This window comes from Xenopus tropicalis, chromosome 7 (assembly GCF_000004195.4).
Source record: "Xenopus tropicalis strain Nigerian chromosome 7, UCB_Xtro_10.0, whole genome shotgun sequence".
Lineage (NCBI taxonomy): Eukaryota > Metazoa > Chordata > Amphibia > Anura > Pipidae > Xenopus > Xenopus tropicalis.
Window position 1 is genome coordinate 39537249 of NC_030683.2, and position 144179 is coordinate 39681427.

General features: G+C 39.0%; 3 protein-coding genes and 1 pseudogene across 6 annotated transcripts in view; 3 read left to right on the forward strand and 1 right to left on the reverse strand.

Annotated features, from left to right (window-relative positions):
- Positions 1-1576: 1576 nt before the first annotated feature.
- Positions 1577-29388, forward strand: anxa7 (annexin A7). 2 transcript variants are annotated; one of them, XM_012966339.3, is made up of 14 exons: positions 1577-1720; positions 14438-14486; positions 16144-16339; positions 16425-16736; positions 16974-17011; positions 18351-18398; positions 20527-20632; positions 20717-20811; positions 21533-21646; positions 24754-24924; positions 25119-25289; positions 26052-26127; positions 27182-27294; positions 28329-29388. In XM_012966339.3, exons 2-14 carry the CDS (start codon positions 14439-14441, stop codon positions 28449-28451), a joined length of 1611 nt encoding a protein of 536 aa, XP_012821793.2. In that variant the 5' UTR covers positions 1577-1720; position 14438; the 3' UTR covers positions 28452-29388.
- A 2967-nt stretch (positions 29389-32355) lies between these two features.
- ppp3cc (protein phosphatase 3, catalytic subunit, gamma isozyme) lies at positions 32356-70578 on the reverse strand. The gene is given in 12 exon segments (NM_001097302.1): positions 32356-41348; positions 44453-44537; positions 50460-50537; positions 51360-51485; positions 52384-52478; positions 52559-52636; positions 52721-52860; positions 53769-53914; positions 56527-56638; positions 58146-58270; positions 58925-59125; positions 70344-70578. Coding segments are annotated over 12 exon segments (1575 nt in total). The 5' UTR covers positions 70393-70578; the 3' UTR covers positions 32356-41008.
- Positions 70579-98942: 28364 nt separating this feature from the next.
- The window catches only part of pik3ap1 (phosphoinositide-3-kinase adaptor protein 1), a 50949-nt gene continuing 5712 nt past the window's right edge, over positions 98943-144179 (forward strand). For 2 of the 3 annotated variants that reach the window (XM_012966844.3, XM_012966845.3), the window contains exons 1-15: positions 98943-99254; positions 110414-110818; positions 120834-120911; positions 123079-123224; positions 124812-124956; positions 125862-126004; positions 127824-127956; positions 129782-129978; positions 130469-130649; positions 134206-134292; positions 135719-135892; positions 137047-137112; positions 140260-140465; positions 141410-141479; positions 143982-144134. In XM_012966844.3, the coding sequence (XP_012822298.1) occupies positions 99242-99254; positions 110414-110818; positions 120834-120911; positions 123079-123224; positions 124812-124956; positions 125862-126004; positions 127824-127956; positions 129782-129978; positions 130469-130649; positions 134206-134292; positions 135719-135892; positions 137047-137112; positions 140260-140465; positions 141410-141479; positions 143982-144134 (2197 nt within the window). In that variant the 5' untranslated portion in view covers positions 98943-99241. Of the gene's footprint in view, positions 99255-110413; positions 110819-119047; positions 119156-120833; positions 120912-123078; positions 123225-124811; positions 124957-125861; positions 126005-127823; positions 127957-129781; positions 129979-130468; positions 130650-134205; positions 134293-135718; positions 135893-137046; positions 137113-140259; positions 140466-141409; positions 141480-143981; positions 144135-144179 lie in introns of those variants that run through there. The other variant, XM_031905869.1, reaches the window with a different exon arrangement.
- Positions 104190-104347, forward strand: LOC116412585 (annotated as a pseudogene).

Genomic DNA, 144179 nt, shown 5'->3' on the forward strand with positions numbered 1-144179 from the left:
CGCTTTATAAATAAATGTTAATAATAATAATAATAATAAAAGTAGCTCTTTTGGGCAGGGCCCTCTTCACCCCTTGTATCGGTTATTGGTTGCTTTATATGTTACTCTGTATGTCCAATGTATGTAACCCACTTATTGTACAGCGCTGCGGAATATGTTGGCGCTTTATAAATAAATGTTAATGTAATGTAATGTAATAAAAGGTCCTGTGTGCTGCAAACTGGGCATGCTTTTGGTTTTCGCCATCATGGTACGCACAGTTTTTCATTATGCCCATCACGTGGCTTGCTTGGCTATACCTTACTATGGGGATATTGTTATAAAAATTAACAAGATTACCCCAGCTGTAGTAATACATAGCTCTATTAAAGGAAAAGTAACACTAAATTTTTTCAATTAAAATATCTATCCTACCCTGCTCCAATAATTGCCCTATCTTGCACACAATTTATTATTTTGAATGCTTTATTAGAAAATACCTGCTAAAACTTTGCTTCCAGTCACTTCAAATACGGCGATACTCCCTCTGCACAATCCACTATGCGACAATCCACATCTCCTCCTAGCCCGACTCCAAAACTGGAAGTCAATTGTTTGCTTGTACAGAATGAAGGCTATGAGGTTATGTGGATCGTCGCATAGTGGATTGTGCAGAGGGAGGATCGCCATATCGCCGTATTTGAAGTGACCGGAAGCAAAGTTTTAGCAGGTATTTTCTAATAAAGCATTCAAAATAATAAATGGTGTGCAAGATAGGGCAATTATTGGAGCAGGGTACAATAGATTTTTTACTTAAAAAAATTTAGTGTTACTTTCCCTTTAAGAAAGGCCCTCTTGTATTAGTTGTATTTTTGTATTCACCTCTATGTTCCTAGTGGTCCTATAATTGAAGAACAATCCCACATTGAGATTGGGAAGATGGGGGTGGGGGGTACCTGGGCGTTAATCGGTATGGCCCAATTTTGCCCTCATTGTATTATTTAAATAACGGGGACAACCATCTATTGTACAGCGCTGTGAAATATGTTGGTGCTTTATAAACATTGTTAGTAATGATAAGGAAGAGTCTACAAACATTATAGGGGGCAATAAGAACAGATGTCTCCTTCCAGTCCACACGCATCACATGACCTGGTGCCCAGGGAGGGGCAACAGAGCCTCCCAATTCATGCCACTGGCATGACCAGTAAAATATTCCGATGATAACATTTTGCTTATTTTTGGCTACCAGAGCCGTTGCAAACACTGCTGTTTGATTAGTTACCAAAATAGAAAAAGCATCTCCTGCGTTGCTTAGCAACCATGTTGCGAACCTGCTGTACAGAAGTATTAAGAACACTGTATTGTTCAATAGCGGACTCTGCAAATAATGATATTCTGTGTTTAGTACAGAGGACAATGCAAATGGGTCCAAAACGTATAACTCCTAAAAACGTCCTTAGAGCTTGCTCGCTGCAAGTTTTCGGTTCCTATTTGCGCTCACCACTTCCCATTTTCAGCACAGCCCCGCCCACCAGTAGCCCCGCCCACCAGCTAAAGTTGCCCTTCGCTTGGAAGTTACGCAGTACAAGGGCACGCCCACCTTTCTTCCGGGTGCTTTGGTGTCCCCGCCTTTCTCCTCCTGTCTTTCCTGAGGGAGATTTAATTTGCGAGCTCCATCTTGTCAGCGCCAGGTCTCGGAAGTCTCCTTCTCACAGAACTCCTGCAAGCATCTGACAAGGTGAGGGCTCTCACGGCGGGGCACGGCCAGGGTAGTGCAAATATGCGATTCTGCTGCAGTTGCTGAGCTGCAAACCTTAGTATCTAGGTGTCTGTGAGGATGCTGGGAGTAGTAGTTTATTGAGTTTCAGCAATTAGTAGCTTGCTATAGGCTGGGGTAGTCCGATAACATGGCAGCAATAGAAGCGGCATGAATATAAGGCTGAAAGGCTGGGATCTCTGTCAGTAGAAGGCAGGCTTTGCTGCTGGAATGTTGCTGGGCAGGCACCACAGCCATTAGCTACAACTGCAAGCCCGAGGCTAGTGCCTGTCATAAATGCTGGGGCTGGGTGTGTGCCCCACACGGATCCCAAACAGTTAATCCGGTGCAGCCACACCCAGGAGGCTGCCCCCCCCCCCCTTGTCCTCCCCCCCCCTTGTCCTCCCCCCCCCTTGTCCCCCACTGAACTCAATGCAACCAACCCCTCAATACACTCTCATGGGAGAGCTTTCCCGTGTATTACAGGGATTCACTGCCCCAATGAAAAATAAAACAATATAAAATTAAACCAACTTCCCAATATATTAATTTTATATATTTTAATATTTGTAAAATGTATAAATTATTTGTACATGCTACTAAAAGTTTGTTTTTCCCATTCTGTTCTCTAGTTCTGACTCTCAAAAGGTAGGCTCCTGCTACTTCATCTCATTAGTCAGAACCAGCAATGCAGATAATATAAACCGACACTGCTTTCAGTAGCATTGTTACCAGCTATTGTAAAATTATTGACCATTTTTAATAAATGGGTGTTGCATTTGAGCGTTTCTAGCCAACGTTCCCCATTAGTGGCAGCCATTTTCACTTAAAACTAATGACCGGGTTTGGGCGCTTCTCTGCCAGCTGAAAAGCGTAGGAGGAGGATATTCCCTGCATGCCAGGTGTTATTCATGGCCCACCTATATGGAAAACCTTTATTGTAGGTGAACCCTCACACTCAACCCAAGAAACCCTCCAAAGACAGCTAAGAGACCTTTTCCCCCTTTTCTTTCTGCTTATCAGCAGTATACTAATAAATAATAATTCCATGTTTCATAAACTAACAAATCAATAATACAATTCCAAGTCCTTATAAACCAATAATAAAGTTCATGTAGGAGGAGTCCAACATAAGGTTGACTGTAGCAGCCTTAATGGCAATATTAAATCAAAGTAGTTCCTAGCCATCTATCTCCTAACTTTCTTTATTATTGCATGATAAAACAACCTTTGATCTCTAAAGGGTTTATGACTGGTGGCTGCCCTTAAAATACCCTGTTGTTACCAAGAACATTTTTAATGGCAGGTGCTGGCCTAGCCAATACAACATTCTCATGTAAATAACATAGTTTTGCTTTGTGTTACATGCCCTTTGTGCTAATCTATACCAGATATTTGTTGGACCTCCCTACTCTGCATACATCCTAATTATGTCTTAGCGAATGCTGGGAATCGAATTACAGCAACTTCCGGGTAGTGTGTGTGTGGGGGGGTGAAATGGTGCAACGCCTCCTGCCCTGCCCCCCGTTGTTTACATTGCCAGTCAGTTCACCAGCGTGCATAGCCATTACTGTACAGAGCACTCCTGCGTGCCCTTGTCCAGTTTCTTTTTCGTGATGTATGCCAGGCACATTATCTGCCACGTGCTCCAGCAGTAGTGGGGTTTTCTGTTAGTGGTGTCTATTTTGGAGGGCTCAGTTTAAATACAACTTAAAGGGATAAATTACATATAAAAAGCATGGCTGGCTTACTGTAGGATTGAAAGCTGCTTGGGGTACTTGAGATAAGAAATTCTGTCCCCAGTCTGCCAAGTATATTTATAGACCCTTTGTGACCTATACAAATATGTACTTTACAGTATAAGGCTGATGCCAGACGTGGCGTTTTTACGCTGCATATTTTCTAATTCTCTCGGCGGCTGAAAAACGCACAATATCATCATCCATAGAAATAACTTAAACAGTCTCGATGGAAAACACACTATGCGTAAATACGCTAGAAAACGCGTTACCACGGACTTTTCATGCGTTTGCCGAAATACGCCATTATTTGAACAGCAACCTATTCCTATGTGTACACAAAGGCAGCTGCCAGACTTAGCGGAAATACGCAGCGTTTTTACTATTTCGCACTATTAGCACCATGGGAAATGGGATTTGCTACATCACCAGTACTAGGCTGAAAAACGCCATAGTCAGGGGCTTTGTGGGTTGTGCGGCGTTTTTAGGCGGAGAAAATACGCAGCGTAAAAACGCCATGTCTGGCATTAGCCTAAAGGTGGATATCCTTTTTATTGATGCCTTCATACCCCCAAATACAAACAAGATAAGTCTTATAGACATAGAAGAAGGCTTTTTTGTTTGTTTAATGGGGTGTGGGGATATTTGGCTAATATTTTCCTAGAATAGAATCTCTGCAACACAGCATATATGATAGGCTGTGATCAACTGGCTGCCAATCGAAAGTCTGGGGGCTATAATACACTAGTGTTACAAATGAGGGCACAACGTTCTATTTTTGTTTTGTGATATTGCCCTTGTACACTTTTTTTTAAGGGACCAGTTGCCTGACAGGTGTCAAGTGCTTGTCATGCAATTTCAATATACGTCTAAGGGGGGCTGTTTAGGACACTTTGACTGTCTTGTTTTTAAGCAGCTCAAAACCATGCTGCCAGACTGCCTAAATCAGGCCCTTGTGCCTTTGCTGCCTTTAAGTAAGCACTTACTTTCAGCTTGTCTAAATAAAGACAGCAAGGGAGGTTACTAGAGGTGACTGGGTTTCCCTACCTGTGCCCACTCATTCTTAATCAGGTCAAGACTGGGATTTAAAATAGGCCATAGGATTTCAAGTACACAAAGGACCAAACAGCCCCCCACAGGCCCAATAAATAGTGGGTGTCTGTGATATCTTTCAGTAGCCCTCTGGAATTTGCAAGACTCTACAGATTGCCAGTTCAGTCCTGTCTCAACCAAGGCCCAGGGTAGTCGGTGTCCACCCCCTCCCATGACACGAGAGATGATGGCTGAAGTGGAGGGAAGGGTGGTAGCTCTACCCCACCAATGATTAATTAAGAAGGTAGAAACCCAACTGTAGTGCACAGTGTGGGCTGATCCATGTGTTTCTATAGGTCAGCTGGACATACTGAATATACTGTGTGTGTGTGTGTGACATATAACTTTCTGTGTGTCGCTGCCATGGGAAATACAACTAAGGAACTAATAATTCAATACTATATTTTAATAAGATGCAGAGTTGGCATTAAGTAGGCAGCTGTAGTCACAAATGTTGTTTCAGTGGCCCCTGTGTTGGAGGGAATCACACCCACAAACAGCTTTTGTGTGCCCTGCAGAACAGGTTTACACAACAATGACATTGCAAAAGCCTTGACTGCTGTATTATTTAGCTGTAGATTCAGCTTTTTCACCTTCACAGAGAGACTACACTGGGTTACAAGTGAAAGCATTTTTTGCTAAGAAATAATGGCTATAAGAGCAGCTACACTTGAACCCATGCCCCGTGGCTAATGTCACACAACTCTGCTTGTGGAAAACCACATGATGATGCCCTGTGTGTGCAGTTGCTGACAGGAACTGTATCCACCTGTCACACCCATGGATTTTGGCCAGAGAACGCATATGGGACTTAAAAGTTTGCTCAAAATTTGCTGCATGCAGAGCTGTGATCTGACTCCTGTGTAGCAATAGGCTTGGGTGGGCTCCTTGTTGCTGCAGCACTATTAGTCTGTTTGAATGTGATCAAGCCTCTACAGAAATAGTCTGTTTTTGATAGGGGTAGAAGTACATCTGTTAGCGCCCATGCACCACAGCAATTACAGCACAGTTTATTTTGTGTGCACTTTTCATGTTTGTTTGGTGCTTGACTTTCTTTGCTCTCACACAGGAGAAAGGGGAAATTAATTTATGACCTTTAATACTCTTGTCCTGGAAGGCAGGAGTAAATTATATATCAAACAGTATTTCGGTATGCATTTTTTGAAACTTGTCAGCATTTCTTTAGAGCCCGCCCTTAGGATTTAGAAATGGGATTCTTGTTTTGCATCAGGAAGAAAGCTGCAATAGAGATAAGTATAATGATATGATTGCTGGCAGTAATGCTTTTGGTAATTAAAAGTCATGCTTTTATGTAAGATATCTGTAAATAGGGATCTGTAGGGTGGTTACTTATAACTGTTGCTGAAAATAATCTCTCAGAATCCTTGCTCTTAGGGCTCTGGCGCAAATCGCCCCGCCGCGTCTGCCATCCCGCCGGCGACTTACATGTTCACCGGTGGGATGGCAGGGGTAGGCAACTAGGGGAGATTAGTCGCCCGCGAACAGGGAGTTTTGCCGCGGGCGACTAATCTCCCTGTGTGCCAGAGCCCTTAAGCAAGCTAAGAGGTTTGAAAAGTTGATCACCATTATATGCCCAGATTTGACTAATCAGGTTTTACTTGCTGCCCAGCCCTCTGGACATGTACACCATGTTGGGGGCTGTGCTGAAGATGCTTCATGTTGGGGAGGACATAGAGTATCTGCAGATTAGGATGGGAAAAGGTGATACAACTGCTCACCTATTAAAAATGGTACATGATTTCAATTTGATTAAAGGAAAAGTAACACTAAAAATTTTTAACTAAAAAATCTATTCTACCCTCCCCCAATAATTGCCCTATCCTGAAAACCATTGTTATTTTGAATGCTTTAGTAGAAAATACCTGTAAAAAACTTGGCTTCTGGTCATTTGAACAAAAGCGATATGGCGATGCAGGGAAAGTTTCAGGGGAAGCGTCCACTATGCGGTGATCAATTGATCGAGCCTAGCCTTCCTTCTGTATAGGAAGGAGTCAGGCTAGGCTCGATCGATCAATCGATCGCCGCATAGTTGATGCTTCCCCTGAAACTTTCCCCGGCATCGCCGTATCGCCTTTGTTCAAATGACCGGAAGCCAAGTTTAACAGGTATTTTCTTCTAAAGCATTCAAAATAACAAATGGTTTTTCTTTTAAATGGTTTTTCCTTTAATGGGGAAGGATAACAACATATATAATAGGCCTGGTAATTTCATTGGGGGGGGGGCAGAAACCATACTACCCCTGGAACCTAGATACTGAATATCCCTCAGATGATTTGCATTGTAAACCTCTTTAGAGCACACATGCTACATTGTTTCTTTGTAAACTGATTGCATTCAGAAACATTATAAGAGTAGTCTCTTTTTCTGTTTCGTTTATTCCTGATGTGTGTAGTAGTGAAATGAGGGTTGACCCACAGGTTTATCCTTAGGTCAGGCAGGTTTGGGTTAAAATTTGTGCGACCATTGCAGGTTCAGGCTGGTGTGGGTCAGACTGGGGAAGTACACTCTTCCTCTGCTTCTGTTTTGGAACCTAAGGAGCACAGAAGTAGTATGTATAGAGCAGAAAGGCACACATACGGGTTGCCTGTGGGGCATACGGTAGCAACATTTTGCAGGTTAGGCTGAGGTTTTCCTGACCAGCACATCACTAGTGTGTATGTTTAATCCAGTCTTATCCTGCAGGTCAGTAATGGCACATGGGAATCTAAACTTCTCTGGGAATTTTGGTATTTTAGCTCTGACATGTGTAGACCTGCAGGGAATGTAGGAAACAACATTATACACATTACCGTTATGATGTGTGCTTGCTGTTGATGTTTGTCAGACAATGCATGGAGCAGAGCCCCAAAAATTAGATACTAATAATGTCCATCCCTCGGAATAGAAGCAGAGACCAGTCAGGCAAGTCCCTGTCTGTTGCCAGTGTATGAAAAAGGAATACACAAAATTATGTAGATCACAATGAGGAGCGCATCGCGGCCGAGGCCAAGACTAACCCCAAAAAGTTTTTTAAGTATATTAATAGTAAAAAGATGCAGGTTGAGGGTGTGGCCCCATTGAGTTATAGTAACAATATGGTTACAGCGGATACAGAAAAGGCAGATGTGCTTAACCAGTTCTTTTCTTCTGTGTATACAGTAGAGGAGCCAGAGGGCCAAGTCCCACCTAAGAGCTGCACTGTTGCCTCAGCTCCAAATACACAGTGGTTGGCACAGGATATGGTGCTTAAAGGGTTACACACGATAAATGTAAACAAGGCACCTGGGCCAGATGGAATACACCCTCGGATACTGAGAGAGCTAGGGGCAGAATTGCAGTGGCCCTTGTTTCTGATATTCTCAGACTCGCATTCATCAGGTATGGTACCTAGGGATTTGAAGAAGGCGAATGTAATTCCCATATTTAAAAAGGGAGTAAGATCTCAGCCTGGCAATTATAGGCCTGTAAGTTTGACATCCGTGGTGGTCAAGTTATTTGAAGGCTTGTTAAGGGATCACATACAAAATTATGTAGTGGAGAATGGCATTATGAGCAGTAATCAGCATGGCTTTATGAAGGACAGGTCATGTCAGACCAATTTAATTGCTTTTTATGATGAGGTACGTAAGAAGCTGGACAGTGGGGATGCAGTAGATATAATCTATTTGGATTTTGCCAAAGCGTTTGATACCGTTCCCCACAAACGACTGCTTTCTAAGCTAGGGTATATTGGTCTTAGTGAAGTCGTTTGCACATGGATAGAAAACTGGCTACAGGATCGGGTACAGAGGGTGGTTGTTAATGGCACATTCTCTACTTGGAATAAGGTTCTCATCGGGGTCCCTCAGGGTTCTGTACTGGGTCCACTTTTGTTTAATTTGTTCATAAATGACTTAGGGGAGGGTATTATGAGTAATGTCAGTTTGCAGATGACACAAAACTCTGCAGACCAGTCAATTCTATCCAGGATGTGACATCCCTGCAGCAGGATCTTGACCAACTGGCAATCTGGGCAGCTAAGATGGCAGATGAGATTTAATGTGGATAAATGTAAGGTCATGCACCTGGGATGTAAAAATATGCAAGCCCCATATACCCTTAATGGGACTGCACTAGGCAAATCCCTAATGGAGAAGGACCTTGGAGTCCTTGTAGATTATAAACTTGGCTGTAGCAAGCAATGCCAGGCAGCAGCTGCAAGGGCAAACAAGGTTTTGAGCTGCATTAAAAGGGGTATAGATTCACGGGAGGCCCCATCTAGAATATGCTGTTCAGTTTTGGTCTCCAGTGCTCAAACGGGACATTATTGAGTTAGAGAGGGTCCAGAGAAGGGCAACTAAGCTGGTAAAGGGTATGGAAAGTCTCGGTTATGAAGAAAGACTGGCCAAGTTGGGTCTGTTTACACTGGAGAAGAGGCGCGAAGAGGTGACATGATAACTATGTATAAATATATAAGGGGATCATATAATAACCTTTCTAATGCTTTATTTACCAGTAGGTCCTTCCAACGGACACGAGTGCACCCACTCCGTTTAGAAGAAGGGAGGTTCCATTTAAATATTCGGACAGGATTTTTTACAGTGAGAGCTGTGAGGTTGTGGAATTCCCTCCCCGAATCAGTCGTGCTGGCTGATACATTATATAACTTTAAGAAGGGGCTGGATGGATTCTTAGCAAGTGAGGGAATACAGGGTTATGGGAGATAGCTTTTAGTACTAGTTGATCCAGGGACTGGTCCGATTGCCATCTTGGAGTCAGGAAGGAATTTTTTCCCCTCTGCGGCAAATTAGAGAGGCTTCAGATGGGGTTTTTTGCCTTCCTCTGGATCAACTAGTAGTTAGGCAGGTTATATATAGGCATTATGGTTGAACTTGATGGACGTATGTCTTTTTTCAACCCAACTTACTATGTTACTATGTTACAAGCGCATCCGCAAGGTCCCCAAGGAAAGGCAACAATATGGCACACAGCACATACTAGAATAGTGACCCCCTTTCCTTGCTGTCATTTTTAAGGGGGAAAACAGTTTGTAAAAAGGCCCCTCCTGTCCTGTTAGACATAACTTATTTGCAGTCATGACAGTTGGGAAGGGGCCTTATTCAAAAGATAATTTTCGAGGAAAATTAACATATATTGGTCTCTAAAGTAGGTTATCCATTTGATCTTTTTTTTTTATTTCCATATCTTTGATTCACTTCCGGTAGCATGTGGAAATCACGTGCACCACACTGCACAGCTTAACCCCTCCCCCTCTCGCCCGCAGCTTTTCAATTTTTTTTTAAACAAGGAAAAACTATTACATTGGCACCTAAGGGCCCCAAAAGCTGTTGCCCTGGGCACAGGGGCCTAGGGGCCCTGCAGGCCAAGAATCCGCCCATTTGGCACTGCCCTTAGAAGTAAGTTTGTCACTGGCTTGACCATTAAAAATGATGATTGGTGCTGTTTTTACTGAAATAGATGGCAACGCTAGGTCAAAGATTATTCTTGCATAGTATATGCTTCTAAAATTCCTATACAAGTACATTGAGATCTGGGAAGTTCCTTTCTGCTTATCTGTGTCAAGCCCTTTTTTTTTCCACCCCTTGATAAATAAACCCCTAAGGGCACTACACATTACTTGTTTGCATTGGGGAAATCATACAGCAACCAGATCAGGTTCTGTCTGTCTTTGGCCGCCTGCTTCCCCCTGCTGATGTTGCAGTGCCTCAGGCTGTCTCTGCTATGGTGTGCCAGTTTGACTGCAGGTGTGTCTTCTCAACCAAGGGCAACGCAGTTACTCCAGGTACAGGCATAGGGAAAGCCACGCTCAGCCTGCATTTATCCGCAGGCCGAGAATCAGCCATGTGTGACATTAGCCTTATTGGTCAAAAATGGCACAATAGATTTACAAGAATTCAAATGATTGGTTTGACAAAATTTCTGTATTGAAGAGATCATTGGAAATATCTTATATTGATTAGCTGATCAAAGGTTAGATTAAGTAGCAATATGACTGCATTTTCTCTGCATGCTTGGTATAAACACAGTATGTTACCAAGAAAAGTCACTGAGGCAAAGCACAAACAAATTACAAGTGTAACAGTAGCTTAAACCCCTCTCCCAGTGCAATGATTCCAGCTGCCACAATGTAATATACTAATTATAGAACCTTGATGAATGATATTTCATGGTATTTGAGGATCAAATGGCAGTGGGAATAAGCCTGATACATTTAACTCTCTCATAGATATTTAAAGGACAACTCCAAAATAACATTTTGCATATAAAAAGTATATATATAATTCTAAGCAAATTTGCAAAATACATTCATTACAAGTTTTTCTTGGTTTTTAAATGTGTATGTTTTATTGCTATTAAAAGCAGTGTCTGCCTGTCCTTTCTATTTCCTGCCCTGGTGGCTCTGGCACTTGAAACAATGTAACACAAGGCAACAGACTGACAGACCTGACTGGCTGGAGGAGACTAACCTTTGCAACATTGTTTAAAAAGTAACAGCCAGGAGTTTAGCAAATGCTGCTTTCTATAGCAATTACATTTGCAAATAACTTTTAAAGCCCTACAAATTTATATTGGAAGGTTGCTTAGAATTATGTATTGTTTTATTAGCAAAATAATTTTTTTGGGTGGACATGTACTTTAACATTATAAACATAAAGGTACTGTGTCTCCGCCCTCTTACCCTAAAGCACTGTTTCTATCAGGTAATCTAATACCAGTGATCCCTTACAGTAAAATGGTTTTGTTTGGGAATGTGTTTTAGTTTAGTCGAAAGACGGTGATCCCTTAAAGGGACACACCCAGTGAACTTGCTTGTAGCCTGTACAGAAACAAAACATACAATTATATCCTGTGAAACAGACCCATGGAGAGAGCTGTTTCAGAGCACTATATGAAATCTGTACATTCAAATAGAAGTACTGTACTATAATAAAGTAAGAAACTAGGCAAACCACTTTCCAGCTGCCTGACACAAGTAGGTATCTGCATTTGATGTTGCCATACATTATAAATGAGTAAACAAAAAGAAAGAAGCAGTTTAACCCAATTAAGTACTTTCTTGGAAAGGTAGCCATACACATTATGATCCGCTTATGTACCTTGGAAAGGTAGCTTACACATTATGGTATAGGAGCCATCGGAGCAGGGAACGCATCAATGAGCCCATGTGGTCTCTGATCTGATGGTAAAATCAAACCTACCTGTTTGACACCTGGCCAATTTTTGGTCAGATATCGGTAACAGGCAGATAATCAATCAGCAGCTGAAATCAGCCTGTGTAGGGCCACCTTAAGAAGTCATTCATAGATAATGACTGGTTTTAATCATTTTAAGAAATAAATCTGTATCCTTTTAAGGTATTGAAGAGAAATTGGTAAGGAAATTTTCAGTAATGATGTTGCAGGTGCCCAGCCCTGTCATTAGAAGTGACATCTGAGAGTCAGCCCCAAACCAGGCACTCCAGAGCCATGCCTTTCAGTTCACTCCCACACCCTGAGCCTTCCTTCAAAGGTCATGGGGCCCCTGTTAAAGGGGACCTGTCTCCCACACATAAAAAGCTGTATAATAAAAGTCCTTTTCAAATTAAACATGAAATCCATATTCCTTTTTTTATTAATACACCCAAACCCATTAGAAAGTCATTTAAAAATGCAAGATGTCAATCATATATTGCCCGCCCCACCTATATGCCTTAGGCATACAGGCGGGGCAGACAATTACTCTTCATCTTCCATTCAGCACTCGCTTCTTACCATCTAATCGTGTAGCTAGTGCATGGGTGTGTGCATTAGGTTCCCCATTGTGGAATATATATAAGAGTTTGGGGTGATAAATAGCTTGCTTTAAAGGAATACTGTCATGGTAAAACTCATGGTAAAAAGAATTTGGAATTATTTCTTAGGGTGACAGGTCCCCTTTAATATCTGCAAAAGCCCTGTCCCTTTTGAAAAGCCCTTGACAGGACTCCCCTATGTCCTCCACACCTTACGCATTACAGGTAGGATTCAATTTTTGGTAGAACCCCAGCACTTAAAGCAGGATTTAGCAAATCGTTAGTGCACATAGGAACCAAATCCAAAATATTTTTTTTTTTTGAGATTATGCTAATTTATTTTTTTACTAAATTGTGGTGAGCACAATTAATTTTGCATGAAAACACATCATTTTGTGTGTTCTACAAAAGTGTGCCAGTGGTTTTCAAAAGTGCACACAAAATAATTTTTTTGCGCACAGAGCCAAGAAGAAATTGAAGGAACACTGACTAAAGGGAAATGCTATTATTATACTTTTTCATTATATTTACTCAGCAACATTATGGTGCTCATGTGAATACATGAAAATCTGCAGAAAATCATCATTGTGCAGATGTCTACTGTTGTAGTAAAGAAAATGTAATTGTTCTTTGTAGATGAGTTTATTTTCTTTTTAATTAAAGTTGGGAAGTTGTTTTATGTATTTTGAACAACTATATGGGACCAACCATATTTGTGTGTGGTGTGGCATGGAATGGTGGAGCAAGTGGACAGGTTATTAGAAAAGGCTGGAGAAATTAACAATAAAATATTTGCTTTCATTTTCTAACTTGTAGTAAGCTGTTTAAAGCTAATTACCAATTGGTGGCTTGTGGCAACCAGCCAGTGTTTCTGGTCGCTTACTTGTTACCCCTGCCTGGTGTTCCTCTTCTCCAAAAAATCCACCAGCCCAGGATACTGCTTGCCGAGTGCTGCACCACTGCTTTCTCTCCTTTCCCAAGGTATCCCCTTGGGCAGTTATGCAGGGTGCAAGAGCAGTGTTGAAGTGTTGCTTGGCTTAAATTCTGGACATGCACTCACCCAAACTGACAGAGGATGCCTGGAGGAGTAGAGTACTATTGTGGTGCAGCGCTCAGCCAACAGTACCCTAGGCTGGGGCATTTTTTTTGAAGAAAGGAGTGCCCGCGGAATCTCTGGGGATGCCTAACAAGGTAGCCTTGCCTTTCAATCATCAGAGCTTTCTCAGAACCAGTTTCCATGTTAGTGACTAGGCGTCTACCTGCTCTGCCCGCTTGCTGAACAAATAGCCTGGAGGTAATTGGATATGGACATAGAAAAGCAAGAGTTGTATCAGCCATTCAAGCATAGTGAAAACCTAGGACCAGGGTTTATTTTCTAAGTAGTCCAACTGGTAGCACCAGTTAGAATTCTACTGTGGTCACTGAACTAACATCAAGATCTGGCCTGTTGTGTAATAGTCATTTCTTTAGTTTGAACATTAGTCATCGGATCCATATCACACCTTCAGCATACATGTAGTAGTGAGGTGGCTGCCCCTGTGCGTAGCTCAAACTACTCACTACTGACTGACTTTTTTGGAACCTATGCTGTGCTGCTTAAAGAAATCTGTGCATTACCTTGCTTGTATATTTAGGGCAATGGCACATTTTTTCCTTACAACTTTTTTGCACCTCTCTAGTATACCTTTGCATAGCTAGGCATTGAAGTAACTGTGTGTAAAAGTCAGTGGAATTACATTATTGTGTGAAAAGGCCGAAAGAGGCAATTCTGTGCGATTTAATGATCTGCTGTGCAAATGTATTTTTGGGCATTTGGTCACTTGCATGGGAAGCAATTTCAGCATTACATTTCCAATAGGTGCAATAGGATAACAAAGAAAATTGTTTGTCCAAGCTTTCTCAAACCCATCCATGATTGGGGGTTATCAGTATCAGCCCTGTTATGTCAGGGAATTACTACCATTTAAGTGATTAAAAAATAGTATGAACGGCATTGTGGGTTGTTATTTATCTGTGCATATACAGACTTCCTGTGCGATAACAGTTATGTTAGTTTTGCATCTGATTATTTTTTTTTTTTTTATTTCCCCTTTTTAGAATGTCGTACCAATACCCTTCAGGCTTCCCAGGATATCCAGGCTATCCTGTAAGTATTTTATTGGCTTTTAATGGATGTGACCTGCTCTTTACAAAATATGAGTTATCCTTCAGATGTCATTTTAGAAAACCGTAGTTTTACTTGTGCATTACACTAACTCACTTGCTATTTTTTTTTTTTTTATTACTTGTCATTGCTTGACGACAGCTTGGAGACACACCCTAGCACTCCAAAAAATAAGGGGCTCGGTGCACAATGCTGGAGGGATCGGCACCCTCCAAAACAATTCAAAAATAGAAAGCTATAGCACTCCAAGCAGGGTGAACCCTTGCAAATTTTATTGCGGAGACACCTCTGTGCTCTGGTAGGTCCCTGGTAAGGCCTCACCTTGAGTATGCGGTGCAGTTTTGGGCTCCAGTCCTTAAAGGAAATGTAACACAACATTTTTACTTTCAAGATATCCATTCTATATACTTTAATTAACAAATATAGCATAGAAAAATTACAATAGTAGTAGTGGTTTTTTTAGTAAATGTATTTTTCCACAGATTTACTAAGCTCTGGCAGCAGATCTCTCCCAAGTCTCGCAGTCCATTTCTGTTTAGATCCCCCTCCTCCCCCTCCCTCTCTCCGTGCAGGCTCTGGCACCGCTCCTTCTTACAGACACACAGACACGCAGACCCAGCATAAGAGGAGAAAAGGTCTGTCTCTCATTCCTCTCCCTTTCCTCTTTGTGCCCCATCACTAGTAGCCCATCAATCACTTTTAAAACAACAGCGAAGAATGCAGTAAATTAACTTCCGGATTACACCGGAAGTCTACCCCATCGCTGTATCGCCTTTCCAAGCTTTGCCCAGTAAGCCACTGGTAATGGACTAAATAAACTTTATACCTTTTTATACTAATTCCCTTTTTGGCTGCTGATTTCTACAACTTAGCCTGCCTACTATATGTTTTGTTTTCTCTGGAAAAGAGGTGCTTGCGAGGGGACATGATTACTCTGTACAAGTACATTAGAGGGGATTATAGGCAGATGGGGGTGTTCTTTTTTCCCATAAAAACAATCAACGCACCAGAGGTCACCCCTTTAGATTAGAGGAACGGAGCTTCCATTTGAAGCAGCGTAGGGGGTTTTTCACATTGAGGGCAGTGAGGTTGGGGAATGCCCTTCCTAGAGATGTGGTAATGGCAGATTCTGTTAGGGCTCTGGCACACGGGGGAGATTAGTCGCCCGCGATTAACTCCCTGTTCGCGGGCGACTAATCTCCCCCGTGTGCCAGAGCCCTTAATGCCTTTAAGAGGGGCCTAGATGAGTTCTTGAACAATCAGAATATCCAAGGCTATTGTGATACTAATATCTACAGTTAGTATTAGTGGTTGTATATATAGTTTATGTATGTGAGTGTATAGATTGGTAAGTATAGGTTGTGTGTGCTGGGTTTATTTGGATGGGTTGAACTTGATGGACTCTGGTCTTTTTTCAATTCTATGTAACTATGTGCTATTGCTATATACTTATATTATATAAAAGCAAGTATCGCAATAGCGATTCCAAGCAGGGTGAACCCTTGCAAATTTTATTGCGGAGACAATTCCGTGCTATTGTTTTATATTTTTGACACATTTGATGGCCAGGAACCAGAGAGAATTGTTGGGCATTCAGTCAGCTAGGTATCCAAGTAACCCTCATTTTCTTGTTCTCTAGGGAGGCGACCCATCATATCCACCAGGAGCACAACAGGCTTTTCCTGGGGGACAGTTCCCCCCTGCTGCAGGAGGAGGTGCATATCCACCAGCTTCTGGTGGGGGTTTTCCGTCTGCGCCTGGCGGAGGCTACCCTCCGGCAGGGGGATACCCAGCTCCTGGTGGCTTTCCTGGAGGCATGCCATCTTACCCTGGAGGTAGATTTTTATATATAACTAAATGTAATTGTGGGCTATCTGTATACAACCATTTGCAACTTAATGTATTTTTGCTTTTGTTCAGGGCCAGGCTTTGGAGCGCCTGCTGGTGGGCCAGGTTATGGTGCCCCTCCAGGTGCACCTGGTTATGGAGCCCCCAGCGGAGTCCCTGGGTATGGTGGGCCTGGTTTTAATGCGCCAGCTGGTGGATATGGGGCTCCTAATGCAGGGGGTTTTGGGGCACCCCCAGCTGGTGGATATGGAGCTCCTGGAGGTGCACCAGGCTATGCTGGTTTTGCACAACCTTCATCTCAAAGCTATGGAGCAGGAATGCCAGGTCAAATGCCAGGTCAAATGCCAGGCCAAATGCCAGGTCAAATGCCAGGCCAAGCACCCGGTAAGTAAAATAAATGCTATGAAAGTATTCTACACACAGCAGGATTGTTTTAATTTTTAAAACATGTTTTGTGCTATTTTAGGTTACCAAGTATGTTTATTTCAGTTGGTACAATTATTGATTCATAGTTAATAATAAAACTGTAACAAATACAAACCTTTTATTTCTTGTTGGATGGTCAGTGACTTAAAAACTACTGACCATTTACATTGGCTTTCCTGACTTTTCTCTATACAGGTGGATATCCAAGTGGCCCAGCACCATCACAACCTGTGGTAAGAGCGTGCATTTTTTAGATTTTTTTCTTGTTGATGACAGTACTAGTACTAAACCAGAGCTTATCAGTAGAAAGTTCTGTTTTACAGAGGCTTGCAAATAAATTAGTGTTACGCTTGTAAACCTTTTTTTTCTCAGGTATTTTATTTTCAAAGCACTAAACTCTAAAGTGATTTTTTTATGTGATATGTATTTAATCTACATACTGAAAAAAATTGTAGAGATGCCTCTTTCAGCAGGTAAGTCTTTAAGGGCACCTGTGTGCCAGCCATGTACAATGTTCAAGAGTGATTTTGACACATATAGTCGAGATTTGCTCCTTGTTGTTAAGATTAATCGGGTGACAATTATAAACTTCAGTTATGAAACAGTGCCACAAATTCTCAATTGGAGTTCTGTTTTTGGGATAATTGAACTTCAAATTGAACGTTTATTAGTAAAGAGGTACTGTTACTGTATTTCATTGTAGTTAGCAACATCTTCTCTTTCTTGTGTTTTAACATGTCCAGTCCCTGATTTAAAAAAAAAAAAAAAAAAAAGGCAGTGCAGAAGAAACCATTACTCAAAGTACAATGAGAAAGAACAGCTAGTGTGAGTGTGACCCAACTAGTCAGTTGTAAGTTTAATTGTAAGTTTAAATACTTTGGAAACCAATATCACAGATGACATTTCAGAGCAGGAATTCTGAGTATTTACTATTTAGCAAAACTATAGAACCTACAAGGCAATGCATTAGTGCTTGCCCTGAGTCACAAACAGTGCCAAGGCTCCCTGGCATTGATAGCTGAGTGGGAGAATGTGTCTCAGAAGCAGATCTAGTTCTGGCTCCCAGTGTGTATATGCTCCTGGTCATCACAAAAGGCTAGGGTGCCTAAGCACTGGATTTGGCAAGGCAAGACATAACAGAAACTAACCAAGCTGCTCAGTGTGCTACGGCCTGGTACAGGGGAAAGGGCCAGCCCCTGGGGGAACTCTGCAGGGCTACCTGATCTGTTTGGGTAGGGGAGTTTTCTTGACATCTAAAACTTCGGACAACCAAATAGAACAACTATTTTTTTGATTAAAATTAATGCAAATGTTTTTAAAATTTGATTATGCAGTTTAGCATTCAGTCTGGTATTTGGCCAATCTTTTGTGGAAGAGTTAAAATTTGGCTGAAACCAAAAATTAAGTATTTGGTGCATCCATTAATCTGCCTATAAAAGCTTTCCCTTTGTAACTTTGTTTAATTTCTTGGCAAAAAAAACTGTTATTTCCTTTAAATTGAATCCAAGCCTCTTTTTTTTCTGCTATCAAAACATATCTGTTTAAATAGAAACTCATAGCACAATTTTCCAGTTTTCAGCTATCCCGTTTCAAGAGGAAATGTATAGCAGTACTCAGCATGTAAGACAAACTGTGTTTTATATGTTTTAGAAATGTCATGGTGTTGCACTGTTTCAACCAATTCTTCTAATCTCTCCCGGTTAGACATATCGTTTATGTAATGCATGAGCTTTTCAGGCTTAGGGTAATTGTTATTACCCAGAGTCTTGTGCGACTGTTGCACTAATGATTTGTTGCTCTAATGCCCAGAATCCCTATGATTAAGTTCAGGTTAGACTGCTGTTGTGAAAATGTATTCATTTTTAGATATAAAGCATCTCTAGTTGTTATACATAGTGGCAGTTCCCTACCAGATAGATAAATAGATGTCATCAATATTTTACTTGACAAAACTATGACAAAATGATGAGTAGACCTGCTGTTTGTGAGTCACATGACTCTGGAAATGCAGATACATGAAAAGTGGCAATTTTATCAATTTTTAACTCTTCCAGCGAAATAATTTCAGTGTTTCCTAGCTTTTTCTCTAGAAGTGTTTATTTTAACTCACAGAACTGACTTTTCATGCTGGTTTTTGTCTATTCATAATGCGTCTTTTCCTCACCATGTTCCCCACTGCACTTTAACGTCTTACTACTTGGTGTAAAAAGGCTGGTGGATCAAGGTGACTGCATGTGTGTGGTTTGTTTTATATTTGAAGACTAAATAGCACTAAGCATGTGTTCCACAAGCGATAATGTGTGTTATTAGGCCTGCATTTTGTGATACTTGAATGTCAATCCATTTTTGTTTTTGTGTTGTGCAATTGTTCACAAATTGTGGAGCTGCCCTCCTGGGTTTGCTCAGGGCATTAGATGGATGAATACTTATTTGATGACTTGGATACCCCAGAACTATTTGCAGGTTGACTATTCATATAGCTGTAACCTTTTTGTGGACTAATTGGAGTGAGGAGAAGAAATTATGAATCACATAGTGGTGATTCATCTTAACTTTGGTGTAATTTGGAGGTTGGGGGTATCCAACACACTAAGTATTGGTCTAACCTTGTTTATCTAAAATGTATGTTGCTCCAAGTGTCGGGTTGTTGGAATGTGATTTATTTCATGTAAAAGTATCATGCTGGAAATATTTGTTCTGTACTATTTATAAGTATAGAAATCTTTAAAATTCACCTTCAGTAAAAAGTGCTGAGATATGTATTGGTAGGGTACCTTTCTGTAAATTAAAACAATTTGATCACTGATGCAAATGTACAACCTGACCCATCAGGTCTGGGAGGAGGTGTTGGTAGTGAGGTGCCCACTTTTGGCCATATAGTGTATATAGAAGAATTAGAAGCATTCCAGTCATTTATAGAAAAAGACAAAATGAAAGGTCCATTCCAGTCCTTAAAGTGAAATTAGAAATAATAAATGAATAATAAAATGACTACCAAAAAGCAAAAAATAAATGTGATTATTCCTTAGGCACCCTGCTTGTTTATTTAGGGTGCATTCCTTTCCCAGGCTGCGTCACCAAAAGGTTCTGCAATAAATGTGTTAAAGGCATTTGCCAGTATATGGGGGTGTGCTTCTTCCCTGCCCCTGCATAAAGCTAAACACAATGGAGCTCATTTATCAACATTGGTTAAATTTGCCCATGGGCTGTAACCCATAACAACCAATCAGTGATTGGTGTTTTTTTGATTGCCATAAGTTTGCCTCGTGTTGATAAATGCCCCTAACTGTGCCTTACTTACCAGAGTTGGTTGCTCCTTCCATGAGGCACAAGCCCGCTGTATATGCTGATGAACAGTGCAGTGCCCAATAGCTGCATTATTTATATAGGGAAAAATTATATATTTAGTTGGCTGTCCTTACTCCTATGATCATATATCTGTATAAGTACTAGCATAGGAACCATGTCATGGGGAAGCATAGCATGGACTTCTGTCCTGGCATAACATTGGAACTTGGAGTGTGGTAAGTTTTTCTGTTTTGTGGTTTGAAACAGATGGACAAATTTGACAGTTTGAGCTGCTCAGCTAATGGGCATGTTTATTAATTGCAGTACATCAGGCTCAGAATAATGAAAACACTAGAGAGTTCCTTAGCGCGCTTACAAAAACATTGATGGGTCTGCATCTTGTCTTGTAATATATAATAGGAAAGCAACCCTACTTATGATTTTTTGGTCTGTTTTTCAGCCTTATGCAGCAGCAATGACAGCTACCCAGGGCACAATAAAAGCAGCACCTAACTTTGATGCCCTATCTGATGCTGAAAAGCTAAGAAAAGCAATGAAAGGATTTGGTATGAAAATAAGAATTTTTTTTTTTTTTAATGACACTTCACATTTATCCTTCAATCATTAATTCTAATCTTTTCTTTACGTAGGAACTGATGAGCAAGCCATCGTTGACGTTGTTGCTAACCGTTCCAATGACCAGAGACAAAAGATTAAGGCAGCATTTAAGACTGCTTATGGCAAAGTAAGGTTTCTTGTTATCTGAACTGAAACTGCAAATAGATTCTATAGCTTATAGCTGAACGGGTTGCAGTTTAAAAACCAAAAACAACCTGGTTAAATAGAATTGCAGCTTTTTAGTAAATCCAGTCCAGATTTGCCACTTGTGTTTTACTTGTGTACTCTTAGCCTTTGGTTAGTCATACCCTGATCTGTCTTTGAATAATCCTATTTTCATCAGCTGATAAGGTGAGGTGTTTGAGGAGCCTCATACAAATAATCATTCTTAAGTAATTAGAAAAGTAATAAATATACTTATTGGGCAATAAAAACAAATGTAACGTGTTTTGTGCCTAGTGGAGCCCTTTGGCATTCAGTCTATGAATGAGTGCCCCACTTGGTACGAAACACATTAGGCTTGTTTTTTCATGTCCTAATATATATTTTTTTTTTAACTTCTAATTACGTTTTGAATAATTATTTGTATGAGGCTTCTCAAACACAACTGAATGTATGAAACTATACCTATTAACTAGAGGTATGATTTTGGCCACACTACTACTGTAACTACTTTTTGTATAAAAATCTCTAGACTTATTCAATTTCTATTTCCTTGCTTGTCTCAGAAAAACAGAAAATCTCCATGTGGCACATAATCCTGATTTTTTCTAATGCTTGTGAAACCAAACAATTTCACATGACATAGTGTAGCTGTTCTCATTTCATTTGTATTTGATTTTTTCCAGGATTTAATAAAAGATCTGAAGTCGGAACTAAGTGGAAATGTGGAAGAACTCATCATTGCACTTTTCATGCCTGCCACATATTATGATGCCTGGAGTTTATATCATGCCATGAAGGTAACTGCTCATGTTTTTGTCTTGATATTACATGTAACTATTGTCTTAAAGCCCATGGCATATTGGATTCTGACAACAAAATAGCAGAAACCCATTGTCTAGAAAGCTCCGAATTGCGGGAAGTCTGTCTCCCATACTGTCCACATTAATCAAATAGTTAAAATTTTAAAACATTTTTTATTCTGTAATGATAAAACAGTATGTTGTACTTGATCCCAACTAAGAAGCAAAAAAAATGTTATTGAGCTTAATTAATGTTTAAATGATTTTTTTTTAGTAGCTTTAAGGTACAGAGATCCAAATTACAAAAAGACCCCTTAACCAGGTTATCCAGATCCCAAGCATTCTGGATAACCGGTTGCATACCTGTATATCTAAGGGCAGTAACTGTAATTCCACTGTAATCATTCTTTTATATGCATGAAAAATACAACTGGTTTGGAAAGCACTGTATCACATGAGTGTGGTTGTGGAAAAAAAATTAAAAAAAAATATGAAGAGTGTAATTGGAAATCAGTAACAATATTTTTCAGAAATAAGCATGTTTTTAGATTCAGAAGGGACCTTAACAGTATGATGACCCCCCCCCCCCAAAACAAAATTAAATATATTTTTGAACATTCGCATTGATAGTCAAAATGTTGTATATTTAACTATTAATTATTACAAACATTTTTTTTTTTGGGGGGTGGGGGGGCACAAATATATAACATCATACATATGAATAATGGAGATCTTCTAAACAGTTTGTAAGTAAGATGCATAAGATTGCAGTATTATGTGGCTTGGCTGACACTCAGCTTTGCAAACAGAACACACTGCCTGACTTTAGAGTTTGTGGTAAAACCCCATTAATAATAAGGTAAGCTGAGAAAACCATATATTTTTTTGGAAACAATGCTTTCTGAATAATTCCCAATGGGTAAATACATCTTTACACTTCAAAACTAGCTACCTGCAAAGACTTGCTAATTTTTAATAATACATAAGTTTCATGGCTGAACCACTGGTCAATGCTAAAAAAAACACACTGAGAAAATTTTGTGTGTCTCAAAACCCCAAACAGTAAAGGTGGCTATATGCGGTAAGATCTGCTCGTTTAAAGAGGTCGCCAATCTATCAGATCGTCTCCCGATATCCCCACCTACGGGTTGGCGATATCGGGCTAATTTGGCCCTCGGACCAAAAGATTAAATTAGAACAGCGGGTATAGGCACCATCGGTTTGGGGACCACATCAGCTTGTTGCGATCTGACGAAAAAATCTAACCTGCCTGATCGAGATCTGCCTGATTTCAGGCGGGCAGGCCCGTCGCTTGTGCCCATACACGGGCAGATAAGCTGCTGAATCAGTCTAGAGGACTGATATCTGCAGCTCAAATCTGCTTGTGTATGGCTAACCCACAGTAATGACTGCTTTAGCCACTTTAAATTAGGGATATATCGAATCCACTATTTTGAGATTTGGCCTTCATGAAAGATTCAGCCAAATACTGATCCAAATCTTAACTTGCATATTTAAATTAGGCCAAGGGCCAAGAGAACCGGCATAAAATGTTTAACTTCCGTGTTTGTGACAAAAAGTTACATGATTTTAAGGATTTGGATTTGGTTCGGCCAGAGGCATGGATTCAGCCAAATCTAAATCCTGCTGAAAAGGGCTGGATTCGGTGCATCCCTACTTTGAATGCAGCAGAGTATCCGCTTTCAAATATATTATATCCAAACACAAAAATATCTAATATATCTGGGTAGGGTCCTCTAGTGGCTAAAATAGGAACTGCAGACATTACAATATATTTCTCACTTTCTAGTTTTCTACGGTATAAAATCACACAAATCAATACAATGTGTATATTGTATTCAGACTGCTAGTAGTACTGGTACTAGTTACCTTGTGCAATAATAATAAGAAATAGTAGCTAACAATGCAGCACTTGCATCAATAAATTAAAAAGGTTATCAGACTGTGTTTTTTGTTAATTTGTTATTTAACATTATAAGTACATTTCTAATTGGACCAGTGTGGTTAGTGGAGTACCGCAGGGGTCAGTCCTTGGGCCTTTGCTTTTTAACTTGTTTATTAATGACCTGGAGGTGGGCATAGACAGTACTGTTTCTATTTTTGCTGATGACACAAAATTGTGCAAAACTATAAGTTCCATGCAGGATGCTGCCGCTTTGCAGAGCGATTTGACAAAATTGGAAAACTGGGCAGCAAACTGGAAAATGAGGTTCAATGTTGATAAGTGCAAAGTTATGCACTTTGGTAGAAATAATATAAACGCAAACTATCTACTGAATGGTAGTGTGTTGGGGGTATCCTTAATGGAGAAGGATCTAGGGGTTTTTGTTGATAACAAGTTGTCTAATTCCAGGCAGTGTCATTCTGTGGCTACTAAAGCAAATAAAGTGCTGTCTTGTATAAAAAAGGGCATTGACTCAAGGGATGAGAACATAATTTTGCCCCTTTATAGGTCCCTGGTAAGGCCTCACCTTGAGTATGCAGTGCAGTTTTGGGCTCCAGTCCTTAAGAAGGATATTAATGAGCTGGAGAGAGTGCAGAGACTGCAACTAAACTGGTAAAGGGGATGGAAGATTTAAGCTATGAGGTTAGACTGTCGAGGTTGGGGTTGTTTTCTCTGGAAAAGAGGCGCTTGCGAGGGGACATGATTACTCTGTACAAGTACATTAGAGGGGATTATAGGCAGATGGGGGATGTTCTTTTTTCCCATAAAAACAATCAGCGCACCAGAGGCCCCCCCTATAGATTAGAGGAACAGAGCTTCCATTTGAAGCAGCGTAGGTGGTTTTTCACGGTGAGGGCAGTGAGGTTGGGGAATGCCCTTCCTAGTGATGTGGTAATGGCAGACTCTGTTAATGCCTTTAAGAGGGGCCTGGATGAGTTCTTGATCAATCAGAATATCCAAGGCTATTGTGATACTAATATCTACAGTTAGTACTAGTGGTTGTATTTATAGTTTATGTATGTGAGTGTATAGATTGTTAGGTGTGCTGGGTTTACTTGGATGGGTTGAACTTGATGGACACTGGTCTTTTTTCAACCCTATGTAACTATGTAACTATTTAAATCACTTTTCCTTTTAGGGGGCAGGAACACAAGAGCGAGTACTCATTGAGATTCTCTGCACGAGGACAAACAGTGAAATCAAGAACATTGTTTCCTGTTACAAACATGAGTTTGGCAGAGACATCGAGAAGGACATTCGATCAGACACTTCAGGCCATTTCGAAAGACTGCTGATATCCATGTGCCAGGTCAGCCATTGGTTCTCTTCTGCCTTTGCAAGTTTTTCTTTGTAAAACAGAAAACCTTCCCAGATAACAAAGATATTCCGTAGGGATATTTTATAGACTATAGGCACACATTCAAGGTAGGAGAGACACTGTTAACTGAACTATGTGGTTTTGTGCTTTATTATTTTTCATTTGATTCTGTCTTCCATCCCTAGGGGAACCGTGATGAGAACCAAAATGTTAACCTGCAGCAGGCTGAGCAGGATGCCCAACGCCTTTACCAAGCAGGAGAAGGGAAGCTTGGCACAGATGAGTCCTCCTTCAATTTAGTGTTAGCAAGTCGAAGTTTCCCCCAGCTAAGAGCTGTGGCTGAAGCGTATGCTAGGGTAATAACCAGCTCCCTTTTTATAAGGATCACTTTGTCACAATTTCCTCTGTCTTTGCATTAGAGTCTTTACATTTTTGTTAAAGGGGTGGTTCACCTTTAAGTTAACTTTTAATATATTATAGTATTTCTTATTCCTAGCAACTTTGCAGTTGGTCATTTTTTAAAAATAGTTTGAGTTATTTGCCTTCATCTACTACATCTTTCCAGCTTTCAAATGGGTGTCACTGACCACGCCAGGCCCTCTCCTATTTATATTCCAGTCTCTCATTCAAACCACTGCCTGGTTGCTAAGATAAACAAGACCCAAGTAACCAGATAGCTGCTGAAATTCCAAACTGGAGAGCTGCCTGAACAAAAAGCGAAATAACTGGAAAGCAATAAAATGAATACCAATTGCATATTGTCTCAAAATATGGTTGTCTATATCATACTAAAAGTTACTTTAGAGGTGAATACAACCCCTTTGATTGGTGCACATTTCTTAAGGTCCTGTTGTTAATAACCTCCCCAAGAGTAGACAGGCTATTAGATGGCTACATTTCATTTTAGGAATGTGGTTGGCAGTTAAGTCACAGGGTAGTTCCACTGCCATTGATCCCTTTCACCTTTTTATTGGGAATAGGTTATTTTATTGAAGTAATTAAGACATCCTGATCCCTGGTATTTCCATTTAATTTTGGGTGTGTTTTGTGCATCGTATCTCTAGCAAGTGTTAATAACTATGTGTGCATATAACTAATACTGTACATTTGTTTTACAGATTTCTAAACGCGACTTGATTAGTGTCATTGGCAGAGAATTTTCTGGATATATAGAAGATGGCCTGAAAGCAGTTTGTAAGTAAATATAATTCTATACATGATATCTTCTGTACAATATGTTGAAGGGGCAATACAGATTTATACATAGGCCAACTGAGGGATTCCATTGCCAATTATGTTAATGCACAAATCCAATTTTATTAATTGTTAACCCATTTTCTCTCTATTGGAATAAGTAAAGTTTAGCCATACACTGGGAAATGTGCCCCTCATTTGGTGAGGCTGCCATTTTAGTAGATCCAATTTGGCCACCCATGGGTTGATTCAAATCAGGTTATTATTTGTCCTCTGTTATAACATCTGAATGATATGTAGAACCAAACAGACCCCCCAAGGACAGGACTTTTCGTCTAATGGAACTTTCTAGCCTTCCCAGTGATTTTTGGCTTTGAGTAGAAAACCAGTATCGGGCAGAGAGTTTTACTGAAAGAGTTTTTTTTTCTGTTGGTGGGACATATACAGTAGTTTGATTTATACAGCTTTTTCCCTCACCAGCTATTGCTCTGGAGAAACAAAGAGGCAGGATCTACTGAATGTGATATTTAATTTTACTGTTCTGCACAGCAAATCACAAAAACAAAGTATTAATATAAATTTAGTGTTAAATAGGCAGAATGAGCTTTATTTGGTAGTGTATTTAGTAAGACTAAGCAAGCGTTCTACACTTCCCTGCTAATTTGAACATATTTGTCTGTACAGCTTTGCCACAGGTGCAGAAATGTAATAATATGGGCAGCTTAAGTTCTCTTCTCTTAAGTGTGCATACTCTTATGGGTGTGTCGTTACAGTCTGTAAGTCTACTGAGAGTTAAAGCAGACCTTAAGGGGGACACACTGACATTTTTTACCTCTACAGTGCTTGGCCAGTAAGACAGCAGAAGTCAAAATCATCTGACCACTTGCAACTCTTGAATTTCAGTGAATGTTAGTTATAGTAAAACTATAAAATAAACCCTATTGCGTTCCTCTGTTTCTTCATTGTTAAGTCTTGGGTTGGTTCTGAGTAACGTCATATTCTGATGCCTGGGATCCATCTCCAGCATTACTAATGAATGTATTTCATTTTATAGTGCAGTGTGCTATCAACCGACCTGCTTTCTTTGCTGAAAGACTTTACCGCTCTATGAAGGGAGCCGGCACTGATGATTCCACTCTCATAAGGATTATTGTCACCAGAAGCGAGGTAATTGCTTTATTTTGATTGCTTTAATTGCTTTATTTTGATAAACGAACACCCACCCAGCTCTAAATCCTTTAAACTGAAACTTTTCCCATCCAGAGCTGTGTTCAGTTCACTGTGACTGGCTAATGAGTATTTACTGCCCACTTTTTTGGGTACCTCCTTGTTGAGATCCCCACAAAAAAAGTCTAGAGGGAGTAGACCCTGTGGTTGCAGGGGGGCCCAGTAAGTAAGCCATTTTAATGTATCTTGGTTGGATGTCAACTTACCAATGTTTTGGGCCCTAAATTCAATTTGCTTTGGGGCCCAATATAAAAAAAAATATAATAGTTATGTGGCTGATTGGATGTGTTCTAATCTTCTATCCCAGCACAGCAGGTGTTGGTGTCTCTACTCAGTGGGAGAATCCGAGTTGGTGTAACAATCAGGCCTGGACTGGGATTGAAAATAGGCCCTGGCATTTCAAATACACAGAGGCCCAAAGAGCCCCCCACCAGCCCAATAAATAGTGACTGTCTATGGCATCTTATTGCAGCCCCTCTGGTATGAGCCAGAATCCATAGATTGCCAGTCGGGGCCTGGTAACTCTCCATTCTGGTGGGGGCTTGTACCAGCCTTTCCAGCCTGAGGGGGGGATAAAAGAGGTTGTTTTCTGGAGGGACAGTGCACATTGGGGGGCTTTCAATTTACGCCACTGTGCCTTGCTAAATAGCACCACAAAGGATACAAGAGGATGGTAGAACTTTGTGCTTGTTTCTTGCTCCAGTGTTGGTTCAGGTGCAGTATAAATTAAAATGGCAGTAGTCCCAGTAATCTGTGTGTTTAACTAGTCCCAGGTACTGGGGCAAAACTGTAAATCTTACTTGTAGCCACCTTGGCCATTGACTGGAGGTGCCATGATAGGAACCGTGTGCATGCTTGTCTTAATTACACTCTATTGTTCTGAATATAATGATTAACTAGATTACAGATAAATATATAAATTAATGTTTTCAAATGGAGTTTGTTCCTAAATATGTTTTTTTTTTTTTTTTCAGATTGATCTTGTGCAGATCAAACAGGCTTATGTACAGATGCACCAGAAATCTCTGTCTGCGGCAATCTCTAGTGATACATCTGGGGACTACAGGCGCCTGCTGATAGCAATTGCTGGCCAGTAGGTTTTCCCTGCCAGTGAAATATATCCGAAGGATTATATGTCCATATATACATACATATATATAGATGCAAAGTATAAACTGCACTGTTACAGGAACTGATCATGAACGTGTTCATACCATCAATGTAAAGTTTGTCAGTTACAGATTTTGTTTATATTTTTTACACACATGCCTTATATATAAACTATATAGCTGGTTTTCCCACTTGAACCAAAAATATCACCATAATATACCCAGTGCCTTTGTTACATGACAAAAATCTAAATTGTATAAAAAAAAACAAAAAACTTAGGTCAGAAAGGAGTTTTCCCATCTTTGCGATACTCTCTACAATCCTTTTGTTCAGTACAGAAATAATTGCAAAAACGAAAAGTTCTGCGTGAAACAAATAATGCATCTTTAACTTGCTATTGTTTCTCAGCTGACTTCACGGGATCTGCTTTTAATCCTAAAGATCTTTCCCATCTGCTATTTTGTAGGCAAGCAATGTTGCTCTGCATAGAGAATAATGAGGCAATGTATGTGCACGTGACAAAGGGACCATCTTGCAGGGATAAGCAAATGATAACTATGGCAGCATGAATAAACGTGTAATGGATTTTTACACACCAGTGTTTTATGTCATTTTAGTTTTTGTTTAGGGTTTCTGTTATTTCCCATCTCACAGCTCCTAGCAGCTCTCTACACCCTACGATAGACAGTTGGATCAGGAAGGGAGAAAGAATGGCACAATAGTGATAGTTGGGGAGAGTTATATATTAACTGGGTTTTAGGAAGGGCACAAACGGAACAGTAAAGACTATAAGACAGTGTGGTGAAACTGACTGGAATGTGGTGGCACCTTACCAAGGTCAGGCAATATATGATTGACAGCTGGGACTTTTAAATGCTTATATAATGGGTATAGATGTGGTAATAAAAAAATGACTTTGAGTTACATGTTTCATTTGAAAAGGGTTTTTATTATACAGCTTTTTATGTCTGGGTGACAGGTCCACTTTAAGTCTTACTGACCAACATTTGATGCTTGTTTTTTACTTGGTGTTTGTGAGGCAAAGATCTGTCACACATAAACCAAAAGCTGACACTTTAGGGTCGGTATGTCGGACTCTGAGCAGGATTGTTCGGATGTTCTGTATTTATTTAAAATATGCAGTATGCACTTTTTATGTATCTGGATTAGCCAACTGGATGCCACTTTCGATAAATATGTCTTTAAAAACCCAACACAAGTGAAATGGGAAACGTGAAAAGCTATATTTCACTGTCTAGAAGTCCACAGTAAAGTTGTAGAGCAAGAGCAGATTCTCACACAAACACAGCCTCCTGTAGGCTGCCAGTCCACATAGTCAATAACAAATAGCCAATCAAAGACCGTATTTGCCACCCCCAGAAATTTTTTATGCTTGTGTTGCTCCCTCTTTTTACATTTGAATGTGGCTCACAGGTAAAAAGGTTTTATCTGGTTTCCGGATTAGCCCTTAACAATCTGTGACATAAAATTGTCATGTAACAATTCCAATAGTGCATACAGATTTTCATGCATTTCATGTGGGGCAAAGCCATCAAAAATACATCTACCGTAAGAGAACCATATATTTTTGGAAAGTACACAAATACAAAATCGGTAAATATCTTTCCACTCCAGACCGCCAAACTGTGCTTTCTAAAATGAAATTCAATTTTCTTATATTATTTTTTTTTGCACTCCAGATTGCAAAAGCACTTTCTTAAATGAGTGATTTTAATCAAATATCTCAAAATCACCCTGAAGCTTTCATTTATAGCAATTTATCTCTTCCACTGGGTACAATGAGAAAACATCTTAAATAGAAATGCCAGGAGTCCCCTGAACAGTTTGATGCCCAATGTTTACCTGTATCTGGTACGTGAACATGCCAGAATCACTACAGTGTGTAGAAACTACGTTCAGTGGCATTTAGATTTACAGCAGGGTTGTGGAAGTGTGTCAAGGAAGAAGTGAGATTAATGCCACTGTTACCCTCCCAGAGATGGCTGACCAATGAAGATGGCACCAAGGACAAGGCATGTAATACTCTGGGACATCTCAAAGAACCCCAGGCTAGTATCTAACAAACAAAAGCCTCTTTTCCATTGGTGAATGTCAGGGTTCATGATTCTAACTTTAAACAAAGATAACCAGTTGCTGAATGGTAAACGTAGACTCACACATCAAACAGTGGGTCCAGGCGCACATGCCCAAGACCTTCAGCTAGAATTCAACAATCAGTTCTTGAAAAAAATCAGGCTGACACAAACTGTACCCCAGTCAGTATTGCTGCTTATTTATTAAATGTTTCACCATCCTTTCTCAAAGAACCCCAGGATAGGCCTCTCTTGCATTGGTGAATGTGCAAATGTGCAATTGTGCAGCATTGCAAGGAGAAAGCCACCACGATCTATAATAAACAATGCCCTTCTACAGTTTGATAAAGACCATGTGGATAAGACAAAAGGCTATTACAAGAATGGCATTTGGCAGATGAGACCAAAATATAATCTTTTGGTTTGAATGAAAAGCATTGTGTTTGGCTAAAGACAAACACTGCATTCCAGCATAAGAACCTGATCCTATCTGTGAAACATGGTAGCAGCAGTATTATGGTTTGAGCCTGATTTGCCTCTTCTGGACCAGGACGGCTTGTCATCATTCATGGAACCATGAATTCTGAATTGTACCAGCAAATTCTGCATCCAAAAATGGTTAAAGCAGAACTTAATGTATTGGAATGGCCAAGGTGTGAACTGGTTTGGCCCCAAACAATCGCATTACAATGAAGGGGATATAAGAAGTTGTAGAAGTTTGGGTAAAGTCAGTGTCACATCTAGGAGGGCATGTGGTACAGAGGGCATGGTGTAATCATTTTTGCCACAGTGCTACATTAGGACACTTAGGGCACATTTTTTGTAGAGACCGTGTCGTCACCACCTATTACATACTGCACCTCTAAATCCATTTTGCTACAGCATCAGTTTCCTTTCAGCTCACCGGAAGGAGAGCATTACGCAGTAACCAAGTGTATGCAGGGGGCCCTTGTAGTCAGATCCTGTGGTGGGCCTCAGTCTGACACTGGGGCTTTCCAGTCAAATAAAATGAGAGATCAGCCAACGCTGGGGGGAAATATTGCACATGAAATAAGAGGGCTTTAGCAACTACCCCCTTTAATTGGGTTATTTGAACAGACAATGTGCTCAGACAGCCCTCTGGGCAATTCCTTTTTTTTCTGGTCTGGCCCTCTTATAGCCAAGGAGCATAGAATGTGCTGCCATTACCCTATGATGAACAGATCATCTACAGGGGATCCCTTATCCGGAAATCCAGTATCTAGAAAGCTATGAACTATGGCAAAGGCGTCTCCCAGAGTCCATTTTAAGGAAATTCATTTCTGAATGATTTCTCTGGAGCAATAAAACTGTAGCATGTACCTTAACTAAACTCCTGTTTTATTGGTCCATCCATAGTCCTAGTGAGATTACTCCATACCTGAATGTTATTTTGCATTAGCCGTAAGGAATATGGATATAAATAATGGAAAAAGCCTTATGCAGAGACCCCCAGGCAACAGACGCCATACCTGGAACAGCAGCTTTATTTACACCTACTTATTATTAAAACAACGTAAGAGACGCGTGTATTTTTTAAATACATCTTCATTTTATTGGGAAAACATCATACATTATCGCCGGAAATAGGTTGCATATTGTAAAGGAAGTAGTTTGGCAGTATAGAAGAAACATACATTTTGTCATAAAGGGCTTTAACACCTATAGAAGATTCATGGTGAAAAATTATGCTAAAAGATCTGAGCAAATTTTGCTGCATGATTGACTTTTTTTTTTTCGTTTTTCATTTTTAAGTGAGGGAAATTTCTCATTTTTTTTCTTTTTTTAAATTCTTGATTATATTAAAAAGCAAAAAGGGAAAAAACATACAAAATTGACACACTGTTCAGAGCAGCGGCCCATGCACAAAATTTATTGTGTGCTACAGTTTTATAAAATTCTCCAACAGTTCAGAACATGCATAAAATCTTTGAGCTGGACGAGGAGGAGTATGTACAGTTTGCACTTGTGGGAATGAGAGGGAGATGACCTTAACAGACTTAAAGTTTCAAGTGATGTCGCAAACAAGAAAAAGTGCCAAAATCTATACCAAAATACAATGGAAATCAGAACTTTCATTTTTTCTTAAGTAAATCGTTGGAATTTCAAATTCCGCAGTCTGGTTCTGTTAACTAGCAAATGGGAAGGAAAAAGAAACCCCATGCAGCCTTATTGTACAGAGTCACTGATGTTGGAAATGTCGGACAAAGCGATTATCGCTCGTGTTCCGCACTGTTTTACACAAACATATGCCCAGAACATGTTTAGTCTTTACAGAGTTAAGATAGTAAAAATCTTGCAGCTATTCAGTCGTGATCAGCCATTGAAGCAACTTTAATACTCACAATAAACTAAAAAGTATCAATAACATTTATGTCCCCTATCGACGCGCTTTCTTCACATCGTAGGTTTATATATTAAATATCTGCAAAAAAGAAAACATGCATACACAAAATACAATGTCAAGCTTTACAGACTTGATATGAATCAAAAAATTTACTTTAACAGAATGTACAATGCTCAATTAAAGTACCCTAGAAGGAACCATCCTGATTTGTTTCTCTTTAAGGTGGAGGAAGGGGCGATGGGGGGGGGGGGGGGGGAAAACAAAAATCTGCAAAACGTTTGGGTGCATATGTCAAGAAATAAAATCTGTGTTTGATCTCTGTTCAAGTAATAAATGTTCCTATGTAGAAATCTTTCCGACAGCGAGTGCCAAAGAGCTCCGTAAGAGATTTGGTGCAATTAAATATGATCTCTTTGCCACCCTATATGCAAAAACATCAATAATAAAAAAAGAAAATGACAGAGCATATAATACACAGAGCGCAACATCAAATTCATACATCTATACACCTGAGGTTGGCATTACAAAAAGCCATTTGCCTGGCATCATCACTTTGCAGGGTTTTTTTTGAATAAATTTTGCAACCTCGGCATATTTAAGACAATCCTTTTCAATAAATAGTTAGCTTTAAGGGATGTCCTTTATTTCTGATCAGAAAAGAAAACAATAAATCTAGTGAAGGAAAAGAAGATTTCCATTTGTAAACTTAAGTGTCGACAATGATAAGCGTGAGATGCAACGCTAGAAGTGCTTTCATGAACACAGCCCAATATTTCCCATGATCCACACAACACCCAGGGTAGCGGCAGGTTCTGAACGTGCCCAATGAATGTCCCAATCCTACACAGGAATTCGGTAGTCTCATGGAAAGCATTACAATGTACACAGAGGAGTGGCTGCATATTCCAGAACCTTGCTCAGTCTGTTTGGGTAGTTTCGATCCCTGTGGCTATTGAAGCTGTTCTCTCACAAAGCATGAATCTAGGAGTTCTCAGGCAGGGTGGGAGTAAACGCTGACCAAGAGCAGTCATTGGACGTTGTTGTTGCCAGTCCCGTTATTTTCCTTGGCATTTGTGTTTACTGAATTAATACCATCTTGCTGCCTTGTGTCTTTTCTTGGGGGCATTCTTTCATTGATTCTATCCAATCCCTTTGCTTCTTCAAAACTGCAGATTTTATGTTGCGGAGAGAATCCTCGTATTGCTTGAAAAGCAAATGTAAAACGTTAGAATCACAGAAAGATCCATTAGCCTCACGCAGCAATAGCTCTTATTTATTTTACATATGTCATTTAGACCAAATGGATGAATTTTGAATCTGATCTGTCCAGGTTATAGCAAAGTCTTGTACTGGAAATGAGGCCTAAATAATCTATAACACTTATTTTCACTGGCTGAGCTGGGTCTACTACTCCTAACTTGTCTAATTAATGTTTCTACTTCAGTTTTCCTTTTGGACTATTCTATAGAACTATATCAACATGATACTTTTCCCTGGAGAAACACTTCAGAACAAGGAAAAGACATGAAGACATTTCTCATAAAGACCATGGGTTTAGTACTGCTCTGTAGCAGGATGTCCAATCTGTAGTCTTCACAAAGGAACTGCTGAAGGCAAACAGATGGAGGCCCGCAGATTGTACAAGAGAAAACACTTATAAAGCTATAAAAGAGGCAGTTGACAGGGAATGGTGACTATTTGCCTGCATTTGGTCTCTACAGAAGGGTCTTATGACCAGGAAAAGCAAAGAAACGTCAGAAATCACTTCCCAGTAATAACCGAACTTGCACACAGACACAAGTATCACCCCTCAAACACAAGGAAAGTCCTTGAGATGATGATCCTGTCCCTATGCCATAGTGGTGGGTTATACCATTGTGGGATGCAATCCATGACTATTCTCCCTGCTTTTATGTGAAAGGGTTACATGTAACGTGTCCATCTATAGTTTGTGTGCTGATGTGTCATGGAATAGAATGGAAGAACAGAAATATGTCTCTATATATATATATATATATATATATATATATATATACATATGTAGGCCTTACAGCAACTCACTGGGGCTGATTCAATCAGAAGTGTCTCGTTTAAATGAAAGCCATGGATCTGACTAACAGAGCTTACCCTACGCACTTTTTTCTCAGACACCACAAAAAGCTGAAAATGTACATTTATACAAACCACTAAGATGAATATACAGGAGCCATAGGCATCAAAAGTTATTTGAAAGGAGACAAAGGGGGGAATTCACAAAAGTGGTGATATTGAGAAAAAATAAAAGTGGAGATAGATTTGTTGGATTTTCCACCTAATTCACAAACCTCTTTTTTCACTTTTGCAAATTTGTCTTCTCAACAGTTTTCCGATTGTGTCAATTTTCCCAGATTTTTTTCTATAAATTTGCCTTTAGCTCTAAATCTGTCAGTGCTACCAAACCCAGTCCCACAGCTACAGGAGCCTTGGGATAAGGATTTTACCCGCAGGATTTTGCATTTCATTTATCATTTCACTTTGGGGGCATTTCCTGAGGGGTAATTTTAGTTTGTCCTGAAAAAAACGTATAGTTTCCCTGGACAATCTGGGCTTTATAATGTTTTCTATATTTCTGCGTAATTCCACTTCTGTAACAAGATTTAAGGGTCTAAATAGCGTCTTCTCTAGCCCCTACTCATTACTGGTCAGCAGCAATCCGGCCCCACACCAACATGCCCGGTGAATAGAGGTCCAACAGGACTAGGGCCCACTGGGTTTTTATCCAGTGCCCTATTGGGCCAGTCCAACTCTGTACCCCAATATCCCAGTTTGGGTGCCAGTGTGTATGTGCAGTTTGCTGATCACCAAGATGGCTGCTGATAAGTTGGGGCAAATGTCAGTGAAGTGATTAAAGAGGGGGCACTGCTGCTAAAAATAAAAATTTGCCTGGGAGGCTTTACTTTTCCTTTTAATAATATTGTTTACAATATATTCACACAAAAAGTTATTAATATCTCATTGATTAACTAGCATAATCATGCAAATGTGAAGTAAAAACTTTTTATATATAAGATATAAATTAAACTTTTTTAAATCTGTGTTTTACTTGTTTATAAAATGTTAATGAGGCTTTTTGCACGTATTGTTCCCTAACAATAGGCTGCTAATCCCCATTAATATGTTAACGATCCCCCAATGGGGCCCCTACCTTAGGTGTGAAATGGAGACTGGGTGAAACCAAACAAAATAGAAGAACTTAGAATTGATCAGAGTTACACTGAGCTTTACTCCATTTTGAAAATGTTGCGGAAAAAACGTTGTTAAAACGTCGTATAAATGTTGTTTAAACAACAAATTCACGAAAGTGTCTGTAAACTGTCTTTCTTTCACCAAAAACGGAAAAGTGGTGGTTGATTCGGTGTTTAGGCGGATTTCTGTTTGTGAATCTGGAGAAAGTGTTTTCCACCAGTTTTTTCACCACTTTTACTCCAAAAAGGGCTAACTTCACTTTTATGAATTCCCCCCAAAGTTTAAGTCTTGTAGCCAATAATGAATATTAAGGAGGCCCTGGATCCAGGATTTAGCCAAGGTTTGGCCTTTTTCAGCAAAATTCGGATCTTGTTGTGACAAACATGGAAAATGTTTCACCATGTGCAGTTCTCTTTAACCCTTCCACGGCCTTATTTGTGTATGCACATTCAGTTCGGCATTCTGCTAAATCTTTCTTGGTTTGCAGTAGCCAAAGTGTATAGGCTTTAGTGCCAGACTGGGCTTCAATGGACCCAACAGAGAACCTGACACTGAAGACTCACACTCAGCACTGTCTACATCTTGTTGTTGTGAGAGTAATAGATATATATGGATCTATAGTTAAAATAAAGAGCTGATGGAAATGTTTCATGTAAGGGGCTCTACGGCACCCCCAGTCTGACCTGAATAGACTTGAAAATCTTCATATGTACTTTGCTTTATGTCTAACTGAATCAACCCCAATGAATGGCCTGCTGAACACATTTTAAAACACGGTTATTAAAAATACATAGCCCTTATTGAAAATCTAGAAGCAGTGTATATGGGACATGTATGAAGGGTTATCTGTGCTAAAGTTTTTTGTTTATAGCACTTCAGGATGAAGGCAAATCTTGCACTACCAGGTACTATGTACAACCACTAAAAGAGCAATACAGCAGAGGATACAATTGAGGTCATGCACAAATCATATTTCAGGATAACTGTATAAAGTAAATCTTCTCTGTACAAACACATTGACACCAAACATTCTACTTAAATGTAAAATAAAAGATCACAAAATGCTGTCAAGAAAAGGAAAAACAAATTATGACTCTACAATACCATGCTACAGGCAAGGGCTGAAACACAAACAATTAGAGTTAAGGTTTTAAAGAAAGGGGACGGATCAACAAAGGGATCCATCTCTGGTTGTGCAAGTTTAAACCTGGTCACAGCTACACATTAACAATTCAATTCCCAACCCCAAAACCACAGATCTCTGCCAAAATGGCAAAGACTCTAAGCATACCTTTATCAGCCTCAATTGCCTCAACTGTGGCTGTACAGAAGTGAGCAGATGCATGCAAAATGAATGAGAAAGATGAGAAGTGTAATATTGCATAACAAAAAAACGCAGTGACCAACTTAATATACATGGCCGCCCCCAGTCATTAAACATATTATCCCCCCACCCCCACATGATTCTTACAAGGTGAACTTTGTTAGGGCTGTAAATACAAAGAGGAAAAAAAGTGAATGCATCAATCTCTAGTATTAAAGCAAGCAAATGAATTCTTAGTAATGTTTATATGCTGATAAATGGAGAGCTGCATACAGTCTACCCCAGGGATACTGGACAGTAGTTGCTAGCAATGATAAATATATGCACAGATTTTAGAGGCAGTTATTATATATAATTTCCTATTCAATATTACATATTCACATTTGGGGTTACCATTAGGAAAAAGTAAACTATGTTCCATTTTGTAGCCACACATTGAATGCTCCGTAGGAAACCCACTTTAGCCAGCTACAATGAAGCTAAATGAATTGAGTACAAAATATTTCATGACAAATCTTATACAAACAGCTAAAATGTACATTGTGATTTCTATTTAAATTAAGGGTACTTTTACAGCAGGAAGAGACAAAATACAAACTAAAAATATTGGTTTTCCAAACAAACATATGAAACTTACTGGTACATCAAGTCATTATTTTGTTCTTATTTGTTATGGAGACAGTTAGGCTTATGCCACACATGGCGGGTTCTTGGCATGTGGATAAACATAGGATGAGAATCTGCCCTTACGCTTGAATCAGTATCCCTTCTGTATCTGCCCCTGAGCCACTGTATGGGCCCGGGTACAGGCACAAGGAGCAGATTTTGGCTCTGACACACATTAGTATGCATTTTGACTCCCAAATCTGCCAGAGAGCCTGTACCAACACTATGGCTCTGGTGCAGACACAATATAGCACTGGTTGAAGAGTAGGGGTGGATTCTCAGCCTGTGTTTATCTGCGGGTCAATAGTCTGCCACGTGTGGCATAAGCCTCAGGGACTGGACCTGTACTGCCTGTGAAACTCTCCAAAGAGTATAATATAAAGCTGTTGTCACGACAGTACAGGAAGTACTTGGGCCAAACACTGCCTTTACTATAGATGAGAAGTAGCCTCAATTAAAAGCTGGCATTCGATTTTGTGTTCCCTTCACGGAGAAAAGAACATTAGCTTAAGCCTGGAGCCATTGCTACAGCAGCTGATTTTATGGAGAGAAAAATTAATGCACAAAAAGTAAAAATGTGTTAGATTCTGATATTCCACAAACACAGTAAAAGGCTTGTCCAAGGCCAACATTAATTTTACACTATTACTATTGTGATGTTTAAAGGAAATCTTCCTTCCCTAAATCCTTGTTCTGCACCTATTGTAACATGCAGAAGGTTTATGCAGTTATGATTTTTGCCTACAGAGTAATGTAAAGCACTTGAAAACTCATCATGATGGCTTGTCATCTTGTTGCCTCATTTGCAAACTGTAAGGGGCGCCTGATTTATTAGCGATGCACGGCCCTCACTCCCTACACCTGGCCATTAGCAGCTACAGCTTCTTAGTAGAAGTAACATGTTTCCTCTCTCTCTGACCTGAAATGGCTAATTCTACATTTCACACTTGACTGGGGAGAGTCAATGATTTCCTTTTAGAATTTCTTGGGAAGAATCGCACATTCCGGTCACCTTTTTGAAGAGGCTATTGCTTATTATATACATATGTGCAAAGTTAATTATTTCGTGCTTAGTGATGTACGGAAACAGCACTATCTGCATTAAAGAGTAAAGCTTCTGCCTAAGTGCAGAGTGAAGATCGGCCACGAAAATGTCTGCTTTTGCAATTTTCAGGACCATCTCCGCTCTGCTCCCTGTATCTGCACTCAGGGGAAGCTGTACTTTTCAGTGCAGATACACAGAGCTGCATAAAGGAGCAGCAGAGCCAACACTCCATGGGCCCTCGGCCTTAGGTTTAAGTTTATCTGCTTGCCTGCATATGCTGATTTAAGCCACCGAGATTTACTGGAGGCCACACATTTTAAGATGCTAGCTTGGTGAGATCGCCACCTAAGGCGGCTGATAATGGGCTAGTTCGAACATTAAGCCCTAAGACCAAATGATCAAATTCCAATTATATCGATAGGAGTGGTAAAAGCGAGGCCTGCAACAATGAGCCCATAAAGTCAAAACCTGCCCGTTTTTAAATCAGTTATCAGTCGGGTAGGGCAGTCAGGTGTCCCCATACACTGGCAGAGAAGCTGCCAAATCTGTCTAAAGGGCTCAAATCCTTTAGCTTAAATCTGCCCATGTATGACCTTTACATTCCTGACACTTTATAACACCATGTTTATACACACTCCTTGAAGAGAACCAGACAGTTTGTGTTTCAGTGTGGTACAGAAAGAAAACAGGTATTACTGGAGTAACAACTTCATACAAAATCCATAAAATGCCATTATTTACATATATCTTAAGGGGCTGTTCAATCTGGTAAAAAAGCATATTTGCAACATGCTTGCACAAAATGAACCTAAAGACTTCATATTCTTCATCCTCTTCTCTAAGGCTGTTACTTCAGATCAGGTGGGAGGTCCCATTACACCTGAACTGACTTACAGTCCTTTTGCATTTTTGGTAAAGAAACAGTTTCTGAATAGAACAGCCAAGGCATTTTATAGGCAGAAAGAGGCTGTGCTTTTATGTGTTTTTATTAGTTACAACTGATTAGCAGTATTTATTGGACTGCACAGAGCAATTCAAGTCTCTGGGTAAATATTATGCAAACTAGAAAGAAACATATGTTGCTAATGTGCATCAGTTAACCCCATACTGACCATTTACATCCTTTCTTTTGGGGGAACTGAACTGCCCCTTAAGAATATGTGCTTCAAATTACAATTACAGCTTTTTGTCTTTAAACAAAATATTTTCAGAAAATCTGTATTTAATTATCAGGCATTAATTAATAAGCAAATTTACAAATGCATTCAATTTTCAGCTAAATATATTTGCACAATTAAAATAACCTGGAAACCAAATAAAATGTATTTGCATGGTATAATAAGGGCCGTGACAGACGAGAAGATTAGTTGCCGTGCAACAAATCTCCCCGAAATGCCATCCCACTGGCTAGACTGTAAATCGCCGGTGGGATGGCATATGCGGCAGCGCGATTTACCCAAGTCGCCTTGAGAGGCAACTAATCTCCCCGTGTGTCACAGCCCTAAACCCTAATCTGGTTTAAAAATATATGTTGTACATATTAGTACAGATAAAAGGTGATGGTGCAAAACAGAACGTTAACACTAGACAGAAAATTGCTGTTATAGCTTAAGACACACACATACAAAGGATTTACAAAGGAACCAGCTAGTAAGTGCAGAGGAAATAAATAGTGTAACAGAAGATGTTAATTAAAACGTTACATCAGACAGACAGTTTGGCTACCAGGGTACCAAATGGTGAACAGGCCATAATAAGCTAATCCGTTAAGTACAAATGCTTCTATAAAAAGGTATACAGAATTTTGCATAGTTCTGTAACCAGATTTAGACTTTGTTTCTGAAGGTTTTAGAAATAGGAGCAATAGAACGTACTTCACACATGTGTACCCTGGTATTCATTTTAAGCTCCCACCAAGTAAACACACAAGATACTATGCCACTATCATAACCACTAAGACAGGAGCGGAAAAGCATAAGAAATTCCCAGCATGCATTAGGTGTAGAATTAGGAAAAGGAATAATATGTGCCCCAGTCCATCTGGGTACTGCAAGCTGCGTATCATTACCACTTTGTAGAGTCTGTCGTCCTCCAGCCAGTACTCCACTAGGCAGCATTCCAGTGGGGGTTAAACCCTTCAGTGTCAACACACTTTCACTTTCCTCCCTGTTAGACATTAAATAGGAAACAAAAATACAAATGCATTTAAATATATAAAAAGAGTTACGTCTGGATTACAAAGAAAAAAAATCAGGTAATACATGAAGAATGTAAGAAGTCCAGAACAACAAGCAAAGCATTCTCCTTAAAATAAAATCTGAAATACCTGGAAACTGGCACACCATGCTAGAAGAGTTTCAGAATCAAGTTCATCAGTCAAGTGAAAAATACTTACATATGGCAATATTTAAAATCCTTCACTCATTTAATACATTCTAAAATACTTGAGAATAATTGCCTAGATTATACACATGGAAAAGCGGATACATTATAAAACAATTATATATTAAAATTCAGCCAGATAAGAAAAAAAAAATTTTTTTTTTTTTAAACTTAAATGATGCTCAATTCAGTTCTGAATAAGTTGCCAACAAATCGTAAAATATTTCAGCAAAAAAATGGCTGGTATGAATATTTAATTAACCACTATAAGAAAAGTAGCCAGTAGGACTCATGCCAGAGGGTGCACTGACAGCATGACAGTTCATGGAAATGTAGAAGCAAAGGATAAAAAAAAAAAAATCAAAAATGCAAAAAGGATCCAAAAGAAACACAAGCATGCACAGCACAAGTTCAGGATGTGCTCCTATTGTAAGATTTCCTGAACTTTGTACCCACCAATATGCTGCATGGCTGCTAACTGCTGATAGTAACAGCAACCACATGCTGTGTAATGAATCCCTCGACGGCCTCCCGCACAAATTCAATTCTCAACAAAATCCAAGGTAAGTACCCAAGGAAAAATACATTATTTTGGTGTTAACTACATTAATATATTTTTAGGACAGGACTTTGTATTGCTATTAAGTGCTGTCTATAAGCATGGGTAGCACCAGTGTTCTTCCCAGGTTGTATTAGCTGGGTGCTAGATGGCATTATACTAAACTATCTATACTAAAATAGATAATGCTGATCATTTACTTGTAATTGTTTCTACGTGTATTTTAGCAGAGGCAATTCTCAGTATTGTCTATGGCAGGGTATTTTCTGGCATTTAGTAGCCATAAAAAAGTAGCTGCTACTAGTAGCTCAGTGTGTCTTCACCCTACTAGTACTGTGTTTGAAGGAGAAGGAAAAGCTAAATGTTAGGCACCCCCAAGTGACTTTAATCGCTTTTACCCCAGGCTGGTGCCCCTGTTAGGAGAAAACCGCACCAGCCCAGGGTACCTGCAGTGAGAGCTTCCTCTTCCGTCTGTCCTCAAAAATCCCTTGGCCGGCACATGCGCAGTAGAGCGAGAAGCCAACATTTTTGTTAAAGTTCAGCTTTTCCCTCTACTGCGCAAAAAGGAAGAGGAGCCCAGGCTCGCAGCTACCCTGGTCTGGTGCGGTTTTCTCCTAAGAGGGACACCAGACCAGTGTAAAAGGTAAGCGATTAAGGTCACTTGGGGATGCCTAACATTTTGGCACACCCAAGTGACTCAGCCTTTCCTTCTCCTTAAATCATGAATACAATTGGCCTGAAAACCTGCATGCTGTATTTGCACAGTTGTAACAGCTTTTGTAATAAGGTTTTCTATTACAGCGTGTAAGGTTGGAGCAGGCTTTGGGGTGCATTTTATTCATCATTCATGCTGCATAGTGGCCAAATGTTACCTGCAGAATATCTGTTGTGTCTTGGAGAGTGACTAAGCTCCCTTTCTGTTCCATCAAACCTGAAATCCCTATTCTGTATGTTGCTGAATACTCTTTTCCATACATTGTGCTGGAAATTAAAGTAATCTATGAGGGCTAACTCTGCGTATGAAATTTTTTTTTAGGAGTTACATCACCTGAAAGGATCTACCTTACTAGTTAGTTTGGGAAAAAGACCACACACATAATCTGGCCCCTCAAACGATTAATTTACAGATAAGCACACTGTTTGGAAACTGGCTTTAACATGATTATGAAGCTACTTTACAACCATAAAATTGTGTCTGAATCTTGTAAAATCTTTATGCTTGCAATAAATAAATACATTACTAGAAAAGCTTTTTCCCAAATTTGGCATTTTAATAAGCAACATAGGATGAGTATTGTAGTTTCACCAAAACAGGCAAACTTGCAAATGAATGTGCTGTTGATGTGACAATGATCCTAACTAAGCATCAGGCAGCACATGGTTAAAATCAGCTCATGGATTCCTGGTGCAAATCTCCATAAACCTATTTACCACTTGTATTTACAACAATTTATGACCATATTTATTCACCATGCTATGTTAGAGTGGACATAAGTTAATTCCACACAGGCACAGCATTGGCTGCATTGGTGTTCTAATAAACCAAATTGGTTTGCAGTACCTACTGTGCTGGGGATTCTTGAAAATGGTGTATGTTTTTAATAATGCACCCTGCCATTTCAAGATTTAAAACAGCTAAAATACAAGATAAGGGGTAAGACACTGCAGTACAAAGGCTACAGCTGACCATACAGGGGAAGATCCCATATTTGGTGAGGTTGGATATTTGCTTGATTGGGTGACTCACTCAACTTAAAACCTAATCATGAATATCCTGTACAGCATAGGCCCAAATCAGCAGCTCAGCATGGTCTTTGGCTGACGGGACTTTCCAACCTACCTGGAAAGTTAATGTAATTTGCAATTGGCCAGTTTTTGCTTGCCCAGCAGTCACCTATCACCTTGCCAAACAGGTCAATGGTCCCGACATTGTGGCGTTTTTGTGTGCACCTCTTCCACTGTAATGCTACTGCTAGGGCCACTTACTGAGCAACAAGGACATTGTTAGAAGGTTTACACATGTATAAAGTGACCTTACATGCACTGATGTGCAAATCTGTTAATACTGAAGAATTTAGTTGGCCAAGTAATACCGATCCATTTATTCATGTGATGGAATGAATGAGTATTAAGCAATGGAAATAAAAGTGGCATTGTTTTAGGCAATGCCTCTTCTGCCTATGGTTCCCCACACAGACACCAATGACAGCTATTGCAGAGTAGATTGTCCAACCGGACATAGCCACATTGCAAGGACTCCATAAGCATACTGTACAATGTATGTAAGCAATACATAAAACACATAACAGAGGAAAGAAGAAAAGGTTACCTGAGCACAGAGAAGACTCTTGCCATCTTGCCAATTGCCCGAATTTTATTCCTGATAATTTCTTTTCTAGCTGCCGCTGTACCTACTTTCAATGGAAGAAAAAAATCTCAAGCTCAGGGATACAGAAATAAACTAATAAGCTGGACACATCTTATAACAAATGCCAAAGACACATAATCACACACGTAAAATGTCTTTATAATTAAGTAAATCTGAAAATTAAAAATGTGACTAAACTTAAATGTGACTAAACACCTTCAACATACATGTATACTACATGTTTTTAAGTGAAAATTCAGCATAAAGGCCAGAGCAGTGGTTACAGTAAATGTACTTCAGCAAACATAGGCTGCTATAGAATGAGATATAAAATATATATAAATATGCATAATACACATTTTTTATATATAAAATATGCATAATACACATATATGCATACACATATTCCTGAACATTTATACTTTCTTCCAAGTCACCATTAAAGCAAAGCCCAATGATGTTTTTTTTTTTTACAAAAGCATTTACATATGTAGAAACAGTACATTTAGATGTTTATAGTAAGTAGAGTGACAAGGACCTCAACCCCAAGGTGTTTTTAGTCATAAGTTGGCCATACACAAATAGATCTTTGTTGTCAAGGTCTTAGGCCCAGGGGCTTAACTACTGGATTAGCCTGATTTCACTCACGGCCAAAGTGGCCAAACTAAAGGTGGCCATACACGCGGAGATCTTCTCCCGATATACCCACCTACGGGTGGGCGGTATGGGGGTAATTAATTTGTTTGGCTCTGGGGCCAGACGATCGAATTAGAACGGCGGGTATAGGCGAAGTCGGTTCGGGGACCACGAGCCAATGTGGTCCCTGATCCGACTAAATTTTTAAACCAGCCCGATCGATTTCAGGCCAGACATCGGTCAGGCAGGCCCGTCATTAGTGCCCATACACAGGTCTATAAGCTGCCGAGTCAGTCTAATGGAATTATATCGGCAGCTAGAATTGGCCGTGTATAGCCACCTTTAGCAGTATTTCTGCCCAATTTAGCCACTCATGCCATGATCGAAATCAGGCTAATCCAATAGTTAAGCCACTGGGCCTAAGATCTGCCGCTCAGATGCATCCTCAGCCAACTGGATTTTCAAACCTACCTTACTCTGGTGCGGCCCAGTTAGCAGCTTTTATTTACCCATGCATGGCAAGCTTAGGAACTGAATAAGTCAATGAATGAAAACTGCAGTAAATAAAATACTCTACAGTTTAAAGCCACAGGTTCAGGAATACTGACATGTTCCTATTAAAATCAACAGAAACATCAGTAATACTAGGAAAAGTAGTAGAGGCATGATCTTTTTGTGACCTGTAGTCATTAACAGTAGAGTGAACTGCAGGAACAACACTGTTTTGCTTTGTCATGCTGGCTGCAGGCAAGGTGGTCCTTTCCTAGGCCAGGAGCACAAATATTACATAGTACTGCAGCCTAATGAAGGACTGTGCTGCCTCCAAGCCAGGGTGACTGACACATCTTTCACTACTCCCAGGCCCCTAAGCCATATTAGCTGCAAATAACTCTTGGTGGGGGCCAAAAATATGACAATGACCACATCTTCTTAGTAATACTGATTCTTGATGACATTTATGCTGAATAAGGGTCTGTGTGTGTATGCTGTTTGCAGATTTAAATGTATCTGATTATGTATCAGAGCAAAAATGGTCGCCAGGTGAAAGCTGCTATATGCTTTAGGAAGTACACACGATGCCATTTGGTTGAGGGTGATGTGCCCAACTGATATACATTGTAGGCAAATGTAGGCTTTACATGTACTGAAACTATACTTATTACAATGCAAGACCATCAAGGCAGTCAAATGATTGGTTCCAGGGCCCCTGAGAAACATACATGCTACATATACATGGAACTACTGATCTGAATTGGGAAATTCAAACTGCAGATGTTAGCACATCTATTTATGGTTAAGATCTTCTACAGAGAAGTAGGCTGAAAAGAAAGTTTAAGAATTAATGGGAATATGTACAGCACACACAGCATATCATTTTTGTATATTTACATATACAAATATTAGAACCAATGTTACTGGTTCCTGGGTAAGAAAGCTTTTCTTAGTCATTAAAAATGCAACAACCACCAATAGCCCTGCTAGTGTACTGCATGGAAAATGGTGAAAACCTGAAACCAAACACGTTATGCTGTTGGGCTCAAATAAAAGGTATGTTCTTCTTTAAATAACCATAAGTAGATTATAGACAGACCCATGCTCAACATCTTTCCATTTGGTCTTAGCATTCTATTTATTACAGTTTACAAATAATTACCCTTCCTACTCTTTCTGACCTGCAAGAGGAAGGAGAGGAAACCACATTTGAAGGTCAACTCGCAAAAGATTAAAAACAAACAAACAAAAAATAATACTTCCTGAATCAAATATAGCAAGAGGGACAGTTTTTTTTTTGTCCATGGGACAAAGAGCTAATTTGCAGGTAAAGACAAGAGACATAGCTAAAGCTAAATATGGTTTGCTTTTCTAAACAAATGAGAGGTGGCTGGAATTATAGAACACATTAGCAAACATTCTACATATACAACTGGGCTACACAAAATTTTAGATTTTACAGGTCCATTAAAGGACAAGGAAAGGCTAAGTCACTTGGGGGTGCCAAAATGTTAGGCACCCCCAAGTGACTTAAATCGCTTACCTTGTACCCCGGGCTGGTGCCCCTGTTAGGAGAAAACAGCACCAGCCCGGGGTACCTGTCGAGAGCGCTCCCTCCTTCCTATTCGCGCTGCAGCCAATTGTCCTGGACAAACGCATGCGCAGTAGAGTGAAAAGCCGACTTCTCTGTTCAAAGTTCGGCTTTTCACTCTACTGCGCATGCAATCGTTCAGGAAGGGGGAAGCGATCGCTGCTACCCCGGGCTGGTGCGGTTCTCTCTGTACAGGGGCACCAGCCCGGGGTAGAAGGTAAGCGATTAAAGTCACTTGGGGGTGCCTAACATTTTGGCACCCCCAAGTGACTTTGCCTTTCCTTCTCCTTTAAGAAACTTAAGATTCTGCTACAGAACATGGGTCCTATATGCTTACAGTAAATAAAGCCATGTTACTGGCAATACCCTTTCCTCACTTAATACTGAATTCTTTATAACTGTATATGCATACAATAAAAGAATGTATGTTTCATCCCAGAATGACCACAAAAAACCCCAGAACATATATTGCTATGTTTGTTTCTCACAGAAGGTCGATAAAGCAGCCTGTGTTCAGCCAAAAAGGCAATACACTTTACAGTTTAAGAAAAAATACTAAAAGCCAATGTTGGAAATAACATTTTCTGAAAAGGCAGAACTGTCCAGAACCTGTCCTATTTGTGTAGCAGCAGGAATTAATTCAATCTATCAGTCACTAGTTAATAAGGATTTAAGTCAGAAAACAAGTGTTTGTCACTAAACACATAGCAGAGTTTGGCCAGACAGAGGTGGTTCATTCCCGTCACTAAGCACACAGGGTGTATGCAGAAGGGATTAGAGAAAACACTATATGTGACATAGGTTTAACAGGCATTACATTTTCTATTTGAGTCTGCTAATTTACAATTACATTAAACAATGCTTTTTAAGTTCTGCCACCAAAAAAAGTTACCCGTATTTCTATATATATACATCCTTATATTGCTAATAAGGATGACTGTATTTGCAGGAGTAGATTGAAGGTGCTTTGGTCCAGTGCGTAATGCAACAAACTGTTACCATAAAAATGTTGGCTAAAAGGCATAGGCTTGATATTATAACATATAGGAGAATCCAAAGATACAAAAGGTCTCTCAAAATATATACATTTTGTCGTAATCTTGCAATCTTTTAGCAAGTTTGCCCACCCCAATATTTTGGGGGTCCAAACTTCACTATTACTTTAAGCAGAAAACCACCATATAACACAGATGAATGGTTCAACATGAGTCAAAATTATGTAAACATTTACAACACTTCACATGCACAATATGAAAATAACAACCACCATTGAACATAAGACAGACAAATAAAAATGCCCCCTAGTCATGCAGGTCCAGATATATACGGAATGTTAGAAACAGATAAAGAGGATGGAATGAAAAGAATGGGAGGAAAATATAAAATGCCATGCACAGAAAGACAGATGTCTAGGAATATGACTTCTGAAGAATGTATAACTCAAATTGTTTCTAAATGCTCATGGGAAAAGTGTGAGCAATACAAAAAAAAAAATACAAATGAAAGAAAAATGCTACACGGAATATTCACATGTAACATTCCTTAAATGTATTGTAATCCCCCAAAAAGTGGAAGTCATATTTCAAAACAATGGTGCTCTGTCTGGTCTGTACCTTTTTTATTGCCATATATGAGTCGTTCTTCAGATGGAGAGTCCAGAAAAAAAGGAAGTGAACGATGGAGAAATAGGTGAGTGAGACAAATAAAAAAAAAAAAAAAAAAAGATATTTTACTTGGCAGAGGCAAGAATGAACGTGGATACGCTATAATAGTAGGGGGGGAAAAAGGAGGGTGGTGGGGATTGGCAAATTCTGCAACTATATGTTTAAAGGTGGGAATATATTGCCTTGAGCCAGAATGCTAAACAAATTGGGACAATTCCATGTGATGAGCGAAGAAAAGACATATAGCCCTGTTAACTAACAGATGGCCCTACGATGCACTGCAAAGTGAAAGAATGGAAAGAGACAGAATAGTAAATGTGAGGCAGAGAGTTACAAGGGTTAAGTAATTCACATGCCATCAGCAAGACAATGTACTGGATTACAAATAATGCAATGTATGTGTTGTACTATTAAAAGAGTAAATGTGTGCAGCCTGTCAGTCTCTCATACAATCTCTAGATACTACATATGAAAGGACATATGGCAAGTTACACAGTGCAAACTAAAAACTTAAAAAACGTGGACACACAATGAAAAATGAAATATCCGCTGCTGCTTTCTGGAGTTTGAGAACTGTACAAAAGTTCAGCAATGTACACAGAGCAGGAAAAAGTCACCATAATATATATATATTCGTAATAAAATCTGGAAATTGTATGCATTCTTGAGTCGCACAAAATAGGGCAAATGCGTGCGTCTCCACTGAAAGAATAGAAAGCAGCTCCTGATCAGTTAAGGCCCTATTTTACTGCAAAATACAAGTCCAGGCCTCACTACATATCCCTGACAGGTCCACGAGGAGGAATGTCTGGACATCTGTGCAGGGAAAACATGAATGCACCTTGGGTATGTTATATAAAGCGCATGTTCAGAGACACACACTTATTTTTTGTACATAAAATGTATAATTTGCAAATTCAATTGTACACCTGTTTTTCTATTTCATGAGTGCAACGGCTCTCTCTTCTTTCTCTGGGACAGTTTGGACTGACACTTTAATACGTATCATAATTTTAACAAAGACTTGTCTGTGTTTAATAATGCATAATCGTTTAGCAAAGTAGACTAGTTCAGTGAAAAAACTGGAAAGATAAATGTTTGTATAGAAGGAAGGTCTCCTTCATAATTCTTGCAAAAAGCAACAGTTCCATTGTGTTTTGTGGCAGGGTTTATCTTTAAAGAATTTTGTAAAGGATTTAAAAGAAATTAACAATAAACTATGTATTTAATGTACAACACTGATGTGATATAAAAGGGCACCTATTTTTTTATATTTTGACTAAAGACAATGCAGTTTAAGATATCATAAGCCTTGTAAGTAGAGCATGGCAAAACAAAGTTAGTCTCTAGAAAATGTAAATTGCGAAGGTGTTATGCACCCAGAATTAGAAAGAATTTGTAACAAAACTTCTTGTGACAGCCTATGGATTTATCGTGGAACTATCCAAATAAACTATTAGTACCTTTTTTTACTAATTTACCTGAATGACATAACATACTTTGTTACATCCCAACTAGCAAAAATGTGTATATAAAAAAAAAATTCTAAAATGAAACAAAATTAGCAATAATAAAATAATCCTACCGTCAAACTGGTCTTCGCCCTCTGTCATAAGCTCATCATCGGAGCAAATACTCAGAACATTCACCAACATCTCTGTAACTGTTCAGAAAAAAAAAAGGAAGTGTTAAAAACATTCTACCTTACAGTAGAGCTTGCATGGCATTAATAAAACACAGTCACTACACTGCCTATGTAAAAAAAAGTATTATTTTGCATATAGGAGTATTAACGGACAAGAGCAGGGCAATTCACAGTGGGCGCGTGTGTTACGCACCCCCCCCCCAGTGACCACCACTCTTACCTTAGATTGCCCAGGGTGGTATTCCTGCTGCGCACCACCACCAATTCCCTAAGCAATCCTCTTCAGGTGTCCTGGACCCCACGCATGCCCAGTAGAGTATAGATTGAACTTCAACTCACCAATTTTACTCTACTGCACATGTGTGCTATGCAGACAGCGCAAGGGATCACTGGGGTATTGTGCAAGATTGGGAAGCAATGTTGCAGGAGCAGCACCCTGGGCCGATGCTATGATCTTTCCCTTTTCTTGTACTTTAATAAAGAATTTAGGATCCAAGCCAAGATTCTCAATCTATTGACCAGGACATAAAAATGGGTCACTATACTGTTTAATGGGTTCCTGAGGATTCCCATTCCCATTTCAATCTTTTAACAATAGACAATACCATTTAAAATATTGGGCTTAACCAGTTAGTGTGTTGCAAAGGAACACTGTTGTAAGCCTAAATGATAGAAAAAAAGTTTTCAGGAATGGCCACTCCATGTGCTACAGACACAGAAGTATAATCTGAATGTTTAGTAGGATGTCCCTTTCTTTTTGTGCATTTCATTCAATTACAGATTAACATGTAGTTCAATTCAGATTAACATGTAGTTGCAGTTCAAGGAAATAAACTGTACCTTTTTCACCAACAAATGGCAATGACCACGTGAAGACATCCATAAAATTTGGTAGCCAGTATGGATGTGGTGAGCAATTGAACTGTCTAATATTCATGACATTGTTTTCATACTTTAATACAGCAGCTGTAATGTGAAATTTGAAAATTAGAAACATTTTAACCCTTAAAAAATTAATCATTATATGATTAAGGGATACTTAGCAAGCAATACCCTAACCCTAGACAGAATGGATAGCTTCCAGATGGCTAAAAAAACAAACATCAAGAGGGCGTGGACCGGGCTCTCCTCACCACCTAAAATATGCTGCGTGTATAATTATTGTCCTTATTTCTCTTAATGCAAACTGCGATACAATGCGCACTCAAATAATGTAAAGACCCCTTATCCCCAGGTCCCAAGCATTCTAGATAACAGATCCTATACCTGTAATATGAAAAGACCACTCTGAATTGTAAATGTGTTTAGCAAATAATAAAATGCCCCTACAACTGGCTTTAGCTAAACTGACCAGGGCACAACAGACAGAAGTTTATATTTACCCAACAGGAATATGTTGCTGGTTAGTTACAGCAATTAGCCCATCTTAGTTTCAAATAACAGCAAACAATGTGCTTAGTGGTTTAACAACCCTTTACACATGAACATAAAAACTTTTCACATTTTTTTCTTAAAAATGTAAACCTTCTAAATTTTTATTTGTCCATAGGTGTTATTCCATACGGCCACTATGTGACTATGATTACATTATTTCTATGATAAAGTAATCAACCACCCCACTATAGCTATGTGTAAACCTTTCTTTGTCTGACCCTCTTCCATGATTGACTGGCACTCATGCACTGGTCATTGTAGAGCTTTGGTAAACAAGTACAGACTTCAGCTCTGTGACAAGATGTACTTAAAATTGCTCTGAGAATTATGTTCTTGGGGACAGGTCCAATATTGGCTTATTTACACAAATATATTTACACACAAACCGTTAAAAAAAATTATATCTATATACAATACATTAACCCTTTACCTTTATTGTTGTACACATCTAAGTAATTGGGTGCTGAAAATATTGTTATTAAAGAAGGAAACCCTGTAGTTTGACTTTTTCTGTACATTCGGTAACTAAAAAACACAAAAAAAAAAAAAAAATAAGTACCACTGGAAAATGATATCTGAGTAAAGAGGTATGTATTTATGCTTACCCTGCATCTTGGGCTTCATGCGCTCTGATGATTGACAACAAGTTATTATTTTGTAGAAACTCACAAACTGCTGGGTAGCTGTTAATGAACAACAAAAAAAGTGAAAAAATTATGTTGTTTATATGCGCGTGATAAACAAGAGATTTGTTTATATCCACTCACCTATAGAAGTAAGAGCACCCTCGCACTGTATTATGACTGAAATGTTCCTGTGATTTTTCATTACCAAAATCTTCTGAAGGATCGGACCATAATAAGTCACACATGGGGCCAAAAGCAGGAGGCTCTTTAAACCTGTCTAACTGTATTAAAGAAAACCAGCAGGATTCAATTAAATTCTTATGAAAACGCAAAAATACATTTGCAATCTTTATTGCACATATTTTGTAAATACAGGCTATGAACACACTGGTCAACCACCTGTGTACAGGTATAGGACTAATTTCATACAAATTAATCAAGTTTACATGCACCTGCTTCAAAAAAGCACACCAAAGTGACCAATCAGATAATGCCATCACTGTCTTCTGTCACTTGGCCCTCCCAAGGCTCACTGCTGCAATAATAATTCTAGAGCATAGAAATACTACAATTGACTATGAAGGCTTTCAACACTGGTCTAATAACCATGTGAAGGAAACATGACGTGACAAAGACACATGTTGGCATTTAAAACTTGCTGTGACTTTATTTGGAAGCGGTTAACGTAAATTTATCTTCATATAATTTTCCCTGAGACAGTAAGATACAAGGATATTATTAAGATTATATGGACCACATATTTAATATGCATGTTTGCATTTACACACAGAAAGGGAAACTAACATCTAGCCAGTGGCAGCAGAATTCTTCACAGACTTCGAGAACTATTCCATTAACCTACCAAAACTGATGGTTGTGTTAAATCAAGTCTAACAGAAACTACATAGAGGTACATAGTCTGTCAGCTCACATTTACAGGTATAAAAGAAAACACATATTGACAAAATAATCTAAATTCTTCATTCACTGTGCATTTACAAAAAAAGATTAATGGAAGAATAACACTACTCATTAACTATGTTTTCCTGCTGGTATAAAAGCAAAAGAACATTTTTAAAAAAATATTTTGCTTAAAAACATTACAGAATATGTACTATATATACAGTGTATTAACCCAACATCCCACCCTGCACACACTAGGCAAAGCTAATACCCAATATATACTCACTCTTTTAATGTCATCTAAGGTATGTATTTCTGGGGATAGTCCACCATGAACACACAGAAATTGTTGGTTTAAAAGTGCAGCTAACGGAAGACAATCAAACGCTTCCATACAGGCCTCATACACTCTTTCTGAATATTTTATTTTACCTAAACAAAAAGAGAGAGTTTAGTCTTAACACTGGCATCTGAACAGAATTTTAAACATACTTTTACTTCAGCCATGATTTGCAGAGTGCAAGTGTTAATCATCTCAGTTCAAAGAGACCAGCAGAAAGGATTGGACATACATTAATTAATACAGTAGGATTAAAGTTTCTATATGTTCAGTTGAACAAATGGCCACATGTTATTCTGCAAGACAAGTACTTTATATGATTATTTGAGAGCCTTCTTTAATCAGGAACAATAAAAACTCAAACAGAATTATACACTCCTACAAACTGTCTCAGATTTAGACACAGCTTTAAACTGATATAGCAAAAACTCCGATTTACTTAAAGAATATCTGCATGAAGACTATGCTTTTAAAAGCAAATATTGATTTTGAATTTCTTTTTCCTATTTACATTTTGCTGTAAGAAAAGAAAGAAAGTCAACATGTCAGTAAGCATCACTTTTTCCCTCTCATTTTTATATGTTTTTGTAAGGCTACCTAAAATATCATCTTGGTGAAAGGGGTTGTCTACCTTTCAATTAATTTGTAGTATGATGTAGAAAATGATATTCTGAGACAATTTGTAACTGGTTTTCATTTTTATGTGTTGTGGATTTTTAGTTATTTAGCTTTTTGTTCAGCAGCTCTCCAGCAGTTTAGTGTTTGATTGTTTTTGGTTGCTAGGATCTTGTTTACCTTAGCAACCAGGCAGTGGTTTAACTGGTGAAACAGCAATATGAATAGGAATATGGAATTGGTCACAGAGTGATTGTTTTTGGCTGTTGGGGTCAGTGTTTCCACCAACTGAAAGCTGAAAAGATGCAGATGTGGATTATAAATAATTAAAAACTACAAAAAAAAAAATAGGACATTCTTTAACATACTAAACGTTAATGTAAAGGTGAACCACCCCTTTAATGGTCTCAGAGGGCTGGGAATACAGTCACGATATGGAGATGTGAAAAAAATAAATGTATATATATATATATATATATATATATATATATATATATATATATATATATATACATATATACATATATACATACATATACACACACTAGACAGTAGGTTGTATTTATCAAGTTTCCACAAACAATTGGCATGTACTCGATACAAAAGCAGAAAAAAAAATACTAAAAAGAGAATCAACATAAGCTTAATGTCAGACATGACTGACTTTGAGTGCTACTAGGTCTAGCTGGCTTGCAGTTTTACCTATTAGCTGAAGCAAAATTAAGCCATAAAATGTTATTATGAAGAGTCAAAATATATAATAACTGGAACAATACAGAATAGAATCTATTATCTTATTTCTAAAGGCTTGGGGGTTCTTTGCTTTGATTAGGCACCAAGTATAACTTTCAAAGAACACTTAGATACATGTATGTAAATATCCCGAAAATAACTAAAATTGTCATTTTTTGTGCCATTTGAGCGTCAGCAGAATGCAAAGCTTGCGTAAAAACAATGCATACTGTGTAAAGTGTAGTTATGGAGAGAAAAAAAACCAGTTTCACTTCACTGCTGTTAAAGCTCTGGAACACTTTCTGTTTGCATGGAGGAGTCTAATTCTAGTTACTGATGTGGCTATTTTCTTTTCTTTCTAACAAGAGAATTCCGGTTGCATTTTATCGCAGGGTCTTGGAAATAAACTCCAGATCAGAGCCTGTGTTCCACAGAACAAAGCGGTATCAAACACTATTTATTGAAAAAACATTGTTTAAAAAAAAAAAAAAAAAAAAGGGTTCTTTTTTTTTTCTTTCTATATGGTTCAAATATCTTTAAGGCTAATGCCGCCTATGCCTGCATACAGAGACATCAATGACTCGTTCTGTCTCGGGGCACATTTTATTCCTGGCACTCTTTTCAAAACATACACTGGCTTTTTGCTTAGCCCAGGGTCTGGACTGAGATTCAAAATAGGCCGTTGTGGGCCACCAAATGGCTCCTCATAAAAGCAAAAATTGCGACTGTCTATGGCATCTTATAGCAGTCCCTCTAGCATTTGCAAGAAATATTCAGACAGTATACATGACAGGACAGGACTAATGCTCTTTGGCAAGATGAAAACATTTACAGTCACGAGAATACCAGAAAATAAACCAAAGTACGCACAAAGCCTATATTCAGACTAACTCAACTAACCATTGTAATAGTAAAACCTCTTTTGTTTGTGTCACTATTTTGGAGGCATGCAAGCACGTCTGATATGGAGAAAGATCGTCAAAATTCTCTGATCACTGCATTGATTGCTATAATCTTTTAACACTTAACTGAAACTTAAGGATATTTCTATAATCAAATCTTAGGTCTCCACTAGAAACTGCAAACTTGGAAGGGTTGCAAGTTCCCCAACTAACTAAAAAGCCTCTGTGTACATGTATAAGAGATTTAATTTTTCATTCCATTCCACCTCTGGGAGTTTTGCATCAACCTGTAAAGGAGATCTGACATTCTGTTTTATAACTTACATCTCCACCTATGAGGATACTGAACCAGCCTCATTAAGGGGAAAAAAAAGGTTATTAAAACTTCTTTCAAATAGCAGAAACAGAAAAAATTCAGAAACTTATTTTAAATAGTTTGGTTTAATATTACTTACATTCTTGCTTAAAAGTGAAATATTCTGTAAGGTGCCTGCATTCATGATTGCCTCTTAAAAGAAAAAGCGTGTTGGGGTACAGTATCTTTAAAACCCATAAATACAAAACACACTGTTGAAAGAAAGAAAATAAAAGATGAAAAATGATGTAACGTATCAAACTTTATATTTTTCAACTTTAACTTGGTAACAAACTTGGGTTTATTAATATTTTATACTGAACTATGTACTGAACTTACTGCACCAGTCTAAGGTTTCAGTAATGATGCAGGCCATCAAAGTTGCGCACAGAATCTCCCTAGCATTGCTAATCATCAAGGAGAAGTTTGTCCGACATAGAAGCGGTTACAGGGAGCATTATTTAATAATGATACAAACTGCACCAAGCTGTGATAATATGAATTTCTAACTGGATTTTACTATCTTCTATAAACAGTATATTGTGAATCGGTCATTCAAGTACAGCCTGGGTATTAGCAGAACAACACATAGGGAGCTACTGGGGGCATATTTGGATGCATATATGTGCACTGCTTTTTCAAGCTTTAGTTCTTCCAAGGTTTACTGCCCACAACAGGCAGTGATCACAGCAAATTTTTTCTTTCAAAAAAGAGAAAAGTTTATTTAGGAAGTGGTGCACTAAAACACCATTATTATCTAAAAAGATGATATTAAAGTGTAATATTTGTGAAACAGATTTACAGTAAACATTAGCACTAGGCTGCGCAACACTGTAACATAAGCAATGTTGCGGCAAACAGAAAATGTACTCCGATTTCTAAACAATTTTGTGCACATGTAGCCTACAGGATATCCGAGATATATGTATTTATAGCTATAAACTATGCTGGAGTACACTTTTCAGCAATGTCATGTACCCTCCCTCTACTCCCTTTGAAGTACCCTTGTAATTTCTTTCTTTAAAAAAAAAAAAAAAAAAACTGTGTCAGCCTAAGCAGTCTGTATTTTTAGTCATTGAAGAGTGCCTAGCAAATTGGCATTTTTGCTGTACTTTAAGGAATTCTACATATACTTAATGCTTAGTTAGTGATCATAATTGGAAGCCTGTGTTTACATGTTTGATGGCAGTGCAATGGTGAGAAAACTGCAGAAAATAAAACACCCTGTAAGCTATTGGCCTTATGTGTAATCACACTGGGAGATTTATCATGTTTTGTTGCCCCAATGATTTGTGACTCCAAAGAAAAGGGGGGGTAAAACATTACCATTCTCCCCCCCATTCTTTAAAGTGAACTGGAATTGGTGCCTTGTCCCATCTAGTGACAGGTGTGCATCACTTATATGCAGGGCCACGTGTTTTTAAATGGCACATGCCTGTCGCAAGGCAAGCCGAAAAGCAATGATAATGACTACCTTTTACTATGAATGGGGGTGAAATTTGCAGCTTTAGCCCTGTTCCTTTTAGTGGTAAATTGTTGAGGCAACAAAATGCTGCGAAAGCAAATAACTACTTTTAATAAACTCATCAATTTATAATTCCCAGATAAATTCACTGACCGTTCAAAACAAACAATACTCTGAGATAATATAGAGATAATGCATGAGATTCTCAATCTTAAAACAACGAGTAAATAGATGTATTCATAGGATTTATTTACCTCTATACTAAAATAACCTCTGTCTACATAGTCCCCTAGAAAGAGGTATCTTGTGTTAGCTGGTGATCCACCCACTTCAAACAATTTCATCAAGTCAAAGAATTGCCCATGTATATCTCCACAAACTGTAACAAAATAAAAATAAGATGGAAAACCAAAAACCACAAAAATTCAAATATTTTTACATGATATTCCTTACATATATATATATCGAACAGTACCAGAATACAGAGATAGAAAGCATAATATTAGCTAATGAATATTCTAAAAGCACAGTATAAACATATATACACATTTTTTCCAACATAAGCAAAATAAATTATGCTGAAGATACATTCTGCCTATTTCAGTTAAGAGGAGAGATAATATAAACAACCTACTCCCTTCACTTCTTGGCTGTGACTGTTTTGGTTTACAGCAGAAATCTATTATTCACATTCTCTTCTCTGGCAATCTAGCTTGCAAGAGCCAAGAAGTTAGAAATATGTTTTTTCAATAAATGATTTTAATGAAAGCCATAGGCAAAAATGTTTACTACAAGCCCTACCGAACTTTTGTTGGACAAGTGGGTATAGTTACAAGTTGCTGCAAGACTTGCTTTCAGGTTAAGTTAAAAATGTAAGTTTAATTACATTGTGTGTTCTGATTTGAAAGTAAATTTGAATGCATATTTTGAAACAAAGTCTGAATTATCTCTTAATGTAATGGCAACAGATTCCAAACTAAAATATTGATAGCAGAGGAGAAAGCATGTGTCGACCAAAAATGTCAACTTTTACCTGTAATTGGAGCTTCTACTTCTATCATTGTCTTCTCACGCCGTAAAATTGCAGCACCTTCATTTATGATCCTTAGTGCAATTTCTTCATCTACACGTCCTTCTTTTATTAAATGGTTCTTCAGAATGTCTACCCTGGGCTTTCCATCAGTGTCAAACACTTCTTCGGATGTTAATCGATGAGTCGGGGGAAAAGGTACAGCTACCATAGCAGAATAAAAAAAACAGTTAAACCCTTATAAACACTAAATGTATGACATGAAACATATTTCTACTTACAAACATGAAACAATTTACTGGCGAAAAAACAAAACATAAATCAACTATTAATATCTTGTATCGCTGTAAAAGCTATTCAGCTAAATGAATGAGTTGCATGAAAAAAATAGTTTTGGAACCATACAGACTTTTGTACAGATATGGGATCCCTTTTCCGGAAACCCGGTATCCAGAAAGATCCGAATTACGGACAGGCCATCTCCCATAGAATTATTTGCTTATAATGGAGTCTAAGTTTAAAAAATGATTTCTTTTCTCTGTAATAACAGTACATTGTACTTAATTCCAACTAAGATATAATTAATCCTATTGGTTTAATTCAATATTTAAATGATTTTTAGCAGACTTAAGTTATGGAAAAACCCCTGATGTTGGTATTTACAAAACATGCATGGAACATGTTCAACTAAAGCTTGTTTCCCTTTGTAAAAATGAGACATCTATCAGTGCAGCTGTGAGATTATCCAGTAAACAGGCTTAGGAAGTAAAGATCTAAAGAAGTTTCTCACATTTTGAAGTACATTCAAATCCCTGCAAAGACTATCTAGATGCATTGCTGGTTCTTATTCACTTGCCCTTTAAATTAAGTTAAACACAGATACAGGTATGGGATCCCTTATCTGTAATCCAGTTATCTAGAAAACTCAAAATGACAGGAAGGCCATCTTGCATTTTAAGCAAATAATTCTAATTGTATTTAATGATACACAATACATGCGCAGATTTTTTTCGTTAGCCGACCAAAATTTTCGGATTGCCATGGCAGAAAAATTATTGGGACCATAATTTGGAGCCTACACACTGTCAGAAAATCATACAAAACTAGGGTGCCCACGATTTTATCGGTACGTGAGTGGCCAGCTAAACAGTACCCTGTAGTTGACCCTGACTGAGCTGGCTGCATGAATCCAAATTGGTGGCAAAAAAAAAAAAAATCTTACTGGGTTCATTTCAGTTGGGCTTATGTTGAAAAAGAAGGATAACATTATCTAAAATTTATTTGTACACAGACATACCGGATTCCACATATCCACATACTGAAAGGAAACCATGATATATAGTCCATGTGTATGTGCCCCTTTAAAGCTTAAGTGCTCTTAGCTTTGGTCTCCAGTAAATCAGAGAGTTAATCTTATTTCCTCAAAATAACTGTCAAGATCAGTGATCTTCTACCTTTTCTACTAGATTAGCAGTAAATCCCAATAGACAGTTTAGAAGAATTAGAATTCATTTGCTCAACAGTAAACAATAACAGGTTTCTCATTTTCAAGATTATTTTTAATGGCTGTCATTTGTTTATGTAAAAAAGTCACTGAGGATTTCCATGGCCATACAAATGCATAAAAGCAAAACATTTAATATTCTGTCACTCAATGTTGTCTATGTAGTCTGCATCATACACATCTAAGTAATATAATAATTTAATCTTTTACCTGGAAAATGCAGTATCCAAAGCGTAACTCTGACATTATAATCTACTATAAAATACAGGTATGGGATCTATCATTTAGAATGCATAGTACCTGGGTTTTTTTTTCCGATAAGGGATCTTTCTCTAATTCTGACTTGCTAAAAATGATTTTAATATTGTTTTGTCACCAATATGAATTTAAGCAGCTTAGTTAGGGTCAAATACAAAGTATTGTTTTGTTATTACAAAGAAAAATGAAAATAAAGAAGAAAAAAAACAACAACAAATTTGCTAAATCAAATTTAAAATTTTCAGTCAGTGGGATGAGAATAATGTTTTGTTTATTTAAAGAATATTTGTGGATGTGTATCATGGCTCGAATAAAGTTTGCGTCTGGGGACCTCAAAAAAAAAAAAAAGTTTTTGGTGCCCATAAAGCTGAAAAATGTTACAAGGTTATCCCTAAGAGCTTGGACTCCACCAACCAAGTTGGACAGATTGTGTACAAATTAGGGATGCACAGAATCCACTATTTTGGGATTTAGCCGAACCCCAAATACTTTGTGAAAGATTCGGCTGAACACTGAATCCTACTTTGCATATTCAAACTAAGGCATAGAAGGCATAAAAAGAACCACATGCTGATATATTTCCTATATTTCCAGCTCCTGCATTTGTGTGGCAAAAAGTCACATGATTTTAAGGACTCTGATTTAGTTCGGCCAGGATCATGGATTCGGCCAAATCCGAATCCTGGATTCGGTGCATCCCAGGTACAAACGGAGGAAATTCAAGACAGATGTTACTCCATCTCCAATTGCAAGGTATCTAATAGTCCAAGACAGTGCTGTCCAACTTCTGTGGTACCGAGGGCCGGAATTTTTCCGACCTACGTGGTGGAGGGCCGATAATGGAAGCCAGTTTTGACCACTCCCCTTTTTGAAACTGCACCCACTTGAAACCACACCCATGTTATCACATGACCATACCCATATTAATAGTTGTAGTACAGCAAAAACCTGCCATTCTCTGCATGCCCTACCCTGCCTGTGTGTGCCATACTCTGCCTTCCCTACTCTGCCTGTGTGTGCCATACTCTGCCTGCCCTACCCTGCCTGTGTGTGCCATACTCTGCCTTCCCTACCCTGCCTGTGTGTGCCATACTCTGCCTTCCCTACTCTGCCTGTGTGTGCCATACTCTGCCTTCCCTACTCTGCCTTCCCTACCCTGCCTGTGTGTGCCATACTCTGCCTGCCCTGGCACACACAGGCAGCCTACAGTGGCACAATGCTGGCACTGCTCCTACAGTCTGTACAATAACTATATATTAAAAACTTTTTAATTGCAGTACCACCTCAGTATATGTTCTTTTTGTAGTGTGCAGGGATTATTTGTGGGTTTCTACTGCTCCTGAGGTGTGAACAGGGGAACAATGGGGGTGATTACAGCCTGAGCCTGGGGTGTGAACACTGCAGGGGGTGGACAATGCAGAGATTAAAAGGTGTGAACAACACAGGGGATTACATATTTAAACAATACAGAGGAATTACAGCCTGAATCTGAGGTGTGAGCAATGCAGGGGGGGCAGTTAATCTCAATACTGATACCATTTAAAGCTTCCACAAGAGTAAGCCATCAAAGCAGCCAGACAGGTGGGGGGCCACACAGAGGGGGGTAGCCAGTTGGACAGCACTGGTCCAAGAGGTTACAAAGGAACTCAGGGTAACTTCTAAGCAACTGAGGGGCCTGTCTCAGGTTGATGTTCATGGGTCCACCATAAGGAGTACACTGAACAGCAATGGTGTGAATGGCAGGGTAGCAAGCAAGAAGTCACTGCTCTTCCCCAAAAATATTGTTGACTATCTACAGTTTGCTAAAGATCATGTGGACAAACCAGAAGGATACAGGAAGAATGTTTTGTGGATGGATGAAACCAAAATAGAACTTTCTGGCTTAAACGAGGAGTGTTACATTTGGAGAAACAAAAACTACTGCATTCCAGCATAAGAACCTTATCCTATCTGTAAAACATGGTGGTGGGAGTGTTCTGGTTTGGACCTGCTTTGCTGCATCTGGGCCTGGATGGCTTGCCATCACTGATAGAACAATAAATTCTGAACTATTCTAAAGGAAAATGGCAAAAAGTCCTGACCTGAAATCCATTTCAATTGGTCCCAACTGAAATATTGTGGAAAGACCTAAAGTGAGCAGTTCATGTAAGGAAACCCACTAACATCCAAGAGCTGAAGCTGTTCCGTATGGAAAAATGGACTTAATCAGTCCTGCACATCGTATCACAGAAATTTAAGGACGGATTGGACAAGGGGGTCGCAAAACAAATACTGAGAGCATGATTCACTTACTTTTATCACACGTAAATATGCAATTGGATCATATTTTTTCAATAAATTCATGACCAAATATAAAAAAAATTCTTTCATTTGTTTAAAGGGGAAGGAAAGGCTAAGTCACTTGGGGGTGCTAAAATGTTAAGCACCCCCAAGTGACTTGAATCGCTTACCTCGTACCCCGGGCTGGTGCCCCTGTTAGGAGAAAACCGCACCAGCCCGGGGCACCTGGGGCGATGCGCTTCCTCCTTCCTTTCCCCTAGACTCCGAGTCCGGCGCATGCGCAGTAGAGTGAAAAAGCCAACTTCTCTGTTAAAGTTCGGCTTCTCACTCTACTGCGCATGCGCGCGCAGCGAGAGAGGAAGGAGGAAGCGCTACAGGTACCCCGGGCTGGTGCTGTTCTCTCCGTACAGGGGCACCAGCCCGGGGTAGAAGGTAAGCGATCTAAGTCACTTGGGGGTGCCTAACATTTTGGCACCCCCAAGTGACTTAGCCTTTCCTTCTTCTTTAACTAGGTTTTCTTCTACTCTTAGGACTTGTTTGAAAATCAGATGATATTTTAGATCTCATTCATATAAATATATAGAAAATTTTAAAGGGTCCATATGCGTCTTTCAACCTCCATATATTATTGAATTTAAAATTGAGGATTTTCCCCCAAAATAGAATTTCTTATACCAAATATGTATTCTTGAATAAATTGCCATCATACTGGAGAATGCCCATGATGTTCATAATCATGAAAATAGGTTAAAGAAGGTGTAATACTAAAATGGTCATTATGGCCTCCATGCAAGTATCTAATTAGGTATGTAATCAGTGGAATAAAACAGTTTATATGATACTTGTTTTTCTTGTAAACATTATAATAAAAAGTCATACAGCTAAAAGAACATTAACACACAACTTCACAGCGTTACAAAAAAAGCTATGCAACATGTACCATTTTCTGATTTTCTTCATCAATTTCCTACTACAAAGACTTCAAAAAAAGTCACTGGATGGTAAATGAGCATGGTAGACTGAATGAACTGCCATTATTAGACAGGTGGGCGTAAAGAATGGATATCTGACTTCCCTATTTATGCTTTACATATAACATTTCTTTGTGCAATGTGCATTTTCCTGTAAGGCTTAGATTACCTCTACATTAATTTGAGTACCTTTAAAGATGCAATATACATCTGGTTTCAACATTGGTTCCATGATTAGCATAATGTGTTGGAATTTCTGCTTATTGTTTTAATTGAAAAATGTGTGTTTCTTATTAGTACAGGTGTAGGATCCGTTACCCATAATCCCGAAAGCTGCAAATTAAGGCCATCTCCCATATACTCAATTTCTAATCAAATAATTCTATTTTTTTTTTTTTTAAATGTTTTCCTTTTTCTCTGTTACAACAAAACTGTCTCTACTAAGGTAAAATTAATCCTTATTGGAGGCATAACAATCCCATTGGGTTTATTTCATGTGTTAATGTTTTTAAGCAGACATGAGATCCAAATTACAAAGATTCCTTATCTGGAAAACCCCAGGTCTCAAGCATTCTGGTTAACAGGTCCCATACCTTCCTAATTAAAGGGAACCTGTCACCCTAAAAAATAATTCCAATTGTTTTATATTGTGTTTGTCAAGCAAAATAAACTTCACTTACACTATAGAAATTATTATCATATTTTCTTCAGCCTTGACAATCACAATTGCAGCAAGCAGGCAGGTGCCATTTTGTGGACACTGTAATTAAGTAAAGCTTTGCATCCTGCCAAAATCTTGTTTCTGTGCCAGTATGGGGGTACCTGATACCCATGTCCATGCACCGGATACAAAAACAGATGGTGAGGAGGGAGGGGGAATGTAAGGAGTGCAGCAACATCTAAGAAGTTCTTAATTATGAAAGTAACTGTCTGTCCCACCTCTATGCCCAAGGCATAGAGGCAGGGAAGGCAATATGATTGAAGGGCTATGGGAGCTGGCTACTCTTGCGTCAATTCCTTTATCATGTGATTAACCTATTGTTAGTTAACAAGACATGCGCCTATCACTGAAATCTGGAAAATCTGTTTACATGGCACTGGGATTCAATTTACAGAGGGCCCGCACTATATCTTCTCTCTCAAGGGATTTAAAGGTTATATAATGCACAATATAATTGACCAACATGCAAAGTGTTAAAATATCACAATATCGAGAAAATGTAAAGCTGCACATTTAGTCTTATGCCTATTAAAGTAATAGGATGTGCTTAAGTCTTAATTAAGAAATATCTATGTTTTTGCTTGCACTAAGCATGGCAAGCACAGAATTGAAAGCACTTTCACTTTCCAACTTCCTGTGGTACTTCAGAGTAGCTGAGTAACAGTTACTTAATCAAATTTCCAGACCTTTTCATAAAGAGTTCCTTCTTATGCGATAGCCTGACGGAGCGTGACTGGGAGAAGAGAAGGCTTTGTGTATAGAGTTCATTATCGCTAAACAAACTATTGCTTTTATTATGTTCTATTATCAGGTAAAAGAGTAAGCAGAACATATTTTCAACACAGGTTCCTTTTACACTACTTATGTTGTATAGGTGTATACTATACCCTAATGATTTAGCTTTCATTCGCAGCTCCACAGACAAGCACTGGGTCAGCCTGTATGCAGCTACACTGGGCATAATTTGAAAATTTTAAACCCTTAGTTTGGTTGCACACAGGCCAACTCAGTGCTTGTCTGTAGAGTTATATGGAGCTACGGGTGACAGTGGATGCGCTTTTCTTAGCCTGCGTAGGAAACACAGGCTGAGAAAACCTGATCAGCCACGTGTTACTGTGCCCTAAGTGCATTATGGCTCACACATGACAAGCAATTCTAGTAACAAAGGACATAAAAAGGTATTTTTACCTTAAAAAGCTAGATCAGAACCTTTTTTCAGCACAACCAGTCAATGATGTGATATTCTTATATTTGAAGCAGCAAAAGAAAAAGCAATTATGTAACTATATATAACAGACTATAAATACACAAAAATTGTAAAGTTTGAAGTTCTTAGAGAGAAAGAACATGACAACTTGTCATATGTGTGAAGCTCTTCAGATAACATGTATTTAAATAGCTCAAAACATTGGCTACATTGCACAATGAACGAACATCAATAACTCAAAAATACCGATTGACTCAAAAACATCATGGCTAACACACAGGAGTGAATGTACATTTATTCAAAAGGATATTGAATGCATCAAAACCATATCGTGTTTATGTTATTTTTTTTAAATCCAAGCAAGGGCATTTATATTGGTTCAACATGCATTTCTCAACTTTATAAGGGCCCTTCACAGATGTTGGAATGTGTGTTTCTTTGTGAATGCAAATCAAAAGCATTATATACTGTGCTTACATACTTTTTCAATTCAAGTTTGTGTGACACACATCACTCTATTTTATTTTAAATAAATAATCCTTATTGGATGCAAAACAATCCTGTTGGGTTTAATGGATGTTTTATTAATTTTTTAGTAGACTTAAGGCATGGAGATCCAAATTACAGAAAGACCCCTTTTATCCGGAATACCCTTGGTCCCGAGCATTCTGGATAATGGGTCCTATACCTGTACTAGCTCTGTAGTACTCATGTAACGCTGTGCACATGGTGTTTACCAAGTATCCAATTAATAAAAAATGTTGTGCTTATAGCTTAAAACTTAACTTTTATTCATATTTAATTAAGACAAAATTGATGGCCTCATTCATGAGACTACAAAAAGAAAAACATAATGTATATTAGTGCTACAGGACTCACTCTCTCAAATCAATATATCCATGCAATCAAAGTTGCATTAGATTAATTTCTCTCAAGGGGGATTGTCCTGTATAAAGTGCTGAATTTATTATTCATACCGTATATACTAGAGTATAAACCGATCCGAATATAAGCCGAGGTACCTAATTTTACCTAAGAAAACTGGAAAAACTTATTGACTCGAGTATAAGCCTAGGGTGGGAAATGCAGCAGCTACTGCTAAGTTTTAACGTCAAAATAAATACCAATAAAATTACATTAATTGAGGCATCAGTAGGGTATATGTTTTTCAATATTTATTTCAAAGAAAAACAGTACACTAGCTCTGTAAGCGGAGAAGAGGCTCAACAAAAACAATATGAGTACTACCCCACACTCATTGCACATTGGCAAACTGGCAGCAGACCCAGTCCCGGAATGTAAGGGGAAATAAGTATTGCTAGTGGGAGCCTAGGCGAGGGCACTGGAGGGTCATGGTTGCAGGTGGCCTAATTTGCACACAAAGGAGAGAGGGTGCTAGTCTAGAGGGACCCATGGCACCCGACGAGTATAAGCCGAGGGTGACTTTTTCAGCACATTTTGGGTGCTGAATAACTAGGTTTATACTCGAGTATATACAGTACACACACGCACCTGTATGGATGCAGAATTCCCAACTGAAAATTAGAAATTACATCTTATAAGGTAATGAAGTCAATTAAAACTTATAAATCACCAAAGCTTCCTATAGCAATAGTGTACAGGCTGTCCCCAACCCGAATTCGCTGCCCATACAGCTTGCTAAATCACCCTGGCTGTTGAGGCCCACAAATGATCAGTGGCTTGGTCTGAGACAGATTTTATACTTCAGTGCCTCTGCCCTTATGATACACAAAGACCGCTGCTTTAATTCAAACTGAGTATAGTTATTTGACACAAGTCTGTTCTAATTTTTGGATTTCTTTTTTAAATGTGCATCAAAAGGCATAAAAATGCTGCACTTGGAAACAGAAAAGAACACATATGTACAAAAAATACAAATCTGAAGGTTCATGTGTACAACGAGACAGAATTAAATAGAATCACTTCGCTCATGTGCTTAGGTGTGCATCAACGACATGAAAACTGAGCCTCTATAAGGGCCCTTACAGTTTGAACACGTGTTAAATGCATAAAATTGCAATGAAATGCAACTATGCGAAAAAAGCTTGCGTGTACAACCCAGCAAAACAAATAGTAATACAGTAATCAGTTAGCTCATGTATGCTCAAACTTGCATCACAAATGTGTGTCAAATGTACATAAATAACATTTCCATGTGAAAAGGCTTTTATCAGACGTTTCAAGATTTTTGCACATCCATAACTTACACAGGAAACATACATGTCCCACCAATAACTAATTTCAATATTAACAGCTAAATCTTTTTCCTGATCTACAAAAAAAAAAAATAGGAAAAATGTTATATTTACTACACATTTCTAGTAATACCTACTAAGCATTTTTAGTTTTGATAAATTCCAGTGACTGTGGTATTTATGGACTGTGTTTTGCTCTTAAGTGCTCTGCATTTGGAATGTTTACCCAACAAGGCTCATCTATATATACATATACACACACACACACACACACACACACACTGGATAAGCTGCATTTGTTTATTGACCTGTCCAGCAATACAATAGATAGAGATGATTGAAAAAGTTCAAGGAGGGGCACTCTAAGACAATGAATAGTAATGTATTGGTGCTGCAAAATAGTAATGCTAAAGGTTTGACACAACATGACTTAGTAAATAACAATTGAAAAATGTATTAAAATGTAAGTGCATCATGAAAGAGAGTAATGTTTTAACTACAATGGAGAGCCCTTGAAAGGGAATATATAAAAGATGTGGCAGCACATCCTCTTAAATCCAGACATCAATAATCACACCTTTAAAGGAGGCATATTGGATAAATGGATAAAAAACAATTTTGTAGGCAATTATGAATAATATACGGTGCTGGGTTCACTTTGGGCTAAAAATGAACCCTATTAGTAAAAATGGCCCCTTTATTGGAGCTCCGTATAGATCCCGTCAGCTGTCCCTGTTTCAAATGAAGGGTGGGGGTGTCCTAACGGTCCCTGCCAGAAGCACAGTAGGAGGGGGAGAGCCAATCACAGCCTTGCACTCACACAAGCACAGACAGGCTTCAGTTCCCTATCAGGTCAGCCTAGCTGCTGATTGGTTCCTATCCTACAGTACCTGTACTGAGAGCCGCCGGCTCCCCTGCACATCCAGAGAATTCAGCCAGCAGGAAGTGGAACAGATGGGCGGGACTAGTGCGGTTTTGATGGAATTTCTCCATAAATCAGTCTGAATCACAACTTTTTAAGCACAATCCTTCTATATCTAGAGGAGTATAATTTACTGGTACATTCTTAATTTTTATATGATATGTCTCCTTTAAACTGCACAAGGAACCTACCAACACCGAAATAGGTAAATAAATGGGTTATCCGCATGTCGGCATGGAATTATCTGTGTAACAGAAAGTGAGGGTTTTACTTAAAGGAGACATATTGGATAAATGGGAAAACCCCTAACCCTGTAGGCAATTATGAATAATATACGGTGCTGGTTTCCCTTTGGGCTAAACATTAACCCTATCTGTAACAATGGCCCCTTTATTGGAGCTCCCTATAGATCCTATCACTTCTATGTCCGAGTGTGAAATGAAGAGTGGGCGTGTCCTAATGGTCCCTGCCAGAAGCACAGTAGGAGGGGGAGAGCCAATCACAGCACTACAGGCAGAGAAGCACAGACAGGCTTAAGTTCCCTATCAGGTCAGCCTAGCTGCTGATTGGTTCCTATCCTACAGTGCAGTGTTGCTCCCCTGCACATCCAGAGAATTCAGCCAGCAGGAAGTGGAACAGATGGGCGGGGCTTATGCGGATTTGGGGGAATTTCTCAATAAAATCAGTAAAAAACAAAACTTTTTCAGCACAATCCTTCTATATCTAGAGAAGTACAATTCCCTGGTACATTGTTAATTCTTACAGGATATGTCTCCTTTAAATGGTCTAGCAAGCCTTATAAGCTACAATGTTACATGTACATACTGATTACCCAGGATACACAGCTGCCATAGAAAAGCAAATGAATTTCCCCTCCCTTGGGTAGAATCTCTCTTAAATGGAATTAATCCCAACTAAACAGCACACAACACAGACATTAGGGACAGCTTTGTATTTGTTCCAAAAGCAAAGAACCCCAGCTGGAGAGGCAGACGTTGCCCATGCCTATAGAAACTGCAGCCACTTGGCCGCCAAGGCACAACTCCCATCTGACAGCTCGCTGACAAACAACAACTGGACTTGTTTGTGGGTTGTGGGAATGACACGGCGGAGAAGGCACAGAGAGCCGGACAGAGCTGCAGGCCGAGGCATCGAACGCTCGGTGCAGCTACAGCTTCCAGCCGCCATTTTTATTATCGCAGGAGAGAAGCTAAAGGAAAGGAGGAAACACCGAGACCTGTCACACGGAAAGGCTGGAAGGGGAGGCCGGACTTCCACCAAGGAAGAGACTGTTAGAGGCTACGGCGCTCACAAGGGAGTCACACCGACATAAACGGACTCACATTTAACCGCCCGCTCGGTGGTGGAGTGTTTACCGTCCTTGGTGGACATGGCTCGGCTGGAAACAAGCGGGACTGCTCCCTGCTCTCGCTTTCTCCGCGGCTGCCTCCTCCTTCTTGCGACTCCGGACCGGGCCCACGGGAAAGGAGAAGGCGGAGGAGGGAAGGGGGGTTGGGGAAGACACAATTACAGATTGTTGGTATCGGCTGCGAGCAACATGGCGGCTACAGCGCAGACTCTGCTACTGATCACACGGCGCGGGAAAGGGGCTGTCCTGCCCCAGCATGCACTGCGCCGACTCTCCCTCACACACTGTGGGGGCGGCTCTAGCTGGCAGAGATGCCTCAAACACATTTGTTCCGAACCAGTAACCGTGACAGAATCTGTAGCTTTCTGGCCTTGCGGCGTCCCCGGCGCCTTGTGTGCTGAATTTCAGCAGTAGCAGCATTTCTTTCCTGGCGCCCATCATGGGAGGCGGGGAATGTGCTGGCACCAAACTGCCATTCAGTGGATTCTGGCAAATGCCAGAGGGGCTGCTGCGACATGTCATAGACCGGGGATCCCCAACCTTTTTTACCCATGAGCCACATTTAGGTGTAAAAAGACTTGGGGAGCAACAACATGTACCTGGGGGTGCCAAATAAGGACTGTTATTGGCTATTTGGCAGCCCCTATATGCACTGGCAGCCTATAGGAGACTCTGTCAGTACACCTGGTTCTTATACAACCAAAACTTGCCTCCAAGCCAAGAATTAAAAAATAAGCACTTGCTTTGAGGCCACTGGGAGCAACATCCAAAGGGTTAGAGAGCAACATGTTGCTAATGAGCCACTGGTTGGGGATCACTGTCACTATTGAGGGATTGTTTGGCCCTTTCTGTACTTGACATGCCAGAATCTATTTTAAATGTCAGTATTGACCAAAAATCTGCCCAAAATATAGGATAAGGGTGAAGCATGGCAAGAACCACGTTATTCCTTTCATGTTGGTATCAGGGAACCTGTGGTTTATAGACATAGTGACGTTAGGTTGACATTATTACGAGGTAGTTTACGACTAATTACTTTTTAATATAATTAGGACCATGATATTTATTTGTTCATCGTTATTGTTCTGAATGGTGTGTATATCCAGCTTTGCAATAGGATTCAAAATAGGCCCTGGCATTTCATATACATGCACCCTTACAGGCCAAATAAATAGTTACTGTCTCTGGCATTTTACAGCAGCCCTCTGCATTTGCTAGAATCCACACATTGCTAGTCTGGGCCTGTTACATATATATATATATATATATATATATATATATTCAAACAAACAGGCCACTTCACACAGGACTTACGAAGAATAATCGCAGTTTATTGAAGTATAACAAGACTGACGTTTCAGCTGTTCCCACAACCTTTCTGGAAGTTACAAATCAAGTAAGAAAGCAAACCTAAATACTAAGGGGCACATTTACTAATCCACGAATTCGAATCACGAATGGGAAAAAATCGTATTGGAAACGAAAATTTAGTAAGATTGCAAATATCACGAAAACGCTTACGAAAAAATCATTAGTCACGATAATATCGTATTGGCGATCAGAAAGTCACGAAAATTTCGTACCGAACAATTGTAAACAGCGGTAAAACCTTTCCGATTTTTTCGTGCAAACGTCCAAAAAAGTCGTGTGGCGTACGAAAAAGTCGCGCGGACGCCCGAAAAAATTGGCGAAAATACGCTCGGAGCGTTCGCATGAAGTGTGGCGGGAAACAGAAATGTGACGTGAAGACACATGCAAATCTCTACTGAGAAAAGAAGACTCCGTAAGCGTAGCCCAAGGATAAAACAGGAAAAATGCGACAATGTATGCGCTGACCGTCCCACAGTGTATGCCCACTGGAGCCATTGTAAACAGCAGTACCACAGGGAAACTTGGTAGGAATCAGCTTTTTGCGAGGTTAGCGATAACTGTCAAAGCAGTTATAATAAACACATTTTTCTGAATCCTAGTTGTTAGTGCATTGTATCAGAGTATCCCCAGAGTTATGCACATGATTAGAGTCAAACAAAAGTAAGTATAGAAATAAAAGGGTGAAAAAGGCATCAGCTGTAATACCTTACTGGAAATATTTAATTTTTAAGTACCCACGGATCACTGGGTGCCCAAAGACCGGTAGTTAGATGAAAGTACCTATGCGTATAAGGTAAGTTTAAAATGTCGGAGTTCACCCCATGTAGGGTAAGCATCGTACAAGAAAACGGTATTATGCGCAGCAACTGCGGCCACAACATCAACTGACCACTTGGATATTTATATATATATATATATACAGTGGATATAAAAAGTCTACACACCCCTGATACAATGTCAGGTTCCTGTGCTGTACAACAATGAGACAAAGATAAATCATTTCAGAACTTTTTCCACCTTTAATGTGACCTATAAACGGTACCACTCAATTGAAAAACAAACAAATCTTTTAGGTGGAGAGAAGAAAAGCAAAAAAACAAATAATGTGGTTGCATAAGTGTGCACACCCTTAAACTAATACTTTGTTGAAGCACCTTTTGATTTTATTACAGTCTATCAGCATGGCACATTTTGACTTTGCAAGATTTGCCCACTCTTCTTTGCAGAAACACTCCAAACTTGTCAGATTGTGAGGGCATCTCCTGTGCACAGCCCTCTTCAGATCACCCCACAGATTTTCAATTGGATTCAGGTCTGGGCTCTGGCTGGGCCATTCCAAAACGTTCATCTTCTTCCGGTGAAGCCATTCCTTTGTTGATTTGGATGTATGCTTTGGGTTGTTGTCATGCTGAAAGATGAAGTTCCTCCTCATGTTCACCTTTCTAGCAGAAGCCTGAAGGTTTTGTGCCAATATTGACTGGTATTTGGAACTGTTCATAATTCCCATCTAAGGCCCCAGTTCCAGCTGAAGAAAAACAGCCCCAAAGCATGATGCTGCCACCACCATGCTTCACTGTGCGTATGGTATTCTTTTGGTGATGTGCAGTATTGTTTTTGCGCCAAACATATTTTTTGGAATTATGGCCAAAAAGTTCAACCTTGGTTTCATCAGACCATAACACCTTTTCCCACATGCTTTTGGGAGACTTCAGATGTGTTTTTGCAAAATGTAGCCCGGCTTGGATGTTTTCCTTAGTAAGAAAAGGCTTTCATCTTGCCACTCTACCCCATAGCCCAGACATATGAAGAATACGGGAGATTGTCGTCACATGTACCACACAGCCAGTACTTGCAAGATATTCCTGCAGCTCCTTTAATGTTGATGTAGGCCTCTTGGTTGCCTCCCTGACCAGTTTTCTTCTCGTCTTTTCATCAATTTTGGAGGGACGTCCAGTTCTTGGTAATGTCACTGTTGTGCCATATTTTCTCCACTTGATGATGACTGTCTTCACTGTGTTCCATGGTATATCTAATGCCTTGGAAATTGTTTTGTACCCTTCTCCTGACTGATATATTTTAACAATGAAGATCCCTCTGCTTTGGAAGCTCTCTGTGGACCATGGCTTTTGCTGTGGGATGCGACTAAAAAAATGTCAGGAAAGACCAACTAAAGCAGCTGAACTTTATTTGGGGTTAATCAGAGGCACTTTAAATGATGGCAGGTGTATGCTGACTCCTATTTAACATGATTTTGAATGTGATTGCTTAATTCTGAAAACAGCTACGTCCCCAGTTAGAAGAAGGCGTGCACACAACCACATTATTTTAGTTTTTTTGGTTTTCTTCCCTCCACCTAAAAGAGTGGTACAGTTTATAGGTCACATTAAAGATGGAAAAAGTTCTGAAATGATTTATCTTTGTCTCATTTTTGTACAGCACAGGAACCCTGACATTTTACCAGGGGTGTGTAGACTTTTTATATCCACTGTGTGTATATAACACCTGAAAATCCCTTCCTATACCTTGGCCCTCAGGTGATTTTGTGAGGATGACAAAATGTGTTGTTACTCTAAAGGAAGATGTCCGATATAATCTTCAGACCAATACACTACAGAGCTAATTGCTCTGCCTGCTATTATCAATATTTTTAATGTTTTGTATGAGCTACTAGCTGCAATGTGAGTGTAATGACAGCATTGCTCAAACTACATACATTTGATACTGTTTCCAGTAACACCACTTGGATTGTGCAAAGTTCAGCCATATCACTTAAAAGGTGTAATGAGAGCAGTTACTGTGAAAGTCTCATGCTGACAGAATATATATGTATATTAATGCTTTATTGCTTAGTGCAGCCCCATTAACTGTTGTGTAATGGCCCAACTGAAAGAAATATCTTTTTTTCCTCACCCCAGCTTCCTGCAAATCACACAGGATGCTGCCCCTAGAACTCGGAGTGAGCCCAGCCTATTGACACAGCTGAGTGCTGTATCGTTTATTTGCATTGTAGCGATCAAGCAGAAAATGTAAGATATAAGCTTTTGGAAACAATAAAAAGCAACTGCAAATAAGCTTAAATATCACTGTTAACATCAAAATAAGGTAAAGAGATACAGGGCTTTTGCCAACTGGTTTTTCATAGGCTGGAGGTAGGTTAAATTACCATTCCAAAACACCACTTTAGTGGATTAAGCCAAATTGAGGCTTAGTGTAAATAGTGTAAATTTTGGCGTTATTACAGAAGGAAGTCTAGGATCGATCGTCGCATAGTGGTTTCTTCCCTGTATTGCCCTATTTCAAATGACTGGAAGCCAAGTTTTAGCAGGTATTTTCTAATAAAGCATTTAAAATAATAAATGGTGTGCAGGACAGGGCAATTATTGGGGCAGAGTAGAATAGATTTTTTTACTTAAAAAATGTTAGTGTTACTTTTCCTTTAAGGGCATTTTGCTAGAGTTATCATCAGATTTAGAAAGATGGGGTTCAGCTGGCAAAATTGCTAAACATTAACTTTTTGATGGAAAAAAAAACATTTTAGCGTAGGATGGTGTAATAAAAAAAATAAGTAGTTAATATGAATGTGAATTTGCTGTTAGTTAACAATGTGATTTTAAAATTGTCATTTGTTGATTCTGTGAAAAAACGTAGATCATCATCATCATGTCTGACCATTCCTAATAATTTGCCCTTTGTTCTATTTTAACAACAAAAGGTTTGATTGTATGCATTTATTTGTGTATGATTTGGAAAGTAAGTAAGCTTGGCTCATGGGAGCCAATTAAAGCTGGCCATACGCGCACCGATATTGTACGAAACAATTATTATATTAGGTGCATGTATGGTGGATCAACGAGATGACCGATATTGCAAAAGCCTTGGATATCAATTGTCTCGTCGATGAGACGGGACAAAAGATTTTGATCAGGTGCCATTGAAGTGCCAAGCAAAAGCATGTGGTTAGGGCTGAATCGTCAGGTAGGGGTAGAATTCCTATTGTTTCTACCTCCATATCTGAAGATTCAGCCCTGAACGTCAGTGGAGGGTACGAACAAAGATCGTAATTGTTACCTGTATGGCCACCTTTAGTTCAAGTTTGTGACCATATACTGCTTTAAAGTTAGTAATAATAAGTCAACAGGACTTTTTTTATATACTGTGGAGGTGCCTTATGACAGGTAGAAAGCCAATACCAATAAGGTATTAGTAAAAAATATCTTATTCATACAGGAAGCTCAAAAAATAGGGAAGATAATTTCTGGCGTTGATACTCTATAGTTATGTGTGATGTGTCTGAGTTTTTTGTTTTTGGTTGGGAGCTACCACTTGAAATTTCTATTTGTTAAGTTACACTGTTTTACTTTTCTCTCTGCAGATATTGATAAAGTAAGCTGTGTAATTATTATGGTTTACATGTATTGTAAAAACGAAAAAAAAAATAAGTTAACAAAAATGTTATTAAAATTTTGGATTTATTTTTCTAGAGACAGTTAAGTTTACACCTAATATGATAATATATATTTATTATATGTATTATATGTATATATTTCTGGCTGTTGGGAGCAGTATATACATTTTGAGACTGATGTGAGTTGTAGTTCTGACATTTACACACAACAGGTCACAATTACCATATCTCCTTGGGAACCATGATTCAGGCTGGCTCTGCAGATATGATAGCTCTCTTTCTAACTCTGTGCACTTATTCTATCTCATGCATGATCACTTTATCATCTTCTGCTCACCATCTACACTTTTTGGGCTAAGCAAACACGGGCCTGAACTGGCAATCTATAGGTACTGGCAAACTAGAAAGGGAAGTTTGAGAACAAACTTCATGTTGGGTTGAAAAACGTGAAGTAACTGAGTGAAATCTGATCTGTTGTTGGCTTGCCCCACTTTTTCTAACTTGGGCCACAGTTAAATGGTAAAAACCACTGTGCAAAGTTTGGGGACCCTGGTTTTAATAGTGTCTGAATGGCAGCAATTTAAATTTCCCCACTGAAAGCCAACAAGTGACATCTGGTTGGTGGCTCCGCCCCCTTTTCTAACCTGGAACCCAGTGACTAGCTCTGCAAAGTTTGGGGAATTTAGTATTAATATCTAAAGAATGGCAGCAGTTTAAATTTAAATATATGAAATCTAATTTGGCTGTTGTTGGCCCCGCCAACTTCTCTAAACTTGGAACATAGCCCCCCAGTGACAAACTGTGCAAAGTTTGGGGACCCTGACATTAAACATGTGAGAATGGCAGCAGTTAAAATTCCCCACTGAAAACAATGAAAGAAATGTGATTGGCTTTTGGCTGCCCCACCCACTTTTTTTCTAACCTTGAGTACGACTGACTGTGCAAAGTTTGAATACGTAGTCACTCAATGACTGTGCAAAGTTTGGAAACCCTAGCATCAAACCAATAAAATTCAATAGGTGAAATCTGATTGGCTGTTGTTGGCTCTGCCCACTTTTCAGAACTAAAACTGCAGTCCCCTATTGACCAACTGTGAAAAGTTTGGGGACCCTGGGGTTAATACTGTGAGACTGGCAGCAGGTTTGATTTCCCCATTGAAAGTCAATAGGTAAAATCTGATTGGCTGTTAGTGGCTCCGCCCACTTAAAAACCCCAAAAACCTTGAATGTTTAGTCACCCAGTGACTGACTGTGCAAAGTTTAGGAACCCTGGCATCAAACCAATAAAATTCAATAGGTGAAATCTGATTGGCTGTTGATGGCTCCACCCACTTTTCAAAACTAAAACTGCAGTCCCCTAGTGACCAACTGTGAAAAGTTTGGGCACTTTTGGGCATCCAGCAATCATCATATTTTCATTCAGGATGAGCCCAAGACTATGTGATTCAAGTTTGGGGGGTGCAGCCTCAAAGCTGTAAGATTTGCAGCAGTTTCAATTTCCCCATAAAAGTCAATGGGTGAAATGTGATTGGCTGTTGTTGGCCCCTCATACTTTGGGGGTCATCCAAGAAATGTAGCTGTTTCATTCGGGGTGACCCTATGATTATGTTATTCAAGTTTGGGGGGGGTGTAGCTTCAAAGCTGTAAGTGTGGCAGCAGTTTGAAATCTTCCCTGTCAAATTCAATGGATACATTGGGGTTTTCGGAGGGGTGCCACAAAAAGATGGGGGTGCCAGATCGCTTAGAAAGCACAAGCAACCTGCTCCGCTATAGGGTGAAGAAGTGTGGGGAGTTTGGGTGCTGTAACCCTAAAACTGTAGGAGGAGTAGCGTTTAGAAAATGGGGGGCGCTAAGAAGAAGAAGACACAACCCAACACAATGACAGAGGGGCTGCTGTAAGATACCATATACAGTCACTATTTATTGGGCCTGTGGGGGGTTGTTTGGGTCTCTGTGCACATTATGGCCTAGTTTGGATCCCGATCCAGGCCTGCAGGCGGGTTAGTTTGCATCTCTATATTTCTCACAGTATACTATAACTCCATGCTAATTTAGTGGTTACAAGGTTGTGGCTCAGAACCAGATCCATAGTTTCTATGATGTCAGTTCAACAGTGGTGCTGTGTTACAAGCTTAAACATTGCTATTACATCTCTGTATTACATATATTTTGTCTCTTTGATTGTTGCGCTGTGTTTTCCACCATAGCTAGCTTGTTAGATAGTGCTTTGTTTGTAATTGCACTTTGATAAAGGCCTTGGAGTTTGCTGAAACATTAGTCTCCAAATAAAAATAACTTTCTTCATCTTAAGTCGTGTGTTGTGCGGATTCCTATGCTTGCTTATGTATGGATGTATAGCTTTTTTTTTATACAGCAGTACAAAAATACGCAGCACTTTACAATTTTACAATATAGACAAGTACACACAGGGAAGATATTATAATAAATAATAGTAAAGTAATAAATATACAGTGATTAAGCAGCCTGTGGCAGAAGAGCATACAATCCAATCTAGTAACTACATTTTGTCATTAATTTTGACTAAAACTAGTATGCTTTTCATATCAAGGGTATAGAGTCTGTGCTAAAAGAGATCATATAAAAATCAATCACTATACAAAAAGTTAGTTACAAAAATGTGGTCATATTGAGGGAGCAGATTTGCTACATTTAGGTTCTACCTGTCACCTCCCTTAGACACAAATCAGAGAATGTATCCAGGTATAAACTAAATGTAGTGGGGCGGAGTCTGCACAGTTCTCTCTCTTCCTTCACCTGCTCCCCCCTCCCACAAAAATTCCCACAACCCCCCACCCTTAGGAATGTGTAATCTGAGCTACAACGGCTAGAGCTGTAGTAGGACACTATGAATACCAAGCTAAAATGGCAGCTGCTGACTTAAAAAAACAGAGAAAGCTTCTAGGGCTCTTTACGCTTTCTGTAGAATAGAAATAGTGTTCTAGGTGGCGCTAATGTGGCAGATCTATTGGCAGTAAAATGCCAAAATGACTTTCCTTCCCCTTTAGGTTGGTGATATTGAAATTCATGGAATTTATTATTTGGTCTAGCTTGCCTTAGTGAATTTAATTTTGCCGGTTGGCCTTTAGTATATGAATGAATTGCAAATTACCATCAACCAGCCACTCTTTAAAGGCATTCAGTTCAAGTGCAGGTGGGAATGCTGTAATGTTAGTGATGGTGGTGAGTAGGGAAGGGAAAGTCGTAAACTTAGGAACCCCCTTTACTGAGTCCCAAAAGGACAAGGTATGTTTTAGTAGTAATGTGAGCTATGCAATATTTTGCAATTAATTTTGTCTATCCACGGCAAGTGAATTAGGTGAGTAGCTGTGGATTGCTGTTCAATTTCTACCCAGTCTTTATTGTTTAGGTCAGTGCTGTGCAACTGGCTGTCCGAGGGCCGCATCCAGCCTGCAGCCCCCCTTGTGTGGCCCCACCATCTGTCTGGCTGCTGTGAATGCATACCTTTGTGTAAGCTTTTAATGCCAGTACTGAGCTAATTGACCCCTGCATTATTCACACTTGCAAAGCCCCGCATTGTTCACACCAGTAAGACCCTAGACGGTAAGCAAACACATTGTTCACCTGTTCATACCAGACAGACTGTAGGAGCAGCGCTGGCATTGTGTCACTGTATGTACTGATCTTGATCAGTTACTTACATAGACATGATGAGTTTCCCTGTCTCCTTCCCTACTCTGCCTGTCCCATTCTGCCCTTACTCTGTGTGCCAATCTCTGCCTGTCCTATGCTGCCTGTGTGTGCCATACTCTGCCTGTCCTATGCTGCCTGTGTGTGCCATACTCTGCCTGTCCTATGCTGCCTGTGTGTGCCATACTCTGCCTGCCCTATGCTGCCTGTGTGTCATACTCTGCCTACCCTATGCTGCCTTTGTGTGCCAAACTCTGCCTGCTCAGCTCTAGGCTGCCTGTGTGTGCCCTATGCTGCTTATGTCTTCCCTACTCTGCTTGCCCTATGCTGCCTGTGTGTGCCATACTCTGCCTGCCCTATGCTCCATGTGGAAGGTAAACCTGGCGGGGTTTTTTTCTGGGATTTTATTAGCATTTGGAAATAGTTGTTATGGCGTCTCTAATGTGCTGGGAGTTGCTGCACTATCCACAGGGGAGGAGAAGGAATAAGGAATTAAGGGTAATGAACTTCTTTTCACATGAGTGAAGGGTGATATCCCTGCAGTGAGCAACAATTGTTTGTTTTTTTTAATGCGTGACCACCTTTAAACTGGGGATAGTTTTAAAAGCTCTTGTGATAACATGGGTTTAGTTTCAATTAAGCAAGTAGCAATTTACAGTTAAGATCAACCCAATTTTCATAATCCTTAGTAATGAATATCCCTTAGTAAATGCACTGTGTGTCTGCAGTCAAGGAAATTTTGAAAAAGCTCCTGGATTGTGGCCGAGGGGAAAGAGATTTTAAGGTTAGTGACTTGCTATAATTAAACTTGAAATTGCTGATTTTACTAAATCCATCCAGTAGTTTGTTTAGGCTGGGATTTTAATAAGAGGATTTGTTAAGAAAAAGATCAGATCATCCACATAAGAGACAACCTTATATTGTTTATTCCTATTCTAACCCTGTAAATGTCCAGGTGTTATCCGGGATGTGATGGGGAAAGGGGGAGTCCTGTCGAGGGCCATTTTTAATATTTACATTGTCTGAAAGCAATACATTCACTCTCACTCGGGCTACTGGGTAGTAATATAGGGATTGTGTCCATTTACAAATGCGTGCTCCGAACCCAGATTTAGTGAAGCATGCAAACATATACTCGCAGCTTAACCTGTCAAAGGCTTTCTTTGCATCAGTTGACAGTAGCATAAGGAAATTATTTTAGTTTTGCATAGTAAAGGATGTTATTCAACTTATTGGTGTTGTCTTGTGTTTCCAGGTACAAATCCATCTTGGTCAAGACTTATTAATCTGCCAAATATGGATTGTATCCTTGGAGCAACAATCTTAGCTAAGAATTTCACATCCACATTAATCAATGAGATTGGCCTATAACTTGCAGAATCTTCTGGTTTTTTGTTTGCCTTTAAGAGAAGGGACATATATGCCTCAAGAGAATAGGAAGAAACTGAGATCTAAACTGTAGTGTATTAAATGTTTTAGTCATATAGGGGACAAGCAGATCCACACATTCCTTGTAGTAAGGTGTCAAGAAGCCATCCGGACCCAGTCTTTTGTCCAAGGGGGAGGATCTAATGGCCCTAGCAACCTCTTCCACAGTGATTTTGGCTTCTAAAGCCTGGCTTTCATAGGCGTCAGTTGTGGCATTGGATTGTTGTTAAGAAATTTTACCATGGCTTCAGAAGTGGTGACACCCTCATCATCTCTTGGGTTCTTTAACTGATAGAATTCTGTTTAACATCTATGGAATTCCTTAGCTATCTGGGAGCTGCAAATCAGTCTGTCTCCCTCTTTAGACCTGAGGCAGTATATATGGTTTTTGGTGATTTGGAATCTCAATAAGAGGGCCAATAACTTGCTGTACTTGTACTTGTGCTCATAGCAACAGTGTCTCATTCTACTTATGACCCTCTCAATGAAGAAGTTGTGATGGTCTGTTAAGTCTTTGCGTAGTGAGACTAATTGTTTGAAAAGTTCTGCAGTGGGGTTATAATTATGTGCCATTTCTACTTGATGTAACTTGTCTAGTAAGGTGTTAACTTATGCTTACTTATTAGCAAATTAGTTAATTGAACTATTTATATGAACTCCTTATTATAGATTAGCCTCGGCTATTTATATTGGGATCTATTAACTATTGGGATCACACTATTGGGATCACAAACAGCAGTGATTGTTCCAGCAGTTGCAGAATTTGTTTCTTTTCATAGTAAAATCTAGTAAAATGTTTTAGTCAGTTTGTATTACAGTAGTTGTGATTGAAAAACACATGCATCAAGTTTAACCTTAGCAAAACCTACATACCTTCTAGTTGATCTGTGGTGTGGTGGACACATTTTAGTATTACTCAACCAAACAACCAAAGGATAAAAGTAACAGTATGGTTACCAGTATTATCACAGAGAGAGATTCTATAGTAAAAAGGATGTTTTATAATCCCACTGGGTGCTACATCTGAAGTTAGTGTTGATATCTCACCAGATTAGGGTTCTAAAAAAGAACCCTAAAATAAAGAAAAGAAAAGCAATAGAGGGTTTTTGGCACTTTTCAGAGAATTAATTGAGAATGATTTAAACAAAGTTAGTTTTATAAATATGCTACCCTTTACACTGAAAAGAGTGTTGTAGAAAAGGACATTTTCTTGTTTATGTGCTAACCGCTTTTATAGCAGTTCTAGGAGCTGAAGTTAGTTAGGTAAGAGCTGCCATGGTGCTAGTCTAACTGTTTTATTGTTGATATAACAATAAACAATAATATTTAACAGTATGCATCTGGTTACTCAATATATATCACTAACATCTTACTATGGTTTATATAGCACCATCATATAACAATGAATGTACTTTGAATGTGTGGGAACTCATTTGTTCAGCCAACAGCCTCCCCCCTCACCCTCTACATCCAGTAAGCACAAGTCATGGGCACTTCCAACAAAGCGGTACAATACTGTTACAGGTAGTGGAGTAGGCAGTGGTGTAACGCCTACCTACCTGGCCCTCCCTCCACCCGCCCACCCACTCACAATGTTCCCCACTCCCCAGTCGCTGGTGCTGGGTAGTTAAGGGAGCGGCTAGTGAGGGGGCTTTCTTACAGCTATAGAGGAAGCAAACCAGGCCCCCGGTCATCCCCAGGGTCTGCTTCCTCTATAGTTATGCCAGTAGGTAATGGTAGATTGCTTACTTGCAGAAGCCTTATCTCTCATTTTGTAACCTACTCACTTGCCATTCCTGCTATTATTTTTGGGAACTGCAGTTTGATGTTTGGTCAGTAGATGGCAATGGACTCATTCTTATTCTTGCATTTGTTACTATCTGTATAAAAGCCCATTGTTATTATTAAATCAAGTTTAAAGAAGGTTCTGTGGTAAAGTGTCAAGTTAACAGACAGTAGTTTTATATTATTTTTCTATTACAATACAAATGATTAACTTGATGTTGTAGAATGTACGTCACTTTGGCACTGTTCTCCTTCCCTTTTTCATGTTTGGTTAGTCAATAACCTATTTAAGGTTTGCATACTTTTCAGGTGAAGCAGTGCTGGTTCAAAACATGCATGATTACAGGAATCCAATTGCTTTGATTTAAAAAGATTTCTATGAGACACATATACATTTTTTTAATTTCATGATAGCCTATGATACCTCATAGAACATATGGCAGGATAAATACAGTGCAAATTCCTTGCATAGAATCTCAAAGAACACAAGGCAGGATTAATGCAGTGCTAATATAAATGCAGATATAGCTTTATTGCCACCCTAGGCAATGGACCTAAGTACACCCCCCAGATGGTGGAAGTGATGGGGAAATTACTCCAGACCCCTCACCCCCACAGCTCTGCCCCCAGTTTTGCCCTGGTAGGTCTGGCAGCAGGGGATGGTTTTTATTTTATCACCTGTGGGCTACCTCCCTAAGGCTACTTCCCTAGGCACAGGCCTTTGGGTGCCTGTATATAAGTCAAGCAAATGAAGGCACAACTGCCAAGGAAGGTGTAAAGGTGAATTATTTGGAGGCCAAAAACACCACTCAGTGTTTTTTGCATTCCCTTGCATTTTTATGCGTATTTCGGCTACATGTGCCTGCACCATTCATTCGGGTGCAGGCACTGGAAAGGCGATTTTCAGCTTGCCGAAAATATACGCCAGACGCCTCATCTGACATTAGCCTTAGGTTATCAATTACAATTAAACATAGCTGCAGTGAACAACTGTTATAATCAATTATGTTTTTCAAAAACCTTATTTTAGTGCATGTCCATAGTATCTTGTTGCAAATTCTCTTTAATTGTGTTCACTCAGTACTCCATGATTTAGGGGCACGACAAGATCTGATTTTTTTTCTGGGCTTAAAACACGATATCGTAAAAATTCGGAGTAACCACATATAATTTCTGAAGTTCAAAAATGTAATGAAAATGCTTTTATCGTTCGTAAGAATTGTGTTTCGAAAGTCACAATATTTTCATGCCGAAAAGTTCATTAAGCCACGAAAACCTTTCTGGCTTTGATGCCTTCCATGTCTGGCTTTGGAAACCTTCCATAGGACTCAATGGTACTCAACAGATCAAACCTGGGAAAAGATAGTCCAGAGGAAAGTTTAACCAAAGCTGTAAAGAATTCCAACATGTTCGTAGTCTTTGCGCAAAATTCATTTTTTTAACGAAAACCACAAAAACTTGTGTAATTTTAATTAAATTTTCGCATACATTACAAAATGTTCTATAAAAAAATACGAAATTATTTCAATATTGTTTAGTAAATGGGCCCCCAAGTGTCCCAAAAGTGCATTATCATGGGTTAATATAATAAAGCGCAATCATTTACTGTGTATTAAGTGTTCAACCTCAATATACAATATTAAAAATGTTTACTTTGTATTTACCTTACCATTTACTGCTCATCTTCATAACTTCTTCCATCAGGTTCAGACTGGGGTAGTGTTGGCCCCAAGAGGCTCTGGGGGCCACAGCAGGCGTCCCATTGGGGCTGCCACCCTAGGGTCCCTGCACCTCCCCAAGGGACCCTCGCTGTGGCCCCCACAGCCCCCTGGGTGCCCCCACTATCCACCCAATCCCCTCCCTCGAACGTGCATACTTTATTCGTACCTTAGTCACGCTGGGAGAGGGGGATCTGTGGGCCGCGTGGGACCCACCTGGTTTTTCTTAGTGCCCCACTGGCCCTGTCCCACCCTGCCTGCCATAAAACAAAAAAAGGTGCCACTGTTCAAAACAGATAATTTTTTACCAGATTTTAGGGTCAGCCCTCTCAAATTATTTCAGGGAAATAATTGACAACTTGATTATTATTATTACCATTTCTGGTGCTACCTCTATGCTCCCTGATCCACACTCTTGCTTGTCTGGGCATTTGTCCCACATATAACAATCTACAGGGACATTTGAGGCTATAGATAACATTAGTAGTTTATTTTAGACACATTTAGTCCCTGAGTGTAGACACATTCACCCTTTATCTGTGATTTTTAAAATCCAGTTGCAGCGTCTAATTGCCACTGCTAAACGTACCAGCAATAAGTACCGCACGGTCGTGGCAACTTGTATATTTTGTACAGAGATTAGTCACCGCAACTGGGTCACAGCAACTAATCGCCCCATCTGTCTTCGCCCTAATGCTTTTGTAAACTTAAACACACATACATGCCTATTCTCTTCAGTGCCAATATGTTCTGATGTTCTATCTCTATAAGGGTATCATATGAATGACTTTATTACCAGCATTCTAACCAATATGTGGAAGCAAAAGAGGAATATCAATCAATTTCTGCAAAATGTGGCCGGCACATCAGCTTATGAGTAGATGAGTAGAGACCTAGGAAGAGGCTGAGCTGGCAAACAGGCAGACCGGTATTTGGCACGAAGAAGCTTTATTGCAGTGACATGAAACAAAAAGTTGGGCACTGGTACAGGCAGGGTTAATTGAAGGTAGGTACTTGTATATAAACATAACAAGACAAGGCTGAGGGACTGTAACTAGAAGGGTTAATAAGCAGGAAATCAGGCTTATTGGCAAAGTAGGGGAAAATTCCAATTTCCAGACAAAAATACAGGGCATTCAGTGTATAAGCAGGATCAAGAACAACACAAGCACCTACCATGGTTAGAGTGACAAGTAGCAGGAGGACCTAACAAAATGGCAAATCCTATTAGCCCTAGCCACAATTCCCTGGATTCCAGAGATCCCTGGTGTCAAGTGTGTATACGTTGGTCCTCAGTTTGTCATCTGTGATGGCTCAGTGACATCATTGCAGAGTGCAGAACTGGCACAAACACTACAAGATAATTTGCACACAACGGTTTTAAAAATAGCGCACAAAAGATATCCTAAAAAGACCCTATAACAACACAACTGTTCTCTGTAGTACCCTATTAAGACAAGCACAAGTAATCCGACTCTGTGGGCATCTTTATAAAACTGTGTATTTAATGTTACACAAACAAATTATTAGGTTACTTTGCCAGAAACCTTCACGTTTCACTTGGTTTGTAGTCTATTTGATAACACATACAAAATGTGGCCCAGGCCCCTTGATCTAGGGAACACACTTTTTTCATTAAGGAGACGTATTCTAGTTCTCCTTAAAGAGTTTCTGACACCAGAAATGCAAAATAGTCAGGTTTAGGAACTTCAAGTAACAATTACTTACAAAAGCAGCCCAGTCAGTGAAAAATGATCAACGTGACTTATAGATAACTTTTAACGTACATAAATATTTTGAGGAGTACAGATATTTGTTATGGATTATCGCAGCTAGGAATATTTTGCACGTAAAAGGGGACAAATTGGATAAATGGGAAAAACCCTAATTTTGTAGGCAATTGTGAATAATATACGGTGCTGGTTTCCCTTTGGGCTAAACATTAATCCTGTCTGTAAAAATGGCCCCTTTATTGGAGCTCCCTATAGATCCTATCACTTCTCTGTCTGAGTTTGAAATGAAGAGTGGGCGAGTCCTAACGGTCCCTGCAAGAAGCACAGTAGGAGGGGGAGAGCCAATCACAGCCCTGCACTCACACAAGCAAAGACAGGCTTCAGTTCCCTATCAGGTCAGCCTAGCTGCTGATTGGTTCCTATCCTACAGTGCAGTGTACGGCGGGCCGCCGGCTCCCCTGCACATTCAGAGAATTCAGCCAGCAGGAAGTGGAACAGATGGGGTTTTGGTTAAATTTCTCAATAAATCAGTCTGAAATACAACTTTTTTAAGCACATTCCTTCTATATCTAGAGGAGTACTGTGTTTCCCCGAAAATAAGACACTGTCTTATATTTTTTTAAGCTCCAAAATATGCACTAGGTTTTATTTTCAGGGGATGTCTTATTTTTCCATGAAGAAGAATACAGTACACATTTATTCCATGGAGATTTATTGCCCACCCTAGGTGGGTGTCTTATTTTCGGGGGGTGAAAAATCGGGGGGTGCCTTACTTTCGGAGGATGTCCTATTTTCAGGGAAACAGGGTATAATTCACTGGGACATTCTTAATTTTTATAGGATATGTCTCCTTTAATACATAAACCTAAAAGTCGTTCCTGTTGCATTTATTTTTCAAAACTATCTACTTTACGTTCTGCAACTTTCAGGTTAAGGTTTATTTTCAAAGTAAAATCAATTAAATAAAAATCTGGCCTGTAAACAAAAGTTGAAGAGATCTACAGTATGAGCTGTTCTATTTGACTGTAGAATGCCTTCATGTAGAGGCACAACAATAGAACTTTGTTTGTGGTTGCCAGAGCAGTCAAACAGACCAGTTAGGTTTAAATTATTGCTGTATCAGAAAGGGGAACTGAATAGAAAGGTAACAATAAGACTATGTTACCTTTTTTTCATTTGAAATTAGAAATAAATCTTCACAGAAGAATATTTGGTGCAGAAGCATAATATTTTCCTGCTTCTGGTATAAAAAAGAGGTGGCAAATATCGCAGTATTATGATTCCAGAATCTCATTTTTGTGAAATACAACTATGCCATACCCAATGCCTGGTATTCTGAGTATGCCAATTTATTTTTCTAATAATGCTTTATATGTAGCAATCTACAGTAGACCAAGACTATAACCCCCAAACAATGTTCCCTCCTTCCTTCTCGGCTATGTGCACAAAAAAATCTTTTGTGCGAATATATGTGTGCATTATTAAAAATGGTATGCTCAGGTCAGAACAGATAAAAAAAATTGTGTTTTTACACAAAATTCTTTGTGCGCACCACAATTTGCTGTGTGCACTGGCCTCAAATGTTGTGTGTTTGTGCATGAGCACAGCTTAGAGCAGGGGTGCCCAAGAGATAGATCGCGGTCTACCAGTAGGTCACTTTAAAGTTTTTTATGTGCAAAAAATAGAATATTTTATTGAAAAACAACAACTGACGTTTCGGCTGTGGCTGCAGCCTTTCTCAAAGTTACATAACACAAGTGTGGTTAACCCTTAAATAATGTGAATGATGGGAAATTACAACAGTGCGACATCCCCCACATGGTAAGTGACGTAATCCCAGAGGTGGAGATAAGCATATGTATAATCCGAGGTAGTGACCCTACTTGACTAAACTAAAAATCCACCACCGTGCCCTGTGTCTTTATCTTCACTTAAACAATGTAACCAATATAATGACTTTCTCACCGTAAAATTGTTACATATAATATGTAAGAATCATGAACTAACAATAGGCTATGTTACTGTTTGTGTAGCAAACCACGTATATTATTCACAATAAACTATGTTGCACAAAGGTAGTGAGTGTGGTTGTGCCCCGCCGGACTATGTAAAGCAATGTACATCAAACAGACATAGTGATGCCTCATAAATGTAGAACAAAAAAGATCTATATAATCGTTCTATTGGACAAATGAACTATTTTTATTAAAGTAGATCTCATGATGGAGGCCAGGTGGCAAGAGTAGATCACAGAGTACCCCTGGCTTAGAGGGAACATTGCCCCAAACAATGTAGGTCTCTATAAAAGTATATTGCATAAATCAGCTGATACATAAAACCCTGTTTTATCTAAATGAACCATTTTCATAAAGATATACTTTTTTAGTAGTACAGATATTGGACCCCTTATTCGGAAACCCATTATCCAGAAAGTTCAGAATTACAGAAAGGCCATCTCCCATAGACTCCATTGTAATCAAATAATTCACATTTTTAAAAATGATTCCCTTTTTCTCTGTAATAATAAAACAGTACCTTGTACTTGATCCCAACTAAGATATCATTAATCCTTATTGGGGCCAAATCAATCCTATTGGGTTTAATTACTGTTAAAATATTTTTTTTTAGTAGACTTAAGGTAGGAGATCCTAATTACAGAAAGACCCCCCCTTATCCGGAAAACCCCAGGTCCTGAGCATTGTGGATAACCGGTCCCATACCCGTATATGCCATTGGGTAATCCTAAATAGAAAATTGCCATTTTAAGTAATTGGGGGCCGCCCCCTGGGATCAAATGATTCACGGTGCCCACAAACAAATCAAGGGCACACGTATATGTTAGGTCACATGAAACAATTAATGTACAAAGTTTTATCTTTTTCTCCCACACTTCTTCCTGTTACAGATAGAGCTGCATTATTTCTGGTCATGTGATCTCTGAGGGAGCACACAGCCCATCACTAAATGGTGGCTCAAGGTAAAAGATGTAAAAGGGCAATATTTACTGATATATATATTCCAGTTTGGTAAGATTCTATAATAGGTAACTTAACTATCTGTTGGTTATGTATTCATTCAGCAGGTATAACTTTCCTTTAACCCTACTCATTAAGAAACTTTTTAAGTTTTAAAATTATGTGTATCTATAAAAAACAAGATGGCTAGTTTGTGAATATATCATTATTGTATAGTAAAATAAGTTAAGTTACTATTAAGGAATTACAGTTTATTTAAAGTATTTAAATTGCTTAAAAGTTAGTCAAAAGTGCCTTAGTTCTTAAAGGGGTGGTTCACCTTTAAGTTAACTTTTTAGTACAGGCATAGGACCTGTTATCCAGAATGCTCGGGACCAAGGGTATTCTGGATAAGGGGTCTTTCCGTAATTTGGATCTCCCATACCTTAAGGGGCACATTTACTAATTCACGAATGTCCGAAAAGCGCCCGAATGCGTTTTTTTCGTAATGATCGGTACTTTGCGACTTTTTCGCAAATTGTCGCAACTTTTTTGAGCTCTCAATACGAAAGCTGCGACAATGGCTATGAAAAAGTCGCGACAATTCTCCAAGGGCATAATGGCAATGAAAAAGTCACGACAATTCTCCAAAGGCATAATGGCAATGAAAAAGTCGCGACAATTCTCCAAAGGCATAATGGCAATGAAAAAGTTGCGACAATTCTCCAAAGGCATAATGGCAATGAAAAAGTCATGACAATTCTCCAAAGGCATAATGGCAATGAAAAAGTTGCGACAATTCGCACAAGTCGTAATGGCGACGAAAAAATCACAAAAAATACGAAAAAGTCGCAAAATGTCCGTTTTCCAATCCAAATTTTTCTCATTCGGATTCGTGGATTAAAACATTAATTAAACCCAACAGAATTGTTTTGCCTCTGATAAGGATTAATTATATCTTAGTTGGGATCAATTACAAGGTACTGTTTTATTACTACAGAGAAAAAGGAAATCAGTTTTAAAATTCTGAATTATTTGATTCAAATGGAGTCTATGGGAGACAGGCATTCCGTAATTCTGAGCTTTCTGGATAACGGGTTTCCGGATAAGGGATCCCATACCTGTATGTTATAGAATGATCTATTCTATTCTATTCATCTTTTCAGATGTTGTCCTTTATTTATTTGTTATAGTTTTTGAATTGTTTGCCTTCTTCTTCCAACTCTTTGCAGTTTTTAAACGGGGGTCACTGACCCCAGCAGATAAAAAATGATTGCTCTTCGAGGCTAAAGTTTTATTTTGGTTGTTATTTTTTGCAACTTTCTTTTCTATTCAGATCCTTTCCTATTCATATAAATTTCATCAAACCACCCCCTGGTTGCTAAGGTAACTTGGACCGTAGCAACCAAATAACTGCTGAACCTCCAAACTGGAGAGCTCCCAAATTGAAAATGAAATAACTAAAAAAACTACAAATAATAGAAAATTAAGACCAAATGCAAATTTTGTCAATATCACTCTCTACATCATACTAAAAGTTAACTGAAAGGTGAACAACCTCTTTAAATTTAATCCCATTAGTTATACACACAATGTTTAATATCATAAATGGTATTTTGGAGGAAAGAAGATGAATGGGAGGGAAAAAGTTTTCCACTAGTAAATGAATACTAAATGAGGAACTATCTAATCAAAAGATGCTCCCAGCATCCCCTGCAGCTCTCCAGATGTTCTTGAAGTACACACACATATTGCAGTCACCTGGACATATTTACTGAGGTTGGACCTGGGGTCCTGCAGGTTTCCCATACATCTAAGGTTTAATGGATTCAACGCAATTCTATATGCTAAATATAAGCCTTAAGGATTTCTTATCCCAGATTGCCCAACATAATGAATGGCCAAGGATATTGAGACCCTCAGACACCTACGGCAATGATTACATTCATTTTTGTGGCAAAGTCCAATAGCCTTGGCCACGTGGAAATCACTAAGAACTGGAGAGAAATACAACCGCTTTTTAAGCTAAAACTCTTTACTTACATGTTTTTTCTGTTATAGAAATAACTGGGAGTTGATAAATTGCTCAGCCCCACTAAAAGGTTTGCTACAGACACCCACAGCACCAATAGCACCCAAGAGAGCTCCTGCTGACTGGGTGAGGAGTGGCACACCACTCACAAGCAAAAAGCGATATGGCAGCTTCTGCACTTCAATTGCAACATTGTTGTAAAGGACCACCTGCTTTTTGTTGCACCGTGTAAAGAGTGCAGTCAGTGGGCACAGGTCAGCCCTGCCCTTACCCCTTGCACTTATCTTCTGCTTGTCCTGGTCCTGCTGCAATGAATCAATGAGAAATACAGTAAAGGTGGCGGAGCAGGTGCTTCAGTAGAAAGTACCTGAAACCAGAGGGTTTTTTAGGGAAGAAGAGCACAATCTCAGGGTTCAAGGTTACCGATTATATTCATTAACATACTGTGCCAGGCACTTGTAACCGATTTCTTATATGTTTTCTCGTCACAGCAGAACAGATTGGACTCTTCATTCCAGCAAGTTATTCATTTTTTGGGCCTCTACTGCACATTCTACTGCTGGACGTGTTGGCATATTCTACAATGTACTATGGCGGAACCTCCCTCATTTCTCTTCTAGTTACAGCTTTAGGGCGAAGACACACGGGCCAATTAGTTGCTGCGACTTTTTAAAAAGTCACGGTGACTAATCTGTGCATTGAAAATTCGTGAGTGCTTAGTTGTGGCGACGTCTATTATAGCCTATGGAAGAAAAGTCGGTGTGATTAGTCGCCACGTCTGAATTACTTAAAAGTTGCGGTGACTAATCGCCCCGTGTGTCTTCGCCCTTACTCCTGGCTATTGTACAGGTCATTGGGCAATAATGCCTTGCTCCCTTAATCCAAAACTCTCCATACACAGATTTGCTTATTTGGGGAGGCTGCCAGATGAGCAGATCTTTTCCAATTTGCAGAAATTCTACCTTTTTTAGCCCCAGGTCAAATATGCAGTTCTTAAAGCTGCCCGAAAGATACTTGACTGATCCCTGACCAGATATGGATTGGTCAGACTGCTGTTTTAGCCCCGATGCAATCTGGTGTGGGACTCACCATTGATTTGAATTTGTACAAAGTCCAGGCCTGTATGAAAGTACCCCAAAGATAAAAGATGGAAGCCAGATTGGCAGGGGTGGCTCTTATACTGTCACCTGGGTTTGGTACCATGGTATCTGTCTGGAAGCAGCATGAGTTGTAAGTTATGTAGTTGCCTCAGGAAATGGAAAGTTGGGCCATTTGGACAGTGCTCTATGGATTTGCCATGCTTTCGCTCTATTATTATATATACTATTGGTTTAGCAGGATATACCTTAGGCACACCCAGCATTAGGTATAGGAGCAAATTGTTATCATACTTACCATAATTTTCGTTTCCTGGCCATCCTCCTGGTCAACATGAAAAAAACTGACTGATGGGTATTCTCCTGCTAGTTCCCAGCCTGGACAGAAGAAATGGTTTATTTTTCAGCCTATAAATCCCTCCTCCTCCTGGCCACCCATAGTCTAATTATAAAGTCCCAGATTCAGATGGGCATGTTGACCAGGAGGATGGCCAGGAAAAGAAAATTATGGTAAGTATAACAATTTTCTCCTTTCCTGGCCATCTTTCGTCAACATGAAAAAAACTAACTAATGGGTTATACCCAAGCAATTAAGTAAGGGAGGGAACAAACAATCATGCTTAATCTTTTATTTTATAGACATAACTGAAGAAATAATAGATTGCCCAAAATGAGCTTGAGATGTGGACAAAACACCTAATTTATAATGCTTAATAAATGCATTTGGAGTAACTCAAGTTGCTGCCTTGGCAGATCACTTCTAAAGATATTCCTGCCTCTGCTGCCCAAGAGGCTGCCATACCTTGCATAATTTTTGCCCTCACTCCCTTCTGTGGTGTACTGCCCTGTTCCTCATATGCTTTAGATATAGCTTTGACACTCCAGGAACTTAATGTTGATTTAGAGGCAGGTTTGACTTTTCCCTTCCCTGCCAGAACTACAAACAGCATTCTGGATTTTCTGATTTTCTCAGTCTCCAGACCTCTCTTTACATCCAAAGTAGATAACTGGTCCTGGCAGGTCACAGGAGGATCCAAAGAAGGTAAAATGATTGGTTCATTAACATGGAACTTGGAAATGACTTAGGGAAGAAACTAAGAACAGGTCTTAGGACCACCTTTCCTTCATGAAAAACTGTATATGGAGGATCCACGGAAAGCACTTTGAGGTGATTCAAATTATCTGGGACCAATCCTGTCTGACTGAATCCCACTGATTCAGAAAAAAAAGTTGGAAAGGTCTCATCTTCCACTTAGCCCATATGACAAAACCTATAGTCAAACTTAGGAGACTGAGTAGACTCATAAACTTCTTTGTTGATGTGGCTGAATCCCTCCTGAATTGTGTCACCTGGAGAACAATACGATCGATTTGGGATCTGTGAAGATACACAAGGCCCAATAAGGTGTCTATCTGGGCTCACAGATAAATCATTCTTTATGATGGAATTAACTGACACTTCGTCAAATTTATAATCCAGCCAAATCTCTCTAGAACTTCCCTGGTTCTGTGAAGACTGTAGAGTAAAGTAGTTGAATTTCTGGCCACTAAAAGGAGGTTGTCCTGCCTTAGCTTGGCTAAACTAAAACCACTGAAACCTTCGTAAATGTTCTGGGCAAAGTGGCCAAGGGAGAAGAGAAAACGGGAGATGTCTTCTAGAGCTATAGGGATATGCAGATAAGCATCCATTAGGTCCATGGCGGCTAGCTAGTCTCCCAGATGGATAATTGCTTTTACTGTAGCAAGAGTCTCCATCTTTAAAGTTTGCCGTTTTAAATATTTGTTTATTTTCCATAAATCTAAGATGGGGCGCAGATCTCCTGTAGCCATGTTACCAAAAAGAGAGGAGAATAAAAGCTGCTTCCTTCTTCCTGAGGTGGAACTGAAGAAATTGCTTGCTTTTGGAGCAGCTGCTGAACGTACTGGAAAAGAAATTCACTTTTTTGGGAATCTCAAGGTAAGGCGGTAGGAACAAAGTGACTTGAAGAAGATTTTATCTCTAGGAATTTAGTCTTTAACTGCTTGCTCCAAATTTTCAGCCCATAAGGAAAGGGTCTTGGTCACCGAGACAAGCGCCACCGAGGGTTTACATGCTGCACCTGAAGACATATTCAGGTGCAATATAGATTGTAAGCTCTACGGGGCAGGGACCTCCATCCTCTTGTGTTTTTGACTCTTAACTTATTGCAACTGTATCTTGTATTTATTTGTGCTTATTGTAATACTTTGTATTTATTGTAATACTTTGTATTTATCTATTTTAATACCCCTGTTTATATTAATGTATTCTACTGTACAGCACTGCATAAATAAAGTTATACATATACATACATACATATTCCATTTTTTCAGTTTTGTTTGTATTGCTGATCCATTGGATGTTTTAAGGCAGAAATGTCGTCAATTGGCAATACAGTTTTCCTTCACAGCCTGGCCACTGGAGCGTCCACTGAAGGAAGTGTGCTCCATACCTCCTAAATATCATCTGCTAAAGGATATAATTTTTCAATTTTTCTCTCCAATGGAAATCTTTTTGAAATTTTTGACCTCTCCAGCTGAATAAGATCTTATAAGTCCTTATTAATAGGAAAACCTACAGTGCACATTAATATGTACTGTTGTCCAATTCTAGAATAGCTGTCTTTGTTTTCTCCACAACTCCCTGCACTGGATCATATACTTTATCTGCACATTGATACATGATCAGGTACAGGGAGTTGCAGGTAAAACAAAGCTGCATCTGTTGTTCTGGAACAGTATATGACTAATCTGAGCACAGAGAGGGAGACAGAGGGAACCAATCAGTTGGAGGGGCCATCAGAGGGAGAGTGGGAATGATCAGATTGGGGTGGGAATGAACAGATTGGGGTGGGAACGATTAGATTGGGGTGGGAACGATCATGGCAGGGAAAGGGAGGGGATTGAGCAGAGCAGGCTGATATAGTCTGTGGGAGGAATGCAGGGAGGGACAGAACACTTTGCAGGAACCCCCACCCTAAGGTCCCCATACATGGGCCGATAGTAGCTGCCGATTCGGCAGCTAATCGGCCCGTGTATGGGCACTCCCAACGGGCCTGCCCAACCGATATGTAGCCTATATCCGCCGAACGGCGGATATCGGTTACATGTGCCTGCACCCGAGAGTATTTCATTCATTCGGGTGCAGGCACATGGTAGGGTAAGTGTACAGTAGCGGGGTGAATTCTCGGCAAATGTTTTTCAGCTTGCCGAGAATACGCCCGTGTGGCATCAGCCTAAAATCATCTCATGCTTAAGATATATGAATTTAGATAATCTAGCTTCAAGGAAATTGAGATAGAAGGCTACATGTACCTAGGAGTTGGTATCTCGATATATAGAACATTTACAAATACATAATCATGAAATTAGGATTTTCAAGATTCCCTTTAATCTGTTCCAGAATAAGGTTTGCTGTCCAGCTAAGCACCAGGTGGCATTGTTTCTTCTCACCATATTCATCTCTATTTTTGTGAGTGAGCTGAGAAAATGTTAACTGAAACTCAGAAACTGCTACATTTAAGCCACAAGCACCTTTATTTTTTTCACAAGTCTCTCACAAACTCTTTACATCTTGCTTTCTCATGCTTTGCTGTAAAGGACACTAATATTTCCTTTCTATCCTCCCCTACCTGTCCCTGCAAATTTATCGCAACTTTCTGGCTCTTTTCTTGCCGTTACAGCCTTCCATTCCATTTCCTCCCATGCCCTCATTCTCATCGCCCTCCTGCCAGATACCTCTTGGTCTTCTTGTCTCTTTATAGCTGTCTTCCCTTTGCGCATCTCCTACAATGCCACAAGTACTCTGCACGCCTACTTTATCCACAACTGGACAAAGTTACGTCATTCATTTAGTTGTTTTTCTGCTTTTATTAACTTGGAGCCTGTTTACTAACACCAATATGAAGGCAAAGAAGTAAAATTATATCCAACATGTAGGGAGAACCCGGGTAATAACTCCTTAAAGGGCCATTGCCCTTACCTTTACTTGATAGGCCACTCCGACATCAAAAGAAGCACTTCCACGTGGTAATGCAACAAAATTCACTTTAATCACTCGTCTTATAGGGAGTCACAGCATACAGGTAGAATCACAATGTTCAAACAGGCTTTCTTCAATCATTCAATAACCATGTACCATGCCAGTGTACAGAAACTGTTGTTCTTACCAAGGGTAGCTACTTTTGGCTCTTCACCTCTGCCTCCAGTCTCTATGGGATCTCCTGTCCCCACCTGGCTCAGCAATCTGACACTCCCTGCGGTGCCCCTTTGCTATTCCACCAGGCCTTTTACTGGCAGACTCTTAGCCCGAAGCTCCTTGAGCCTTCCCTCTAGCCTACCCCTATCCGCTTGGGTCCCTATTCTGTGGATGATCCACTGGAAACATTGTTTCCTCTACTCTCCTGGTTGGGGCAATAGGCGGCCCATACTACATATCCCTGACACCTAGTGCCTGCTCCACTTTCAGCTGCCCTGTTCTGACCTTACTCTGTATGCAGTTCTTCTTCTCCTCCAGCTGGCCTCTGCCTGTGTTCTCCCATAAAGACCCTTAATTCTGGGTGTGGTCCCCTTTTTATACATTCCACCCCACACTGCCTCTTGTGGTCGGGGTGTGAACTACACTCATAAAGTTCCAATAAACATTAACCAAATTCTACTGCCACCTAGTGGTCACACACAATAATGACACTTCCCCTTTCCCACATATTACATTACATTAACATTTATTTATAAAGCGCCAACATATTCCGCAGCGCTGTACAATAAGTGGGTTACATACATTGGACATACAGAGTAACATATAAAGCAATCAATAACCGATACAAGAGGTGAAGAGGGCCCTGCCCAAAAGAGCTTACAATCTACAAAGAGAAAGGGTTGAGACACAAGGTGTGGGAATGGGCATGACCAGAGTTGTGAGAGGTGTGGCACAGGGTGTTGCTAAACTAGATTAGGGTAAGCTTCTCTGAATAAATGTGTTTTTAGAGATCTCTTGAAGGCAGAGAGATTGGGAGATAGTCTGACAGTTTGTGGGAGCGAATTCCAGAGAAGGGGGGCATCCCTTGCAAAGTCTTGAATGAGAGCATGTGAGGAGGGAATGAGAGAGGAGTTGAGGAGCAGGTCAGTAGAGGAGCGTAACAAGCCGGTTGGATGGTACCTAGAGATGAGTTCAGAGATGTAGGGTGGGGCAGAGTTATGGACTGCTTTAAATGTGAGGGTCATTAGTTTGAATTTTATCCTGGATGGTAGAGTGGCATGGCAGAGGAGGAGCGGTTGGAGAGGTGTATGAGCCTGGCAGCAGTATTCATTATGGACTGGAGAGGGGACAGTCTTTGGAGGGGAAGGCCAATTAATAGGGAGTTACAGTAGTCACATACAGATAACATCCATTTTTCACCTTCTTACAAACAGCACTGAATACAAATAGCACTTGCCTCTGGTACCAGTGCAGAGAAGTTGTGAGCTGCTGCTTTGTGCTGGCTACACACTTAATGCTGGATCTAGCTCAGAAGCGTCCAGTACTAAATACCTGTCTTATGCAAGTACATTGAATCCCATGTGCTGTTCATTTTTATGCAGCACCAGTATACACAGATGAGAGAAGATGCACTTCATTTAGAAAGCAGCATTGTGCCTGTGACCATCAGGTGCAACTTAAGGGTTGATTTTCTGCACAATACATTCCACTTTGTGCTTGTTAATTAGCCATAATGTCTTTATGAAGAATGTGTTTTTTGCAAAGTGAAACAGAAATCATATTTTTAAATATGTCCCCTGAACTATACTCTAAAAATAGATTGTCATGTTGGTTTTCTTATGATTTTGCTTTAAAGCTGCAGAATATAAAAAGCAGTGTTGCAGTTCCATAATCAGTGATACAAATCTAACACTGTGTGTCCTGGTATTTCATATGAAAAAGGAGGCAAAGCAATGGATTTGTATTGTCTATTGACTTAATTATTATTGAATAAAATAAAAGATATCTGTTTATTATCAGTTGTATACTAATTATTGTTTCCTATTTCCATGCTTAAAATTGCTACTCTACATAGAGTTCCTCTTTAATCACTGCTACCAAAGGCTAGATTCTGGGGTAAACTTACTGCACCCCTTATGCTGCCTTTGGAGGGGTACGGGTCTTATATGAAACATATGCTTTTTTTGGATATTGCCTGTAAATGCTTAAATGGTGGCATGTGCCTGTTTAGAATAGAGTTTTCATTTCTTGTATTCCTGTAAGTTCATAGTGACACTTGGTTTTCATTCACCAATGACAGTGGGGCTGGACTAAGGACTGCCAGTGTCATAAGCCACTTTAGGCAGAATGCAGGAAGTAGAGCATTTAGAGAAATCAGGAAGTGGAGTAGTGTATATGTAGGCTTGCTATCACTATCTGCTCTTGCGTTGGAACACAGGCAGGTGTCTCTGCAGCTGGTATTTTACTTCTTGGACTTTCCTCTTGTGGCATTCAGACACGAGAGCTTGGAAACTGCTCCAGTTTGGCACAGCTGAGAGGGACAGCTCGTAAAAACAAAACATTATTTTGGGATTAAATATTTGCCTGAAAATGGGAAAATCTACCAGAAGGGAGAGAGAAATAAAAAGACTCCTGTAGAAATCATCTGGGGGAAAGCATACCTGCTTGTAGTGTAAGCAGAAAGAATGGCAAGGCGAGGTATGTACTGCATTCCTTTTCTTTCTTTTCTAAAAAATAGACACAGCAAAAAATGGAGACATTTCCTTCAGTGGAGTTCCCCTTTCTATATTTTAGCACAGTGAAACTGTGAAACACTAGCTCACAGTCCAAACATCAACCTCGCTCGCTATATCACTGCTTTTATGCTGTAGAATACATCACAAATGCATTTACTTAAATGTTATCTTGACAAATAAAAAAGTAATTTACAATAAATCCTGTTAGAGTGAATTTTGCTTATAGCAATCAAAATTTTGAGACTTATATTGAAAAAATTGTTTGGTGGCAGTCCTGTTTTCTTCCATGATTTTTAATAAAGATTACCATACTGTGTGTGAACACGATAAGAACTTTAGAGTGTAAGCTCCACTGGGGAAGGACTGATGTAAATGATGTATACCCTGTAAAGTTCTGAGTAAACTTGTTGGGGCTATAAAGATAACAGATAATAATAATAATAATAATAATAATAATATTATCCATTTATTATATGTTGGAGGTAGGAATTATGGGGTAAATGAAAGTGCAGGCTTAGCTGTAGACTTACCTACAAAAAGAGTTTAAGTACAGGTATGGGACCTGTTATCCAGAATGCTCGGGACCTGGGGTTTTCCTGATAAGGGGTCTTTCTGTAATTTGGATCTCCCTACCTTAATTCTGCTAAAAAATGATTTAAATATTAAATAAACCCAATAGGATTGTTTTGCCTCCAATAAAGATTAATTATATTTTAGTTGGGATGAAGTACAAGGTATTGTTTTAATATTACAGAGAAAAAGGGAATATTTTTAAAAAATCTGAATTATTTTCTTACAATGGAGTCTATGGGAGATGGCCTTTCCGTAATTTGGAACTTTCTGAATAACAGGTTTCCAGATAACGGGTCCCATACCTGTACCTAGGTTTTTTTCTTTTAGAAATGTTATTCTCTGTGGTAACTTTAGAAATAACTGTGCCTTTTTTTAAAGAGGAAATACATTACATAATCTACAGTATAAATCTACAGTATATAATGTTTGGCCTTTTGCCAGCTGTAATTTTTGAATTCTGGTAAACACAGAATCATTTGTCATAAAGGGCCAAAATGTACATTATCAGCAAATATGCCTGCTTCTCTGTAGTAAAAAATGTTGTTTTTCAAGTTGTTTAGACAGGTTCATGACAATATGAGTTCAGGTCTGGTCTGGCTGCATACTCTTATGCAGTATTCTACTGAAAAATAAATACATTATTAAAAAAAACAAAGACAAAAAAAATTCTAAATTGCATTCAGGATTTAGTTAATCTCTGCAGAAACCCTGATTTATTACATGATCAAAATATTCCTTTTTTGTAAATGTGATTTTACAAAGATGAGTGGGTGCTGCCATATTGCTTGCCTTTATAGTGAGCAACAGTTTTGTAACTAGGGGTTTGTTTTGCTTAAAGCCTAGTAAGACTGATTCCATTAAAACAAACAGAATGGCAACATTTTGATATGTTAAGCCTAGTAAGGCTGATTCCATTAAAACAAACAGTACGGCAACATTTTGATATGTTAAAGCCTAGTAAGGCTGATTCCATTAAAACAAACAGTATGGCAACATTTTGATATGTTAAAGCCTAGTCAGGCTGATTCCATTAAAACAAACAGTACGGCAACATTTTGATATGTTAAAGCCTAGTAAGGCTGATTCCATAAAAACAAACAGTATGGCAACATATTGATATGTTAAAAAGCAAAACAAAAATAAATGAAGGAATGTGCTTTGTACAGAAATGTTGTACATTTAGTTTTGGGTTTCTGTACCATGTCCCAGTAGCCCCCCATCTTCTTTTCTGCTGATTCACTGCACATGCTCTGTGCACTATTTTCTAGCCAGAGCCAAAGGGCAATGCCCACTGTGGCGGCTTTAGAGAGGTAGGCCCAATATTCTGAAGTAGACATTTATGGCTAAATAAATGAAGGAATGTGCTTTATGGCTAAATCTGGTGGCGGAGCTAGGCAGGAGGGGGATAGAAGTTCTGCACATGCACTGATCGGGTGAATGTGAGAGGTAGTTAAAGAGGAAGCCCTGGCTATAAATCCTGTGCTAAAACAACCATTTTACCCTGTTTAGTAAAAACACATATTGTGTCGTGTGTGTTTAACAAAGTCCCATATCACTATATATGTAAAAGAGAACAGAAATGGTGCTGATTGTTATCTGAATGACATAGGATCAAGACCTTAATGATCACCAGTGTTAATTTGCTATGAGACAAGTTGAGATTACTAAAATAAAATTACCAGAGGCAGCAAAAAAACACTTGTAAAGAGGTTCCAGAAAGAAGAACATGGCAGCATGGTATTCCTACTGTAGTTCCCTGGGCCAGTGCAGTTTTCAGTGAACAGGAGCACTGGCTTGTGCTCTTAGATATCATCCCTTGGGGGTGTTTAACATTCCTTCTCTTGGTATATAACTGAACAATTCTCTTGCTCTTTAATCATGGCTTAGACCCATGCAATGTGGCCACAACATTTTCTGCCGAAACTGCTCTAACATGATCACTAAAGACTTATTACAAAGACAAAATCCACTTGTACTTATGTATACTCCTAGATACTCTTGAACAGTCACCCCTTCTTTTCCACTTTCTCAATTTTCTTGGCTTTTGTGACACTTCCCTGTTTTGTTATTTCTCTTGCCTGTCAAATCAGTCTTTTACAATGGAGTATCATATTCCTCACTACCTCTCTGTTGGGGTTCTCCAAGGCTCTGTCTCAGATCCTTTATTGTTCTCTTTGTATACTTTTTCTCCTGGCCAACTAATCAATTCATATGGTTTTAAAATACCACCTCCACAATGTCAATACTCAATTTATCTCTTAACTTGGATTTCTTCTATTGTGTTTTCTTGTTTGCTGCTGTTTGTGCCAATACTACTTTGTCCCAGCAACACGGTACTAGTCTAAGGCTGGAATGGTCCTCTTTCCTCCCTCCATCATCATGACATCCTAGAAATGTCTAGCACAGTTAATGACTGCACTATCACCCCTTCTCCTCAGGCCAGGTGGATTGGGGTTATCTTTGATAACACTCTCTCCTTCACTCTTCATATCCAATCAATAATTAAATCATCTAATTTTCATCTATGGACATTTGAAAAATATGACTGTTTATCACTATCTCTGACTTCCATCATGTCACACACTGACTACTGCAACTATCTACTCATTGGCCTACCTCTCCAGAGGCTGTCACCAGCCCATTCCTCAACAAATATATCTGCCAGGCTAATACAGATTACCAACCACTTTTCCTATGCAATGCTACGCTGCCAATCCCTACACTGGTTTCTGCTATAAAATTCAGTCTACTGACATTAATGTTCACTTCACAACTCTGCCCCACTCTGTATCTCTAAACTTATCTGCCAGCATTATTACATTCTTCTATTCCCCAAAACCCCATCAACCACTTATTTCCTCTTGACATGCATTCAAGACTTTACTAAGGCTGCACTTAGAGGGCATAAGGGGCATCTGCCCAGGGCCCACGGACAGCACAGTGAAATTTTGTTTTATCAGACTTGGGGTGAGGGCAACCAGTCAATAGATGTCACTGTCAGCACCATCACCACCCAATCAGAAATATTGAATTTGCCTGTCCTGTGTCAAGTTTTCCAAATCCACTGCAATGTCCATTACACAGTTAAGGCCCCCATACACGGGCAGATAGAAGCTGCCGATATCGGTCCCTTGGACTGACTTGAGTGGTCTATGAAGAAGCGCAAGAGCGCGAAACGCGTCGACCTTTTGGCACATGAGAGGATCCGTAGTGAAGGACGAAGCTTCGGTGACGTCACTGCCTAATCGGCCCGAAGCGGCAAGTGTTTGGTCCGCTCCTCTCTCTGTGCGCTGAACAAGTAAGTTCCCGGCCGGGACTAGCTAGAAGAGTTGCACGGTTAGCAACTCTCGTGGGGTCCCTTTCTCTTTTATATTTTGCTTGTGAGGGGGGAAGCATTTACATCCCAATAGGGCGTCCTATTGATTAGCCTGAGTATAGCCAGCTTTAACATTCTTTCAGCCTTTGCTGGCCAATTAAGCAACTTACCCTGGACTGTGGCAGGTCAAATTAATCGATTGATATTCTCTCAGATAGGTTCTTATTTAACTATCATGCCACCTAATTCTTCTTTTTAACCTCTTATGAGATTAAATTATAGGTCTTTTAATGATTAATGAATTCATGTAATCATTTTTTACTGTACATATTTTTTTAAATTATTGTACATTTGTGTATCTGAATGAATTAATGTACAGATTATTTATTCCATCTTCTATCACTGTATTTAATTCACTGTATATTGTAGTAATTTGGTAAATACAAATAAACTGGTATTTTTTACTTGTGGGTGTTTTGGGAGCGCCAACTCAGAGGTATTCCCTTGGACTGACTCGGCAGCTTATCTTCCCGTGTATGGGCAGAAACAAGCGGGCTGGCCGACCGATATCTGGCCTGAAATTGGCCAGCTATCGGTCGGCCAGGTTAGAAGATCCAGTCGGATCGGGGACCGCATCGGCTCGTTGATGCGGTCCCCGAACCGACTGCCCCATTGCCGCCTACATAATCCGATCGTTTGGCCCCAGGGCCAAATGATCTGATTATTTTTTTTTTTAACTTCAAGCTCCCTGATATCGCCCACCCGTAGGTGGGGATATCGGGGGAAGATCCGCCAAGCGAGCGGATCTTACCGTGTATGGGGACCTTTAGTCAGTGTGTTTCAGTCATTTTAAGAAAACTTTGCTAATGGTATTTTGCATGTGCAAGTGTAGGTAATGCTTCTCCCTTATCTCCTCCAGTACTGAAAACTCAATGCACAGCCTAGAGAGTCGGTACTCCCACCACAATCGAGCAAAATATTTTGGCACAACGAGTGTAATGTAAGCGGGGCTTTGCACAGTGGCAGTATCATAGCCAATGAGGTCCAGCCGAGGCGTGATTATTGCTAATAGTGCTGAAGCTGAAGCTTGATGAAAGCGGAGGAGCTGTGTTCCCATTAGGGAAGAGCTGCTGGCTTATTTTTTGTCGGGGGCTTTGCACATGCTCCTTCTGCCTAATCATGCTTCACTTCCTTTGCCCCTGCCATTAGGTGGGCGGGAGGTATTTTCCTTTTTTTCTTTACAGCCGCCAGCTGGAGCCTAACCAAAGCGATTAATGGCATTGCACCTGTACACATCTGCACCCTTTTTGTGTTTGATTTGTGCAACCTGGATAGGTGTCATAGTCCTCTGGGCTTGACCCTAGGCCAAGACTTGGTGGTTCTCACCCTAGCTTCGGCGAAGGTGGATCTGCCCGCACATGCTGTTCATTGGCGAAAGCCTTGGACACATGAGCATCGGTGCCCATGCCTTCGGGTAGGACTCACAGGCGATGACTCAACATCGTAATGTAAGGGCTCTGGCACACAGGGAGATTAGATTAGAAAATGTAAGTCGCCGGTGGGATGGCACATGCGGCGGCGCGATTTCGCGCAAATCGCGAAGTTGCCTCGCGAGGCTTTTTCGTCGATTTGCGCGAAATCACGCCGCCGCGTGTGCCATCCCACCGGCGACTTACATTTTCGCCGGTGGGATGGCAGGGGAAGGCAACTCGGGGAGATTAGTCGCCCGCGAACAGGGAGTTTTGTTGCGGGCAACTAATCTCCCCATGTGCCAGAGCCCTAAGCGGGGCTTAGCCCCTGCGTGTTTATTCAAAGTGTTGCAGCAACGTTTCAGGGGTGTACCCCTTTAGGAAAATGTTTTTTTTCCTGATTCAGGGTTAGTTTACTTGGTAACATGTGTTACCTTTAGACTTGAGTGATTTCCTATTACTGACAATAATATACAAGGATACTTTGTTTGTTTAATACTACTATGTAACAATAAAGGGCACAAAGTATCTTTTGGTGTGAATTGCTTTGAGCAATTGGGATAGGTGGTGTATATATGTACTTATTTTAAAGATTTTTCTAATTTTTTACAGATTTAACTAATACCATTGGAAGTATGTTTTTTCACGGATGTTTTTCTTATGGACAATTGCCCTTGTTTATTGTGAATTGCCATTATGAATTTTGTGTTTGTTTTTGTACACTTTAAAATTCTTTAAATGTTAATATGTTAATTGCACAATCATGTAGGCTTATGAAGTGTGGGACTATTTAATCATGTTTACTGCACTGGTTTATGTTTTGGTAAAACGCACGGCATTAAGGGGTGTAGCCACAAAGTGGGTGTGGCCCAACAACCAGATCTTTGCCAAGGGCCCAATATGACCATAGCCTAAGGGCAGGGGCATGCGAAGTGTACTTTTGTGCTTTGGAGCCAATATTCACTCTGTGTAGGTGACATAGGCTGCCATCATGCCTGTGAATAGAGCTACGGGAAGGAGTGCATGACAGCGGATCCAATTCCCTCTCTCTGTGTAAAAAACTTTTGCGGAGGAAGGTGGACCATCTGCTTCGTCTATCTCTGTTAAACTAGCTTAGGTATTTTACATTAGTTCAGCAAGGTCAAAGGCAACAACAGTGGAAGGTTGGGCTTCTCTGTGCTAAATTTTTGAAATGTCTGTACTTTTAAAATTGCTCTTTCCAAATTGCAGTTACACCTTGCATACCGCAATTCTGCTTTTCATATGTCTATGTTTACATGAATGATATCCAAAGTTTATGTTGGCTTTGTGGGCAAAACTTTTCTTTTGTTCACCCTTTTATTAACAGTTTAAAATGAGCGTATACAATTCTAAATTGTTGTTCGTACTTCCCTGAAAACACTGCTCGTTTGTTATGTGTGCCCAAACAGGGAAAAAGAAAGAATGTTAGTGATATCATAGTTCTTGTTCCAGCAAAGGAAGCCTTGAAAATTCTTATTAAACAAGTTTAATAACAGTGATAACAGAGTGGGTGGGCATCACAGAGGCAGCATTTATAGGGTGTGGGAATGTATCTTTAGGTTTGGGGTCATATTGACAAGGAAGTAGACCTTTAAATAAACCTGTCTGAAATAGGCAAGCAGCCAGAGATGGTGTTAGACTGTAATCAATCTTGCTGAATGATGTAAGATGCACAAGATACACAGGGCCGAAAATGGGGTAAATTCATCCATTCACCACTGTAGATTACTGCTTCTCTTTTAAAAGCAAGGCAACAGTCAGGATATCATGAAAACTCCTGTAATTGCCCTACCTGATATTGCCAACACAGTACGTTATCTTATTTTATTTGGTATCTAACAACAATATGATTTTACCTGCAAGCACAGACATGGTCACATATTATGCTCTAATTATCAAATTAGTCCACCTTGATCTGAAAGTGCCAAAGTGTCACAATTTGCATAGATTACTCTCCAATCTGTGGGGCTGCCACCTTTTATGAGGACCTGGACAAACGGCTGCAGGGACCCCAATGAAGACCAGTTAAGGTGAGATTTAGAGAACATACCTACTGGCTTTCCAATATGCCCCTAGAAGCCCAGCTTGAAGGTCTATTAGATTGCAAATTGAGCAACTTACGTGATGTTCTGTATATCCCTGAAAATATGGTGGAATAAAATTGGGTACCCCTTGAACACAATTGTGGGTGACCAGTGACTACCCCCTGCGCCAGGCCCCCCACTTCCACAGCTGTGGGGTCTGCTTCCTCCCTTGTTATACCACTGATCATAATATTTTATATATCTGTGACCTGTTATGAATTAGGGGAACCAATCAGCTTGTCACTATCTATTTGTAGTGTTGGAGTTAAAATTAGAACCACAGGAAGAGCCTAAACATTCTTAGCAGGTTAGAATTGAACACAGGCCCCTAGTTTTGAAAGCAAGCCGTATGGTAAAAATGTTGGTTGAGTGGGTTTTCCATGGGACAAAAGGTAACCAAGATTCTTTATTTTATAAATGACCCAGCATCCAATTTAGGGGCATATTTATTATGCTGTGTAAAAAATGGCGAGAAAATTCGCCAGGCTTCGCCGTGTAAAAACAGCGTAATTTTTTATGCATTTTTTCTTCCACCGAAACTTACTGAAAATAACGGCGTAATATCTGGCATTCAGATGGCGTTCTTTTCCATTTATTTTACGCAGCTTTTTACTCCGTTTTTTTGGCAAATTAGTTTTACACAGCATAATAAATACTCCCCTTTGTCTTATTGTGGTAGCTTTTGGTCTTATTGTAGTAGCTTAGAGATCAACACCACATAAATTACACCAACAGTAATTACCACTTATTTGATGTTTTTCCATTTCAAATAGAAATATATAACTTTACAGTATATGTGTTGCAAAGGTGTTACCAGCTCTAAAGACAGCAGCCCTGCAACTATCATGCAAGGTGGAAACTATTCCCAATCAAAACCATAATGTTTAGCGAGTGCAAACAACGAAACCCAATAAGGTGTAAATAATATGATTACAAAATACACTACTTCTGTAGCATTTTATATTGTTTTTTACCTTTATGTAAAAAGTTACTTCTGTAGCATTTTATATTGTTTTTTACCTTTATGTAAAAAGTAAGGATCTGTAGGAACAGTTTGCTGTTTTCTGAATTATGTAACTTGCCTTTTATATTTTAGGGAATGTACCAGCTTTTGATCAGATGCCATAACAATAGAGTTAGCAGGCCCAGTGTCTGCTTAGGGATCCAAGCGCACAGATAGCATTGATATGCCAGTGGAGAAAATTCTGTGCATGATACTGCCTTTAACATGCTATAAAGTGGTTGAGACATTTCCCAGCACCATCAAAGAAATCTCAGAAACTAAGGTTGACTTAAAAGAGTTAAAGACTTTTGCTTACCAGTGCTGATTTACAGTATATAGTAAATAATATAAATCACTTTTAGGCTGAAATATTGTTGATAAAATGATGCTTTCTTCAGGACAAGGCAATAGGAACCAATATATTCTGAATTTGTTTTAAATATGTACGTGATTTTTCGAATTGATTGTTCTTTTTTCCCCTGGGTAATTTATAGGTGATCTTTATTAGTTTTCCCTTTGAGAAAACATTTGTGATGGAAGATGTAAAAGGTGACCTTTTGAATGTATCGGCAAATAGTACACCTAATGAAATATTTTTGTAGGTCTAACATAAAATAGGAACCATTCAAAATAGTAAAAATAGTAATAGTACCAAAATAGTAACTATTTTTCAAAGACCTTTGTCTACAGAAATATCAGCTTTTTTTGACGAATCTGATTCTGCAAGGTATAGAGACTCACAAATACACATATTTACTGCATGGTGATATATATAAGGGGCAGCACAAGACAGTTCGACTTTACATAGAGTTATAGATTGTCCTAACCTGCATTTGAGCTAAAGTTGATGGAGGGGTGTATTTTTTTAAATACAGCTTTTAAAAGATGAGTAACACCAAAAACTAAATTGATGAATTTGACCTGGCATATTATTTTATTATTTGGATGTGAAACTCTTTTTTTTAGTCGGCTTTAAACTCACATTTTAATAAATAAAGTATTTAACTCTGCTGTGTTCAACTATGTTCTCTTTGGTGCTTTAACATAGCCATTTGGTCTGTTTGTGTTCAATAAAGCCATAAGGGAGACTTACACGGGCCAATCCTTTATATGGTATACAATTGATAGGACCATGGGCTGAATAGATACTGTATGGTATGGCCATATTTTTTTTTGTTATATTTGTTCAGGCCAATGGCCTGCCCAACAGGGATTGGCCAGACAGCATGAAATGAAGTACGGTATGTACACAGTTGGAAGCATATCTCTATCTGTTCTGTAACAAGTATCAAAAGTCAGATCCCCCTTAGGCTAGGCCAGGTCTCAGGAGTCAGTAGTGCAGAGAAGCTACCTAGGCAGATGCTGATTTTAATTCAATTACAAGCTGCTTAGAAATACATTTTCATTATGCAACAACTTTAATAAACTGCCCCCAAAAGCCCTACTAACGCAAGCAGTTATCAACTAAAACTTCATCAAGTCAAGAAGTGCCTTTACCAGGGGTGCCAGGCAGTTTCCTTTAATGTGAATGGAAAGCTACATGCTGGGCTTTCAATCCTCTGTCTGCAATACTCTCTCACCGTTATTACTGCATGCATGTTGGCAGGGCACAAACTCTTAATTTGTAGCATATTTCTATACCTCGATTGCTAGTGTATAGATATGTCTTCTTGCTATATATAATGCATGTCAGTAACTGTTATATAACGCATGTCAGTATATAATCAGTCAGTAAATAATGCATGTCAGTAGCTGTTAACGCTGGTATATTCTGGTAAATTCACAAATTCCAGCTTTTAGAAAATGAAACAATGGGTGACTTTTTGATTAAACACCAAGGAAAACTGGGAATAAAGAACTGTTTAGGTGAACACCCAGCTACAGTATATAAGGGAGGGTGTAGGGCTTCTGCCACTGCAAGCCACATTGATGCCCAAAACAAATAGTTAATTGCCACACCACTAGTCATAGTGATCCTGCTGTGATATCCTGGGTGCTTTTATAAAGGCCTCTAGACAAAGGTCACCCCATCTAATTGAATGCAGAAGCAACAGTATAACAATAGGAATGTAACTATAAAACAATCAATATACACATTTCAAATAACAGGAAGTAAATTATTATAAATCAACTTTCAGCTATTATTATCCCCGTGTATAATTAATGTTGCTGGTAACCAGGAAGATTGTTGTTTTTATTTCAGCTTTTGAGTTTTTACACCTGTGTTATAATCAGTTATAATGAGAGTGACCTTGCTGAGCAAATAGTATGGATTTATCTATTAATTTGTATTATTTTCAATCCTAAAGAATTAGAAAGGCACTTGTCCTATTCAAACAAACAACTTCACACAAATGTGCCAGGAAAATCTTTCTTTGTTAATATTCTTATTATTCCTTTTCATATTAATGACTATACTGACAAATTGACAGGCATATTCAAATAGCATTATAACTTGGCAGCAATAAAAGGAAACATGTATCAAGGATACATGGATACAGAGGCCAGCACACCTACTGCATGATTAAAATACAATTTAATCTAGATTATAATAATATAATAAACATGGTGCCACTATATCATTAAAGTGAAACAAGTAATTCCTAAATATTGCATGCATATGAAATTATATTTTCTTATTCTTTGGAATTGCAGGTCATTGTGATGTGTTTATAGTCCATGGATGTGATGCAATACAGTGGTGCCAATATCTTAAGGATCTCTTTAAAACAAGTGATGAGCTCCATAATCTACAGACTGAAAGCTATGAAATAAATGAGGATCCACTAGAACAAGAAGATTTTTTAAAATTCCAAAACAGCAAATGTATAGTGATTCTCTTATCCGGAGACCTGGCAGAAAGTTTTAACAACCAACTTGTCCTGACTGACTTGCAAAGAGTTCTGAGCCCCACAAAAAAAATAGTTGTTCTGTTTTGTGGAGTAACTGATGATGAGGATTTGTCTTGGTCTTTTAAAGACTGGTCACAATGGACGAAGCTTTCCTGCGATGATGACTCTGAACTGTATATAAAAGCAGTAACAGAGAAAATTTATCTTGGTAAGTAACTTAGTCATTTTATAATTCACTGAAAAATGCAATTTATGCAGTCTTGCAGTTAGGACACACAAAGAGTAAATGCATCTTAAAAGTTAATTGAGACTTTATAGATTGAACAATTATTGGGCTTATTTCACCAGTGGGGTGAAAGAGGTAGACACCAACAATTTGGTGCAATTTGCCATGTTTTTTCACCATAGCATTCCAAGTACGTTACATGTATAGGTTGCAATCATTCTTTGTAGAGGCCCTCTCTGGCAATATACAGTTCTTATACAGTTCTTACCATATTAACCATTTAAAAACCAACATTTTTCTCATGCACGTATTAAGGAAAACACAGTTTTCCCAGCAGTTAGCAAATCAAGAAAACCCCAAGCTATTAAGTAAGAAGGTTGTGTAAGATCTTTGTGAGCTGACTGTTTTTCCCTTAATTGTTGTTTATGTAAATCACAGTTGCTGTAAACAACCCAATAAAACTATTGCCCCCCCACATGTAATAAAAAGCACAGTTTGCACAGGTGGAGTAGCCCATAGCAGCCAATTGGTAAATGCTACCTGCTGACTGGTTTCTACAGATGATTAGACCTGTAACAAACTTTGCAGTAAGGCTCCAAAACAGATCAGAGCAATCTGCCATGTTTTTTTTTTACCCACAATGCATGAATACCTTCCCAGAATTACAGTAAATATGTGGTTCTTTGAAATCTATGTGCTGCCACTTGCACCTAAGGTTGTGGCCATTTCATAAATTAGACACATGATTATTAGGCACATGATGTGTTCATGATATGAGCATTTCAGGCTTTGCTGCATTTGTAACAGTATTTGCACACCATTCAACTGATGCAAGAGCATATAAGCACAATTTACAAGCGGTATGCCCCAGTCTTGCTGTCTTTCCAGTTAAGTTTGTGGTGTAGTAGTTAGCAATGCTCCTCTGTAGCGCAGTAGTCATGGGTTGATTTCTATCCAGGACACTATATTGCCTATTCCACCAATCTTACTTTAATTCCAGTTGGCGATTTCAGTAATAATGTAGACCGTACCGTTGACTTGGCGGTATAGTAATTAGCAATGCTTTTCTGGAATTCTGCTGTTATGGGTTCTGTTCCATCCAGTATACTATATAACCTATTCCACCTATCTTACTTCTATTCCAGGTGGCGATTTCAGTAATAACATTCACTCTACAGTTGAGTTTGCAATGCTTCTCTGTAGTGCTGTAGTCATTGGTTCAGTTCTATCCAGGGCACTATATTGCCTATTTCTCCAGTCTTACTCGCATTCCTGTTGGTCATTTCAGTAATAATTTTGACCCTACTGTTCAGTTTGTGATGTAGTAGAAAGCAATGCTTCTCTGCAGTTCTGTAGTCTTGAGTTCAGTTCTGTTCAGCACTCCTAGCTTGGACCTATTCCCATCACCTACTCCACTTCTAGCTTTTTGACTGGATAATTTGGACAGTGCTGCTTATATTAGGAATAGGCAATCTATGTCCATTCCGATGTAATTTATTTACCACATCCAACATATATCACACTTTGCATTCAGACTGTCAAGACAATTACAGTTGAATGAAAACCACACATACTGTGATTAGCATGGTTGCTACACAATTTGAGTATGTGTTACTTCTTACAAAATAATTACTTTCTAGAATGGCCATATATGTATTTATTAACCTCTTTCCCAGGCACTCAATGCCCTCAGAAATCAATGTCAATCAATATTAACCGAGGACATTTTGCATGCACAACTTGGATAACATTCTACTTCTAAACAGCGTACACTAATTTCTCTCTGTGCAGAAATGTGCTGTTCTGTTTTATTTGTGCACTGTAAAAATGTCTCTCCACAGAGGATTGTCAAAAGAATATTTTGCATACTGTGGTTGAAGTGGATACCTCATATATATATGTGTGTTTAAACTGGCCCCAGGCAGCTCAGGTATGCTGTCAGATACATTCATACATCTTTCTTTATAATGAATATGTGCGTGTTTGTTTAGAGATGTTAAACTAACATTTTCGCATTCTATTTCATCCTCTGCCGGAGGAAGTGAAATTTCTGGTTGTTCATTTCTAACTCATAGTGAAACCAGTGGAGTCAAGAGCATGCAAATAAGTGTCTTACCCTGGTGATCTTACTGTACGTCAAGTCAGAGTATTATTACATCTTTGTGTCATGTCCAGATGACTATACTTCCAACCATTTTGGGTTCATTTATAGGAACACCTGCATATTTTGAGCAGTTTTTATTATTAAAGGTAGAAACATTCTGGTAGAAACATTCTGCAAGGACACAGAGCCACCATGCTCTGTGTCCTTGCAGAGTTCAAACCTGGGCACTGAAGAAGTTTGCTTGTTCCATATGTGTATGAATGGGTTTCCTCCGCCAATCCAAAAATATAAAGCCAAGTTTATTGGCTTCTGCTGGAGTAATGAGGATGACTATGAATTAAAAAAGGGAATTTATACTGTAAGCTCCACTGAAGCAAGGGCTGCTGTGAATAATTATTAATCTCGGTAAGATACTTCATAAACAAGTCAGCACAATATAAATAAAGGAACTGAAAGCAGCATTTGTTTAACCCTTTTATTCTCTTTGCTCACTTATTTAAAATAGTGTTAAAACCACAGAATTTTTTCTCTTAATAAGCAAAATGAAGTTTATGGGTGGAGGTCCCCTTTAATTGGCAGTTTATTGATGATGTTTTCCTGCTCGGGGAAGGGGATTTTATTTAAGTAAAGTGGTCTTAACTTTTGGCCATGCAGCAAGTGCCCCCTTAGTGCTTATTCACTTTGGACTTGTGGTTCATTGCTGTGTCATGCACCTTCCACCACATGTAGATGTACTGACCTATCTATACATTCTATATACTGTATATCTATACACTCACATACATAAACCACATACACCAACAACTAACAGTAGATGTTAGTATCACAATAGCCTTGGATATTCTGCTTGTTCAAGAACTCATCCAGGCCCCTCTTAAAGGCATTAACAGAATCTGCCATTACAACATCACTAGGAAGGGCATTCCCCAACCTCACTGCCCTCACCGTGACACTGCTTTAAGTGAAAGTTCTGTTCCTCTAATTTAAAGGGGTGGCCTCTGGTGTGCTGATCGTTTTAATGGGAAAAAACATCCCCTTACTGTCTATAACCCCTAATCCCCCCAAAAATACAGCCTGAATGAGTGATGAGGATGAGTATGAATGTGAAAGGGAGTTTATACCGTAAGCTCCACTGAAGCAAGGGATTCTGTGAATAATTATTCATCTCTGTAACACTACATACACAAGTTAGCACAACAACATGCTCCTGTGTACTATATATGTGGAATCCCTGCCATAAAGCAAGAAAGGACTGCTGTTTTATTAGGAGAAAGGAAGTAGAGATAACCACAAAAGTACCTAGAAATTCATTTTCCTGCATAGGCACAGCAGCTAACTATACCTGTTTCAGACATAAAGTTAATAATTTGTTCTCCGTAACCACAGTACATAATATAACACATCATTTCATTTCAGGCATCAGTGAATAGTATTCATCCCTTTATCCTTCATTGTAACTTAAGAATGTTATCTCAGTTTGCATGAAAATGTTATTTGTACAGGTATGGGATCCCTTATCCGGAAACCCATTATCCAGAAAGCTCCGAATTACGGAAAGAACTGTCTCCCATAGACTCCATTTTAATCAAATAATGCAGAATTTTAAAACTGATTTCCTTTTTTTATAAGTAATAATAATACAGTACCTTGTAATTGATCGCAACTAGGATATAAATAATCCCTTTTGGATGCTAAACAATCCTATTGGGTTTAATAAATATTTTATTGATTTTTTAGTAGACTTAAGGTATAGAGATCCAAATTACGGAAAGACCCCTTATCCGGAATACCCTTGGTCCTGAGCATTCTGGATAATGGGTCCTATACCTGTATTCAAAGAACATGATTCCTTACATTTCTTAGTTCTGTTGCTGTTATTTTGTTGCTCCCCCTTTCAAAAAGCAACAAATGTCACATGACAGAGGAAATAAAATGTATTAAAAAAGAAGAAAAAATAAATAATAAAAAATAAATACTCACTAATCTGGACTTAGTATTTGGGAGCCTTCTATGACCTGTGAAACTCTTTTTACTCACACAATGCAGCAGGGCCAGAGATACAAAGAAAAGAGTCACAAGCTTCATAATAACTCTAGCTCTATTCTGATGGAAAACACATTTTACTAATTTGTGATATGCCACTTTCAGTGCTCCAGCTCTTGACCTGAACACCCACAACAATAATAGCTTCTGGCTGTATGTTAAAAGAGATTTAAGTCCATCATCACCCAGTCTTGTGGTTGTGGATCTGTATAACTTTTCTTTTACGGTCACTGAGAGCTGTAGGTTCAGTCTGTGCTTTCTGGATGGGAGGAATAGATAAGGAGCATTTTATAGTCCATGTTAAGTCACAGACAACAAAGTATCCAGAATTCCATGTCACTGTCCACAATGCAAATCATCATGGGTTTATTACTAAAATCACATACCGTAATTATGCCAGGTATTTTCAAGTGGTTAACCGATTTCAGCAATTTACCTGCCGTGATTTGCACTGGGCACAACATCACAGTACTTTTGTCATTTCCTTGAGTCTGCAATGTCTATGGTCTCAGCTGTTGACAGCTACATTTCAGTCATTAAAATGGTATGATTAGCTGCTACCACTCTTTGGTGAGTCACTAAATACAGATCAACACCTAATAAATCATTCTGTTTTTAAATGTTCTTTGCTTTAAATAGTATGGCCTAGAAGCACTATAACAATTAATGTTTCCTCTGCAGTGTTTGGATTATACACACCATTGAGTCAAGTGGCACTTTACCAGAGGCAAAATAACTTCAAGAGATGAAGTTCAATTCATGTATTTCACCTCTTTTACTACACATTGTCCTTTCTGCACTTGTGATGCATTCTCCCACACTGTTCTAAGCATAAAAGAGATGCAGAAAATAAAGAAGATATGCAGAATTGGGTCTTCTGCCTGAGGTGACAGCATACTCAGTGTTTATCTCTTTCTATTGCTCTAAATAGCCTGTGGCATTATTACTTATGTAACACCACCATCTGCAATAGTGCTTTACACAGTAGGGGAATGCAAACACAAAATATTATAGTTTACCCATACAGACAGTGACATCTTACTAAGGCTGATGCTCATTCCTAAGGGGGCCATTCATTAACCGTCAAATTTATTTTTTCCCGAATCAGATTTTTAGTGCTAAAAGGTGCAGGAAAAAAAGTTGCAACTTTTCCAAGATCTACTATGCGACAAAATGGCTAAAAATCCAAATCCGAAAAGTCGCCAGCTTCCATGGAAGATCTTTCTTTTGCTTCAAAACTTTAGAGGTTTTGGATTTTGACTGTGTTTTTTTCTGTGACAATCCGCAAAAGTCAACTTGACAAAGACAACTTGTGGATTGAAATCTTGCAATACCCTCCAACCCTTCACTCAGTGTATTAAAATGATTGCCAAATTACATATTTCTATGCATCTCAAGAACCTGGAGGGTTCTTTTATTTGAATCCTCTAAAGGGCTAATTTCCCAATGATATTGTCCATTGATAGAGGTCAGTCAAAATTTTCCTTGAAAATACAGAATACAGAAAGAAGGACCTCAGAGGCATCTTTTACCAGGGAGGTTACACGTCTGGTGGTATTTTACAATGGTCTCTCATAATCTTACCTCTCTGTACCCACAGCAAGATGTCTATTCACATACACTGGAATCCCCAGCTCACATAACTTTTCACTATCTCAGATTTTAGCCACATCTAGGTGGGTGATGCACCCAAACTGAACTTCACTCTTCCCTTTTCCCTTTGCACATATAGTGATATGTGGCCAAAACCAAAGAATAAGGTGGGTAAGGAGCACTACACCCACTGGGGAAAGCAGCATAAGGAGTAATGCTTGTCCTATTTGTTTTCTGGCATTCAGTGTGCCTCATATGCATGCTTATATAGCTACAGACCAGAAGGAACCAGCAAGGTATTTTCCCTCATTCAAAAAGTTCAAAGAATTTGGTTATGCTTGAACATATCAGAACAGCAGGTTGCACCAGTTTCTCTAGTATATAGAGGAGCGCTCACCCGCACACCCTGGCCTTTCCAAAAGATTTTCGGCTGGTGCTCGATACAAAAAAAAAGCCATTGGCACCCTCTCATCCAACACAATAGTTCCAAAGAAAATGTGCGGGCACAGCACGGCAATTTAAAGTGGGCAAACCCCCTGCGTGTTTATTTAGCCCCGAAAAGTTACTTTATGTACTTGAACTAAGTAAACATACAGGATGTTTCCCCGCTTTAAATTGCCACTCTATGCCAGGGCATTTTATGTGGAACCAGTTTCTTTGGAGCATTCACCCCTGTTGCCTGAGTGGAAAAAGAAGGCTTCATGCTTCACACCTCAGTAGTTCTGAAATGTTGCTATTATATTTAATAAAAGAGCGAGGGTAGAATTTGTTGTTGTTCCGTCTTTTTGCGGTAATGACACCCAAACTGACTTCATTCCTTAATTTGACTGTAAGCAAAATATGGAATATGGTCAGCCATTCTACTTTGGTCTGTACCTAAGTGAGTCATGTACCTCCTTTAAACATAAAAGAAAAAGAATACTACTGGCGGCTCATGTTTTGGGGGTTTAGTAAATCTTATGAGTAGTTCTTCCCAGAGGTGGGTTTACATATTGTGCGCCCCCCCCCCCCACACGAGAATGTGTGTGTGCGTGCACACACATTATGCGTTCCGGTCATGAACATATTAGGCTCAGTTCTTACAGACAGCCCCAGCACTGAGGACAGGGTGTGGGAGATTCCAATACCTGTAAAAAATCTCTGACGTGTCCAGTCCCCAATGCTCCAGGTGTCTGTAGGGACAAAGAATTACAGAAGGATGGCATGGATGGCATGCCGCCCTGAAAAACATGTCGCCCTAGGCCCAGCCCTTTGTGGCCTTCCCACAAATCTGGGCCTGGTTCTTCTTATGCAGCAGGGGCGGGCCAAGCCGACCGGGCGCCCTAGGCAACCCGGTCGGCCAACTCCGCCCACCTCCCCGCCTCCCCCCCGAACGGCGCATGCGCGCAAAAAGCACAGGAGGCGGTGCTTTGGGGGGGCTGGGCAATTAGATCGGTCTTTGCCTCCGCCGCTAATGACAAGCGGTGGAGGCAATGACAAAGTAGCACTAGGGGTAGGCAGGAGAGGCTCCTGCCTGGCATCCCTCAATCGTTGCACCCTAGGCAGCTGCCTCTTCTGCCTACCCCTAGTTCCGGCCCTGTTATGCAGAATGTGCTGTCATTGTCTAACAACAAAGCAGAAATTCATGAATCACCTAGGTACAATTTCCAGTATCAATGGTTTCTTCTAACTGAGAAATGTACTCAGAAATCTGTTGTACAAAGGATTATTCTGCGCATTAAATATCTGTTGTAATTTCCTTTGTGCATCTCATATAAGATTCAGCAGGCTTTGCTTTCATTTCCTCTTAAGTACCAATAATTAAGGATCTCGACTATTGCTTCACATGAGCTGGGAAATGTAGTCACGAAACCTACAATTTAACTTTCGGAAGTTCCCATAAGAAGAAATTTACTGCAGCTACTACTCCAAAATCGCCATTGGCACTTTCAGTGGTGCATAATTAACGGGACTTCCTGAGCTATGGGGGTTTATCAGAATGGAATCTACAATAAATAAAGATAATTTGCCTTTTACTTTTATGGCCTGCATATTGGGAGTTTTAGAATGCCTGCTCGTTTTTTCCTAATTGGTTTAATCTGCTCCCTCTGGCTGGGGTTTGGCACCCAAATCCAAGTTTCTACTGTCTACTCTTTCTATTTCAATGCTGCATTTCCGGCCAGATCACCCTTATTCAAGTTGCTCCTGTTATGACCTTCCTTTCCAGCAATTTTTATTATATGTCTTCAGCTCTACATTGTTTTATTTGAGTATACAATTTCCATGTTATTTACAATACACAGTAAATACTTTTTAGGTTATATCAAATGCTTTAAGCAGAATACAAGCCACCTGCTAAGCTGGAACAGCAAGAGTTAACTGGAACCAAAGTCTGGTTATTTAATAGCAGTTAGTAAAGTTTTAACCTGGTTGGAAATAAAGTGACAAAGTATTCCCCTAGCAGCTGTAAAGTCTGAGGCTAGGAGGCAGAGCTGCTGGGAAGCACAGAGCAGGGTGACAGCGTCTGACAGGAGAAACACTGAGTGAAATACAGGCAATGAAGCCCCTTTACTCAAAGCCACAAAATACAGGGAATAAAGGTAAGCAAGGGGTTACCCAATACAATACGCCAATAGTGATTAACCCCAAGAGAAGGCCAGAACACCTTGGACTGAAAAAGAAAGGAGGTTCTTGGGATCAGAGCCCGGCCAAGTAGTATTAGCACCCATGGCCCAGCGCCCTGACAGCCAGCGCCCTGACAGCCTGCCCCCTGCCTGCTGGCACATGCAACAACCCCCCCCCCCCTTCCTTCTTGCGTTTACAACCCTGGGTTTCACTTTCTTAACTTCCTCTCCGGTCAGTCGATTAGAATTTTGAAAATTGAATTTAGAAATCTGCCCCTCCACCAACTGCACCCTAGGCATGTGCCCACCCTGTCTGGTCTTAGTTCCTGCCCTGACAAGGAGCAGGGCGATTAGGCGCAAAAGGCAAGTTAAAACATTGATATCTACCTTCTATCTAACCCTGCATTTGGGAAAGGCTGACATGTTAGCCCATTAATCCTTTCCCTGCCAAACCCAGACCAAATCTAGCAATCAGGTGCAAAGTTCTCAATAGTTCCAGTAAATCTTAGTGACCAATCAGTAGGTAGCACAGAGTGATCGCTCGTTCTAAAAGCAAACATCTAATTGGTTGCACTCAGATACTAGATCTGGAACACATCTCTTATTAAATTGTCCCCTCTTCTAATTCTGACACAAAATATATATAGATCTACAGTCTATTCTTTACACCAGTACTGAGTAGTAGAATTTTCTCGGTCTACAAGTCTACTTATGAAAACACATAGCCATCAGCCACATGACAATCACACTGCTAATTACATTTGAAGTTGATGTTCTGTTACGTCACTTTTAAGTTAAGTTTTAGTTATAGGATGTGCTATATTTAGAAACTTTCCACATGGTTTTTAATTTTTTTTGAGTTACTTGCCTTCCATTTCTACTTGTTTTCAAATGGGGGTCAATGACCCCTGCAGCTAAAAACAATTGCTCTGTGTTTCTACCATTTTAAAGGACAAGTAAAGCCTTCATTTTCCTATAGTGTATATCAGTTGGGCATGCCCCCCCCCCCTCAAATGGCATCATTTGTACTGCATATATTCCCTTTGTTTGCCATCACATTTTCCTAAAACAAATAGCATCTTTTACCCTCTGACACATCATTAGTTACATTAAAATCTGCAAACAGCTTAGATGCACAAAGACCCTTATTCAGCCTAAATTTTTTAAAAAAATGCAGGCTTACACTGGCAGAACTGTCTTTGACAAAAAGTTCTGCTTTGTTTGAGCAGAGCTAGAGGTGAATTTCTATCAGAACCATCAATGTAATGTCTTCATTGGCTTTTAGACTGAAGGGCGTGTTTAGTAATCTGAGCTAAGGAAAAACTGATCATGCCCAGGAGCCAACAGCTATAGCAAATTCCTGAGGAAGGGGGCTGAGTGGGTTAGAGGAGGAGAAGGAAATCTAAGTGATTAAGGAGATGTTACAGCCTTACTATTAACCTCTGGACAAGAGTGGCAGGTATTGACAGATTTCAAAGAGGCTGTTCACTGATTACATTTTTGTGTGCAGAGTTTAATGTTACTGTCATTTAATATTATTATTATTACTCTTTATTACTCATTTTTATTGATAAAGAGCTTTGTAGCAAGTTGGTGCTATACAAATAAAAGGATAAAAATCATACCAAAATGACATATATTTTGCTCCTTCCAGATCATGAACAACGTGAAAACATTTCTCTCACTTCTTCCTGGAACGCTGGCAGAAAGGACATAAGACAAAAACATAAAGGTGACCAATATTTGTACCTTGTTATGGAGAGAACTGGACTTTAGTTAACACTGACCCCAAACTCAAAAAGCCCCATGTAGATTATGCACCAAAGAACAGAACAAACCGATCAGAACAAAAAAGCCAATTCAATTATGGCAGTATGGAAATTATTTTGTTTCCAAGTGAATTCATTATTTAAAGAAAGGTTATACCCCATTTTTTTAATTATTTGTAGTTTTTTTAATTATTCCAATAATTGTTCAGCGACTCCAGAGTTATAACAGCTATCTGGTTGCTTGGGTCCAAATTACCCTAGCAACCAAGGAGCGGTTTGAATGAGAGACTGATATATGAATAGGGGAGGGACTGAATAGAAAAAAGGGTAAAAAAATAACACTAACAATAAAACTGTAGCCTCACAGAGCAATAGCGTTTAGCTGCTGGGGTTTGAAAGCTACAAAGAGTTTAAAGTAGAAGAAGGCAAATAATTAAAAAACCTATAAAAAATAAATTGCTTACAACTGTTCATTCTATAACATACTAAAAGTATGTTAAGGGTGACCCACTCCTTTAATTTTGGAAAAAGCAATTTTCTATTTAGGAGTACCCAGTAGCACATACTACTAAAAAAGTATATTTTTATGAAAATGGTTTATTTAGATGAAGCAGGGTTTTACATATCATCTGTTTATGCAATATATTTTTATAGACACCTACATTGTTTGGGGGGTATAGTTTACCTTTAAGTGGTGAAAGAATGTAAACTGCTATCTGGTTGATAGGATTACTGATCCTAGCAAACATTAGTTTGAACATAATGAATGATACATTAAAAAATGACTGAAAATCAATAAATCAAAGATGAAAAAAAGTCTGGGGCATATAATTAATCGACTTTCTGATTGCTGGGGTAACAATAAAAGATGCCATTTAATGTCATTTTGGTGAAAGGCAAAACAGAAAGACAAATAATTAAAACATTCCAAAGAAAACTATCCCTTTAATGTAATAATCAAACCCTTTCATTGGATCTGCTTTTTTTGCTTGAAAGGCATCCAAGCCTAAACCTAAATCATCACAATCACCACTGACTGCTTCTCTTAGTATACAATTCCTCAGCTGTTACAGTAAAGAAACCCTTCTTATGCTGTTGATTAAATGTAGTGGATTGCTAAAGGTTCTCCCTTCTCCCCTGTACTTTAGATACAGTGTATTCTGACCTTGACTTTATTTGTACTGTATAGTATCACAAGTATGGCACCCCTTATCTAAGTTAAACAATTCAGTGATTGTTGGGTTTCTTTTTAGCTTGCCAGATGCTTTTCTACCCTGTCTCTGGTCTATTGGTTCATTTGTAATTTTTTTAAAAGGTGTACGTCAGGTTGTGGCCTATCAAAGGATTTACCTAGAGGAAGAATTATTTTGCTGCCTTTTTTCCTCTTGTTTCCTTCTTCCTAGCCCACTAGGAGAACTACAGCGCTCCCAGCAATGGCTTAACTTTGCACATATGTATTATAAGCTCAGTCTCTGATTCAAGGTTAAATACAAAATAATGACCCATTAGTACAGGTCCTTATCCGGAAACACGTTATCCAGAAAGTTCTGAATTACGGAAAGGCCATCTCCCATAGACTCCATTATAAGCAAATAATTCTAATTTGTAAAAATGATTTCTTTTTTCTCTGTAATTATAAAACAGTACCTTGTGCTTGATCCCAGCTAAGATGTAATTAATCCTTATTAAAGGCAAAGCAAGCCTATTGGGTTTATTCAATATTTAAATGATTTTTAGCAGACTTAAATTATAGAGATACAAATTACGGAAAGATCCCTTATCTGGAATACCCCGGGTCCCGAGCATTCTGGATAACGGGTCCCATACCTGTATTTTAGACTGGAAAAATAGAGATTTGTCTAAATGAAAAGAAAGGGCCAAACACATTTTTAACTAAACTTAACAAGTCCAGTTGCTTTATATTTATTTATACTAGATAAATAATAAATCAAGACTAATTGCAAATTGTCCCATAATAGCATTATACTAAAAGTTAATTAATGGTCAACTTTCCCTATATAACCATCATCTGCTCTGCAGAACCTGAGAGTATTCAATGCTGCTAAAAATACATGTTATAATTATATAAATAGAGATATAAAGTATATAATTTATTTGATGTACTTTCAGATTCTGGGTTTGATTCCGTCACAGATTCAGAAGATGATAAGGCTAAAAGAAGCCATGCACTTCAAGCTGAAAAGCTCCAACCAACTTCATTCCAGGAAAGCCACAGAAATCTGGTATCTGTACAACCAGAGAGGATCCGCTGTGGGGTTTGTAACTTTATTCCAAATATTAGATTGATCAAAGCCAAATGATGATGTTTACTTTGGGATATAAGGCTGTGCTATTTTGCACCTAGTACTAAATTAACCCTATAACTCTAGAAGGTCTGCACTGTTCACATATTCATTAGGCATCTAGGGGGTTTTAGTGTCTTTCAGTATTGTATATTCAAAGTAGAAAGTGTGATCCTCTTTAGCTCTCCTGATGTAACCTTACTACATACAGTAGATTAGGGGTCCCCAACTTTTTTTTACTCATGAATCACATTCAAATGTAAAAAGAGTTGGGGAGCAACACAAGCATCCAAAAGTCTACTGGGGGAGTGCCAGATATGGGTTGTAATAAGTTATTGGTAGACCCTATGTGGACTGGCAGCCTACAGGAGTCTTTATGTGGAAGTATACATAGTTTTGATGCAACTAAAGCTTGCCTTTAAGCCAGGAATTAAAAAATAATCACCTGCTTTAAGGCCACTGGTAGTAACATCCAATGGGTTGGTGAGCAGCATGTTGCTCCTGAGCCTCTGGTTGGGGATCACTGACATAGAAAGTATGTTAGCTGATGAGTCTTTTAGGACTATGGTTTAACAGACAGAATCCTCTTTTTTTGTGATTGAAAACTATAGGTTGTCCAATTGGAAGTTTCTGGCATATCCAGTGTAGTTAGTGGTTCGTGTAAATTAGGCACTCAACTAAGATGTTTCTTGCGCCAATGCAGTGCCTACTACTTTTTATTGCTATAATTCCATTCTGTTAATGTCGAATTTGGTAGATTCTGAGTCAGGCAGCCTTTTGTATATGAGGCAATATTTAAAGAAAATATATAAAATTCCACTTATAGTCAGGGGTCTACTTCTACATGGTGTGCGGTAATTAAATCACAACTGTTAATTATGATGTTTAACAAGTGTAGATGTTAAATCTAGGATTTCCTACCATGAACCCTGAGTCTATATGATAGCCAAAGTATTTGGGCCATATTCTTCCCCTCATGACCACAATAGGTTGTAGATTAAGAAAAATGATTGCTGGGAGCCCCCAAAAACATTATGGGCAGAGATAACCGAGTGGTGAGTTTGTACCACAGTCACAGAGGAGTAATTGCAAGTGGTTCATTACATCCACCTAATTAGCCATATAGGTTTTCAGCAGGATATAAATGTAAAGTTATTTTACTAACTTGCAGTGGTGCAGTTTCTTATAGCAACCAGATGAGCTCTGTGCTTTCTTTTCAGTTTTCAAAACTATTTTCTGATTGGTTGGAGTAACATACATAATTAGTCCCATAGTTTTCATGGTTTGGACAGGGTTTGCTCCCTCATATACTTTTTGGTGTGGATACATTTTCTCATGTACAATTGACCCATAGAAAACACAGGCATAGGTATTCTATTTCAGAAACTGTAGGTAATTATGTTCCTTTTACTTCAAACCAAAGAAAGGTATTCCTTTGTAGTCCCAGCATGCTACAATTACACTATACAAACCTCAGAAACAGTGCAATACAGAAATACAGAAAGCTATCATTGCTTCTAAATTCAATGGCAATTTTGTTTCTTCCTTTGTCTTTTACAGATGAAAACGCAAATTTATTTAATTTTTAAATGTAAACTTGATTGCTGTGTTAAAAATGAAGTTTATTTTAATCCTCAAAATGGACAATCCATTCGACTACATGCAACTTTACAAAATGAATATATTCTAACTGTGGAAGCCCCTGGTAAGCAATTTTAAAATGTTAAATTCTGTTTAATGGGTGTATCAAGGGGTGGTTTTGGCTTTCCCAAATCAACAGGTTGGCATAATATAATATTTCTTTCTGACATAATACCCGAAGAATTAATGAAATGCTGCTATTTCACTATTTAGTTTACAGTTGGGACCGATAATTTACAGCATGGCAGGCAATTTTTAGGGAATTAAATAGTCTTTATCAAACTGGAAACTTTTGCTGTAAGTTGCTATATACCAGACCTTTATATTGGCCTCTGTGGTGCTGTTTGGGCCTTTGTGAAATTCACCCCCCCATCAGAATGTGTGATCTATGCTACCGCCCCTAGAGCTGCAGCAGGAAGCTACAGGAGACCAAGCTGTCTTAAACAAATGGAGGGAGCTTCTAGGGCTCTTTACTCAGGTTTGGTAAAGCTTTCTGCAGAATAAATATAGCATTCTAACTTGCATTAATGTGGCAAATCTATTGGCAGTAAAATGCCAAAATGACTTTCCTTCTATTTAAGGGCAATGACACGTGGCGATTAATCTACCGTAAGCAACTAATCTTCTGAAAAGCTTTCCCACTGACAATAATATAAATCGCTGGTGGGAAAACATATTGTTGTGAGGTAGCCTGCAGTTGCCTCTTGAGGACGCTTCAGGCTACTTCAGGAGGTAGCCGCATCGCGTATGCTTCCCCACCAGCGGTTTGCATTTTAGCTAGTAGGAAGGAAACATCCGTGGTAGCCAAAATTTATCACAGGTGACAAATGTACCATGTGCCATTGCTCTTGATCTCTGGCCATACATTCTGGGCAGCAAATTTAATGTACTATGGTGTGGGTTGAGTTGTGGTCTGACAATAGCCATGGTATGTTTCCCTCACCTATGCTGCTCTTCTCTTCTAAACAGATTTACCGGCTGGACTAGTATTTCTAAATGTTTTCTCTGGAGATTTACAAATATGTGAGGCGAAAATAAGTTATTACACTGACATGGAGGAGTTAAGTTACTTGCTAGGAAATGCCACAAGTCCAGTTGAATTCATGTGTCAGGTGAGTAATTTGATGCGTTAGTTATTTTATATAAAAGTACTTTTCAGCTATTAATATTGCTCCATAGATATCTGGCTGTTTAGTAGTGTAAAAAGGCAAATAGAAATGTATTCTCTTTCTGAAGCATTTTAATTTTTGTACTTCCTGGAGTGGAATGTTAATCATAGATTAACATTCAGTTACCTGCAAAACAGATTAGCACGATACTGAATGACCTTTATATAGTATTTAAAAAGATTAAGGGGGTAATGTCATAAACAGTCTTAAAGAAATGCTGTCATAAGAAAACATGTTTTTTTTTTAAAACGCATCAGTTAATAGAGCTTCTCCAGCAGAATCCTGCGTTGAAATCTGGGGTTTTTCAGATAATCCGTAAATCGGATCCCCTACCTTAAGTCTACTAAAAAAATTATTTAAACAGTAATTAAATCCAACAGGATAGTTTTGGCCCCAATTAGAATTAATTATATCTTAGTTGGGATCAAATACAAGGTACAGTTTTATTATTACAGAGAAAAAGGAAATCATTTTAAAAATGTGAATTATGAATGGAGTGTATAGGAGATGGAATTTCCGTAATTCAGAACTTTCTGGATAATGGGTTTCCAGATAAGGGGTCCAATAACCATAGATGTCGCCAAACTTTAGACCTTTTACTACATTACTTTATATATACAGGTATAGGATCCATTATCCATTTTAATCAAATAATTCTAATTTTTAAAAATGATTTCCTTTTTCTCTGTAATAATAAAACAGTACCTTGTACCTGATCCCAACTAAGAGATAATTAATCCTTATTGGAGGCAAAACAATCCTATTGGGTTTATTCACATGTTTAAATGATTTTTTATTAGACTTAATGTAGTGAGATCCAAATTAGAGAAAGACTCCTTATAAAGAAAAACCCAGGTCCTTAACATTCTGGATTATGGGTGCCATACCTGTATTGGATATGTGAATTATAATATGATAACATTTTGCAGATAGCTCTTTACTAGCACAAAATAATCAATGACATACTATGGGGCTACTTTATCAAATATGTAACTGGGAAACATTTTCGCGATAGTTAAGACATTTGTTAAAAATTTTACACATTTATGAAATATGATACCTATGTGATTTCTTCAATATGTGTTAAGTTGCTTGGATGGCTTGGAATGCCATTTTGTTCTGTGGAGTGCTACAGCACTACAGAGAACTGTCCACTGAACTATACCTTGCTCCCTGGTTTATATTAGATATAGGGAGAAATTAGCCAGACAATTATTTTCTATGCAATAATGTAATGTAATTATATACTTATATATACAAAAAATGTACCTTATTGTGTGTGAATGTGATAGGAACCTTAGATTGTAAGCTCCCCTTGGGCAGGAGAAAAGGATCTGGAACTGGGTGCAGAATCAATTGAAACGGGGTGTTTAAGCATTATTTGGTTTGATGGTCAGACATAGAAAATGAGAAATTGATTTTCCTTGTTCTACATTTGTTTGACCGCTCTCTGTAGTTGCTTAGGGAATCACTAATATTGCTATGCACAGTGTGCTTGGATGTGTAACTCATTATAATGCTGTCACTAGAGCATGACTGAGCAATTGTTCACTATACCAAAAGGGACATTTTAATGTCAACATTTTATTCTGTGCCTCAAATTATGTTTTTTTTTTCCATTTCCTTCAGTAGAAAAACTACAACTTATGTTAACAAGGAAATTTATTGAGCATTTCATTATCCACATAGTATAATTGTGTCATAAATGTTTGTAATAAAAGATTTACCGTATGTTTTGTGGATAATACCTAATTCTTTGTAGGCATTTAAAATCGTGCCCTATAACATAGACGTATTGGACAAGCTTCTGACAGAATCATTAAAGAACAACATTCCAGCAAGCGGGCTACATTTGTTCGGCATTAATCAAATTGAAGAGGAAAATGTAAGCGCAAGTAAGTAGATTTTTATTTTTTTATAACATCTCTATAAATGCTTTATAAAAACTATAATGATGAGTTAAAACCAACGAGAGTTGGTCAAAATAGCGGTTTTATCTTGTAGGACTCAGTAGAGTTGCCATAAGCTACAGCATTAATTCTTCCACTTGTATTCATTTCTGTTTTGTGGCAAGAAGATCATATGTTTGTGTTTCATTCAAATGCAGCATTTTAAACACTTATTTTACATGTACAGGTATCTAGAAACCCCTTATCCAGAAAGGAAGGCCATCTCCCATAGACTCGATTATAATCAATCCAAATTTTTTTAAAAAGTATTTTTTTGTAAAAAATAAAACAATTCTTATACTTGATCTCATCTAAGATAAAATGAATCCTTATTGGTTTTTCAGTAGACGTAAGGTAAGGAGATCCAAATTACTGGAAACCCCACGTCCCAAGCATTCTGGATAGCAGGTCCCATACCTGTATTTAATGCTTCAAATATTTATATTATAAAATCACATAAATATGATTATTTATTAGCTGTATGTGGTTTGCGCAGAGACTCTCCTACAAAGCTGCTTGTTTGCCAGAGCTTTTTAATTCACCAAAATACGCAGAAGAGATGTTTATTGAATGTGTTAAGCATGGCAAATTTACAGGCTTTCTACCCAATCATTTTAATCAGTTTATTAAAATGTCAGATTATGGGGTTGATTGACTAACTCCCCCCCCATAGGAAGGCGTAGGGAGGGGGCCAATGAAGGACAGTAGATGAGGGCTTTTGTTTGTGAGGGGATTTAGTTCTCAGTTAAAGGGGTAGTTCACTTTTAAATTAACTTTTATATGATGAAGACATTGATATTCTGAGACAATTTGTAATTGGCCTTTTATGGTTTTTCAGTTATTTAGCTTTTTGCTCAGCAGCTCTCCATTTGGTAGCTATCTGGTTGCTAGCATCTTATTTACTCTAGCAACCAGGCAGTGGCTTAAACGAGAGACGGGAATATGAGTAGTAGAGGGCCTGCATAGAAAGATAGGTAATAAAAAGTAACAATAATAATAAAATTGTATCCTTAAAGAGCAATAGTTTTTAGCTGTCGGGGTCAGTGACCCCCATTTGAAAGCTGGAAAGAGGCAGAAGAGAAAGACAAATAATTCAAAAACTTGAAAAAATAAATCATGAAAACCAATTGCAAAGTTGCTAGAAATAGGGCATTCTGTAACTTACTAAAAGTTATCTTAAAGGTGAACCACCCCTTTAAGGTGTGTAACTGCTTTGAGCAATGGAATACAACGATGAACTGGCACAGATATTACATTTGATAAATGAGTTAATTCTTGGCTATCTGGAAAATTTTATAGTAAATGGGAAGAATATTAAAATGCCTGTAATGCTTTCAGGGCACAACAGGATTCCCCCATTCGATATTTCATTAATCAGCCCCATAGTGAATTTGTCTTGTGCAATTTTTCCTTTAATATTTAGAAGGAGTACAAAGGATATTAGTTAATTAATATTAATTAGTGGTGTTATTTCTGTACTAAACATTTTACATTTCACCTCTTTGTTAAGCTTCATCTCCCACATCTTCTTTCATCTGATGACGGAAGGGGTTGGTGAGAACCCAAAACTTCTGGTGGCTTTTTTAGTAGATTCCCCTGGTCTTGTAGTATTTATAATCACAGAATTTTTAAGTTTAGGCATATATATCGCAATTACCTAATGTGACTTAAACTTACCATAACTGAGATCTGCATATTTCTTACAAGATTTTTGTGTTCAGTACTTCCTTGGGTTCCTTCACTGACTGCAAACCTGTTTCATTTGTTATAGTTCAAAGAGATGAAGAATTACCAACTCTTCTTCATTTTTCTGCAAAATACGGGCTAAAAAATTTGACTGCTCTTCTTCTTACCTGTCCCGGAGCCCTGCAGGCATATAGTGTGTCAAATAAAAATGGAGATTTTCCAAATAATATGGCAGAGAAATATGGCTTTAAAGATCTGCGGCAGTTTATCGACGAATACGTTGTAAGCATAATGGCAACAAACGTGCATATATATTTATTGCATGTGTATATTTGTTGTATGTGTATATGTGTATGTTTTTTCTCACTACAGAACCTGAAAAGCACAAACAATATTGTAATTTTCGAGTTTTCAAACACTGACAAATGTAGAAGTACAAAGTGCACCAGTCTCATTATTATCAAAGGTGCCTCTGTAAGTTATAAAACTCAGGGAGTGGAGACCATTTTTCTTCTTCTTTTTTTTACTTTAGCATACACACATGGTTTTATAACCCTGTTCCCACATATGAAGTATGGGTTAGGTTGTGTATGCAGTTCCTCCCTGTAGAACTATGAAGCCATTAAAGCATTTTGAAAATGAACTTAAAGCAGAGACCAAGGAGGAGTAGGTTGTGTGTATATGAGGATTGGGCATGATGACCCTGCCATATTTGAAAATACTGATTTTCTGAACAATGGTGTAAATAAGTGATGTTGTATACCTTTTCAAGGAAACTGCTGATATGTTGAGGACACATATCAAAGAGGAATTGGGAGAAGATGACGATGACTCTACATATTTGTCCATGGCCAACATCAACACTGATCTGTTAATGAAGTGCTCTCTGAATCCAGGCTGTGATGATGATCTGTATGAATCAATGGCTGGCATGGGGCTTGAAGAAGAGATCTGTAAGCATGGTCAAAATAAGCAAAAATGTAACCTATAATGAGAAAAGTTATCCCCAGATTCAGCCTAAACTGATGCATTAAATTCACAAAAATGTAATGCTGCCACGACCAAGCTTTATTGCAGGAATAATTTTGTCAGGGTGATTTGCTGCATTTGACATAACTATGCATTACTTTTCTTTGACATCAAAACGTTCCAATCATACCTTTCCATGACCATGATTTCATACTTTGGATAGAATGTCTGTGGAAAAACATGTTCAGTTACTGTTATCATTGATTCTGGCTAAGACCACTTTCTCATATCTCATTGAATTTCTACACCTGTATTAACCTATCTTAGTTTGCCCTCTAAGGCTGTGCCTGAACAAACCTGTTGTCACACTGGGGTGTCACGGGCCCCCCACCCCAGTCCTCAATCCCCCCTCCTCGTGCTGTACATTTTACTTTGTACTTGCGGCCGCAACCGGTGGGGGGAGTGGGTGTGGAGTGCCTACATTTCACGGCAGGTAGCGGGGACAGTGTCTGGGTTTGTGATCCCCCTGCCCAGTCCAAAAAATCATTTGGTACATAGGTACCTTTTAATGTCTATGTTACATCTACTTTAGACACTGCAGAATTTTTACCCTGAACCTGTGCCATGTATGTTCAGCATTTTTGGTATACACATAGTCAGTACATAAACATGGGTTACTTCCTACATCATTAAGGCTAAGTGCCCTATTTACAGGTAGACAGAGTAGCATTAGCCAAAACTCTCACTTGTTAAACTTTCTGCCAGGATCATTTAGGCATCACAGAATAAAAATGGTTTGACTAGCACCCATTCTGAAGCTCATGGTAACTAATGATCAGTTCCCATTCTTGGGTGTAAACTGAAGCAAGTAAGAGCCATTGTGATATTTTGGCTTTTTGACCCTCAGTTGTGAATCAATGTTTCCGTACATCAAAAGTGATATTCAGTTTAGGTTCACATGCACCATTTATGCTCCCTGTAATACCAAGACCTGCTGGCTTGTCATCAGTGCTGCAGGCTCTGTAATCGCTTAGTATCAAAATAGGCAATAAAAATAAACTATGGGGAGTTTTTGTGTCATTAAAAAGCTTCCTCACTTTTATTTCACACTGTTTAAATGAGCTTTTAGTATGCAAATAAAGTTTCAAAGGGATAGAGCTGATACTTCCTCTTTCATATTTAGTACTTCATAACTGGTTTGTATCTTGAATGAAACTAGACCACTTGTGCAAAGTGCAATTTTAATGTGCTTGATGTCATATGTGTTTTTCCCATAATGCAGCATTTTCCCCCAGAATTCCAACATCATTGCTGCTGCAAGGGGGAGATGCAATTGGCATAATTGTGCTGTGTCTACGCAATTTAGTCTGATTCTGCAGAATTACCGCAACTACACATTTATTTAGTCATAAATCAGAAGAAATTGCATGGAAGTCTGGATGGCATTATTTCTGATGTTTGACGGGTTACTGATGTCTGCATTCGATTCTATAGGTGCAAGTGTGCTGCGTCTCAATAGTGGGCATGAATGGGAACCCTGGAGCTATGGCCTAATCAGGAGGTGCCAGTAGCTCCTGGGCTCTCCTCCATTGATAGATGCAGCAGCACTCAAATTGGAAAGGAAGGCAGGATGGACTGATCAGTTCCATCTGCAACTATATCAAAGTGGAAAGAGCATATATTTATGCAAGTACCTTTATTGAAAGTGGCTTTATGGGAAACTGATTGCAGGGACTGCAACTGCACTTGCAGATGTGTATTAACCCTACTGTATGCCAAAAGTGTCAGCATATGAGGATATGTTTCAAACCCACTTGTCTATAGCAGTATTTTAGCCTAAAAAGTTAATCCAAAAATGCCAAGAGTTGGGTCTGTGAGACTCGTAGGAGAGGCTTTGCTATGAGGGATCAAGAAAGAATTGGCAAAGAAGCATTGCAGATAACATGTTGCTACAAATGAATTGCCAGGCTAAAGTACATAACCTTAATTACTCCAACTGACCTTACCAAGTTCATACTGAAAAGAATGCATTAATAACAACATTTATAATGGTCTTCCCTCCCTAGAGAAGGCAAATTAATAGGTTTTCCTTGGCTACTGGGCATTTGGTTGTTAAAAGGAACTTTTGCTGGGGGGTAGAAACATGATCTCAGAATAACATTTGATTATTAGTAGGGAACTAATAGAAGAAGGAAATTGATTCTTCTAAAGTGGATAGAGGAAGTAAAGCTGTACTACCTGTAATCTCCCTTATGCAAATAAAATGTATTTGTTATGGATACGAAGTGGGAAAGGCAATAAATGGTGCAGACTTTGCTACCTGTCTGAGATACATTGCAATCAGTAGTTAGCCTTTATTTGGTACCTGTTTTAAAGCAAATAGCAGACCTGTGAACACTTTAAACCTTTTATTACATTACAAGGGAATTCTTCTAAGGCATCCCACGTACAACAATTCTTTTGCATTTTTACAAACAAGTCCTAGTAATAAGATTGCTATGTTCCATTCCTGGTTTCCATGAACACATCTTAGCTTGAAGATACCGATTTTTTTGGACACCAAAATAATTCTGGGCTTACCTTACAATTTAATGCCTTAGCACTACTAGTGATCATAAAGATAGGGTTTTGTTTTACCACCTGCTCAGCCGCAATCCTTCATAAGGTTGCAGACATATGAAAATACTGCTGTATCAGTAATTTAGTCATGGTTATTGGAACATCTAGGGCACCAAAGAAGTTTTAACACTATACATCACCCTGAATGACCTTCAGACTGGGCTTTCATGGATATATAATAGAGAATATAGGCTTGCTTCACAATCTTTCTCTAAATGAGCCACACATGAACTGAACACACATATGAGGGGCCCTACAGTATGGCCTCTTTCCTGTTGTTCTAATCATTTGTGTTAAGAGTGGAAATGATCAGAACAGCAGAAAATAAAGAGACATTATGGCTTCTTGCCCAATGCCAAGACCAACACCATATTGCCCAATTTCAAGACCAACCATTAGCCATAGTACATGTATATAAGTCAGGATTAACATGTACTATAACTGTACAAAACTTAGTTTCTTATGATATAGTTATTACATGTATGACCACTCTAACCAGCATTCACATTGGTCTGCCATGCAGGTTATGAGGTTTTGTACGTCATATAATTCCTTTTGTGTTTCACCCGTAGGCACTGTGTCGGCTCGGGTGCAGACACACAGAGTGGATTTTGGCAGTCCATGTGCCTGCACTCAGGCCATTGTGATGATAAGCTGGTGACTGGTTTATAGGAAAATGACTTTAAAAACATATAGGCAGGTTAATTGGTTCTTGATGACACTTGGCGTGCTCTGATGTACCAGTCAGTGTTTTGTACAGTAGTTATCTCTTCTGCAAAACTGGTGAATGGCCCTAATAGATATAAAGTATACTTATGCTCTATTCGCTTTATGTTAAATGGGAGAGAGGCTTACTTTCTAAGTGTGATTATATGTACACCTATCTAAGAATTACAGGGTTTGCTTTTTATTTCCTCCTAGATGTCGATATGCAAACTAAATCGGCTCATGAATGTCCAGAACACGTTTTAACCGCTAAAGATTCAGTAATACGTAAAATTTTGGAAGGTAAGATGTTTGCTTATACTTACATTGTAAGCTCTATTTATTTGTAAGATTGTACATCGATGTGTACCCTTGTGGCGCTTTATGAATAAAGTTATACATACATACATATGAAATGCAGTGTGATAATGATCATGAATAGCCTACTACAAACCAATATATAATAGAACATAATAGCAGAAAAGCATCATAATGTGTGTATGCATTTTAATTCTCCATATCTAATTTTAACTTTCTATATATAACAATGCATATGGTGTTTTGCAAAAGACCAGAGGAAGGAAATTAATTTAGTCACAAAAGGAAGTTCCACACAGCCAGTCAGAAAGCAAACACTCTTTCTTGTAAAAGGCACACTGGGTCTCAATGTAATTACTAGCTGCCCTATTGCAGAGCAGAAGCACAAGAGGTACTCCTTACACTTCTGCATAGTTGTGCTCATCCTCACTGCCTTCTTCTTGCCTCCTGTTCTGAATTTTTTGCAACTGCACTTATTAATTCAGGGGAACCCTGGAGCCATCACCACAGGCAAACCATGATTCCCACAAGCAAGTTAAGCTTAATTGATGCATTGCAGTTGTGCTGAAACAATAAAGTACAATTGGCACTGAAGTGCAAGCACAACTGTGTCAGTTTAAGTAACAAGCTGCAATTGTGACAAGCGCAAATCCCCCTGGCTACAGCACTTATGCTGGAATTATAGGGAAAATGCTGTGGGTAAAAACATGGTGATTGCAGGTAAATGAGCCATTTTATTTTTTTTGTAATTTTCCTTGTATTTGTATATTGGAAATATTAGGAGTTGAATGTATGTTTATTTCCTGGGTATGTTTGATCTGCTTTCTGTGAAGGTGAAGGTAGCTCAGCATGCAGATTCCCGCACTCTTAAACTCCATTATTCTCAATCTGGCTGGTAACAGTCACTTCCCTGCAGACATTTTCTCCCTTCTTATTCTGTTGCTGGTGCCCAGAATATCACTGTGCAGAGTTGTTGAGAGAAGGCACAGTACCCGCAGGCTCTGTAAATGACCCAGTATCTCAATGGTGGAAGGCAGTTGCAGTTTGCAATCTGTTATTGACTGGTACTTTACAAAAATACAAAAGCAATAACCAAGTGTAAAGATTGTTAATTTTAAAATCTCTATATTTATAAGAAAAAAAGCCAAAAATATGTAGAAAATATCTAGAAAATGTCCTCTATGCAAAGCTAATAAGGGTTAATATCAATGATTTAAATATGCCAGGCTAGACAGGGAATGTTATGAGATCCCAAGGTAGCCAGATCTATGTGCGGGAGTCATCCAGAAGGGTTGTCAGATAATGCATGGACTGGATATAATCAATCCTCTGGATTAGCTGGTGTTGTAATAGTTCTGGATCTCAAGTGGAAGGATTGTTTATAATATATACTTACCTTGTATGTATCTAGGAGGCAACTTGGATTTAACAAATGAAGATGAAGACCATTACTATCGGTGCAGGCCAGATGATGTATATGATACAGTGGAGGACACCACTTCTTGCAATGATCCTGTATGCAGGCCTCCACTTCCCATTCCAAGACCTAACCAACCTGCAGAAACAAAACCGTACATTTCTCAGGGTAAGTTTAAACTTCTTGTTTCTGTTTTTTACAAACAACCTGATAGATCAGTGGTTCTCAACCGTCCTAATGCCGCACCCCTTTAATACAGTTCCTCATGTTGTGGTGACCCCCAACCATAAAATTATTCCTAAGACCATCAGAAAAATGTGTTTTCCGATGGTCTTAGGCGACCCCTGTGAAAGGGTCGCCGACCCTCAAAGGGGTCCCAACCCACAGGTTGAGAACCACTGTGATAGATCCACTGCTCCTAGCTGGCAAATGAAGTAAAAGTAAAATGCTTGTAAGAAAACAAAGGAACCTATATAGGTCCAAAAGCCATTTTGTAGAATACACGGTTACATGCAATGTACACGTATACAACACTGAGCATATTTGTTAAAGAACAGATTGATAGCCCTACCTTTAATTTATTATTCACTATACACTATTCAGTGTAATTAAAGCTCATTATAAAGCTCTTTATCTAATATAGTCAAAAAACGTATGACTGGGGCAGATATGTCAAAAAACAAGCTTGAGAAAAAAAAGTACAAAAAACTTTTTGGCATATTCTTCTCACATGCTATCTTATTTAAAAGAGATCTCAAACTTAATAGCGGATTTTGTGAATTTTGTGTTTTTTCCAGGAAAAAAAAAGTCAAATGGTAGGAATCAAATTTGAGAATCACATTTTTCAGTTCATTTTTAATAAGGCTGTAAAATATAAAGCCTCACCAGCCTATACTTGCTGAATTTTTTCTGGTGAATTGTTGGTTTTTTAGAAAAAATCCCGGCTACTTAAGAAAATACTTTTTTTCAAGAAAAAAAAACACCAACTTGATTTTTGATAAATCTGCCCCCTTAGTATATAAGATCACTATGCACCATTTGTGCAGATGACCCTTCTGTGAATCCATGTAAATGGGATCTTAGGTTGACTGATGGCCCTTTTGGTAAATACCAGTACTTGGCAAATCATTCCATGGGGAAGTAGGACAAAACACATTAATATAAAAAATGTATTGCCTAGTAAAAAAGTAGTTTAGATTAGTCCATCAAGTCAAGAGATATTATATTGATCTGCTGGTAGGCAAACCTGGGATAATTAATAATTAAATACTTAAAGGAGCATTTTTAAAAAGAATAGAAATAACTATTTGTATCTGTTTTAGTATTCGGAGAAAAAGAACAAGAAAGAAGTGAAAATATTTATGTAACTGAATATCGCATGGCTAGAGGTGAGTGCATTACTATTCAGCCTAAAGTTTGTGGTATCAAGTAGTATTCATATATTCAAATGTCCAATGTTGCGCTCAGGGGTTTGCACAGTGAGATATTTTCTTGTTAAGTATAGACAATGCTTTGCAAGACACGGCAAATAAGTCATAACAGGATTCTGGGAAGAAATTCCTTAAGGCTCCTGGAAAAGTCACATTTACATGGGCTTGTCCCATTTACATGGGTTTATCCTATAGGCTACAGCTCACCCACTGGGTTTAAAGCAGAAGCTGGGACAATAGCTGATCAGATTCCCAACTACAGACCGGTTTCGCCCTTCTTGGGGCTCATCAGTGTAGTGAAGGGTTTTCTGATCAGCTTAGGTAGAGCCAGGAGTGGGGATTCACAAACAAACTAAAAGGGTTGAGGAGACCGCCTCATATGTATGCAAATAAGTCATAACAGGATTCTGGGAAGAAATTCCTTAAGGCTCCTAGAAAAGTCCCATTTACATGAGCAGTGATTAAGTCTCTTATATAACTAATGTGTGCAGCAGTCTCTGGCATATATATAAGGACTGAAACTGCGGTTTACTGCTGATATTAGAAGCATGCCCCAACTGGGATTCAAAATAGGCCCTGGCATTTCAGATACATGGGTCTAAAACAGTTACCCAAGTGACCAATGAAAAATGCTAGTCCATGTCAGCCCCCTGGGGCTGGGCCTTATTAAACCCCTGTCTTTCATGGGACTGATTTTATAAATGTGTACACGATGTGCAAGGTTCTATAACATGCAGTTAGTGGCTAGGTATGTTTTAGGACAGGGGTCTCAAACTCGCGGCCCGCGGGCCACAAATGGCCCTCGGTACACGTGGCCCGCACCAACGCCTTCGCAAAAGCAATGAATGGTTCGCGATTTTTATTGCGATTCAAGGGATAATGCAAGGCACGGCGGGCGGGAGCTGCTGATTGCGGAAATGACGTTATGCCATCATATATTATGGGAAGATGTTCTGTGTGCACAATTAGCTCCTTAGTTAGCAGCTAATTGTGCACACAGAACGTCTTCCCATAATAACTGTTATGATGGAATAATGTCATTTCCGCAATCAGCAGCTCCCGCCCGCCGTGCCTTGCATTATCCGATAATGCAAGCCTTCATGGACTTTTTTTTGTGAAATCCCTTATGCGGCCCAGCCTCATCCTGACTTTGCCTCCTGCGGCCCCCAGGTAAATTGAGTTTGAGCCCCCTGTTTTAGGAGGAAATAGCTTCTTTGATGTTTTTTTACAATAATGTTCAAATTGTAATTTTTCTGTCTGTAATATTTGTATCTCCTGTAATGTATATCCCATAACCAATGTGGCACTGATGGAATCTAACATAGCTGAAAGAGCCATTCAGAACCAGCTTAAACGGGTGGTACACTTTCAAATTAACTTTTGTTATATTATAGAATGGGCAAATTAGCAATATTTTAATTAGTTTTCACTTTATATTTTTTTTTAGTTTTCAAATTTAAAATGTCTTCTTCTTTCAACTCTTTCCAGCCTCTGTGAGGCTTCAATTTTACTGTTATTTTGTATTACTTATCTTTATATTCAGGTCTCTTCTATTTTTTATTCCATTGTCTGTGTCAGACCACTGCTTGGTTGCTAGGGTAATTTGCACACTAACAACCAGATAGCTGGGTAAACTTCAAACTGAAGATCTTCTGAACAAAAAAAGCAAAATAGTGCAGAAACTAAATATAATAAAACATGTAGACAAATTGTATGTAAATCTTTATTTATAAAGTGCTACTTATGTACGCAGCGCTGTACAGTAGAATACAAACAGGGGGTTATAAATTGTAAATTGTCTCAGAATATCTCTCGAACCATCCCTTTAATAATAAAATTCCTAGTGACATGAAAAGTACTAATATTTATTAGTAAATTATTATAATGAAGTTATTTTTATACTATATATGTTTGAAGCAGAAGTCCTGTTTTAATGCAATGATTCAGCTGTCAGTTTTGCTGTGTTCAGCAATTATCTGGCATCTAAACAAAGCTTCAAATTATCTGCTTTATTAACAAGAGGCTTACATAATTTATATTCATTATCTGCCCCCAGTGTCGGACTGGGACCCCAGGGGCCCACGAGAAAACCTTAAAACGTGGGTCCACTCTCCAAACTATTTTTCCTCCTTTTCTCACTCAACCACTTTATTATCCTAGTCTCTTTTTATTAACATGCCAGCATCTATATCTTCATCTATTTCTCATCTTTGTTCCCATTCTGAATGACCATGAAGTGGGCCAAATTGCAAGAAGCAAGAGGGCCCACTGACCCTTGGACCCACTGGGAGTTATCCTGGTGGGCCAGTCCGACACTGTCTGCCCCTAAAAGCCCTGAACAAGTATGTAACATGGCATACCACTAGGGGTGCACCAAATCCAGGATTCGGTTTGGGATTTGGTCAGGATTCATCCTTTTAAGCAGGATTCGGATTTGGCCAAATCCATGCCTCTGGCCGAACCAAATCTGAATCCTTAAAATCACGTGACTTTTTGTCACATAAACGGACCTTATCTCTCACAGTGAGCTCCACAAATGTGGCCTACCACTAGCTAACATAACTATTGGTTCATTTTGACGCCTCTCTGAGGTAAAAGACCTCAGGCTCATCACTCTTATCTTCTTACATCAGCCAAGGAGGAAGTGGCCTGCTACTCCTCCCCTTATATTGCCACAGAGAATAACCTGCTGAACAACCTCCACAGGAGGTGCCTAACAGTGAAGTGACTGGAATAGTATGGAAAACTGATCACATAAAATGTACTTATTAAAAGATAACTACCCCCAACCCCCACAAGGAAGCCACATTTTTTTTTTTAGAAAGAATGATATGTTAGATGCCAAATGCATATCCATGGTGTTACTGGTTTTATCTTTGGGCACAATCTTTGCTTTACATTGATTTTATTTGATAGCTGCAGCTTTGTCAGCCCCTTATTTAATCTGATGTGATGTAGAACTCAAGCATCTCCCATCCCAACACCTCTAGTAATGCTTGGGTGCTGGGTTCAGATGTTTTGCAAAAGCTGGATTACTGTAGGTTACATATACCTTATCACTGAGTGGGTCAGAATGACTACTCAAGCTTTTCCTTTATTTACAAGGTGCAAGTGTGAAGCTTGGAAGAGACCGGCCACAATCGAGTGTGTATGATCCATTTGGTGGCATGAAAACCCCCGGTCAGCGAGAGTTAATAACACTGCAGGAGCGAGTAAAATGTGGGATGATCTCTGTGGAGGAAGCTGTTCAACAGTTCAAAGAATGGCAATTACATCAGAAGAAAAGGTCTGACTCGTTTAGATTTCAGCAGGTAAGCCTTCACTCACTGGCAGGGGATGGGAAACAATAAATGGTAGAACACACACAGCAGTAATTATAGGGATAATTGGCTATAAATGTTTAACCCTAGCAACTAATCAGATCTCTGCTTGCATTTCATAACCGGTAGTAGAATGAAAAAAGCCAATTGCTGATCGGTTGCTATGGAATACTGCACAGGTTTTATTTAGCACCTGTGTTAGTAAATTAGGCCCAAAGGATTTGCAGGTACCCCTGTGTTTGTAGATAGAGACAATAAAGCTACATGATTGTTAAATGAGTTGCTGAGCAATCTAAATGCTTTTACACAGGCAAATAATCAAGCAGGCCATACACTAGCTAACCACATATGCTTTTCAACATTCAGAGTCGAGAGTGTATGCGGGGGCCACACATGGCATCGGTTTTTAGTACAGAATAAAGGCATGCTCCACAAATCTCATTCTAAGGCTAATGCCACATGAGTCTGATTCTCAGCCTGCAGATATATACGCATCAGCCCTATACTGTGTCTGCACCGGGAGCCAGTGCTGTATTTAGGAATGGTGCCTCCCTAGCCACCAGACCTAAATGTGACTCCCAGACTGAGGAGAACAGATATTGGTGAGGCTGCACTGGCTGATGGGCTTTGGCTAGTGACATTTTTGAACCGGTCAGATACCTGAACCAAACCATATCATCAGCAAATGGATATTGGTCTTAACATACACACACACATAATCATTTAAAACAAACCTTATCTGTGTGTGTATAGCCAACTTTAATGATCTTTCAGTACTGCAAAAGAACTGGGTCTGGGTTAGCATTTCCATCTGTAAGTTAAAACATGGCACTAATCTAAGTGGTTCATGTATTTTTCTAGAATATTGCATTCAGTATAAAATGTTACCTGAATATAAACAGGACACAAATAATTCTCATGTTATGTTGTTTTAGGAAAATCTGAAAAAGTTACGGGACAGTATAAACCGCAGAAGAAATGAAAATAAAAAAAAGAAGTCCCCAGGTATAGATCTTCTTTAATTCTGGAATACAGCCAGCTTATTTACAGTATCTGCTGAACTAGGAAAGCTTGATTATCAGGCACAGTCAGTCACTACACATTCCTCTCTTCCTTACATTATATATTCCACTAAGTATGGAGTGACAAATAAGGCTACTTGGTACCCTTCAGCATCAAATGTCCCCATCCAAATACATTTAATTATGAGGTTTTTTCTGTTAATCTGATATTATAGAAATGATATGTTCATAGCCCACCTTAGGGCCTATTTATTGTGCTGTATACAATGATTTACTGCAAAAAGGCAGTGTACAAATAAAAAAAAGGTGAGAAAAAAAAGAGAAAAAGATAATCATTTTTAAAAAATCTGAATTATTTGCTTAAAAACACTGTTGGAGATGCCCCCCCCCCCTTTATTCTGAGCTTTCTGGATAATGGGTTTTCATTATATAACGGATCCCATACCTGTATTTATAAAGATGTGTATTTAATTGTAAGCTACCCTATCACCATGTTTGAAGACATTCAATCCAGGTGGAAAGTAAGGTTCAGTGGAAATCTGTATAAAAAAAGCATACAAAAAGCAGTGATGAATGAAGTTGGTGCTTCTTATGCCAGACACACAATAAGCTAAAATCAATACTCAACTTTATAAGTACACTGGTCCTAGTGCCTAGGGCGGCAGCTTCAGAGAGGACGATGCCTATATGATAAATGCAATTAAGAAAAAAAAAATTTAAATAAGATCTTAAAGGACAAGTCAACCTCAAAAATAATTTTTGCCTAATAAAAGAAAACTTAATTCCAAGCAACTTTGCAATGTGAATTTGTAAAAAAAAAAGCTTAAAAAGTTATTTGTAAATGTAATTGCTATTTAAAACAGTATATGCTGAACTCCTGGTTGTTACTTTTTAAACAATGTTGCAAAGCTCAGTCTCCTCCAGCCAAACTGGTCTGTCAGTCTTCTGCCTTGTGTTCAAGTGCCAGAGCCACCAGGGCAGGGAATAGAAATGACAGGCAACACTGCTTTTAATAGCAATTACATATACAAATAACTCAAAAACCATTGCAAATTTGCGAATTTGCTTAGAATTATGTTTTTATGCTAAAACTTATATTTTGGGTTGACTTGCCCTATAAGGCTAGACACCATTAGTGATTTATTGAGTTATTTTTATCAGTTATTTTATTTGAGAAAATACGCCTTCTAAAAACAATATATTGACTTAGAACATTATATGAATTCTTTCAGGAATTGTGACCAAGGTTCACTGAACCAGTTGTACCCTAGAAACTGCAACAAAATATGTGTAGAATGTACCTCTGTGTCTTCTCACATAAAGCCTGTTTTTCTCTCTCTCTCACTCAATCTCCTACTTGCTGCAGAACCGGTGCAGTCACAGACAGTAAAATAAGATTTCTTTTAGGGCTGTGGCACACGCTAAGATTAATCTCCCCGATATAACATCCCACCAGCGAGAATGTAAATCGCTGGTCGGATGGCATACGCGGCGCCAAGAGGCAACTTCCACGACTTCAGCGTGTGCCACAGCCCTTAGAGAAAGTTACCTAACTTACCATTTACTTATGCAAGTATAATGCACAAAGTACACAGAAGGTTTTTTTATAACTCAGAATGCAGCATTTCCCCCCACAATTCTAGTGTAATGGCAATGCCAACCTGTCAAATGCAGCAATTGCACTTGCATTTTGATGTTATTTTAATGAAATTTCTGCTGCTTAGGTGGAAGTCCAATGTGCACAATGACACAGGGAACCCTGGAGCTGCCACCATAAGGTGCTACTGCTTCAAGGTGGTGGTAGCTGCAGGATTTCAGTGAATTAATGCATGCAGTTAATACGCGCTAAAACAGATTGGGTGGGTACAATTGTGCTTGACGAAATATGTACAACTGCAGGGAGTGTGTTTAGGCCCAAGTACCTATACGTAGTGAATAGCATCAATAAAGCATTAAATGCATCCATTTTGGCACAACCGCATCTGCAGTTGTGGCTGTAAATGAACTAATTAGAGGCATATTTATTAAACAAAAATCTTCTAAATACATTGGAGTATTTGTATGTAATAATTATGAGCCATGGGCTACTTGCAGAACTTCCCTTGGTAGTTAAATGGACGAGCCTAGTGAAGAGTCCCAAGACCTAGTTGAATTCTTTTAAATGGCTTTAGTAACTCCAGTCTGCACTTACAAATTCAATCAATTCAGGGGCTGTTTTATCAAACGGCAGAAGATATTGGTTCTTAATAACCTCTTATTTTGTTTATTTTAACCTACATTACTAAGCATAGCGGGAAGAGGGACTTCAGTGATTATTTATTCATGTCCTTCCACATGTATGGGAAAGGTTGTTGGATGTTGTATAAATGCAATTCATGTATAATTATTTTCATATAGTTATATATACATGTGTATTGTTTATGTACATTTGGTATGTTTGTTTTTAAAGGGCCCCAATCCCTAATGTATATTTATTTTAATTTAGGGTTGAACATCACTGAGCCCATTCGACGTGGCAAGAACACTGAAAAAAGCATACAATATGGTATTTATAATCCAGGTGCTATGATGTATGCTCCACCAAAAAGAGATATCTCTCGAGGGAACTGGAAGAGGGACAGCAGCTCCAGTACTGCAAGTAAGTCTTGTGTTTGTACTCACTGCCTCGTTTCAAATGAACTTT

Coding starts and splice junctions, on each gene's coding strand:
- anxa7 (XM_012966339.3), top strand. CDS start 14,439: ATGTCGTACCAATACCCTTCAGGCTTCCCAGGATATCCAGGCTATCCT. Junction 16,340..16,424: donor CATGCCATCTTACCCTGGAG/GTAGATTTTTAT, acceptor GCTTTTGTTCAG/GGCCAGGCTTTGGAGCGCCT. Junction 20,633..20,716: donor AAAAGCAATGAAAGGATTTG/GTATGAAAATAA, acceptor TTCTTTACGTAG/GAACTGATGAGCAAGCCATC.